This window comes from Ursus arctos, unplaced genomic scaffold (genome assembly GCF_023065955.2).
Source record: "Ursus arctos isolate Adak ecotype North America unplaced genomic scaffold, UrsArc2.0 scaffold_5, whole genome shotgun sequence".
Taxonomy (NCBI): domain Eukaryota; kingdom Metazoa; phylum Chordata; class Mammalia; order Carnivora; family Ursidae; genus Ursus; species Ursus arctos.
The window spans coordinates 26894765-27036766 of NW_026623067.1; the positions used below are offsets into that span (position 1 = coordinate 26894765).

A 142002-nucleotide genomic window follows, 5' to 3' on the forward strand; every position below is an offset into this window, starting at 1 on the left:
GGATGGAATAAGAGTCACCACCAAAAGGAACAACCCACTGAAGTTACAAAGGAAGATCTGAAGTCAGGGTGTAGTTAAATACTGTCAACTTTTTAATGAGGCATTTTAGAATGCTCACAACTGTCAAGTCCAAGAGATCCATTAATGTGAAACCCATAAATGGGTTCCTAAAGTAATTTGGAAGCAACAAAACAATTTTTCATGCGTTTAACACTCAGCAGTTTAAAAAGTGCTTTCCTATTCATTTTGACTGTTACCTGCCTGAGTTAGAGATGGCAGATAATATTATTCTCATCTTACAGATGGAATTAGGGAGACAGGAGGGAGCTACGTGACCTATCCAAGAGCACAGCTGCACAATTGGTGTTAGGGTAGTCTTAGATCGAAACCAAGATTTTTTTTTTTTTAATTGATTGATTGATGAGAGGGGGGAAAAAGCAGAGAGCACAAGCAGGGGGAGCGGCAGAGGGAGAGGGAGAAGCAGGCTCTGCGCTGGGCAGGAAGCCCGAGGTAGGGCTGGATTCCAAGACCCTTGGATCAGGACCTGAGCTGAGGGCAGACGCTTGACCAACTGAGCCGTCCAGGCGCCCCACAAATCCAGCCTTCGGATTTCAAATTCCTTATTTCCCACTATTACACACCGTTCACTTATTTATTTAATGTGCATTATTGAGCACAAACTGTTTCAGGTACTGTTTAAAGTGCGGCACAGTACGTTAAGAAGGTTGACCATCTTTGCCTTCGGTTTCTCAATTAAAAAGAAAAAAGAATGTACGTGTACTGTAGTTGGGGAAAAAGTAACAGTAGCTGCTACTCTTTTCCCACCCGCTTTTTTGTTTCTCTGGATGCAACTGCTGTTATCTGGAAATCTTGGTAAATATGCAAGTCCCCTGTCTGTAGCGTTTGCGAAGGGGGGTTCCTGCTTGCAGTTGGGGAGTGGACCAGACGACTTTGGCTGGCTCACCTCCGTTCTGTGGGCGGCCAGGATAAGTGAGTTACACCTGGGAACGAGAGTGCCGTTCTCGAGTGTCGGGTTGTGCAGAGGGAAGCATGACCGTGCTACTGGAAATGCTCCTGGAGGGGCCGGCGCCGAGTCCCGGGGCAGCAGCACCTCAGGTCAGAGGTACTCAGACGAGTTTAACCTGCGTTCCAGGGAGGGGCGGGGCGCAACGAGGCTCCCCGCGCGGGGCGGGGCCCGAGGCGGAGCTCCCAGCGGCCGGGGCGGGGCGGCGCGCGGTCTACGTGGCAGCCGCAGGGGCGTGTGCCTCCGGTGGCCATTTTGGAGGCGGGGACGCACGGGGAGCTCCTGCTGGCGTCTTCGTGGTCTTCTCGGAGCCGTAGTGTGAGCACCCCGAACTCCCTGTCTCGCACTTTCCTGCTGCCACGCAGACCCTCTCTCGGGCCCCCAGGTGAGTGTCAGCCTGGCAGCGACGCGGGTGCTGGCGGGCGGCGGGATGGGATGCGGGTGCCAACGGGCGCAGTCCTTGCCAGGTGGGCGGGCTAGCCGGCCGGCGCCGCTGGATGGTTGGGGTCAGGTCGGAGCCCCGCAGTCGTCGAGTCCCGAGCGCGGGCTGTGTGAGCGTGCAGGGTGCAGCCAGGGCACGGGAGCCCTCGGCCAGGCGAGCAGTCCCCGCCGTGCTTAGCACTGTGGGTGCGGGTCGTGGGTCTGGTTCCGGCCCTTTGCTCCTGGGCGCCGACCCGGGCTGGCGTCCCTGACCGTTTGGCTCCGCCTTCCAGCGCGCTGGCGGTCGGAGCGGGACGGGCGGCCCGCGCCCGCTGACCTTAGCCCAGCCCAGCCCGGCCTGGAGACGTGGCAGAGCCTGCGGGGAGGCCGCTGTCTCCAGGCACAGGAATTTGGCTGTTCCCGCCTTCTCCCCACTCCTGGGTCCACACACCGGGAACAGCAGTGGGAAGTAGCTTATTTTCCCTAGGTTCCCCCCAGCTTTTGCATTCTGCTCTTTGTTCGTTCCTGGGACCGGCTTCAGGCAAATTTGCAAGATAGCACCTATCCTAGATTGGCAAAATTTATATCCATTTCTGCTGTTCAAAATAGATATTTTTGCGTGACAACATGTACTTGCCTGCGAACGTGACATATTTTGGCATTCCAGTTTTTCTCCTTTATAGCCACTGTTTCATTTAGTTAACATTTATGGAAGTTTGTTTTGGGATCAGAACTGAGAGTCCAGAGACAAAACTCACATCCTGCTTTGGCGTTTGTTTATCTGTTGGAACATCAGTAATAATTGCTTTTAATGCTTTTACTTTGATCAGAGCTGCCTTATTCCATTTCTTTTATTGTACTCTTATAAGTAGCCATTCACTTTGTTCCAGAAAAACCATAATGGAAGCAAATTGGAAGAGGAGGGTAGGCCAGAGATGGAGGACTCAATTTCTCTAAGCCATTTTCATCACTTTCTTTAATGTTGATACATTAATAATACTTTTTATGCTGAGACATATGCACTAAAGCCTTTACCAACTCTTGACACTTCACTGTTAATCTCAATAGCTTTTCTTCAGTAAGAAGGCATACTTTTTATGCACACAAAATTTACCTGATAACGTCATTAAGCCATTTCTTAAGTGTGTCTTTTAAAGACTGAAAGAAATTGACCCTTTATTGCAGGTTATAAGTTGTTTTAATTGCACAGGCTATTTTGCCAACACATTAATTTTAGGGATCAGGATTATCTTTAAATGTGACTTCCATTGGCCAGTGTAAGGATTTGGTAGCATCTGTAAGGAGGGAAATAGGGAGATGAGAAGAGGTAGCTTTGGCAGGGAGTGGTGAAGTCCCTGAAAGGCCCTTTGTGTTCCAGGTTATCTTCCTTTGGTGTAGAGGTCCTGAGTGAAAAGCTGGTGCCTCCCTGATCCCAGGAGTCTCTACTTAAATGCTATAGATGTTTCCTCCACATTCACAACCAAACTCTTTGAAAGTGTTGTGTATTTCTACCTCACCTCCTCCTGTTCAGTCCAGTTGAAACTGGCTTCTAGCCTCACTCCATGGAAACAGCTCTGACTGTGTTGGTATCTTCAGCTTGGAAAATCCATTGCTTTTTTTCGGATATCACCCAGTTTTGGCATTTCTTCAGTACTCGATGCTTCTGCCCATTCGCACCTTGGAACTTCTTTGGCTTTTGGACACCACAGTCTCCTGGTTTTCCCCTTTTTGGTTATCTCACTTTTCTCTGCAAGCTCATCTTCTGCCAGGCAATTTTTCAAGGATGGGTCAGGTCATCTTTTCTTTTTCACTTGGTATTCTCTTCTTAGATAACCTTATCCCAGACGAGACTTTAGAGACTGTCGGTAAACTGAAGAAACTACACTTACTGCCAAACCGCAGACCACGTCAGTGTCTCTATTTGGGTGTTTCAAGGAGCTTAAACTCAGTATGTCCAATTTTAAACAGTGCATAATGCCCCTTCTCAAAAAAGAAGACATCAAACATCTTGACCTTTTCCTGTATTCCCTATCTTAGTGACTGCATAGCCATCTGTACACTTGTGCAAGTCATGCCCCATATCCAGTTTTTGAATCTACCCATTCCTCCTTATTTCCCCTGTCATCACACTAGTCTAGGCCAGAACTTCCCATTCTTGTCCTTATTGATTCATGGGGCCGGATAATTCTTTCGCGTGAGGGTTTTTCTGTGAGTTGTGCGATTTTTAGTGGTATGCCTACCCTTTACCTACTAGATACCAGTAGTCCCTCTAGTTCTGACAACCAAAAATGTCTCAGATGTTGCCCAATGACGCTTGGGAGGCAGGATCACTCTCCTCCCCTCCCTCCACTTAAGAGGTACTTGTCTTGGGTGTTATCAGTTCCTATATGACATACTTCTAATCTTCTTAATAGGCTCTCTGCATTTACTCTGACCGCCATTCCCAACCTGCATACTGTGGTCGAAGGAATGTTTTCAGAACACAAATAGGAATTGCCAAAAGCTAGAATTGGCCTAAATGTCCTTCAGCAGACCAATAGGTAAACTGTGGCACGCCAATAAAATGGAATACTGTTCAGCAGTTTAAAAAAAAAAAAAAAAACCCAACTAGTGATACATCCAACAACTTGCATAGGTCTCAGGAGCATTATATTGACTGAAAAAAAGCTTATCTCAAAATGTTATATGCTGTATGATTCTATTTCGGTAACATTCATTAAATGAGAAAATGATAGAGAGCAGTCTGTTGCCACAGCTTGTGGTTAGTGAGAAGCTGTGACAAAGGAGCACCATGAAGGAGTTTCTTTAGGGCGATGGGACGGTTCTGTGTCCTAATTGTGGTGGTATATGAGTCTTTGTGTATGATGAAACTTCATAGAACTACACACACACAGAGAAACATACATACATGTAAAAACAGGCGAAAATCCAGGTTAGTCACTAGTATTGCACCTGTGTTCATTTCCTTGGTGCGAGCACTGTTCTGCAGTTCGGTAAGATGCTGTTGGTGGGAGAAGCTGGGTGTAGGATACTCAAGAACTCTGGTCTATTTTTGCATCTTTTTATGAGTCTAAAATTTCTTCAAAAAAGTTAAAAGACAAATATGTCAACCCCAGCTTGAGTGCCTTTCTGTTCTTGAAAAACCCAACTCCTTGACGTTTATAAGGTTCAACGCGGTCTGGGTTCTTGCCTGTGTCTCCAGTCTTCATTCTTTTTTTCTGTTTCCTGCCACATGGGTGTTCTTGAACATGTCTTGTCCCCTCTACCTTACGGGGCTTCTATACTTAGCATATATTCACTTTTTCTGGAATCTGCCCTACTTCCTTCTTTTCCCTTGCCTCATTAAATTCTATACATCTTTCTGATGTCTGTTTATATGTGACTTCCTTTCCTCACTCAACTGAAAATCGTATTCCTCTCAAATAGGACCGTGTTCTTACCCTCAGAGCACATAATTAAGGCTATAGTTCACTGTAGTCCTGTACTGGACTGTAAGTATCCTGTTCGGTTTTGCTTACATTGTATGTCCAGAGGCACCAGTACAGTGCTTGGCAAGCAGTTGACTTTCATGAGTATTTGTTAAATGGCTGAACACATCAAAATCAAAAACAAGTTTTATTTAGGTTTTGATTTTATACTTGAGACAGGCTGGAAAATTTGTAATTTTTAATGAAGTTTTCCCATATTTTATAATCCATTTTTATCTTAGGACCCTGCTATCTAGTTACCATATAACTTTTTTGCTGAAGTTAACGTTTCTAAAACGTGAGACATGTTATCTAGCTATTACTAAGTATGATTTTAAATGTGAATAGAGACACTGAGAATTGAGCACATTTCGATTTTTTTTTTAAGTTAACAGAAATAGCCCATATGTAATGTTTTATGGGGAAAGAAGAAGTGTTAAAAAAATGCTTAAATAATATGTTTATTTCAAATACAATAGTAACTGGAATGTAGATAAAAGTCTAACATACATTCACATGGCAGAAAATTATATTAGTGATTTACTGTTTAAAATTTATGAATAATTAGTTAACATAGAATTATTTCCCAATTACAGAGTATGTGTATGAAAATGTTATGTGCATATTAAACATGTCACAGACTGTTTTCCTAGGAATTTTGAGATTTTATTTATTTACTCGACAGAGATAGAAACAGCCAGCGAGAGAGGGAACACAAGCAGGGGGAGTGGGAGAGGAAGAAGCAGGCTCCTAGCGGAGGAGCCTGATGTGGGGCTCAATCCCAGAACGCCGGGATCACGCCCTGAGCCAAAGGCAGACGCTTAACCGCTGTGCCACCCAGGCACCCCTTGACAGATCCTTTATCCAGAAATAAGTGGCATTATAAATCGTATAGACCTCTGTGTCCTGATGGTTCTTTTCTAAAATTATTCTTTAAAGATACACTTGATTACTGTGCAGTATATGTTACATTTGTCTATTTCTACAGTAAACCGTAACTGAAGAAAAATGATGGAAGAGAGCGGAATAGAGACCACCCCCCCGGGGACTCCTCCAGCGCACCCTGCAGGACTGGCCGCGGCTGCCGCGTCGTCCAGCCCACCGCCTTTAGGTACGTGGCGTTGACAGCATCTGGTGTGTCTGGAGGGTGGTAAAGACACGGTTAGCTTTTCTCAGAGTCAGTTAAAAGAAAAATACATAGATGAAAACGTCTCATCTTTCCCAGGATGAAGGGAAGTGACCTTTTTTGTTTAAGCCCAAAAGTATTTTTCCTTCGGGTAAACTTTTCTCTATATTCATACTGACTATAAATCATCTTCTTAGGACAAAAATACCCTAAAAAGCATCTGTTAGTTTTGTCTCATGTTCTGTGACTTTGTGATGATTAACCTTCTGACCAAAATTTTTGAGTCAGTGTGTAGGTTTTTATGCTGAAGGCAGCAGGGGTGAAAAATGGCTCTATTTTCTTGAAAAAATAGCAAAATGAATAAAAACACAAAGATCGTACGAACAGGACTGTAACTTGATTTTCCGTAGCTGCTCCTAATGAAGTCGGAAGTCATTTGCGCTTAGTCGTGTGTGTTGTATATTTTAAGTAACACATTAAAAAATAATTAGTGGGTGATAGTCTGTTAAATTTTTAAATTTTACAATAAAAAAGTAATGAGATACTTTAAAAACTAAGTGGAAAGCATTTCCAATTTTGTGGGTTTTTTTCCTCCCCATCTTGCAGCTGCAACGAGTTCTTTCTCTTCTCCCAGTGTGTCGTGCATACAGTCCTTGCCGCCACATGCATACTCCACCCCCCAGCCGTCTCTTCCTCCTGTGAGGCCATCCGCACCAGCACCCTTGCCCTTCGTGCCGCCTTCACCGGTCCCTTCTGTTCCGGCCCTTGCTACTTCTATCCCACCTCCTGTCTCCCCACCACCTGCTGCTGCCTTCAGTAATCCTCCTCTGTCCCACTTCCCGGCTCCGGCTCCGTCTTCTGCCCCAAGCACTCTTTTATCTGCACCCTCTTCGGGTCCTCCCACGTCGGGATTTTCCGTTGGGGCATCTTACGACATTACAAGGGGACATGCAGGAAGAGCCCCCCAGACACCCCTGATGCCATCATTCTCTGCACCTCCGGTACCAGGTAATTCTCTCTTACCGATAATTTGAAATAAATGGCTACAGCTAATGTTTAAACACATTTTTTTAAATAACTGCCTTATTGTAAATAATTTACATATCATACAATTCACCCCTTTAAAGTATACAATTCAGTAGTTGTCACAGTATTTACAGAGTTGTGCAGCCATCACTGTCATCAGATTTAGAACCTTTTAGTCACCCCCAAAAGAAGCCCTCTGCCTATTAGCAGTCACTCCCTACTTTCCCGTGATGGTCACAGCCCCGAACAACCATTCATCTGTTCCCTGTCTATGAATATACCTATTTTGGATCTTTCATATAAATGGAATCATACCATATATAGTCTTTTGTGACAAACTTCTTTCACTTAGTATATATTTTTTTGAAGATTTTATTTATTAGAGAGTACGAGCGAGCACACAAGTGTGGGGAGGGGCAGAAGGAGGAGAGGGAGAAGCAGGCTTCCCACTGAGCAGAGAGCCCAATGTGGGGCTCGATCCCAGGATCCTGGGATCATGACCTGAGCTGAAGGCAGACGCTTAACCAACTGAGCCACCCAGGCACCCCTCAGTATATTTTTAAGTTTATCCACGTTATAGCTTGTGTTCGTACTCTATTCTTTTTTATGGCTCAGTATTCCATAGTATGGATTTTCCTTCCACATTTTGTTTATTCATTTCATCCGTTGATGAACTTTTGTGTTGTTTCTACTTTTTGATATTACACATACTGCTTTTATGAACATTTGTGTACAGGTTTTTGTGAGGACATATTTTCATGTCTCTTAGGTATATAACTAAGCATGGAATTGTTCGCTTTCAAGAAACTGCTAGACTGTTCTCCAAAGCAGTTGCACCATTTCACTTTCTCATCAGTACTGTTTGAGTGTTTCCATATTTCTGCATTTTTTTTTTAACTTTTTTCTTTTTTCTGCATTACTTTTAACTATTGTCTTTGAATTCTGGAGTTTCCTATTTTCATGTTTTGACATTTATATTATCCACATAAAGCTGATGTTATTAGTAAATGATAAATTTTGTGTGTTGTAAAATGTAGTGTATGTAGTGTCAGATAAAATTCCAAATTCTTGTTGTAGTATTTTGTGTCCTTATAGAGAGACAAGAGGGTGAAATTTGAGGATTTTTTTTTTTTAAAGCTTTACTTAAAAGGTTTATCTGGACAAGAATGGTCCAGGGAGTAGTTTTGTTTTGCCAGGTAAAAATTTAAAACCAAATAAAAGCTCGTGTGCACCTTAAGTTTTTGGTAAAGAGCCATCTTTTTTTCTAAGTCGGTTATACTTACTTTTTTGGCTTCCCTGGAATGGTTGTTGGAAACCAGTATCAAAACTTCGACCTTGTCATTTTTTGCCTGTTATTTCTCATTTTAGAAGAAGAAGCAACTTTGTTCTGATTTTTATTTTCAAACTTGGCTTACCTACTTTTACAAATTTTTGCACAGTACAGGTATTATGTCTATGTCTTTGAATATGTGAATTTTCTTTTTTGAGTTAAAGTAGGTCATATGAAATAAGTACTAATTGTTACATGCTTTTATATGATGGGCTTAGGTGTTCACATTAATTATTTTTCTGCATTAAAGGGATTAGAATTATAGTTGCCCACATCCATGTGCTAAATAGGACCAACAGGTAGTACTTTTTGATATGTATTTTGTCCATTTTCAGGACACTTTGTTAAAAAACCTACAAAAAGGGCAAGAAATTTCTTCTTTAGAATTCTGTTTCATTTATATTTTATAAAGGTGTAGGTGATTCTTGGAGTGCGTAACTCAGTCTTGAAATGCCCAAGTATGTATTTACATAATTAAAGCTATTTTGAGCTACTCATCTCCTATAGTATATCTTGTTTTTATAGAAAATAGTTTATGAAATCAATTACCTATATTAGAATTTTGCCATTTCCTAGGTATTTTGCCGACTCCCATTACTCAGCAAGCCAGTTTGACATCTCTGGCCCAGGGCCCGGGAACCACATCAGCCATTACTTTCCCAGAGGAACAAGAAGATCCTCGAGTTGGTAGAGGTCAGGATGAAGCATCTGCTGGTGGACTCTGGGGTTTTATTAAGGTAAGAGGTATTTAGTTTACACGTTACACTGAACTTTTATTTATTTATTTTTTAAAGATTTTATTTATTTGATAGAGACAGCCAGCGAGAGAGGGAACACAAGCAGGGGGAGTGGGAGAGGAGGAAGCAGGCTCCTTGTGGAGGAGCCTGATGTGGGGCTCGATCCCGGAACGCTGGGATCACGCCCTGAGCCGAAGGCAGACGCCTAACGACTGTGCCACCCAGGCGCACCTACACTGAACTTTTTAATTTGGAAACTATTAGATTTTCGTTAGAAGGATTTTGAAAATACAGAATGGTATAAAGAAAAAATAAAAATTCTTTTTATTCTGATTACCAGTTTTCTATAGTTCTTCTCCGTCTTTTTTTATGTGCATATCTCTGTAGGTGTAATTTTTTTTTAAGTCAAAATGGGGTAGTAATATGTGGACATTATTTTGTATCTTTTGTTTGTCTTTAGCATATGTCAGGAACATCTTCCCAGTCGTAAATATTCTTCAGAAATTTCTTTTTCTTTCTTTCTTTTTTTTAAATAATGAATTATCCTAGTAGAATTTTTTTTCTTTATGGCTGCTTTTGCCCTCCATGCCGTGCGTTTATTTCCCATATTTTGCTAATGTACTTTCGCATTCTCTAACAGTAATTCTTACCAGTACAGCTAGGATGAGCACTCTTGTATACAGATCTTTATGTTCATCGGTTAATTCCCAATGAACGTCTGAGTGAACATTTAAAAATTATTGATAAAGACTCTCCAGGAGGGTTATACCAAGATAGACTCTCCAGCATTTTTCTCTTGCCAGCACTGATTATGAATTTGAAATAGAACGTTTTCTAATTTGATAGGCAAGAAACATAACCTAGTTTTAATTTGAATTTCTTGGTTACCAAATTTGAACATTTTTTCATGTGCTTTTTTTGTCATTTATATTTTTCTTTTGTGAAGTCTCTAGTCGTGTTCTTTGCCCATTTTTGAATTGGGATGATTTTCCTTTCTGAATGAAATTTTAAGAGCTCCTCATGTAGTAATATTTTATTACATGCTGTCACATTGCAGTTTTCTCTTTTATCATACATTTAAATTTTATTACCCTTTTTTGACGCAAAAGCTTCTAAATTTTCAGGAGTCTTTTTTTTTTCAGTCTTTTTTTCTTTTCATTTTTTTAGTTAAAAATGACCTTTTCCCAGCACAATATATGGTAAATGTTTTTCTGTGATTTCTTCTAATTCTTCTATGGTTTCAATTTTTTTATACCTACCAGTTTAGTGTTGCTGACATTTATTTTATTACACAGAGTATAAGTCAAACTTAATTTTCTTCCAACCACTTACTCGACTCTTCCAACACCATATCCCAGTGTTTTGATATGCCATCTTTATCTTCATTGCACAATTGTGTGGTAATGTCAGTTTCTGGACTCTGTGTTCTATTCTGCTGTCTGGCCTGTCCCTGCAATAGTACCTCACTATTTTAGTGACTGTTAATTCTCTTTATTATTGTACTAATACTTACTGAAAGTCTACTCTGTGCTTAGGTGGGGCTGGGGAGTATGCATTGATGAGTAAGAAAGGTCAGTTCCAAGTCTCTGCGTTCATAATGATATATCAGTGTTTGGTTTTATAAGTTTGCCAGTTTCTCTTTACCTCAGGATTTTTCTTTACTAGTCTTTTCTGTTTATTTCTCTTAATGAATTTTGGGAGGGTTTGGCTGCAATTTAATTATATATTAAATGTATTTTTCAATTGGTAGGTGGCTAATTTCCTACATTTGAGCTTTATGTTTCACAAAGATGGTATTTTTCTTTTTCTTTTTTTTTCTTTTTTAAGATTTATTTATTTATTTGACAGAGAGAGACAGCTAGTGAGAGAGGGAACACAAGCAGGGGGAGTGGGAGAGGAAGAAGCAGGCTCCTAGCGGAGGAGCCTGATGTGGGGCTCGATCCCATAACGCCGGGATCACGCCCTGAGCCGAAGGCAGACGCTTAACTGCTGTGCCACCCAGGCGCCCCAAAGATGGTATTTTTCTAAGCGTCCTTTTATTTTTTTTAATCCTTCTGTACTTTTTAAAGTTTTTCTTCGTACAGGCATTGTTCCTTCTTTTCCGTGTTAAGAGCATGTGTCAGTGTGTCCGTTAGCACTTGTACCAAGCTCTACTTTACATGTCTTGTAAATTGTTCTTCTAATATTCCGCATAAGATTGGTTGACAGTTTTAAGTATCAGTGTTATGGACTCAGCTTTTTTTCTGAATCATCTTAGTTCAGTGGTAGGTTGGAAGAGGTGGAATGGTGGCCTGTTAGCCAGATGCCATTTCAGGAGGCGCTGCTCCCCGGAAGGCTTTTTTACTGCTGGAGAAGTACGGCACAAGAAGGGAACACTCAGACCTGGTTCCTTCTGTTTAATAGGGTGGTTTTAAGGGGCTCCTGGGTGGCTCAGCTGTTAAGTGTCTGCCTTTGGCTCAGGTCATGGTCCCAGGGTCCTGGGATTGAGCCCCACATCGTGCTCCCCACTCAGCGGGAAGCCTGCTTCTCCTGCTCACACTCCCCTTGCTCGTGTTCCCTGTCTCGCTCTCTGTCAAACAAATAAAATCTTAAAAAAAAATAGCGTGGTTTTAAGAATTCAGAGGAGTAGATCTGGGTTAAAAGAGAATTTGGGAATGAACACAATAAACAGGAAGTAGGGAAAAAAAGAAACGTTAGTAGGAGACAGCAGAGTAATTTATATTAATAGGTAACTTTTGGGGAATAAGGATGAGAAATGTGAATATTTTTATTTTTTTTCTAGGGAACCAAGTATGAGTCTATGGAGACAACTAATTACTGTTTTTATTTGGGATCTTGATGGATAAGTTTTTCCTAGTCTTTTATATAAATAAGTAGATGTGAAATGAAATTAAAATATGCACACACAAAGAAATAAAATGCATATACATGTATGCACGTATAAAATGAATACATATGAATATACACACCCATACAATGAATACACAAACGTGTGTGTATACAGTATTCATACTTCCTAAGTCCGTGCTCCTCAGAGTGTGGTCTGCAGACTGCTACGGGTCTGTGAGAAGAGAGAAAGTGAGAATGAGCATTTTGAAAACTTAACAGCAATTTGTCTTTCTTACATTTTACCGAATAACAAGTCTGTGATGTATCAGAAACTTTAAAAGAGTTTTCTGTCACCATTAGGTGTTCTTTGCTTAGAATGGGCGTTTATGTGTTAATTTGTTTTGTGCAGGGTGTGGCCGGAAATCCTGTGGTGAAATCTGTGCTTGATAAAACAAAACATTCAGTAGAAAGCATGATTACAACGCTGGACCCTGGCATGGCTCCGTATATCAGTAAGTATTCAAGATAGAGCAGCGTCTGCCTGTGTTTCTAAATACGTGCCTTTGTCTCACTGTGATTCCGTAGTGTTGTAATCAGTGGAAATCCTCTTACGTTGTAAGTTGATTGTCTTAGTGTTAGTATTATTAATTTATCTTTTTCTTAGTCACAAATGAATTTTGAAAACACAGTGAACTTTGGGAGGAGTAAAACCAATATGCATTAGTATATTAATTAATATACTTAGTGTATTTCAATTTTAAATACAGTTAGTGTTGCTTTGTATGAATTTTACTTTATTCACTAAGGATATTTGAAGTGATGCTTTGTTTATATTTGATTTTGGTAATTGTCCAATTATCTGTCTTAATTAAATGTGATTATGCTTAACCCAGGAATAATATTTTTAGAGGAAGTTAATTCTGTTTATTAATAATATCTGACTAATAGGTTTGGTGGGAAAACTATTTTAACCACTTTGAGTCCTCCTTCCCAAGAACTCTCCAGAGAGATGACGTAGACATACATGCTGTCTGCGTGTAATTTTGAATGCACATGTCCAGTATGTGAAGAAACAGTTGCTTAGCAGCTTCAGTGAGCAATTATTAGTCATTCTGTTGAAGATCACGGCTTAGAAGCCGAAGCTGTGCACTAGGTACTAGAACAGAGATTTTCATTAGCGAGAAAAGTCAGTAGCTTTCACGAGTCTTGCTGCTGTTGGTAGTTCACAATGTAGTAAATGTCAGAGGGTAAGACCTTAGTAAGAAGTATCATTTCTGAAGTGCTTGCTCTGCGAGGCAGTGTTTAGGAACTCTGCAAGGGAACCCCTGGGTTCAGAGAGATGATTATCCTAGGTCACACAGCTTGGTAGAGCTAGATTGAACCCATGGTCAGTTTTTGGTTTTTTTTGTTTTTTTTTTTGTTTTTTTTTTTGTTTTTTTTTTGCACTTAGCCACTTTGCTTCCCTGAAACTAGAAAATGGATTTAAGTATTAAATCAGGTGAATTGTTCTTTGTGTTTGTAACTGCCAGAGGATTTAGAAATTGGACCCTACCTTAGATAAGGTTTCCTATATTCATAATAATTAAGTTTGACATAATTAATGCATCATATATATTCTTTCCTTCATAAGCTCATGTTTTGTTTTTTGTGTTTTTTTTTTTTTTTTAAGATTTTATTTGAGAGAGAGAGAGCACGAGAGGGGGGAGGGTCAGAGGGAGAAGCAGATTCCCCAATCAGTGGGGAGCCCGATGTGGGACTCGATCCTGGGACTCTGGGATCATGACCTGAGCTGGAGGCAAATGCTTAACCGACTGAGCCACCCAGGCACCCAGCGCAAGCTGTATTTTGAATGAGGGAAAGAAAGGAATTAGTGTTTTTGGAGTTCTTGCTATTTGAGCGTGTACTGTGTTAGACTGTGAAAGCAGTTATTTAATCCTTAGAACAAGCCCAGTGAGGTGGCAGATACTTTACTGTGAAGAAACAAGATCAGTGACTTCCCCAACTAACAAAGCTAATGACTTCAGGAGTCAAACCCAAGGCTTTTTCTCAGGCCAATAGTCTGCCTGACATCAAGAAAAAGGCAAAAGATGAAGGGTGTGGTTAGGGGGAAGATACAAAATGAAATGTGTATTAGCAAATGTCATAATATATAGTCTTAATTAGCTGTAAAAAGCAATAAAACTGATGTGAAAAAGTTGACACCTTATTGACAGGCAGTGAAAGCAGGACCATTCTGATGTAACAAAACTTGAGTTAAAACTTAAGGTATTTTTACAGAAGTATTCTAGAAATCACCAGAACAGTTTCAGATGTATCAAGAAAACACAAGAACTGTTAGAAATGGATTTTTAACACAGTTTAGCTTCCTGTGTTCTTAGAATTACTTTTCCCATCATCATTTAAGGTGGCATTGCTTTTTACAAAAAGGCTGAAAAAGCCTTTTGAGCTGAAGTTTAGTGGACCTCTACTCAGATAGGATCAAGAGACATGTCCCATATGGAGGAAAAAAATGAGTAGAAAGTATATTCTCTTTTTCTCCTATGGGACTCAATGCTTTAGGTTTTAGTAACTTATGAAATTCTAGTAAAGATGGGATCTCTAGATCATCCTATTAGGAAAAAAGATATATGAGAAAAAGCCCAAGTATCAGCTGTTCCATAACATATTTGGGAAAAGCATAGCATTGTTTCTGGGGGCAAAATGGTTTACTGTACAAACAGCTTTCTGGATAAATCTATTTTACTAGTGATAGCCCTTAACACTAAGTAGCAAAATATGCTGTGCTTAGAACTAGGTCTTTGAGCTCAGTATGTCAGAAAATGTTCGTTTAAGATTTAAAAAGAAAAAAATTAGATATATTTGATCAAATTACTCTGTCTAAATGGTATGTAGGTTTTAAAAATAATTGTAAAAACATTTTAAAATTTTTATTTCATTTCTTAGCCTTTTTAAATTTCAGGTTTTATCTATGTTGGTATTTCCATTTCCTTATGTGCTTGCGTATTAGGACAGTAATAGATGTATAATTAATAACTATCCCATTTGTGGCATCCGCTGGGTTTTTTTTCGTGTAATGATGAAGATGTATGACAAAAGAGGTGACTCTCCCATTTAAGCTATTTTCTAGATAAACACATTTCATGGCAGTTCTCGTTTAGTGCAGACTTCTTTATAAGTCTGGGAAATTAGTTATCATCAGTAACAGTCTTTATTTTCATTTTCTGTAGTGTATCCTAAATTGTAACTTGTATCTCACAAGCCACATAGTTCATTTCTCTGACTGCTCCATAGTTGCAGGCCTGGAAACTCCAGCATCCCCATGGTATAAGAAGTTTGTGTATAATAGAGGTGTGTCTTTATTAACCAAAAGCAGAAAAACCATTTTGATTTGCAGCCTTAAAATGCAGTGTTCTATCCAAAGTTTAAACTTACTAGAAAATGAAAGCTCATGAAATTAATAGAGTGGTATAATAGAAAATTAAACTTTTTTCATAGCTGTTAGAACATTATTTCCCAAACTGACATCTATGGAAAACTTCTTAGGAGTGGTTATTAAATGTTAACGTATTCAGATTAAGTATGGGAAAGTACTGGGTTAAACTCACGAATTTTAACTTTTGGTTTTCTCAGAATTTTGGTGTTAATGTTCATTGTGAATTTCCAAGAAGGAAATGTGTACAGCATCTCCCAAGCTTGTCTGACCACAAAATGCTGTTCTAAGGGGGAGTTACTAATATATTCTGGAGCAGTATTCCATAGGAAAAAAACTGTTGTGTTCTGTCCGGCAGATGGGATAGTTAGAACCATTAGAGGATATGCACTGTCTCCTGCCTGCAGATGAGACTCCCTCAGTTAATGCATTAAATGCTCATTTTTAAGTCAGGAAAAGTTGGTAGTTTGGGTCTAAGCATTTAGACTACAATGCTGTTAAATGAGGGGGGAAAACGTGTGTGTCGGATCGTGAAAAGAGGATTTTGGAGTGCGTAGGTTTGAGTCCCGACATCATGCTAAGTATAAGGAGCCGTGTCACCTTGGGCAAGGCCTTATCAGTCTTAGTTTCCTCAGCCTGTAAAAAAGTTCATCATCTGTATCTGGCAGTATTCTGTGAGGTTGGTAATAATTATGTAATAAAGTGTTAGCATATGGCATTGCTTGTGAGAATTTCATTATTTTAACTTGGAATTAAAATTTTCTTCTGATCTTCGTAGAATCTGGAGGTGAACTGGATATTGTAGTGACCTCGAATAAAGAAGTAAAAGTTGCTGCTGTCCGAGATGCCTTCCAGGAGGTCTTTGGCTTAGCTGTGGTCATAGGGGAAGCTGGCCAGTCCAATATTGCCCCACAGCCAGTGGGCTATGCGGCTGGATTGAAAGTGAGTAATGCAACACCTTTTTTCAGCATATAGAAACTGGCAGTTAATTTTTTCATAATTTGGATGATAATCTTTTGGTCTTTATGGAGCTGATGGGTTTGTACATTCTGAGGTAGTGATCATCTTGGTTTTTATTTCGACAACTGTCGTGATATGAAGGTACAGCGGAGTTTTAATTTAAAGAAACTCAGGGTCAGTTTTGATGCTTGGGGAGGGGAGGAAACCCATGCAGAGAACACAGAGAGAGTAGTTAGTCCTAAAGGAAATCTTAACCCAGTGCTAACGTGTAAGTCCTACTGAATTTAAACATTTTATACTGAAATTAGTATCACTTGAATTCTCTAAGCTTTTTATTACTATCACTATTAATAATACTTTACACTTACGTATTTCTTCGTGGTTTTGGGGACTCTAACATACTTGAAAGTTTCCAGAGTAGTAATGGGGTTCCAGTAGGCAGGTTCTAGATTGACCCTACAGGTCCCCCTTTTCCCTTGTGCTTGGACTCAGCATTCATCCAGAAAGCTTTCCCTTGCTTCCTTGCTTTGATTCTTCCCCTTCTTCATCCTTTTAATCCCCTTGCCTGGCACTTTCCAGGTGTGTATAATACCTGCGTATAACCACAGTTTGCCAGGGGCTCTTGTAGGAGAGGCCTGTTAAATCTTGTTACCAGTAATAATGTCAAAAGGAAGACACTGCCTTAGGTTTTCCCTAGTGAGAGAAGAGGATCTTGTGATCAAGTCTGTAGATAATAAACCCTCCGTCACAGGGACAGATGATGGGATAACTTATTTCATACAACCGCACACTGACACCACCACTTCAGAATTACTGTCTTGTCTTCTGCCCTGTGACTATTAAAACACTTGTCACACGTTTGTGTAAAACCAGTCCCATTCCCAGTGAACTAGATCTGGTCCCCTCAAGCCAGTGAGGGTTAAAGTTCCAAGAACCCTGTCCTCCCATACGTTTTTTTACCACCAGCATATAGACACTCAAGAACAAATGAACACTGAACAGGTCATCAGCATACAAATATTTCTCCCGCTTTAAAAAACAAATGAAAGAAATTTTTAACAGATTTTTTTTTTACCTCCTCTTCTCATCATCTACCACCTTAATTTTTTGCTGCTTTTTGCAGCAAAACTCCTCCAAACAATTGCCAGCATTTTCTAATTGTTCCTTCATATTCTCCTACAGCCGGCCTAGGCAGGCGCTCAGCCTGACTCCCCAGAGAATGCTGTGCACGTCAGCAGTGTCCCCATCTTGTTTTGCCTGTCACTGGCTTTTGAGACAGTTATTATTCTTGAGTATTTCTTTCACTTCTGGGGTCCATTTGTTTTTTCCCTGCGTTACTATTTGCTCACTCCCCTGTGCCTCCTTTGCTGGTTCCCCCTAATGATCTTGTCTTTATCTACATTCCCTCCCTCGTGAGCCCATAGTGTCTGCTGGCTTTAAATATCATCTCTGGGCTGACAGTTTCAAATTTCTATCACCAGCACAGGCCTCTCATGTAAACTAGATGATGTAAAAGTTGTCTTCTCAACTCCTTAACTTGAATGTCTCAAACTTAACTGTGTTTAGCATCCATCTGCTTTTCTTTCCTCCAAGCCTGCTCGTGTAGCCTTGTCCATGATGGCAGCCTATCCTTCCATTTTCTCAGGGGAGAAACCTTGGAGTCACTCTTGACTTCTCTCTTTACCCATGTCCAGTTCATCAAGAAATCTTGTTCGTCCTGAGTTTACAGTGTGTCCAGCATCTGACTGCTTCTCACATCTCCACCACCGCCACAGTGTCTTGATGGAATCTTGCCATTGCCTGCTACTAGGCCATCCAGTTTTAGGGTTATCTCATAGGGTAACCTTGTGGCCCTCTAGGTCATTCTGAACAGTCAAGTAATCCTTTCAAGTCATAGGTCAGAGCATGTCACTTGTGTTTCAGCATTTTATGTTTTACTCATTGTAAACCCTCGTTCCTTAAAGTGGCTTCCATGGCCCCACGCATCCTGGCTGACATGGAGTTTGTTTCCACTCTGGCTGCTTCTCCCACTGGTCTTCCCCTTGCTCACTCAAACGCTGGTCGCATTGGCTTCCTTCTAGCTCTTCATACGTGCCTGGCGTCTCTCTGAGGGCCTTTTCACTAGCTCTTTCTTCTCTCTGGGACATTCTTCTCTCAAATATGTACTTGGCTAAACCTTCTTTAAGTCTTCACTCCCGTCTTCCTTGCATGGCGAGGCCTGTCCTGACCACCTATTTAGTATTACATTCCACACAGCTATACCAGGATCACCCTCCTCTCCTCTGTTTTCTTTCCTACAGTACTCAGCACCTTCTCATACACTCTGTCATTTAGTTTAATATTAGTGTTTTATAATGTTTTCCCACAAGAATTAAGTTCCTCAAGAGCAGGAATTTTGGTTTGGTTCGCAGATGTGTGCACACTTAGATGTTCTTTAAAATGAATATCTAGCAGTTGTCTAAACCCTAAAAGTGCAAGGGTGTGTTTTTAAAATTAATCATTTATTTCCTCAAGTAAACAGTCTAATACAGAAAACATTTTCATTGTGGGATCTGCTTTCAATTTTGGTTTAACACCCTATCAGTTTCACAAGAAGAATAAAGATTTTTCACTTAATAGCACTCCAGCAGCCCACCCATTGCTATCCCGTGATCGAGCCTCCACAATCACACAGTGGTCTGCAGACTGGTCTAGAAGTACCTCTGTTGATATACAAGATTTTACAAGGTCTAAGGAGACCCAGGGAGTTTTAAGGAGCTCGGCTACTTCAGCTTCCAGATACACTCTTGCCTAAAAATTTCCTGCCTGAATACATACCTCTGATTAAGGCAACTTGTTCTCCTTTCCCATCTCCCCCTTAAGAAGCCCTATTCTCTCCCTTCGTGAAATGAGACATACCTCTTGCCCACTAAATAGTCACGTGATACGCTGCCTCCGAACATAAAATACTCCTGAGGGTCATCTGAACGGACAATTCAAAATACTGTTTTCAATGTTGAGAATACAAAGGACATGATGACTGGGCTAAAGCATTTTGCAGGTCATGTGGTTTCCAGTTGTTTGTTCCCATCAAAACCGAAGAGGGACCAGACAGAGCTCTCAGCTGATAGGTCATTAATTTTTGATGATCTCTTACTAGATTTATACCATTTAGATGTGACATTTGGAATATAACTCAGAATTTCATGGTTTTTAAAAACATGGGTCTTACATATTTTGTTACATTAAATATTATTACACAGAAGATACTTAAAATCATGAGATGCTGTTCTTGAAAGGCTGATGGAAATTTTTTTCTAAAAGAAAAACTTCCTCTTCTGTATAATAGTAATACTTCAGTTTATATTGTGGCATTGTTAGTGTTTGACAGATTAAGTTTTGCTGTTGGTTTTTGCCCTTCAAATTCAGACCTTCGGGTTTCTTTTCCATAATTTTTAATAAAAGCTTAAAGTCAAAATTCATTGAAACCGATACATGCATAGGAAAATCATTTATAAATTTACCAGCCGTTTATTTTTTTCAGAAGCAGTAGAGGGAGCTAATGAGAAGAAAAATAATGTAGAATGCTAGAATATTAAAATTGCAACCCAGATTTTTTACTCCCCATTGGATTTTATTTGAAGTGAATGGCTGTTTGAAGGAGAACTTAGATTTAAGGAAATCAGTCTGCCATCATTAACACTAGGAAGCTTCTGAAACTTGTGTGCCAGGCATTAATTTCATTGAAAAGCCAGTCATAGTTAGGGCCAGTATTTTATAACTTATATTCGCCAAAGATGTAGGTAATTATATGCAGTTAAGAAGCAGCATGGAATTTTACTTAAACCGAATTGCTTAGTATAAACTCTTAGAGTACAGGATAAGCTCTGGGAGCTTTTCTGTATCTTTCTTCTGTTCAAGATATTTATTTCGCTGTGGCCTCAAAACTAATTATTAATTCCTTACACTTCTGAAAATAAAGTTAAAATTTCATTCTCAAAACACTGGTAGGGGCTAATCTTAAAGTGTCTATATTTGTGATTCCAAAAGATGCCACACTTAATTAATTAACATAAGAGGAGAAGAGGCACATAATAACCCCCTCTTCATTTTCCTTATGAAATAGGAAGCCCTATGTTGTAGGATAGTAAAAAATGAACAGACTTCGTTTCCTGGAAGCATCAAATCTAGGAATATTTTGTTGTAGTGCTTAGCTGAGATATCATTTCAGATAGTTGGGGATGAATCTCTTAAATATCCCACTAATTCCCTAATAGTTTTTATTCAGTTAACATTTATTTAAACTTACTCATAATCAAAATTTAACCATAACTGATATCCTCTTGGGAGGAAAATGATGTAGGCAAATTTACATTATCCAGTATAGTTACGTTTTCTTTCAAATTCAACAGCTGCCTCCTCATTCACTCTTACTAGATTTATACCATTTAGATTGTTAACATGAGTGATAAAAATTTTCAAGAAGGCCTTTATTTCTTCCCTTCTTCATTTTTTCATGTAGTATTTTCTTACTGAATGTCTCTTGGGTTAGACAGTGTGCGTGGTACTAGAGAGATTAAGCAAAAATACAGTCAGTATTAGTATAGTTTAATTCATACCTTCTTTCATCCTTAATCTTTATAAGCTAGTGTCTTAAATTGGTTTACCCATTTTCATGCACTGGTCACCTCTTCTTTATTTCTGTTGTCTCCAAAATAAGTTCAGATGTCTCTAGAAGTGTCCTAGTTTTTGAAATTTTCATAAGAACTGACCACTTTTTCTCATTCACTACTTCTCTCTGCTGTCCATAGTAAAAGTAGGTTAATGTATTATCCGTGGTAGTTTTATTAAAAAACAGAATGCATTTTGTCTTGCTGTTTGAACACTGTCACTTCCCTTATGATCACTATTTACGAAGTGATTCAGATAAAGTAGGAAATAGCAACTTTACTAAAAACTTGTAGTTTGTCTACCATTACAGATGCACTGGTTTTGAGTTATATATACAGTATTTTCAGCCCCTCAGTTTTGTTGCATAAATGGTAATAATTGTCTTAAACAAGTTTTGGTGCAATATATACATTAGCAGTTAAAAATAAATCAGCTGTCATTTTGGTGCATATTGTAAGGCTATATTTAAAGGAAGTTAAGAAGCAAGAGAAATCATTCACTTTGATATGATTGCCTACCTAGATACCTCAAGAGAAAATGAAATAAAAACTACTAGGACTGAAAAAAAAATTTTATCAGTAAGATATCAACCAACATTAAGAAGTACATAGTTTCATTATATTAGTAATAACGAAGTAGAACATTAATATAAAAATAATCCATTTCATAGTAGCAACCCAAATAGCGTATGTGGGAATAGTTCGGAATGTGCTGTATAAACGGTTAATACTGAGGGGAACATGATTGGCCTTTTTAACTCTTTATACTTCTGTATTGTTTGAATATTTACAATGACTATCTAGTTTATTTGTGTGTAAATGTATTTGTGTATTACTTATATAACCATAACTTAGTATAGTTAATACTGAATAATTAGAAATGGTTTCTAACCTACACGGTTGTCATTCAGGGCGCCCAGGAACGGATAGACAGCTTGCGTCGAACTGGAGTGATCCATGAAAAACAGACTGCTGTGTCAGTAGAAAACTTCATTGCAGAATTGCTACCTGACAAGTAAGAAAGAGGCTTTTTTTTTTTTTTTTTAAACATCATTACAAATTGTTTTCTTGTAATGAGAACTCTCAGGATCTCTCTCCTAGCAATTTTCAGATCTACAGAACAGTATTATTAAGTGTGGTCACTGCGCTGTACATTTTATCCTCATGACTTACTTTGTAACTGGAAGTTTATATCTTTTAACAGCCCCCTTCACTCATTTTACTCACCCCCCGACCCCTGCCCTGCCACCAGTCTGTTCTTTGTATGTGTGAGTTCATTTTTTTTTATTCCATAAAAAGTAGGATCATATGGTATTTGTTTTCTCTGACTTGTTTCCCTTAATTTAATGCCCTGAAAGTCCATTCATGTTGCAGATGGCAAGATTTCCTTCTTTTCCATGGCTGGATAGTGTGTGTGTGTGTGTGTGTGTGTGTGTGTGTACACACACCACGTTTTGTTTATTCATTCTTCCATTGACAGACACTTAGGTTGCTTCCATGTCTTGGTTATTGTAAATAATGCTGCCGTGAATGTGGATTGGGGCGGGGGCATCTATCTCTTCAAGGTAGTGTTCTCATTTCCCTCAGATAAATACCCAGAAGTGGAATTGCTGGATCAGTATGGCTCATTTAATTTTTTGAGGAACCTCCATATTGCTTTCCATAGTGGCTGCACAAGTTTACATTCTCATCAAGGGTTCTCTTTTTCTCCGTATCTTTTCCAACACTTGTTTTTTTTGACTTTTTGGTAATAGCCATCCTAACACGTGTAAGGTGATGTCTCATTGTAGTTTTGCCGTCTCCCTGATGAAGAGTGATGTTGAGCATCTTTGCATGTACATGTTGGCCATCTGTACGTCAGAGCCTCTGTCCATTTTTTAATTGGATTGTTTTTTTGCTCTTGAGTTCTTTGTGTTTTTGATATATTTTAGATGTTAAACACCTTATGAGGAATGTGATTTGTGAATATTTTCTCCCCTTCAGTAGGTTGCCTTTTCATTTTGTTGATGGTTTCCTTTGCTGTGTAGAAACTTTTTAGTTTGATGGAGTCCTCCTTACTGATTTTTGCTTTTGTTGCCTTTGCTTTTGGTGTCACATCCAAAAAATTATGACCAAGACTGATAGCAAGCAGCTTACCCTTCTTGTTGTCTAGAAGTTTACTATTTTTTTTTTTTTTAAGATTTTATTTATTTATTTGACAGAGATAGAAACAGCCAGCGAGAGAGGGAACACAAGCAGGGGGAGTGGGAGAAGAAGAAGCAGGCTCATAGCGGAGGAGCCTGATGTGGGGCTCGATCCCACAACGCCGGGATCACGCCCTGAGCCGAAAGCAGACGCTTAACCGCTGTGCCACCCAGGCGCCCAGTTTACTGGTTTCTGATCTTGAGTTCAAGTCTTGAATCCATTTGAGTTAACTTTTTGTGTATGATGTAAGCAGTCTAGTTTCCCCAACACCATTTATTTTACAGACTGTCCTTTTCCCATTGTGTATTCTTGGCTCTTTTGTTGTAAATTAATTCACCATATATGTGTGGGTTTATTCCTTCGCTCTCTGTTCTGTTGGACTGATCTTTGTGTCTGTTGTTATGCCAATACCATACTATTTTGATGAGTATAGCTTTGTAATATAGTTTGAAATGAAAGAGTGTGATGCTACTTTCTTTCTTTTTTTTTAATGTTTTTTTACATTATGTTAGTCAACATACAGTACATCACTGGTTTCTGATGCAAAGTTCGATGATTCATCAGTTGCGTATAACACCCACTGCACCATGGAATACGTGCCCTCCTTACTACCCATCACCAGTTTATCCCATTCCCCCACCCCCCTCCCCTCTGAAGCCCTCAGTCTGTTTCCCAGAGTCCATAGTCTCTCATGCTTCATTCCCCCTTCTGATTACCCCCCCGTTTTTTTTTTAAGATTTTATTTATTTATTCGACAGAGATACAGACAGCCAGCGAGAGAGGGAACACAAGCAGGGGGAGTGGGAGAGGAAGAAGCAGGCTCATAGCAGAGGAGCCTGATGTGGGGCTCGATCCCACAACGCGGGGATCACGCCCTGAGCCAAAGGCAGACGCTTAACCGCTGTGCCACCCAGGCGCCCCCCCCTTCTTTATCCCTTTCTTCCCCTACCGATCTTCCTAGTTCTTATGTTCCATAGATGAGAGAAATCATATGATAATTCTTTCTCTGCTTGACTTTTTTCATTTAGCATTATCTCCTCCAGTGCCGTCCATGTTGCAGCAAATGTTGAGAATTCGTTCTGATAGCTGAGTAATATTCCATTGTATATATGGACCACAGCTTCTTAATCCAGTCATCTGTTGAAGGGCATCTCGGTTCCTTCCATGATTTAGCTATTGTGGACAATGCTGCTATGAACATTGGGGTGCGTATGGTCCTTCTCTTCACTACGTCTGTATCTTTGGGGTAAACACCCAGTAGTGCAATGGCTGGGTTATAGGGTAGCTCAATTTTTAACTTTTTAAGGGCCCTCCACACTGTTCCAGAGTGGCTGCACCAACCTGCATTCCCATCAACAATGTAGGAGGGATCCCCTTTCTCCACATCCTCTCCAGCATCCTGCCTTGTTGATTTTTGCCATTCTAACTGGCGTAAGGTGGTATCTTAGTGTGGTTTTGATTTGAATTTCCCTGATGGCTAATGATTTTGAACCTTTTTTCATGTGTCTGTTAGCCATTTGTATGTCTTCATTGGAAAAGTGTCTGTCCTCATTGGAAAAGTGTCTGTTCATATCTTCTGCCCATTTTTTGATTTGTTTGTTTCTTGCGTATTGAGTTTGAGAAGCTCTTTGTAGATCTTGGATACCAGTCTTTTATCTGTAGCATCATTTGCAAATATATTCTCCCATTCCGTGGGCTGCCTCTTAGTTTTTTTGATTGTTTCCTTGGCTGTGCAGAAGCTTTTAATTTTGATGAAGTCCCACATGTTCATTTTATCTTTTGTTTCTCTTGCCTTTGGAGATGTGTCATGAAAAAGGTTGCTTTGGCCGATGTCGTAGAGGTTGCTGCCTATGTTCTCCTCTAGGATTTTGATGGATTCCTGTCTCACATCGAGGTCTTTCATCCATTTGGAGTTTATTTTTGTGTATGGTGTGAGAGAGTGGTCAAGTTTCATTCTTTTGCATGTAGCTGTCCAATTTTCCCAGCACCATTTATTGAAGAGACTTTTTTCCACTGGATGTTTTTTCCTGCTTTGTCAAAGATGAGTTGCCCAGAGAGCCGAGGGTCCATTTCTGGGTTCTCTATTCTGTTCCATTGGTCTGTGTGTCTGTTTTTGTGCCAGTACCATGCTGTCTTTGTGATCACAGCTTTGTAGTACAGCTCGAAATCTGGCATTGTGATGCCCCCAGCTTTGTTTTTCCTTTTCAACAGTTCCTTGGCGATTCGGGGCCTTTTCCGGTACCACAAAAATTTAAGGACTATTTGTTCCAGTTCCTTGAAAAATGTCATTGGTATTTTGATCAGGATAACATTAAAAGTGTTGATTGCTCTGGGTAGCATGGACATTTTAACTATGTTAATTCTTCCGATCCATGAGCATGGAATATTTTTCCATCTTTTTATGTCTTCCTCAATGTCTTTCAAGAGTGATATATAGTTTCTAGAATATAGATCCTTTACGTATCTGGTTAAGTGAATTCCAAGGTACCGTATGGTTTTTGGTGCTATTGTAAATGGGGATGGATTCCCTAATTTCTCTTTCTTCAGTCTCATTATTCCTGTATAGAAATGCAACTGATTTCTGAGCATTGATTTTGTATCCTGCCACGTTACTGAATTGCTCTATAACTTCTAATAGTTTGGGAGTGGATTCTTTTGGGTTTTCCATATAGAGTATCATGTCATCTGCGAAGAGAGACAGTTTGACTTCTTCTTTGCCGATTTGCATACCTTTTATCCCTTTTTGTCATCTGATTGCTGTTGCAAGGACTTCTAGTACTATGTTGAATAGTAGTGGCGAGAGTGGGCATCCTTGTTGTGTTCCTCATCTTAAGGGAAAGGCTTTCAGCTTTTCCCCGTTGAGAATAATATTTGCTGTAGGCTTTTCATAGATGGCTTTTATGAGCTTGAGAAATGAACCCTCTATTCCTACACTCTGAAGGGTTTTAATCAGAAAAGGATGCTGTATTTTGTCAAATGCTTTTTCTGCATCTATTAGGAGAATCATATGATTTCTAAATTTTTGTTTCTGAATAAAATCTAAGACACTGATAGATTTGGGAATGTTATACCAGCCCTGCATCCCAGGGAAGAATCCCACTTGGTCATGATGGATAATCCTTTTAATGTACAGTTGGATTCTGTTTGCCAGGATCTTGTTGAGGATTTTGGCGTCCATATTCATCAGGGAAATCGGTCTGTAATTCTCCTTTTTGATGGGGTCTTTGCCTGGTTTGGGGATCAAGGTAATATTGGCCTCATAGAATGAGTTTGGTAGCTTTCCTTCTGTTTCTATTTTTTGAAATAGCTTTAGGAGAATAGGTATTATTTCTTCTTTGAATGTTTGGTAGAATTCCCCAGGAAAACCATCTGGGCCTGAAGTTTTATTTTTTGGAAGATTGTTTATCACTGACTCAATCTCTTCATAATTAATTGGCCTGTTTAAAAAATCAATTTCTTCCTGTTTCAGTCTTGGTAGTTTATAGGTTTCCAGGAAGGATTCCATCTCTTCCAGATTGCTTAATTTATTGGCATAAAGCTGTTGATAAAAGTTTCTAATAATCCTTCCAATTTCATTGTTGTTGGTTGTGACCTCTCCTTTTTCATTCATAATTTTATTAATTTGGGTCCTTTCTCTATTCTTTTGGATAAGTCTTGCCAGAGGTCTGTCAATGTTATTAATTCTCTCAAAGAACCAGCTTCTAGCTCTGTTGATCTGCTCTACTGTACTCCTGGTTTCTAATTCATTGATTTCTGCTCTAATCTTGGTCAACTGCTTCCTCGTGCGTGGATTAGGCCTGTCCCTCTGTTGCTGTTCCAGCTTCTTGAAGTGAGAATATAAAAACTGCATTTTAGAGTTTTCTATTCTTTTGAGTGAGGCTTGGATGGCTATGTATTTCCCCCTTAGGACTGCCTTTGCAGTGTCCCATAGGTTTTGGACCGTTGTGTTTTCATTCTCATTGGTCTCCATAAATTGCTTAAATTGATTTTTGATTTCCTGGTTTATCGAATCATTTCTGAGCAGGATGTTTCTTAGTCTCCAAGTGTTTGAGTTTCTTCCAAATTTTTCCTTGTGGTTGAGTTCCAATTTCAAAGCGTTGTGGTCTGAAAATATGCAGGGGATAATTTCAGTCTTTTGGTATCGGTTGAGACCTGTTTTGTGTCCCAGAACATGGTCTATTCTTGAGAATGTTCCATGGGCATTAGAATAGAATGAGTATTCTTTGGTTCTGGGGTGTAGTTCTGTATATCACTATGAGGTCCAACTCGTTGAGTATGGCATTCAAAGCCTTTGATTCTTTGCTTAGTTTTTGCCAGGGTGTTCTGTCTATTTCTGATAGTGGGGTGTTGAGGTCCCCTACTATTAATGTATTTTTATCTATATGTCTCTTTATTCTGGTTAAGAGTTGGCTTGTGTATCTTGCTGCTCCCCTGTTGGGGGCATAGATATTTATAATTGTCATATCCACTTGCTGGATACATCCTTAAGAATAATAGTCTTTAGTTTAAAATCCAATCTATCTGATATGAGAATTGCTACCCCAGTTTTCTTTTGAGGTCCATTTGCGTGAAAGATGGTACTCCATCCCTTTACTGTCAGTCTGAGTGTATCTTTGGGTTCAAAATGAGTCTCTTGTAGACAGCAAATGGATGGGTCATTTCTTTTTATCCAATCTGCAACCTGTGGCGTTTATGGGAGCATTCAAGCCATTTACATTGAGACTGATTATTGAGAGAGATGATTTTAATGATGCCATGTTGCCAGTAAAGTCTTTGTATCGGTTGTGACTTTCTGTTCTGTATCACTCTTAGGGCCTTTTTACCTTTATAGAACCCCCCTTAATATCTCCTGTAGGGCTGGTTTCGTGGTTACGAAATTGGTTAATGACTGGCGATTCTGGAAGGTCGTTATTTCTCCATCCATTCTGAATGACAGCCTTGCTGGATAAGGATCCTTGGCTGCATGTTTTTCTCTGAAAGAGTTTTAAAAATGCCCCCCCAACCCTCTTTCTCATTCCAGGTCTGTGTAGACAGGTCTGACGTAATTCTGATACCTTTGCCTTGGTACGTGAGAAATTTCTTTGCCCTGGCCGCTTTCAATACTGTATCCTTGCATCTAATATTTGCGAAATGCACTATGACGTGACGTGGCGTAGGTTTGTCGTGGTTGAGCTTGGGAGGGGTCCTCTCTGCCTCTTGGACACGAATGTTTGTTTCCCTCGCTAGATTAGGGACGTTTTCAGCTACAATTTGTTCAAATATCTCTTCTAGACCTCAGTTTTTCTCCACCTCCTCGGGGATGCCGATGATTCTGACATTGGATCATTTCATTGAGTCAGTAATCTCCCGTAACCTACATTCGTGGGCGTGGATTTTTTTAAGTCCCGCTTCTATTTTCGCTTTTTCTTCTACTAACCCATCCTCCTATTCGCCGATTTGTTCTTCTGCCTCATTGACCCTGGCCGTCAGAGCCTCTAGTTTTGACTGCATTTGGCTCACAGAATTTTTAATTTCTGCCAGATTCGCTCTCATTTCCGCCCTTAGAGATTCTATATTCCTATTAACATTTTCGTTAATACTTTTTTCAAGTCTACAGATCATCTTGACCATTGTTACTCTGAATTCCATTTCTGATAATTTGGTTACATCCATATCCATTAGTTCTGTGGCAGAGGCCACAGACTCGTCTTTTCTTTGCTGGAGGGGGGACTTCTCCTTCTCGTCATTCTGATGAGGAGAGGTTGCGGGGTTGTCCAGAGCCCAAATTATTGACCAGGACCCAGGCCGTGCGCCCTTCTTTTATAGGGATCTTAGGGATGTGGGCTTCTTGATTTTTCAGCCTGCCTTCTGTGTTCTGGGGGAGGGGCCTGCCGCGCCGATACTCAGGCAACCCCGTTTGGGTAGAGTCTCGGCGTCCCCTGCGAGGGAGGATGGGGATGGGCACTCTCTGAGCCGGTATTTCCAGGCTTTTGTTCTCTGGCGGCTTTCCCTGGCGGCCGGCTATGCCTCTTCTGAGAGTCAGAGCAGCAGCGGCCGAATTTCAGCCTCTGTCACAGAACAGAGGGATTGCGGCCCGTTCTCCACTGATGTTCTGGCCACTTTAACTCTGTTACTGTTGGTGCTGCTCAACCCTGCAGCGTCCCGGGATGTGCGCCCCACACCCGGCGTCCCTGCCCTCACTTCCAGGGCCGGCGTCTCTGTCCTTTGTGTTTCTAACGCCGCCAGCCGCCAGCCGCCCGGCGCGCGCTCCCGGATCTCCCGGTCTCAGTCTGCATCCAGTGAGCGCACCGGGATTCCGGGGTTCCGCGAGATGCCTGGTGGCGCGCGCACCCGGCTCACGGTCTCAGTCTGCTGTTTTGCGGGTGCCGTCCGCGAGCCCCGCCCGCTCCCCCGTGCAAGTGGCTACCGCTTCCCCGGTGCCCGAACGCGGCTCCCTCCCCCTTCTGTTTATCTTCCGATATCTGTGCACAGTTTCATGGCTCCCCGCCTCGTACCTCAATACTCAGCACTGGAGATGTTCATTTGTAGAGATCCAGATGCATCTTCCTGCGTCTCAGGCTGGTTCCGTGGTTGTTTAGGCTGGTCTGGTTCCTATCCAGCTCGACTCGGGGGACCGGCTAAAAAAAGGGGTCTCCTACTCCTCCGCCATCTTAACCCTCCCCTCTGCTTTCTTTCTCAAGATGGCTTTGGCTCTTCAGGGTCTTGTGGTTCTATACAAACTTCAGGGTGGTTCTGTTTCTGTGAAAAATGCCATTGGAATTTTGATAGAGATTGTATTGAATCTGTAGATTGCTTTATGAGTAGTGTGGAGATTTTTAACAATTTTAATTCCTGCAATCCCTGAGTCTGGAATATTTTTCCATATATTTGAGTTTTCAGTTTTTTTCATCAATGTCTTATAGTTTTCAGAGTAGAGATTTTTCACTTTCTTGGTGAAATCTGTTCCTGTTTTGTCCTTTTGGATGCAGTTGTCAGTGGTATTATTTCCTTAAGTTTCCTTTTTGATAGTTTATTAGTATATAGATATGCCACAGATTTTGGTGGATTTTTTCGTGCAACTTTACTGAATTCATTTATGAGTTCTAACAGGTTTTGTTTTTTGTTCTTTTTGTTTTGTTTTGTTTTTTTAGTCTTGAGTGTTTTTCTATATATAATATCATGTCATCTGAAAATAGTCACAGTTTTCCTTCTTCTTTTCCAATTTGGATGCCTTTTAAAAAGTTTGCTTTCCTGCCTAATTGCTCTGGTAAGGATTTTCAATACCATATTGAATAATGAAGTGGGAAGAGTGGGCATCCTTGTCTTGTTCCTAATCTTAGAGGAAACATTTTCAGCTTTTTCTTTTTGAGTGTGATACCAGCTATTGGCTTGTCATATGTGGTCTTTATTATTTTGAGTACATTCCTTCTAAACCTGTTTGGAGAGTTTTTATCATTAATAGTTGAATTTTATCACGTGCTTTTTCTGCATCTATTGAAATAGGATTTGTTGCCCTTGATTTGTTAATGTGTTTCTATCACATTGATCTGTGGATGTGGAACCATCTCTGTGTCTGTAGAATAAATCCTAAATCATGTGTATGATCCTTTTGATGTATTGTTGAATTTGGTTTAATATTTTGTTGAAAATTTTTACTTACATGTTTCTCATGGAAATCGGCCTTTCTCTTTTCTGTTGTGTCCTTGTCTCATTTTAATATCAGGGTAATGCTGGCCTTAAAAAATGAGTTTGGAAGTGTCCCTTACCTTTTATCGTTTTGGAAGACCTTGAGAAGGATTGGTAGTAATATTTTTTTAGATGTTTGGTAGAGCTCATCAGTGAGGGTATCTCTGGTCCTGACTTTTGTTTGTTGGGAGGTTTTTGATTACTAACTAGAATCTCCTTACTAGAAATCGATCGATTCAGATTTTCAGTTTCTTCATGATTCAGTCTTGGTAGGTTGTATGTTTCTAGAAATGTATCCCTGTATATCTTGGTTGTCTAGTTTGGTGGCATGTAATTATTTGGTAAGAGGCTTGTTTTGTTTGTCTTACGAGCAAAATACAATCGGTTCTGGGGGGCTGACTCTGAATACCTAGTAAAAAATGTATCCTATTTTATATTCTGGTCTGGCTGTATCATTTAACTAGCTGTATGATCTCCATAACTCAGCTCACGTTTCTACCTGGGTTTCTCCTTTTTAATTAGAAAATGGAGATAGTAATGCCTGCTTCGTAGGATTGTGTGAACACTCACTGAATGTAATAGCACTAAATTTAAGGATACAGTGCTGTATTGGCTTAGATGTAATTGATCACCAGTAACCAACATAGTCATTCACACAGTTATTCAGCGTAATGGAAGGTATGGACAACAGGGCCTGGTGGCAGTCACCAGGTCTGAGAGCTACTGAGCAATGATGCTTATCTATTTAGTTTGGAGAATATTCAAAGAACAGAATTCATTATGGTCTTTAAGGGCTTTGTACTTGAAATAGATGGCTTTTTTTATGGGAGAAATTATTTTTAACATGCTGAATTTATTTATACTGAAAGAGCTTCCCAACTGTTGAAATCGGTCTCTTTTGTAATCACATAGTGGTTTTGTTATGTTGTTTATTTAGTATTGAGTGGCATTGTGCCTGGTAATTTATGGCTATAGTGTATAAATAATGTTCTCCAACCTTGAGGTAATCCTGAGGTGGGAGAAAATATGTACACAGATGAACAATTTTAAGTGACTGTATGAAATAGTGTGTTATTTTTTGCTGATAGGAAATGTTACATACAATTCGAGGAGACATAACTGAGTGTAGAGGTAGTGTCAGATGAGATTCATGAGTGATTGGGACTTGGATGGGATTGTGAAGAGTAGGTAAAATTTGGCTAAGTGGAAAGAATAGGACATTCCTTTTTTTTTTTTTTTTTAAGATTTTATTTATTCGACAGAGATAGAGACAGCCAGCGAGAGAGGGAACACAAGCAGGGGGAGTGGGAGAGGAAGAAGCAGGCTCCTAGCAGAGAAGCCTGATGTGGGGCTCCATCCCGTAGCTCCAGGATCACGCCCTGAGCCGAAGGCAGACGCTTAACCGCTGTGCCACCCAGGCGCCCCAAGAATAGGACATTCTGAGCGGAGGAAAAGTTTGAAGATGATTGAGAGGATTCAGGGGTCAGTGGTTACATTAGCTTTGCTGATCATTTCAAGAAATGGTTTGGGGACAGATGTGTGAAGAGCTTTGAATGCTAGGGTGAAAAGGTTAAACTTTCTGTGTAAGCACCAAGGAGCCATCTAGTGATCATTATTTCATTTTTCCCTTCTCTTAACCTTTTACAGTTCATTTACTGGTTACCTTAGAAATTATAGTCTTTTTTTTAATAATAAAAATTGTGACTTGATAATACTGAGCCACTTTTAATACTTTACCCAACATCCCCTTCATCTTTTACTGTATTGTTGTTAGTTTTCTTAATTCTGCATACATTTTATACTCCTGAGATAGTAGTAGTGTTGTCCTTTGCTATCAGTATTCATTGATACTTATTCTCTCAATTCCTTCCTGTAGTTTTGTTTTCCTTTCTGGGATCATTTTTCTTCTGCCTCAAGGACTTCCTTTGGCACAACATAGTAATGGAGGACTCTGGCTACAAACTTTCTTACCTATTGTTTGGAAATTTTTGTTTGTTTGTTTTCAAAGATTTTGTTTATTTGAGAGAGAGAGAGAATGAGCAGTGGGGAGGGGGAAAGGGAGAAGCCGACTCCCCTCTGAACACAGAACCCGACAAAGGGCTCGATCCCAGGACCCCAGGATCATGACCCAAGCCGAAGGCAGGCACTTACCCAGGCGCCCCTGAAAATGCTTTTAATTCACATTTATTTACAAAGGCTGTTTTTGCTGGATGTGGAAGTTTAGATTGGCATTGATTGAAATAAACTTATGGTACAATGTTTTATTAGTTTCAGGTCTATAACATAGTAGTTAAACAATTCTGTACATTACAGAATGCTCACCACAATTATCTGTCACCCTACAAAATTATTGTAATGTTTGTGACTATGTTCTGTATGCTGTGTTTTCATCCCCATGACTTATAACTAGAAGTTTGTGCCTCTTAATCCCCTTGCCCTGTTTAGCCCATCCTCCCACACGCTTTTTTTCTGGCAACCACCAGTTCTGTTTGCGGGTGTTCGTGTGTTTGGTTTTTTAGATTCTACATGTCAGTGAAATTATATGATATTTGTCTTTCTGTGTCTGCCTTATTTCACTTAGCATAATACTCTAGGTCCATTCATGTTGTTCCAAGTGGCCAGATGTCATTCTTTATGACTGAGTAATATTCCTGTGTGTGTGTGTGTCACATCTTTATCCAAATTCATCTATCAGTGTACACTTGGGTTGCTTCCATATCTATTGTAAATAATGCTGCAGTGAACATAGGGATGCCTGTATCGTTCTGAATTAGTGTTTTCCTTTTCTTTGGGTAAATACCCAGTCGTGAAAATACTGGATAATAAGGTATTTCCATTTTTAGTCTTTTGAGGGATCTCCATACTGTTTTCCACAGTGGCTGTATCAGTTTACGTTCCCACCAGGAGTGCACAAGGGGCCCTTTTTCTCTGCATCCTTGCCAGCATTTCTTATTTAAAATTTTAGTCATTGTAACATTCTCACTGTGGTTTTGATTTGCATTTCCCTGATGATGAGTGATGTTGAACACCTTTTCAAGTGTCTGTTGGTCATCTGTATGTCTTTTTTGGAGAAATGTCTGCTCATGGCTTCTTTTTTTTTTTTTTTTTTTTTTTTAGATTTTACTTATTTGAGAGAGAGCACAGGTGGGGTGAAGGCAGAGGGAGAAGCAGACTCCCTGCTGAGCAAGGAGCCCAAGGTGGGACTCTGTCCCAGGACCCTGGGGTCATGATGGTAGGCAGATGCTTAACCGACTGAGCCGCCCAGGCGCCCTCTTCTGCCCATTTTTGATTGGATTGTTTTTGGTGTACAGTTGTTTGAGTTTTTTATAGGGATATCATTCACAAAGATATTAAGTAGGAGTCCCTTTTTTTGTTTTGGTGTGGAAAAGGTTTTTATTTTGGTGTAGTCCCAATAGTTTATTTTTGCTTTTGTTTTGCTTGTGTGAGGAGATACATTTAGAAAGAAAGTAAGGCTGATGTTTAAGAGATTGCTGTCTTTTGTTTTAGGAGTTGTATGGGTTCAGATCTTACAGTTAGGTCCATTTTGAGTTTGTGACTAGTGTTAGAACGTGGTGCAGTTTTCCCAGTACCATTTATTGAAAACTTTTTTCCCCATTTGTATATTCCTGCCAGTTTTGTACTAGATTGGCCGTGTAAGTGTCAGTTTATTTCTGGGTTCTCGGCACTGTTTTATGGATCCGTATGTATCAGTATCCTCATCTTTTGAGTACTATGGCTTGAAATCTTGCATTGTAATACCTTTAGGTTGGTTCTTCCTTTTCCAGATTGCTTTGGCTTTTCAAGGTCTTTGTGATTTTATACATTAAATTTTAGTATTATTTGCTCTAGTTCTGTGAAAAATATTACCAGTATTTTGATAGGGACGCATTGAATCTGTGGATTGTTTTGGGTAGTGTGAATATTTTAATGCTATTGACTTTACTAATCCATACGCATGGAATAGCTTTTCATTTGTGTCACCTTCAGGTTTTCTTCATTGTCTTACAGTTTTAAGAGTACAGGTCTTTCACCTTCTTTCGTAAATACATTCCTAGTTATTTTATTCATTTGATGCACTTGTAAATGGGATTGTTTTCTTAATTTGTCTTTCTGCTACTTCGTTATTAGTATACAGAAATATACCAGATTTCCATGTGTTGATTTTGTATCATGCAACTTCACTGAGTTTAAGTTTTTCTATACATAGTATCATATCCGCTTTCACTATTGGCAGTTTGGCTTCTTCCTTACCCAGTTTGGATGCCTTTTATTTATTGTCTCCTGTTTGATTTCTGTGGCCAGAACTTTCTGTGCTATGATGAATGAGTGGACATCTTTGTCTCCATCTTAGAGAAAAATCTTTGTTTTTCATCATTTTTATGTTACTTGTATGTTTGTCAGATATGGTCTTTATTATGTGGAGGTGTGTTCCCCATAAACCCACTTTGTTGGGAATTCTTATTATGAATGGATGTTGAATTTTATCACGTGCTCTTTCTGCATTTACTGAAATGATCGTATGGTTTTTATCCCTGGTTTTGTTAATGTGATGAATCACGTTGATTTGGAAATGTAGAATCATTCTTGCGTCCCTGGAATAATTTGCACTTGATTGTGATTATTTTAATGTATTGTTGAATTTGGTTTGCTAATGTTTTGAGGATTTTTGCATCTGTGTTCATCAGGGATATAACTTTTTGTAGTGTTTTTGTCTGATTTTGCTATCAGGGTAGTGCTGGCCTTGTGGAATAATTTGTAAGTTTTCCTTCCGTGTTTTTGAATAGTTTGAGAAAGATAAGTACTCAGAATTTTCTTGTGAAACTGCCTGGATTTTTGTTTGTTGGGGGCTTTTTGATTACTTTGTTTTGTTACTAGTAATTAGTCTGTTCACATTTTCTATTTCTTCCTGATTCAGTCTTGTATGCTTTTTGGAAGGTATAAATTTCTTCCAGGTTGTCTAGTTTGGTGGCATATTTGTCATAGTATTCATAAGTATCTCTTGAATTTTTGTCACATTGCTTCTCTTTCTTTTCTGATTTTGACCCTTGATTAGTCTGCCTAAAGGTTAATCGATTTTATTGTTTCAAAGAAGTAGCTCTTGATTCTTTTCCTTCCATGCTCTTTGAGCTTTGTTTGTTCTTTTCCTAGGTCCATTAGGTTGTACGGTTGAACTTTGTAGTTGAGGTAGGCCTTTAGAACTGCTTTTGCCGTGTCCCAGGATTTTTTGATTTCTCTCTTGACCCTTTGGCTTAGTAAGTAGCATATTGTTTGGCCTCCATGGTTGGTGTTTTTCCCAGTTTTTGTCTTCCTTGTAATTGATTTCCAGTTTGATAGCCTTATGGTAGGAAAAGGTGTTTGATAGGATTTTATTCTCTGGCATTTATTGAGACTTGTTTTTGGCCTAACATGATTTATCCTGGGAACATTCCATTTGCTATTGACAAGAGTGTTATCATCTTCAGTTGGTTTTGGAAGGAGTGTTGTATATAGATGTATTAAATCCATCTGGTTGAAAGCCACCGTTTCCTTACAGATTTTGTCTGGATGATCTATCCATTGATATAAGTGGGCGGCAAAGTCCCTTAATGTTACTGTTCTACCTTCACTTTCTGCCTTGAGATCTGCTAATATTTGTTTTACGTATTTAGATGTTCCGATATTGGGTACATAGATAATTGCCATTGTTCTCTCGTTGGATTGATCCCCTTATATAGTCTTTGTTTCAGTTTGGTCTGCTACATGTCCTGCTTCCATGTGCATGAAATCTCTTTTTCCATCCTTTCATTTAAAAGTCTCTGTGTCTGTAGGTATGTGGTGAGTGTCTTTTAGGCCGCATATAGATGGGTCTTGTTCTATCCAGTCATCCTGTGTCTTTTGATTGAGTGGAGTATTACATTTACATATGAAGTAATTATTGTTAGGTATGCACTTCACTACCATTTCATTGTTTTGCAGTTACCGTGAGATTCCTGTATAACATTGTAAATTATGCAGTCGATGATGTGTTAAGTTCAGTTACATTCCGAAAGCACTTTACTCATCCCTCTACCTTTTATGTATATGATGTCATATTTTACACCTTTTTATTTTGTCCGTCTCTTAGATATAATTTACTACTTTTGCCTTTTCGTGTTTACAATAGCTGTGTAAGTGATCTTCTTTCTTACCTGTGAAATGTTTCCCTTTTCTAGTTTTCACCTCTAGGCATGGCCTTTTCTTCTTAGAAAAGTCTTTTGAACATTTCTTAAAAGGGTGGTTGGTTTAATGGTGATGAGTTACTCACCTCTTCTTCAGTGGTGAATGTGACCTTACAGGTCGAGTCTTCCTGATTGTAGGTTTTTTCTCTACTTCGAATAGATCACGCCAGTCCCTTCTGTTCTGTAATCTGCTGGTAGCTTCATGGGGTTTCCGTTGTATTTAACTAGGTGCTTACCTCTTGATGTCTTTAAGAGTCTCTTTAATTTTTGATTTTATGTTTCTTGGTGTGAACCTCCTTGGGTTCAACTTATTTTGGGTTGTGATTCTTGGACCTGGATCTGTGTCCTTCCCCAGGTTAGGGAACTTTTCACCTCCTTTCTCTTTTCTGGGATCCCTATAATGGGAGTGTGTGTGTGTATATATATATAGAGAGAGATGGTACGGTTAATGTCCCAGAGACCGTTTAACATATTTTTTTTTCTTTTTGCTCTTCAGCTGGTTGCTTTAGACACCCGTTCTGCCGCATCCTCTATTTTGCTGCTGATTCCCTCTAGTGTATTTGTCATTTCACTTAATTGTGTTTAAGTCCTATTGGCTCTTTTTTATATTTTTGATATTTATGCACTCTTTATTCAGTGGACTGAATCTCTGTTTCAAGTAAGCATATTTCTTTCTCCTTATTTTGGCTTTGTGATTTAAGTTAAACACTTACCTCTCCCAGTCTTGGAAGGGTGGCCTTTTGTAGGGATGTTCCCTGTGCAGTTGGTGTGTGTTTGGGGCGTCCCGCTGGGGCCGCTTTGGCGGGATGGCTCGAGCTGGTGCGTGTGCACTGGGGGCACAGGGGTCACTGAGGCAGCCGGCCGGCTAGAATATCCCGACTCTGCTCCTGTCTGCGTTGTCCGGGTGGAAGGGGAACATAAATAATGGTGTTCCTGAGCACCTACCACCCCGGGGAACATTCTAACCGTTTCCCTACCCTTTGGGAGATGTCAGCGATGGGTTTCCTTCACTTCTAGTCTACCTGCTGAGTTCAGGCCGGGTGGCACTCAGGTCCCGCTGAAGGTCTTCACCTCACTCCGAAAGCTTCCCCATCCCCAGCGTTACTCCGTTTTGTCCTCCTGCCTTCTGCAGCTCTTTGCTGCCTTCAGAGGCAGGACTTGTTTACCTCCTCCAGCTTTTCGTTGGGAGCACTGGTCTGCCAGCAGCTGTCCCATTGTACCTAGATGGGGTATGGGGTATTTTTCCTACCAAATACCTTATAGCAAGTACGGTAGCATATTTTGAAGATTAGGGATAGTAGTAAACACAGTTGACTCTTGAAAAGCATGGATTTGAACTGCACAGATCCACTTGTGTAGATTTTTCTGGTACAGTACAGTACTGTAAGTGTATTTTTTCTTCCTGTGGTTTCTTACCTTTTCCCCCCGTTGTTCAGGGGTAAACTGTAGTAGTAGGAAATCCGGTGCTGGTTTCTAGTATGGATTAAAGAGGAGAGGATGGGAAGGTGCAGAGGAACAGAGAGGGAGGACATGGGAATGGAGAGCAAAGCCAGGATCCATCACTACTTGATGGTCCTGCTTTGGCTACTTCTGTCTGCTGTGGTCCTTAGGGAAATAAGTGCACAGAAGATCAAGTCGATAGCATGCTTATGACTGAGACTGATCAAGGGAGTCAGACAGCCAAAAGAAGAGATCCCAAATGTGTCTAGCCCTAACAAAGAATAGAGCTAGGACAGACCTGTCTTTGAGTCCTGCATCAGTCCATGCCACATGAGAAAAACTAACACGACGTGTACCTTACCTGACAAAAGCCTGTGTAAGCATGGACTGTCCTTATTCTGAGGTGAACCAGGCAAGTGGAAATATCTTGTGTTCTGTGTGTTAAAATGTCCTTTTTTTCTGAGAATTGGCTGGTGGTGGTAGATGATCTATCTTTTGTAAAACAGAGTGGCAGTTCGCACATTCTGTTTTGAGGTTTTTGCTGGTAAATGAAATCCAAGTATCTTGGAACCACAGTTCTTCTTAAGCCCTTTTTTAAAGTGGCAGCCCTATGGGATCGGTCAAGTCCATGTTGTTTCAGCAGCTGCCCGGCGAGGGGAAGGAAGGGACGGAGACAGAGCCTCAGTGACTGTCTATGAATGTGGGGTGGAGTGTCCCTGTGGAGTTGAAGGACAGGAGGAGAGCCCAGTGTTTCCACAGCCAGCAGCGCTAGGGAAGGAAACAGAAGAGGTTTTCATGGGCGTAACCGTGGTTGCAGGTGTAGCTCCTGAGTGGGATATATCCCTGCAGACTCGGTCGAGAGCACGATCGAATCTCAGATAACAAAGAGGACCTTAGAGTTCTTCTAACACGTATTCACCAGCATCACAGAAGGGACTTTTACCTTCAGTGTGTCTGCTTTTCAGGAAGTCCAGGCCTGATCGCTGAATCACCATGGTTGTTCTCTACTCTCTGCATTATACACACGTTACTGACTGATCAGTGTGCCAGATAAAATTCATATCCTTGTTTATTTGAAACCAACTTTTAGGGTATGAATACTACAGCCATTACCTGTTACCATTTTAATCCTCAGCAAACTGTTATATTTTACTTTGCTGTTTCTTTGAATATGTAGATAGAAGTTACCTAATTCATTTCGTATTTTGTCACATTTCATTAGATCTACATATTTTTAAAAATAGACTGAACTTTTTTTGCTCTATATATCCAAACTCACTCATGATTTCATGGCATCTGGTGGTTGCATAATTCTGGTTATCTAAAAGTTGGTGGTGTTACAGATGACTTAGGCAATTATAAAATGTATTTTTATAATTTGAGTAAATGGAAGAAAGTTTTGATTTCATGAACTGTTTTCAAAGACATTATCAAGAATAAGGACAAGATATGTTATTTCCTCTGAATGTGCTTATTTAATTTGCTCGTAACTTTGCAAGTGGGCTGTAGTAACCATAGAGATGGTAAAATAAAATTTCCTGTATTTTAGCAAGTGACATTTTGAAAAAGTTACTGGTGATAAAGTATTTGCATATTCAGATGAGTAACTATCTGTTGCTTTTTTGAATCCTTTTCCCTCCATCTCAGCGAGAAAAACTTTAAGTTTCACTTGTTTTTTCTTGTTTGTTGTCCTCCCTCTTGGAATTAAGCCAACTGGTAATTTTATATATACTTTTTATGATTAGAAAAAACATTTCCTTTTTGAACTCTGTTTTATCTGAATGATCCTGGTGGTTTCTTGGGGTGTCAGTGTTATTGGGCACGTAAGTAAGTAAGTCGTCCGCATCCGTTCTGTTGCAGGTGGTTTGACATCGGCTGTCTGATAGTGGAAGACCCCGTCCACGGCATTCACCTAGAGACGTTTACACAGGCCACACCAGTGCCTTTGGAATTCGTGCAACAGGTTCGTTCTCTCCTGTGTCGTTATTCTGCAGAGACACTTGAACTGCTGCTTTCAGAATACAAGTTTATGTGAGGCTACCTTCCTGAGTTCGCAGCTTCTTTCCTCTTGGCCTTTCGGTTTCCAATTTCTTTCACGTGAGTACTTTCCTCCGTTTCTTTTCCAGCTGTTTTTGAAAAGGTATACTACATGACAGGCTTCATCACTGTTTCCTCTCTTTATGATTATGTTCACTACTGTAAGAGCAGAAGAATGGTTTACCGGTTCTGCTGGTGGTAGGTTAGCCTTTCGTCATCTACCGTTTCGGTTCCCCTAGTACTTCCATCTCAAGTGGAAACCTGTTTGGAAACCTTCCATGAAAGGCACATGTCTTTAGGTTTGTTGAAAACGTACTTAGAAGAATGGAAGCATAATGTTTAATGATCAGTTCCTTACCTGTCATCCTTTCTTGAACAAAATAGAATGTAAATGTAGGTTTACGTGGCAGCCTTAGCACTCCCATCTAAAACGACATTTTGTTGCTGTTTTCCTGTCTTCCTGTCTCATCAAGTTTGTTCTTACGTACATTGTCAAATGTCATTTCAAAACTTTCTCTTAAAAGTTATTTGGGTCTTTAGGCGTTTGAGAAGCTGATAAAAGCTACTGGATTCTCTCCCAAGAAAATCCATGTATGTTCTCATGTATAAATTTGGCTTTTATGTTTATAGAATCCCTGAAAGCAACCGGTGGCTGTCTTAGGGCTTTACAGTTTCCGTGAGGAGGAAGAATTCATGCTCGGAATTTTTAAATTTTATCAAACCTTTTACTTAGTCTTTATAATTTCCTCTCAGAAGTTCAGAAAAATTGATAGATGGTAGCATTAAACTCATCCTAGTATGAAGGTGATTTTCTGTGAATACTGTTAAGAAATTAGATGAAGTGGCTGATTTTCTAGGAAAATAAAAATTGCCATAGTTGATTCAAGTATTAGGTTGAATGAACCAGACTTTTGGACTTCAGAGACAGCAAATATTGTCAGTTTCTTCCGTTCTGAAAATTTTGATGACGCTTGCTATTTTATGAGACTAACCAAACCACCCCCCCAAAAATTACAATATACTTCAGAGCCAAATGTCAAAATCATTGGTATAATTAATAGAATTTTGAATTGTATTACAAGAACATTACAAAGGGTTCTAGAACCAATTACAATATGGGGGGTTTGCCCCCCCACCCCATGCCACCAAGCAATTTTCCAACACTAGCTGGGTGTCGTGCATTTCAACTCAATTCTGACCCTGTATACCTACAGATAGCATCAGATCCTACAGATTTAAGATGGTCTCCCCCGCCACCCACTTCAGACAGACATCACTCAGACATCATTCACAAGTCCAGGTTGTGAGCTGTTCGGCTGTAAACCAGGATTCAGTTAATTTGCTGGAGCAGCTCATAGAACTCAAACAGGCTTACTCTCTGGATTATAGATAACTCGGGAACAACCAGTTGGAAGAGATGCATAGGGCAAGATAGGGGGACAGAGCTTCCATGCCTTCTGAACCCTTTGTCATTTGCAAGTCTGTGTTGTTCCTTAACTCAGAACCTCTCCCAACCCCACCCTTCAGGGGTTTTATAGAAGTTTGTTACTTACGTAGGCCTGACTGGATCAACCTCCAGACCCTCGGCCATGCTGGAAACCCCCCCCACCCCCCGGCCCCGAGTTGTTGGGGAGAGAGAGATGGCAAGTTCCAGCCCTCTAATCACGTGGTGCCCTTCCCTCGTACCCATCCCCATCCTTAGGGATGTCACCTCATTAACAAAAGACACCTTTATCCTTCTCACTGCTTAAAAAATTACAAGGTTAGAAGCACTGTGCCACAAACCAGGGTCCACGACCAAATATGTTATTCCTTATTATAAACCACAGCATTACACTCCACCTCTGGTCTTCAGACACAGATTCCTTCTAGCAAAATAAAAAGGCCCAAGGATAACTTGCACCTCAAGTCAGTAATTGCTGCCTACCCAGTCTGCCATCACACCCTGCCAGAATGTGTCCCAGGGAGAGGCCCCCCAGCTTTGCAGCCAGCCGCCTTTTCTGTTTTGTCAGGGCCCTAAAACGCTTCAGCCTTGCACCCAGGTGGAGTAACTGAGACTGTGTCATCTCTTAGCCTGAGCCTCTTTTGAGGTGTTAGTGTAACATTCAGTTTCCCTCATTATATAACCCATGATTCAATCCTTTACCCACAGCTACAGTTGATCCTTTGTGCCATTTGTACCCAAACTTCTCAACCTTTGGGAGGCACGTAACCATTAGCCTATGTTGGTGTGTGTGAGAGGAGGCACTTCTAGCCCAGCAAGTGCCTCCCCACTCGGTCCGCTTCCGTGCAGACAGGGCAGAAGGTGACAGACGCGCCGAACTACAGGCACAGCTCAGACGCCGCAGCTGTGGGGCCAGACCACGGACATACAGCGACTGTCACAGTAAAGTATGGCAAATGCGTTTTTCTGTTTCTCCGTGCATAGAAAAGTTAGGTTTACGCTACAGTCTGAAATGGCATATTTTTTTTTAAAAGTTCACATTTTAATTAAAAAATGTTCTTGCTAAAAATTCTACCACAGATCACTGTAATAAATAATGAAAAAGTCTGAAATACTCTGGATGTGACAAAAAGGGAACGAAGGCTGTTGGAAAGCTCTGTGGCAGCTCTGTGGCCATAAGTCTCCATAAAAGATGCAGTCTGTGCAAAGCACGCTCAAGCGAGGTGGGCCTGAAGGACGCGTGGCTGTAGTGAGCTGGCTGTGCCACAGGCCGTGGGGCTGCCTGCTCTGTTACCCCAGTTCCTGCCCCCCCGCCCAGCCCTTAGGAAGTAGAACATAAAAACAGACTTACCGTTTCATGCTTAGGAATCATCCCTGTTCCCACTTCTGTATTTGCAACACCAAATAGGGGGATGAACAGTGGAAGTGATCTGGGGAAGGAAAAAAGTCACTGGATCAGCCGCCACCTCCCTGTGCCAGAATTGCGCAGTCATTACCGTCACCCTTTGCCACCCCCCCGCCCCAGATCCACAGCAAAACAGAGGGATCTGCCGCACTGGCGACGACCAGGGTTTCAGTTGCCAGTTTGATTCTCTATCAATCAAAGCAGACATGAGCTGTCAGGCGTGGTCCTTGCTCTGAAGATTGGTGCGATATCTTCTACTCTGGTTCTTTTATCGTGGACCCAGGTGGCCACCTAAGGGATATCTGCTTGTCCCTTCCACTCACCTTCCAAACCTGGAAGGAAGTTCTGGTGGGACCGTGTCCTACTTCACTGTACCCCTCAAATTCTCAGAGTGATTTCCACAGGGCTGTGCCCTGTATGGCCATCATTCTAATACATCATGTTCCCATTATGCCTTCTTGGCTGACCATTTGGCCACTGCCTCGGAGTCGGTAAAAACTGAAACCTAGGGCATTTTTTCTGTCACTGCTGAGAAAATAGGTGCATTTCAGCACACAGAGCTGATTTGTTTTCCACCTTCTTCCGTCGGGGGGCGGGGGTGGCCTTTCAGATACACTGATGTCCACTCACCTTGGAACCGCCGTCCACAAACCAGGCAGCCAGCTCTGTGTGGTTCAGCTGAGAGTTGTTCACAGGGCACTGTCTGCACGGCCGTTGGTTCTCACAGCTTTTCTCATGGCCTCAAAGTGAGTCCTAGAGAAAAAGAGGTCCCTTGCTCATGACTGTCTCTCTAGGTAGGCATCATGACCCTGTATGTAAACCACTGCCGGAACCACTTACGGAACTTTCCTGGGCACTGCCATCCCTATTAGGGCGTTTCTCCAACACCATCCTAGACATTATGGGTGTTTCACATTTCGAAATCATTTTATGTCCTTCAGTGAAAGGGCTTGCTTTAATAATGTCTACTAGTAAGTGCCCCCCAAATGGAAATATTCTACTCCAAAGTCCCAGTAGAGGTCGCCGGACACACTCAGATTTTTGCCACGAGCCTCAGTCTATGCTCCACGGCGGGCTATGGCACAGAGAATTAGTCTTGGCTAGCATACCCGCTTCTTTTCCACACTGTGTGGGCCCAGTCTTCCTGGTTCTCAGATAGCTTGTCCAGTTAATCGTGAAGGGCATATTTTCACCCTTTCGATTTTACAGTACTGGTTTGGGGAAGCTTTCCCCAGTCAGACTGCAGCGTCCATCCCCAAAATACAGTCAGGTAAAAGAAGACCACTTCACACCTGGCCTGTTCACACCTAACAGTTTCCTTACAAATTTTACTGTAATTCCATCAACTTGTGTCCCTAACTATCAAGCTTCAAGGCCAGACTCAGCATTGACTTTGACTTTAACAACAGCCAGGTGTTGGACTCTGTTGCCTTTTTCTGCATTTCTTTATGTATTCAGTAAACCAGCTTTCCAGGAGACAGTCCATCTCCAGTTTCCCCTTTAGTGACGGTGCAGCCCAGATGCTGCTCCGATCCAGCAGTGACCACGTGGCCACCCAGCAACCGAAGGTTCCGCAGCCCTCCTCCTTCCCTCCCTGCTCTTCGTAAGCTACGCATTGCAACAAGCCAGGGCTGTTCTGCCAAATACCTCTTCTGACACCAACTATTGAGGTTTCAGACCCAGTTCTGTATGTGGGCGAGCTTTTTCCACCCCACCGAGGAATTTTAGGATACCAGCTGCTGTCAGACATTTCATTGCAATTCTGACTCCCTACCTGGAGATAGTGTCCAGTCCCAGAGAATCAGAACTTCGTCCTACAGAACTGCCCCCTGCCCCTTGCAGATGTCGGTGACAAGTCTCAGTGACAAACTGGTTCTACAGATTGGTTTGGACAGCCCCCTTCTCAGGAAGCCTCTCTGCTCACTAGGTTGCTTGTGTGTTATAAGAAGGTAGGACTCAGGAAGAGCCAGCTGGAGGAGAGGAGACGTCAAGATCCCGGGAGAGGGCGCAGAGTTGACATGTGCCCCCTCGCCCACCACCCGCCCTGTGTCTCCACATGTTCACCAGCCCAGAAGCTCTCCCAGCTCCATCATTTTGGGGTTTTTTTATGGATGCTTCATCGTATAGTTATGAGTGCTTCCATCATTGGCCATCGGTTATTTAGTCAACTTGCAGCTTCTCTCCCTGCCCTGGAGCTGGAAGGGAGTAGGAAGACCAGATAAAACTGACCTTTGAACAACACGGGTTTGAAGTGCACAGGTCCATTTATAAGCAGACTTTTTAAAGTACTTGGTAGTTCCTCTTTTTGATTTTCTTAACCTTTTTTCTGTAGCTTAGCTGACTTTAAGAATATGGTATATAATACATATACAGAGGGGGTGTTACTTGACTTACCAGTAAGGTGTCTGGTCAACAGTAGACTATTAGTAATTAAGTTCTGGGGGAGTCAGAAGTTATACTGTGAATTTTCAACTATACCAGGTGGTCACTCTCCCTAACCTCTACATTGTTCAAGGGTCAGGTGTGTGTATTTTTCATTGTAAATTACAGTATTATGAACAGAACAGCCTGGCCAAGATTGGTTTATCCCACAAACGGCCTGATGGTTCAAGCAATAGCTCATCAATTTACGCAGTTCAGACACAAATATATTAAAAGAGAAAGAAGGATTTCAACAGAGTTGAAATGTGTTTGCTAGAAATAACTACCATGCTGTTAACTGTTAGCTAATTAGAATATGTGTGCTGAAAAAATCACAAAAATCAGACCTACTGAGCAGACATTAGAACCTCAGACGCCTAATGAACTAGACAACGTATAGGTCAAGATGTCAGCACTTCAGGTGACGGGAAGGCTCCGAAGAGGACACGGAGGGACAGTGGAAAAGGACGGGAAGGCTTAGGGGTGGAGGTGCCGCTCTCAGCACTCCTCTTCCCCTTAACCTGAAGCAGCGTGGACTCGACTGGAACCTAAACTCTTGCACAGTGAGCGCTGTTAGGTGGCGTCCGTAGACTGAGAGGACATGTGAACCACAAAATGAGCTCACTGTGGACACTGAACAGAGGAGGTGTGTGTCGTAGTCCTGCCCCGTCAGAGCGCTGCCCGTGTAGCTCTGTTTCTTGGGGCTTGTCGTCCGTACTAAATGTCAGAGACAGACTTGGGGAGGTCACTGAGAGCTAGGGCCAGTCATTTTTTTCAATGCAATATAAATCACACGCAGTTTCCTTTTTCCCTAGGCTCAAAGCCTCACGCCCCAGGACTACAGTCTGAGGTGGTCAGGCCTTTTGGTGACGGTGGGTGAAGTCCTGGAAAAGAGCCTAGTGAACGTGACGCGGACTGACTGGCACCTGACGTTCACCGGCATGTCTCGCCGGCAGATGATCTACAGCGCGGCCAAAGCCGTGGCCGGCATGTACAAGCAGCGCCTGCCCCCGAGGACCGTGTGACGGACACTCACCCAGGGCACGGAGACCTCTTCGCTTGCAGCGTGGCGGCAGAGACTTTGTCCCGTCCCCAAGTGCGGAGCTCCAGTGGGTGCGGCGGTCTGGAGAGTCCGCCTGTAGGCTGCACTCGATCTTCCCTAGAAAGGCACGGTGTCATTCCAGTAGCTGAAAAACACCAGATCCTTGCTGTGATCGTGTCATTTCACGTACTGCAGTTCTCAGAAAATATATAAATATTTTTATAGGACAATTTGATATACTAAATTTGTAAGGTGCAAATTCGTGTGCTAGGACATTTAACTTAAGGATATGTACTTGATTATTTTGTTGTTTAAGAAGATGCAGCTCATAGAAGAACATGTTTATTTCCTGATTTCTCCCTTTCTTGTTAGTCTTTGATGCTTTCTGTGTGTGCAGGTGATCGCAGGTCTGACGCGGAGCTGTGTGCTCAACTGTTGACCCTCAGACCCCTCCTTGCAGGGAGATGGCGCGCGTTTCTATGCATACTTTTTACGTGGGCCAAAATAAGGGGGTTTCTCTTTGCTTTTTTTGATTATCATGTACATACACACCTCTACACATATAATCTAAAAAAAGAAGAAAAAAGGTTTTTTTCAAAATAAGTTTTGGCATTTCACAGATTTAGACTCAAACTTGCAGTAGTAGGTTTTATTTTCCATTGCTGCCTGACAACGAAGCGGCCCGTGATTTGAGTGTATTTTAAATCAGAAGCATTTGTTATTTTTATATACTATTCAATATTTCCAAGTAAACTCTGACAGTGGCCATTATTTCTGCTTCCACTCATATATTCTCAAGTGTCGTACAGAAATTTTTCAGAGGAATTACTTTATTTATGGGATTGTAGGTCTCTCTTAATTAAGGTTACTTAATATTTAGTTTGCCTTAAACATGCTTCTCTAACTTGGTGCCGTTCTGCCTTTACTCTTTATGGAAGTTTTCTGTGAAACTGTTTAATATTCGACCTGGTTTATCTAGTCCATCGTGTTTGTATTTAGTGAAAGCTTCTCCCACCCCACAACCCCAAATAATATATTTTAGCATTTTTGGATTTATATAAGTCAAAATTGAAACAGTTTGTCTTATACTTTGGACTCTACATATGCAAGTTCCTATAACTTTTTGAAGATAGTTTCTTACACAAATGTAATTTAATTTTTATTTACTCGTCTATACAGTTCTTCAGCTGTAAGTCAGCGCAATCTTACAAAGGGTGTCGAAGCTCTTATCCTGCGCCATCACTACAGATAACGTTTGCTCTGTATCACTTTGAGTACTTACTTGATTTTTGCTTTTTTACCTGAGGACAAGAAGCATCATTTACATGACTATATGTTCATTTCCAAGCACCGTATGATTACGTGGTGAAATTCAGACTTGTTCGTCATTAAATGTAGGGGGAGAAGAGACCTGTAACCAGTTGCTGTGGCATAATAGGGCTAGAATGCTTTTCTCCCCTCTTTCATTGCTATTTGTGCAACACTTTTCTATGTTTTCTTCATCTGATTAATAAAAAAGAGAAGCCTTTCTGTACCACTTGCTTTTATCATTTTTAAAAAGCTACACTTTTCTAACAGTATTTTATCACGGCATTGGCGTGGCAACAAATCACAATTAGGGATGAAGGATGCCTGTACTTGGAATATGCAGGTGCCGATCTGCCACTTCTCTCCCGTTAGAATTGTAGAGATCCTTAAAAAAAATGTCTGCTTTCAAACATGGACATGCCCTTGGAGGACCATTTTTCCACAGTCCTCAAAACTGTTCAGTAGTCTGTGGCTTCTATGAAACCAGGTCATTTTCCCGCCCCTGGTCATTTGCTGAACCTTCTGCTCTTTGGAACAGTGTGAGTGGGCGAGGAGGGTTAGGGAAGAGCACATGGAAAAGATAAACCCACAATCCGGTTTTGGCCTCTCATGCTTTTTTTGGCCCCCAGTTACCGTTGAAAGTCATCCAAGCATGACTGACTCCACACGCTCAGTTTTCCCCACCTCATGCTTATTTTTTCATCTTTAGATTTCTTTGTTGTATGAGGGGCAAGAAAAGTAACTCATTACCTTGTACGCGCCATGGCGGCTTGAGCCGGGCAGGCCTGTAGTGAGTGTTGGCATGAGATACGCGAGCCCTCGGTCCGAGGCCACATTTCCCCTCACCAGTCACCCAGCCACCCCTTCCTGCTCATTTCCTACGGACACTAGCATTTTTGAGGGAGAGTCAGACTGGGGGAGGGGGTGCTCTTTGCTTTTTTTTGTCCCTCAAGCTTCTCAGGAAAACCAGTCTCTAACACCACTGTTGGTGTGGTCGTGTCTGTGATACTTTGTTCTTCTGAAGTGCTCCAGGAATCACTTAGTGAGTTTTCTTGGCTTGTACACTTTTTTGTTGTAAGTAAGCAGTGTGAAAGACAACAGGAAAAATGCAGCAAGAGTAATGTAACATCAGCCTCAGGCGACAGAAGGAACTCCGAGGACTCCATCCAAGACCCTTGGCTAGCTACTAAGCCTGCACCAGGGCTGTGCCACCGTTGGAAAGCTTCAGGCAGTTCTAGTTTTCTCCTCCTTGACTCTTAATTACTTCCCCATTCTTTGTTCCTTTTTATCTTAAGGATTAATGAGGTGGAAGATCGAGATGACTGAATTTAAACCAAATGGTAGTATACTGGTAAGTTTAAGGAAAGTATGATAGCATGTATTCAAAAATTATGCAGATTAGTGATACACTCAGGGTCAACTTATTACTTTATGTTGAATTTACTTTGTTCCTTGACTACAAAAAATTCTCAACAGGTATTTGTGTTCTCTGAAGCCAAATTGATGGTATTTTGTGATCTAAAAGATGCTGGGTTATGCATAAATTATTAAGGAACTTGAATTTTTACTCCCAGAATATGATGTTCATTCTTAAGATACTATGCAGGATGATGTATTGGATAAAAACAGTTTTGTAAGTATGTAAATATGTCATAAATAAATAATACCTCAATTTATTTCCCAAAGTTGTAAAGTGATTTTTTAAAATGCTAAATCCTATTAATATTCTATTAGAAGTATATTCTATTACTTTAATTGTCTCAAAGGCTACTAGCTGCCAACAATTCTTACAGAATAGCTACTTAAAACACATCTTCCAAGTGCAATGGTAACAATTCAAATATACCAGAATCGCTAACTTCATGTTCGGAGAACTCAGAACACTTAGGGCAGAGGATACTGTGGAGATGGAACCGATGGGCAAGAAGTTACGGCCTGTGTGCCTGAGATGTTTTGACCGGGGAGTTTAATTTACCCTTAGCCTCCACAAGTATCTTCTTTAAAAAAAATAAAAGTGTGTTATTATATTTGCTATTCTGAGCCTATGATCTCAGGGCAGAGATTTTTGTTTTGATTTGGTGGGCAAGGGGGTACTTTACAAAAGACCATGAAATACTCATTTGGGTGTTTCGTTTGTTTGCCAAAGGAAAACAATATTGTTTTCAGTACAATAGAAAAACACCAATTCGGAACGCAGGAAAGGCCCTGTTAAATTTATACTTTTAGAATTAACTGGAGGAGGAAAAAAAAGTTCAGGCAAGAGAAACAGAATTAGCAAGACCAGTATCAAGATGTAAAAGTTTACACATAAAGGAAAATTTGAAATTATCCTTAACATGAATACATATTAAGAATTTAAAGCAGCAGGAAAGAGGAACTAACAAGTGATAAATGCATGTTGCCTGTTACATGCTGGAGTAGAAACTTCTTTTTATAGGTGCGGTAACTGCAACAATCAGCTACTCAGCATCATCCGAGCGAGTGAGTTAGAAAGGCCTGAAGTGGAGGCTGGCGCGTCCCAAACCATTCTCTTATGAAACACCCTACGTATGTGCTTCACGAACTTCGGGGTACCTAGCTTATCCTGTAAGTATTTTTTTAATTCAACTTAATTAGAACAATAGCTTGAGACTTTTCCCTGGTATACTTTCAGTTTTACAACATTAAGTTTAAGGAACAGTCTTTACTCCATATTTTTCATTTTAGGTTTAAGTGCTGCTTTGGGCTTTGCTGCTGGTATAAGAATGTATTTGTGGTCATTGAATATTCTGCTCCCAAATTTAAGAAACCAGAAACTAGGTTTACATTTGAATATCATTTTTAGGATCAGAGCCAGAAATGTTCTTATTGTCTAACTAGTCTTCAAGCAAGATACTGACCACATACCTTGTAAAATATATTTTAATATTTTGAGTCCTCCTGCTCCAGGGGCCACACTTCTGGGAACCACTGCTGTGATACCATTCCTGACTCATTCTTCGTGTCCTAAGATATCTTAGAGAGTGATGTCACCCAGATAGCAGCATAGGATGTTCCTGATTTCACTCCCTCACAACAAGAGCAACTAACAGCTCTTCATGGACAAGGTACCACTGAGAGAATCGCAGAACAAGGGGGTGAGGCTGAAGCAGCCCCGCACCTCAGAGACAAGACAGACATGAGAAGCGGAAGAGGCACAGCTACCCTCTTGCCCGTGTTGCCCCTCCCCAAGGCCGGCCCAGCACTGTGCTGAGAGATCCCCACCCCCCCGAGCCTCCGGTTCCTTACAGGGAAAAGAAATCCCAGTGCGGACATCCAGCTACCCCAGCATTATGGGTTACTTCTTGGGACCCCTCATTCTAGTCTCAATTCCCAGGAACTGTGGGCAGATGTGCAGGACTTGACCATCTTGGCCAACCGATTTCCTACCTGCAGCACCCAAGCCGTGGTCCCGATCAGCAGTTTGCTCATTGGCCAAACCAAGTGTGTGGCACAGTCTGACTGGGAAACTCAGCATGGTGCAGGTCTGCCCGATTTGGGTCTTCTAATCAGTAGCCTCCCCATCCCTGGATCCTGGCCTACCCCCACCCAGGCAGGGGAACTGAACCAGAGCCCAGCCCTCTGCTGAGCGTAACTCCTAGCCCCATCTGAACAGAAAGGCTGGGAGGAACCCCTGGAACCTTCATAGCCTCCAATGCTTGTGCGGAGAGTATGGCAGGCAGAGCCGATCATCCACAAAATTAAGCCAGTGCCAGGTGTAAGGGTTCCCTGTTTTACCCAGTCAGAGCAGCTAACTCATACCCTACTCACCATTAAGTAAAACTCCCAATACAACCAAACCAGAAAGCTGGAGTCAAACACCTGGAAAGCGATGTAGCCCATCAATTCATGAGCAGAACCTGGAAGGCAGAGCTGATAGTCTGCAGAGCAAGGCTGGTAACCCTGTTTGGCTAGGCAACTTGAGAAATGGTTGGGCTTGAGACAACACAGGGCTTTACCAGCCTTGGAGCTGGTTCTTCCAGTATGCCAGGAAAGGGAAACTAACTCACAGCCTCACTTATTGCTGAATAAAGCCTCAGCCTGCCTTCCCAGAGAAGTTAGCTAGAGCACATCGGAAGCTGGATAGCCCATCCAATAGCCCATGACTTTACCCATTTATAGAACAAAACCAGTGGCCTTGTTTGGCCAGGAAATTCAGTGTATACTGTTGCCTGATTCAGGTCCCCAATCAATGAGCCATGCATGTCCTGGGCCCCAGCCTGCTGTCCTGCCAGGGCATGGAAGCTATTCATAGTGTCACCAGCTGCTGAGTACGGTACCCAGTCCCAACTGCCTAGTATGCCTGACCAGAGAACCCAGGAAACTTGTGGAGCCCATCCTACAACTTCACTCGGGCAAGGAATCAAACCAGCAGTTTAATCCAACTATTCTCAGACAGCCACACCCCACCTCCCCGCCCCCCAGCCTCAGAGCTTGGGCAGGTGCCTCAACCCAAATTAGACCCTGAGAGCAAGCCCCACCACCCCAAGGATACTCCTAGCAGATATTTCCAGAAAGCCATATTGAGCTTACTGATGAAGAACTGTCTAGGCCTACACAAACCTGTGAAATATGGAAAAGGAACCACTTACTTGAATGTGCAAATACTAACATAAGGTATTCAGGATCATTAAAAATATGATAACAGGAAGCACCAAAGAAAACCTGAAGCTCCAATAACTGACTCTAAAGAAATCGAGATCAATTATCAGACAAAAATTCTGAATTATCCTTTTTTTTTTGCTCCCACTCTAGTTTTCCAGAATAATCCTTTTAAAAATGTTTAGTGAACTACAAGAACAAAGAAATTTGAAAAGTAATGCATGCACAAAATGAGAATTTCCACTAAGAAAGAGAGACCATCAACAACAACAAAAAACCAAATAGAATTCCTAGAGGTGAACAGCATAACAACTGAATTGAAGAATTCAAAAAAGAGCTTCAAAAGTAGATTTGACCATGCAGAAGAAATAGTCTATGATTGAAATAAAGAACATTTGAAATTCTACAGTCAGGAAAAAAAAAAAAAAGAATGTAAATGAATGAACAAAGCCTACTATTAATGAGACACAATCAAAAGAAATACTAGCCACCATCATGGGAATTCTAGAAGGAAAAGAGATTAAGTGACAAAGTATATTTAAATAAAAAAAAATGGCCTAAAACTTCCCAAAACCTGGGGAGAGAAAAAGAAATCCAGATACATAAGAGCCAAAGAACCCAAAGTAGTTTAGCCTGAATAGGGATGCACAGATATCTGTTATCGTTAAACTGTGAAAAGTCAGAGATAAATAATTTTGAAGCTAGCAAGAGAGAAGAGGAACGTTACTTGGAAGGGAACCCCCCAAAGACTATCCATTTCTCAACAGTAATGTTCCAGGCAGGTGACAATGGGATGATATATTTAAAATACTGGGAAAAAAACAAAAAACCTCAACCAAGGATTCTATACCCGGGAAAGCTTTTCTTCAAAAATAGAGGAGAGAGGAAGACTTTAATGAGTCAACAAAAGCTGAGGGAGTTCATCTACACCTGCCTTAAAAGAAATGCTAATGGGAGTTGAGTGGAAAGAGAACGAAGCCAATTAACATCATAAAAACATAAGAAGGTAGCATAAAATTCACTGGCACTAGTAAATATATAGTGAAAGATTCAGCAATATGGAATGTTGGTACATAATGCACATATACTTCTAGTTTAAAATTTTTAAAACATAGTAAAAATAACCATATCTGCACTATTCTGTTACTAGATACAAAAATATTTAAAAATATGCAAACTATAATGCGAATAACTTAAAATGGGGGTGAGCAAAGTATAAAGTTTAAGAATGCTATTTGAGTTAATTTTTAGTTTAAAATACAATTTTCAGATATTTTATGTAAGCTTCATGGTAACTTCAAAAGAAATACCTATAATAATTACAAAAAAACAATATTACAAACAGTTCAAAGCATACTGATACCAAAGACATTAAAACACAAGAGAGGATATGAAACAATGGGCAATGGACCTTCAAAGCACCCAGAAAATTGACAAAATGGCAATAAGTCCTTACCTATCAATAATTACTTTAAATGTAAATGGATTAAATTCTCTAAAACAAAGAATGTCTCTATGGGGAAAAAACAAGATCCAATGATACGTTGCCTACAAGTAAGAGACTCACTATAGCCTTAAAGAGACACAGACTTAGAATAAGGGGATGAGAAAAGGTATTTCCAACAAATGGTAAACAAAAACAAGAAAGCAGGGAAGCTCTACTTGTATCAGAGAAAATAGACTTTAAAGAAAGACTAACAATAAGAGACAAATGGCATTATATAATGATAAATGGATCAATCTACTGAGAAGATATAACAAATTTAAATATTTATGCATCCAATATCAGAACACCTAAATATACGAAGCAAAAACTAAAAGCTTAAAGAGAAATAAACTTATACAGTAATTGGGACTTTCATACCCAACTCTCAACACTGGATAGAGATCATCCACACAAAGAAGGAAAGAGCAGGAAGAGGAAATTAAAGGAGGAAGTAGAAACTATCTTGAGACAAATGAAAACGGAAACACAACATACAAAGGCTTATGGAATGCACCAAAAGCAGCTCTAAGAGGGAAGTTCATAGCACTAATGCCTACACTACGAAACAAAGATCTCAAACAATGTAACTTCTTTAGACATTCCATTTAGTAATTCTCTTTCATATGTGCCCACTTATGTAAAGCACAATCCAAGATAAGGAGTTAGGAGGATATAAAAGAAAACAGTATGGTAGAGAATATGAACAACACATTAGAGTTTTATAATTTTAGTTCTTTATATTCTTTCCTTGATGAGATACTGTTGTCATAACTCTTCTTAAATACTGTAGACATGGGCGCCTGGGTGGCTCAGTCCGTTAAGTGTCTGCCTTTGGCTCAGGTCATGATCCTGGGATCCCAGGATAGAGCCCTGTGTCAGGCTCCCTGCTCAGCAGGGAGTCTGCTTCTCCCTCTCCCTCTGCATTTCCCCCACTTGTGCTTGCTCTCTCTCGTGCTAATAAATAAATAAAATCTTAAAAAATTAATCAACTTGATGCACCACATTAACAAAGTGAAGGATAAAAATCTTAGGATCATCTCAATAAATGCAGAAAAATGATTTTAACAAAAGTTAACATCCATTTTTAATTACACTCTTAATATAGTGGGTAAGGAGGGAATGTACCCCAACATAGTGAAGGCCATGTGTGTTAAATCTATAGCTAACATCATCTCGATATAAAGCTGAAAACTTTCCCTTTAAGATTAGAAATAAGAATGCCCACTCTTGTCACTTTTATTCAATGTATTATTGAAAGTTCTAGCCACAGCAACTAGACAAGAAACAAGGGCATCCAAGTTGAAAAGGAAGAAGCAAAAACCAGCACCAGTTACAAATGACAGAATACTACATGTAGAAAACCCTAAAGCCACCATCCAAAAACTATTAGATAAATGAGTCCTGTAAAGTTTCAGGGTACAAAATTTAATACACAGAAATATGTTGCATTTCTATACACTTGAAGTACATGTGAACTATCAAAAAGAAATTAAGAAAACCATTCCACTTGCAATTTGATAAAACAAAACAAAACCCTAGGAATAAATTTAACCAGGAAGGTGAATGACCGGTACACATTGAAGAGAGAAACTGAAGAAGACACAGACACAAATGAAAGATCTGCCATACTCATGGAGTGCAAGAACACTGTTTAAACGTCCATATTACCCAAAACATATACAGATCAAATGCAATCCCTATCACAGTATCCATGGCAGGTTTTTTGTTTGTTTGTTTGGGGGTTTTTTGTTTCATTTTTTACAGAACCAGAACAAACTCCAAAATCTATAGAGAACCACAGAAGACTCCAAAGAGCCGAAGCTATCTTCAGAAAGAAAAAGTTGGAGGTATCATGTTCATGGATTTCAAACAATACTACAAAATTACAATAATCAAAACAGTACGCTAGTGGCATGGAAAGAGGCACACTGATTGATGGAACAGAATAGAGAAATAAACCTGCACTTATGTGGTCAATTAATCTACAGCGAGGAGGCTAAAATATACAATGGAGAAGAGACCATCTCATCAAAAACTGGTGCTAGGAAAATTGGACAGCTACACGCCAAGAATAAAAGTATACTACCTTCCTACACCATATGCAAAAATAAACTCAAAATGGATTAAGGGCTTAAATATATAAGAACTGAAACCGTAAAACCCATGTTCAGAAAAGAACACAGGCAGTAAGCTCTCTGACACTGATCTTAGCAAGATTGTTTTTGGACCTGTTTCCTTAGACAAGGACAGCAACAAATGGGACTGTGCAAAAATAAACAAATGGGACTACATCAAAATAGAAAGCTTTTGCACATCATGGGAAACCAACAAAACAAGAAGGTAACATACTGAATGGGAGAAGATAATCACAAATGATAAACGTGATAAGGAATTAACATCCGAATTGATAAAGAACTCCCACAACTCAGTATCAAAAAAAAATCCAATTTAAAAAATGGGCAGAGACCTAAATAGACATTTCTCCAAAAAGACATGCAGATGGCCAACAGGCACATGAAAAGATGCTCAACATCACTCGTCATCAGGGAAATGCAAATCAAAACCACAGTGAAGTATCACCTCACATCTGTCAGAATAGCTAGTATCAAAAAGACAAGAAATAACAAGTGTTGGTAAGGATGTGGGGTAAAGGGAACCATCATGCACTATTGGTAGGAATGTAAATTGGTACAGCCGCTAAGGAAAACATGGAGATTTTTTTAAAAAATTAAAAAGAGAAATACTAAACAGCCCATCAGTTCCACTTCTAGGTATTTACCTGAAGAAAATGAAAACACTCATTTAAAAAGACATATGCACCCCTATGTTCATCACAGCATTATTTACAAAAGCCAAGATATATAAGCAACCTAATGTCCACTGACACATGAATGAATAGAGAAGAGGTATGTATATATATACCCGCACATAAACACACACACACACACACACACACACACACACACACACACACACACCCAATGCAATATTACTCAGCCATAAAAAAGAATGTGATCTTGCCATTTGTAACAACATGGAAGGACACAGAGGATATTTTGCTAAGTTAAATCAGCCAGGCAGAGAAAAATAAACACTGCAGTAGTTCAGTTAGAATCGAAAAAACGAAACATAACAAAACACAAGGAGACTTATAGGTAGAGAAGACAAAGTGATGGGTGCCAGAGGGAAGGGGTGGGGGTATGAATGAAATAGGTGAACTGGATTAAGAGGAACCATCTTCCGGTTACAGACTTTTTAAAAATGGAGGTAAAAAATATAGTACAAAGAATATAATCCATAATATTGTAACAACTTCAAATGGTAAGAGATGGTAATTAGACTTACTGTGGTGACCATTTCATAATGTATAGAAGTACTGATTCATGGGGCGCCTGAGTGGCTCAGTCATTTAGGCATCTGACTTTGGCTCAGGTCATGATCTCTAGGTCCTGGGATCAAGCCCCATGTTGGGCTCCCCACTCAGCAGGCAGTCTGCTTGTCCCTCTCCCTCTGCCCCTCCCCCCACTCATACTCTCTGTTTCTCTCTCAGTTAAATAAAATCTTAAAAAAAATACTGAATCGCTGTTGTACACCTGAAATACAATATTGCATATCAATTATTTAATAAAAAAGATATCATTCATATATTTATGTACTTGCTTTTTCTGCAAAAACAGTTTCAGTTATGACAGCAATATTTATCTGAAAAAGGCAGCCTCTGACAGTAAACTATTAATTGGAGTAACCACAGCCTTGTTATGAGCTTATGGTGAAACAAACCTAGCAAGGTATTTTTAATATTCAAATAATGAACAGACTGGAGAGAGATGAAAAAAAAAACAAGTATGAAGAAATTCAAATATAAATAAAAGATACACATCAAAACAAAGCTCATGAAGCAAAAACATAAATATTAGAAAGATGGTTCAAAAATCAACTACTATCAGAGAACATTTTTATGAAAGCAATACAGAACCTAAGTGAACACATCTACCTTTAAGAAAACTCTCAACACTTGATCTATACGGATCCTCTACAGTGCTAAGTTAATTGCTATAAATATTGATTTTCCCAGATTTTTCAGGAAAAAACCTATAGGATTTGTGTACTTAACTACTGGGAAATATTTTTCTCCAATTGTACAAAGTTGAAAACACTTCTACAACCTTTAAAAAGCAAAGAAAATTAAGAATTTCTTCACTTAAATGTGAAAATAAGGTATCTGTTTATTTTGCCACATCCCGTGTTGGAATTTGTTGACCTATACATAGAGGAACGTAAAGAAATAACAAATGAACTGATGAATTATCACCATGTGGACGCACTCACATGACCCCTGCTATGATCACCAAATTAAAGCTGCCCCTCCCAGCACCCTGTAGGCCTCCTTGAAATCCCAGTCCTCTACCTCCTGCCCAGATGTAACCACTATCCTGCATTCTAATACCGCAGGGAGTTCTGCCTGTTGTTGGACTTCATATATATGCAATCGCACAATATGCATGCTTTTCTCACTTTTCTTCAACACTCTATTTGCATAAATCATTTGTGATGTGTATACAGAAGTATTTGTTCACCTGCCTTTCTGTATAGTGCTCTGTTGTCTGAATGAACCCAAATTTATTTGTCTTTTCTTCTGGACTGGACAGTTGGGCTATTGGTGTTTTAACTATAATGGATAATGCAGCTGTGGATGTCACGTACGGTTATTTTCATACACATACGTAGCAATGCTGTTGGAAATACACCTAAGCGTGGAGCCGCTGGGTCATAATGTATGCATAGGCTCAACTGTAGTAGGTATTGTCAAAATGTGTTCCCAGTGGTCATACACCCTCCCACCATTAGTACATGTTATTTCTGCTTCCCATGGTAAGTAATTCTGTATCCTTGCCAACACTTGATATAAGCCTTTAAAATATTTAATTTTATTGTGGTTTTAATTTACTTTTACTCTGACTTTAAACATAAATTTGAGGGCTGCCTGGCTGGCTCAGTCAATAGAGCATGTGACTCTTAACATCAGGGTCCTGAGTTCAAACCCCACATGGGGTGTGGAATCCACTTAAAATACATAAATAAAATTTTTTAAGAAAAAGAATTGGAGCAACTTTTCATGTATTTGCCATTTTCATATCTTTCTTTATGAAGTACTAAGTCTCCTATTTTCCCATTTCAAATGATTTTTAGAAATTATATACTTCAAGTAGTACATGTTACAGATATATCATACTTGTCTTTTCACACCCTCCATGGTATATTTCAATCAACAGAAGTTTAAACTGTAACAGAGAGATGGTTACTGCTCTCTTCCTTTATGGTTAGTGCCATTTGTGTCCCATTTACAAAAAAAAAAAAAAAAAAAAATCTTTACCCCAAGTTCTTGAAGACATTCTGTGTTGACTTTTAAATTTTTGTTGTTGTTTTTGCATTTGAGATTGACAAAACATATGGAATCATTTTATATGTGTGTAAATGGCATGACATAAAGGTTTCATGTTTCCTCTCCTCAAAATAGATAACCAGCTGTCCTGATACCATTTGTGGAAAAGACCATCCTTAAATTTATTGACCTAATGGTACTTTAACTGGTCAACATCCTTCTACCATGTATGCTTTTTTTTTTCCTTTTTAAAAGAGAAATTCTACATATTCTAAATCTCAGTATACATTATTGGTTTTGTTTATAAAATCAACATTCATTTATATTTACCTCTGAATTACCCATTTTATTGCTCTTTATTCTTTTCTGTATTTTTGAGCTTCCTTCAGGGATTATTTTTCTTTTTTACCCTGAAAAAATGCTCTCTACTGTCCTTTATTGTGGATCTTCTGGTGATAAACATTCCTATTCCTTGGTTTTTTTTTTTTTTTTTGAAAATTTATTTCATACTTAATTTTTGAAGAATGCTTTCCCTGGTTATAGAATTCCAGTTTCACATCTGTTTTTCTTTCAACACTTTTAGGATAACATGCCAACATCCTCTGGCTTCTATCATTTCTATTTTTTCTTTTCTTTTTTTAGAGAGAGCGAGCACACAATGTATGCACACTGGCCGGGGGAGGGACAAAGCAGGAGAATCCTTCCGCAGGCTCCACGCCCAGGGCAGAGCCTGTCACAAGGCTCGGTCTCACAAATCTGATATCATGACCTCAGCTGAAATCAAGAGTTGGACTGAGCCACCCAGGTGCCTATTATTTCTATTGATAGGCCAATTGTTGGTCTTATTGTTGCTTCTTTGAAGACAGGTCAGACACACTTTATCTCTAATCACTTTCAAGAATTTCTCTTTGCCTTTGGATTTCAGCAGCTGTACTATGATGTGCTTAGAATAGGTTGCTTCTAAATTCTGTAGGACCTCTATTCTTGGAGTATACACACTGGACATTTTCACTGGGTTCTGTGCTCTCTTCTCTATTCTGTCCTTTTTGCTTAATTTTTAGTCTGGTCATTTTCTTCCAGTTGACACTCAATTTTCTAATTCTCTCCTCACCTGTGCCTCCTCTGCTACTGAAATCGTCTACTGAGTTTTGGACATTTTCTTTTTCAGTTCTAGAATTTCCACATTAGTATTTTTATCATTTCCACTCTTCACTCAAATTCTCCATTTTTTCTTTTAGTTCCTACAAAATATTAATTTCTATTATTTTAAAGATCATATCTGGTAGCTTCATCTTCTGAATCTCCTGTGGGCTGGTTTCTATTGCCTAGTAGTCTATCAACTTAATGCAATCAGGCATTACAAAAATGTAATGAAAAAGGAAAACACAAGAAAAGACAGAGATTAAAAAAAAAAAAACGAACACAACTTAACTGAAGAAAATAATGGCTGAAAATTTCTCTAAACTGGAGAAGGCAACAGACCTTCAGACCCAAGAAGTCCAGAAAGTCCCAAATAAGATGAACCCAAAGAGACGCACAGCAAGACACACTGTAATTCAAGTATTAAAAGTTAAAGACAAGGAAATAATCTTAAAACCAGCAAGAGAAAAACAACTTGTTACATACATGGAATTCACAAAGACTATATGCACATTTTAAGCAGAATATTTGCAGGCTAGAAGGAAGTGGCATAATATATTCAAAAGTCTGAACTGAAAACAAAACAAAACAAAACAAAAACAGTTGACCAAAATATTCTACCTGGAAAAGTTGTCCTTCAGAATTTAAGGAGAGACAAAGAACTTTACAGACAAGCAAAAGCTTAAAAAGTTTATCACCACTAGACCAGACTTACAAGAAATGCTACAGGAATTTGTTTAAGCTGAAACAAAAGAATGCTAATTAGTAACAGGGAAACATATCATAAATTTTATTGGTAAAGCTAAATATTTATATTAAAATGTAAATAATCTAATGGTGTAAATGTTATGGGCTAATGACTTGTAAAACTAGTATAAGCTTAAAAGACAAATTTAGTAAAAATAACTAACTACACTAAGTTAATGGATACACAAGATAAAACAATGTAAACTGACATCAGAAACATAAAACATAGGGGCAGGGAAAGAATAAAAATGTAGAGCCTTAGAATGCATTCAAATTTAAGTTATTGTCATTTTAAAATAGACTGTTAAAATGTTGTTTTATAGAAGACTTATGGTTACCACAAAGCAAAAACCTTTATCAGAGTGGAAGAATTCAACTACTAAACTTAAAAATACACTACACGGTATCAACAGATTAGAAAATACAGACAGAACAGCAATCTGGAAGACAGGGTAATGAAAAGCAACCAGGCTGAAGAGCAAAAAGAAGAAAGAATAAATGAGAATACATTAAGGGAGTTCAGCATCAGCGTCAAGTGTACAATATTTGCACATAGCGATTCCACAAGGAGAAAAGAGAAAGGAAAGGGGGCAGAAAACTTATTTGAAGAATTAACAGCTGAAAACTTACCCAGTCTGGGTAAGGAAACAGACATACAGACATAGGAATCACAGAGAACCCCTAGCAAGATGAATACAAGGAGATACATAGACACATAATAACTAAGATGGCAAAATGTAACAACAGAGAATTTTAAAAGCAGCACGAGAAAAGAAGACAGTTACATATATACATACAAGAAACCCCATTAAGCTATAGCTGATTTGTCAGCGGAAACTCTGCAAGCCAGAAATGAATGGTGTGACATATTCCAAAGAAATGTAACATGAAACAACCTACAACCAAGGATACTCTACCTAGCAAGTTTATCATCCAGAATAGAAGGAGAGATAAATAATTTCCTTGATAAAGAAAAGGCAATAAAGGAGTTTATCAGCACTAAACCAGCCTTACCAAAAAAAAAAAAAAAAAAAAAAAAGGTTAAAGGGAATTCTTTCAAGGCAAAGACCATAACTAGAAGAAAATTAGAAAAGGAAAAAAAGTTTAATCAGTAAAAGCAAACATATTTCAAAATTAGTAGATTAATCACTTCTTAAACATAGTATGAAGGTTAAAACACAAAAGGAGTCAAATCGATTATATCTACAAAAATTAGTCAAGGGATACACAAAATAAAAAATATAAAATATGTTATATATGTAAAACTTGGAGAGTGAATAAAAATTTAGTGTTTTTAGAATTTGTTTGAACTTATGTGACCCTCATTATAGATTGTCATACACACGGATGTTATATATGAACCCAATATTAACCACAAATCAAAAACCTGTAATAGATACACATATACACACACAGACAGACAGACAGACAGACACACACACACACACACACACACACAATGGAGAAAGGAAGCAATGCCTAACACTAATGGAAGCCACCAAATCACAAGGGAAGAAAGCAAATGAAGAAAACAACTACAAAAACAACCAGAAAACAAGTAACAGAATGGCAGTAACTACAGATCACTGATTACTTTAAATGTAATGAACTAAATGATCCAATCAAAAGACAGAGTGACTGCATGGATAAAAAGGGCAAGACTCCTCCATATGCTGCCTACAAGAGACTCACTCCAGACCTAAGGACACATATAGACTACCAAAAAGGGAATGGAAAACATATACCATACAAATTTAAGTGGAAAAAAAAAAAGCTGGCGTAATACTGGTATCAGACAATAGACTTTAAAACAAAGACTACTGCAAGAGACATAGAAGGACACTACATAATGATAAAGGGATCAATCCAACCAGAGGATATAACAAGTGTAAATACCTATGCTTACACTTATATCAATGGATACATAATCCAGACAGAAAGTCAAGAAGGAAACAGTCGCTTTGAACAACACATTAGACCAGATGGACCTAACAGATAAATACAAAGCATTCCATCCCAAATCAGCAGAATACCCATTCTTTTGAAGTGCACATGGAACATTCTCTGGAAGAGATCACATGTTACTCCACAAAACAATTCTCAATAATTTAAGAAAACTGAAATCCTATCAATCATCTTTTCTGACCGAAATGATATGAAATTAGAAATCAATTACAAGAAAAAAATCTAAAGAAAACACAAACACGTGGAGACTAAACAACATGCTATTAAACAGTGAATGGGTTAACCAAGAAATCAAAGAGGAAGTCAAAAAATACATGCACATAAATTAACCTGGAAACACACATTCCAAAATCTCTGGGATGTGGCAAAATCAGTTCTAAGAGGCAAGTTTATAATGACATAGGCCTACCTGAAGAAACAAGGAAAATCTCAAATACACAACCTAACCTCACACCTAAAGGACATAAAGAAACATAAACAAAGCCCAAAGCTAGGAGAGGAAAGGAAATAAAGACAAGAGCAGAAATAAAACAGAAACAAAAACAAGACAAAGCAAAACAAATCAGTAAAAACAAGAGCTACTTCTTTGTAAAGATAATAAAATTGATGTTTTTAGTGAGACTCATCAAGAAAACTCAAAATCAGAGATGAAGAAATAACTGTTACCATAGACATAAAAAGAATTGTAAGAGATACTGTGAAAAATTTTATGCCAACTAGACACCTAGAAGAAATGAATGAACTCCTACAAATAGGTAATCTGCCAAAACTGAATCAAGAAGCAATAGAAAATTTTAAGACTGATTACTAGTAACGAAACTGAATCAGTCATCGATTTGCAATAAACAAAACTCTAGAGCCAGCTGACCTCACAGAGTCTACCAACACTTAAGGAAAACTTATTAACCATTCTCCTCAAACTATCCCCCAAAATAGGAAGGAAAGCTTCCCAATTCATTCTACGAGGCCAGCATTACCCCGATACCAAATACACATAAAGATGCTAAAACAACAACAACAAAACAAAAAAACTACAGGCCCGTATTGCATATGAGCACAGATGCAAAAATCCTCAATAAAATACTAACAAACCAAAATCAACAATATATTAAAATAATTACTCACCACAATCAAGTGGGATTTATTCCAGGCATTCAAGGGTGAGTCAATATCTACAAATCGAATCAATGTGATACATCACACATTAACAAGAAAAAGGATAAAAATGATCCTCTCAGATTATGCTAAGTGAAATAAGTCAAGCAGAGAAAGACAATTATCATATGGTTTCACTCATTTAAGAAACATAAGAAATAGGAAAATCGGTAGGAGAAGGAAGGGAAGAACGAAGGGGGGGTAATCAGAAGGGGGAATGAACCATGAGAGACTGTGGACTCTGGGAAACAAACTGAGGGCTTCAGAGGGGAGGGGGTGGGGGAATGGGATAGACCGGTGATGGGTAGTAAGGAGGACATGTATTGCATGGTGCACTGGGTGTTACACGCAACTAATGAATCATCGAACTTTACATCAGAAACCAGGGATGTACTGTATGATGACTAACATAACAAAATAAAAATTTAAAAAAGGGAAAGCAAAAACAAAGTGCTATGAAAAAATTCTGGCTAAAGAAAGCTGCAATAGAGTACTCTCTTCCTCCCTTTCCTATCTCATATCCCTTTACCCCTCTAAAGAACAGCTCTTGCTTCCTATATTATATATAGTTATATATACAATTAACATAGAGAAAGTACAGAGAGGAAAAAATTTTTTCCTATTAAGCCATTCAACAAACAAATTTAATATATTCAATATATACTTTTCCTTTCAGGATATTCTCAAATGTTCTTTGGTCTAGTTTATTTTAATGGTTTCCTTGAAATAATTAACAAATGCCACAAGACAATTCAGACTGCCAGAATCGTAAAGGTAAATAACTCCAGGAAAAAAGTTATTCAGGGGAAATAATGAGAAATTGCTCCTCCTACTGCTATGGCTATAGTCACATATAGTCGGAGGACATGCTGTATATAGCTAGATCTTCTATTTCAAGTACATAAGCAGCTTGGAGAGGTAATAAAATACAGACATCTTCATTAAAAAAAGAAATGACCCTCTCAATAGATGGGGAAAAAGCATTTGACAAAATAGGACATCCTTTCAAAATAAAAACATTCAACAAAGTGTGTTAAGAGGGAACATACCTCAACGTAATAGAGGCCATATATGACAAACCCTAGCTAACATCATACTTGATGGTGAAAAACAGACCTCTTCCCCCTAAAACCAAGAAAAAGACAAGGATGTCCACTCTCACCACTTTTATTCAACATAGTACTGGAAGTCCTAGCCACAACAATCAGACTAGGAAAAATAAATAAAAGGCATCCAAATTGTTAAGGAAGAAGTGAAACTGTCCCCGTTTGTGGATAACATAGTACTATACATAGAAAACCCCAAAAACCATACCAAACAAAACAAAACAACCATTATAATTGACAAATGAATTCAGTGAAGTTGCAGGATACCCAATACACAGAAATTTGTTGTGATTCTACACACTATAACGGACTAAGAGAAAAAGAATTTAAGAAAACAATTCCATTTACAACTGCATCAAATAAAATAAAATACCTAGGAATAAATTTAGCCAACGATGTAAAAGACCTATACTCTGAAAACTATAAAACACTGATGAAATTAAGGTGACACAAATAAATAGAAAGATATTCCATGCTCATGGACTGTAAAAGATACAAACTTCCTGTTTTAAAATAAGTCACAGATATAAAAATACTGCATAAGGAATATAGATAATACTGTAATAATGATGTATGGTGACAATGCTTATCGTGGTGAGCACTGAGTAATTTATAGAATTGTCAAATCAGTATGTTGTACACCTGAAACTAAAACATTACTGTATGTTAATTACCTTAAATAAAAAATCCCCAAAATCTATAGTAGATACACAACAGACAAACTGAAAGGAATCTAAGCACATCCTCTGGAAAATCATTAAATCAGAAAAGAAGAACAAGAAAAGAGTATAAGAACAAAGGTGTTATAAAACTGGCAGAAAATCATTAACAAAATGGCATTAAGTCCATAACTATCAATAATTACTTTAAAAGTTAATGGACTAGGAGAGAAAAGATGGCGGAGGAGTAGGGGTCCCCTTTTTCAGGCGGTCCCCCGAGTCGAGCTGGATAGGTACCAGACCAGCCTAAACATCCACGGAACCAGCCTGAAACGCAGGAAGATGCATCTGGATCTCTACAAATGAACATCTCCAGCACTGAGTATTGAGGTACCAAGAGGGGAGCCCTAAAACCGCGCACAGATATCAGAAGATAAACGGAAGGGGGAGGGAGCCGCGTTCGGGCGCCGGTAAGTGGTAGCCACCTGCACAGAGGAGCGGGCGGACTTGCAGACCGGCACCCACGAGAGAGCCGACTGAGACCGTGAGCCGGGGGAACTCTCACCACCAGACTGAGGGCCAGAGCTTCGGAGCGTGTGCTCGAACTAGACTGAAACAGGGAGCTCGGGAGCGCCTGCAGGAATGGGGGGGGGGGCGGCTGGCGGTGTTAGAAGCACAAAGGACAGAGACGAGCCAGCCCTGGAGGTGAGGGCTGGGAGAGCAGTTGTAGGGCACACAACCCGGGACGCTGCAGGGTTGAGCTGCACCAACAGTAACAGAGTTAAAGTGGCCAGAACATCAGTGGAGAACGGTCCACGATCCCTCTGTTCTGAGACAGAGGCTAGGATTCGGCCACTGCTGCTCTGACTCTCAGAAGAGGCAGAAAACCGCCAGGGAAAGCCGCCAGAGAACAAAAGCCTAGAAATACTGGCTCACATTGTGTCCATCCCCAACCCCCCTCGCAGGGGACAGGGAGACTCGACCCAAACAGGGTTGCCTGAGTATCAGCGCAGCAGGCCCCTCCCCCAGAAGGCAGGCTGAAAAATCAAGAAGCCCACATCCCTAAGGTCCCTATAAAACAAGTGCACACTGCCTGGGTCCTGGTCAATAATGTGGGCTCTGGGCAACCCCGCTACCTCTCCTCATCAGAATGAAGAGGAGGAGAAATCCCCCCCAACAAAGAAAAGACAATGAGTCTGTGGCCTCTGCCATGGAACTGATTGACATGGATATAACCAAACTGTCAGAAATGGAGTTCAGAGTAGCAATGGTCAAGATGATGTGTAGGCTTGAAAAAATATTAACGAAAATATTAGCGAGAATACAGAATCTCTAAGGGCGGAAATGAGAGCGAATCTGGCAGAAATTAAAAATGCTATGAATCAAATGCAGTCAAAACTAGATGCTCTGATGGCCAGGGTAAATGGGCAGAAGAACGAATTAGTGAACTGGAGGATAGGATGGTAGAAGAGAAAGTTAAAGCAGAAACTTGGCTCAAAAAAATCCAATCTCAAGAATGTAGATTACGGGAGATTACTGACTCAATGAAATGTTCCAATGTCAGAATCATTGGCATCCCCAAGGGGGTGGAGAAAGAGAGAGGTCTAGAAGAGATAGTTGAACAAATTGTAGCTGAGAACTTCCCTAATCTGGCAAAGGAAACAAGCATTCGTGTCCAAGAGGCAGAGAGGATCCCTCCCAAGGTTAATGACAATAGACCTACACCATGTCATGTCATAGTGCAATTCGCAAATATTAGATCCAAGGATACAGTATTGAAAGCGGCCAGGGGGAAGAAAATCCTTACGTACAGAGGGAAAAATATCAGAATTATGTCACACCTGCCTACAGAGACCCGGCAGGCCAGGAAGGTTTGGCAGGGTATTTTCAAAGCTCTATCTGAGAAGAACATGCAGCCAAGGATCCTTTATCCTGCAAGGCTGTCATTCAGAATTGATGGAGAGATAAGGACTTTCCAGGATCGGCAGAAACTGAAGGAATTCATGACAACCAAACCAGCCCTACATGAGATATTAAGGGGGGTTCTATAAAGGTAAAAAGTCCCCAAGAGTGATACAGAACAGAAATTTACAATCTATAGAAACAAACACTTCACAGGCAACATGACATCATTAAAATCATCTCTCTCAATAATCACTCTCAATGTGAATGGCCTAAATGCTCCCATGATACGACACAGGGTGGCAGATTGGATAAAAAGACATGACCCATCCATTTGCTGTCTACAAGAGACTCATCTTGAACCTAAAGTTACATCCAGACTGAAAGTGAAGGGATGCAAAACCATTTTTCATGCCAATGGACCTCAAAAGAAAGCTGGGGTAGCAATTCTCATATCAGACAGATTGGATTTTAAACTGAAGACTGTAGTTAAAGATACAGAAGGACACTATATTATTCTTAAAGGATGTATCCAACAAGTGGATATGACAATTATAAATATCTACCCCCCCAACAGGGGAGCAGCAAGATACACAAGCCAACTCTTAACCAGAATAAAGAGACATATAGATAACAATACGTTAATAGTAGGGGACTTCAACACTCCACTCTCAGCAATAGATCACTTAAGCAGAAAATCAATAAAGAAACAAGAGCTTGGAATGACATACTAGACCAGATGGACCTCATAGATATATACAGAACACTACACCCCAGAACAACAGAATACTCATTCTTTTCAAATGCACATGGAACTTTCTCCAGAATAGACCATATACTGGGTCACAAAACAAGTCTCAACCGATACCAAAAGACTGAAATTATCCCCTGCATATTCTCAGACCACACTGCTTTGAAACTGGAACTCAATCACAAGGAAAAATTTGGAAGAAACTCAAACACTTGGAAACTAAGAACCATCCTGCTGAAGAATGATTGGGTAAACCAGGAAATTAGAAATCAGATTAAACAATTTTTGGAGACCAATGAGAATGAAAACACATTGGTCCCAAACCTATGGGACACTGCAAAGGCAGTCCTAAGCGGAAAATACATAGTCATCCAAGCCTCACTCAAAAGAATAGAAAAATCTAAAATGCAATTTTTATATTCTCACCTCAAGAAGCTGGAGCTGGAACAGAAGAACAGGCCTAACCCATGCACAAAAAGGCAGTTGATCAAGATTAGAGCAGAGATCAATGAATCAGAAACCAGGAGCACAGTAGAGCAGATCAACAGAACTAGAAGCTGGTTCTTTGAAAGAATAAATAAGATCGATAAGCCACTGGCCAGACTTATTCAAAAGAATAGAGAAAGGACCCAAATTAATAAAATTATGAATGAAAGGGGAGAGATCATGACCAACACCAATGAAATAGGAAGGATCATTAGAAACTTTTATCAACAGCTTTATGCCAATAAATTAAACAACCTGGAAGAAATGGATGCCTTCCTGGAAACCTATAAACTACCAAGACTGAAACAGGAAGAAATTGATTATTTAAACAGACTGATTAATTATGAAGAGACTGAAGCAGTGATCAAAAACCTCCCCAAAAACAAGACCCCAAAAAGAGTCCAGGGCCTGAGGATCCCCCAAGGAATTCTACCAAACATTCAAAGAAGAAATAATACCTATTCTCCTGAATCTGTTTCAAAAAATAGAAGCAGAAGGAAGACTACCAAACTCATTCTATGAGGCCAATATTACCTTGATCCCCAAACCAGGCAAAGACCCCATCAAAAAGGAGAATAACAGGCCAATATCCCTGATAAATATGGACGCCAAAATTCTCAACAAGATCCTAGCTAATAGGATCCAACAGTACATTAAAAGGATTATCCATCAAGACCAAGTGGGACTCATCCCTGGGATGCAAGCGTGGTTCAACATTCGTAAATCGATCACTGTGATAGATTAGATCAACAAAAAAAGAGTCAAGAACCATATGATCCTCTCAATTGATGCAGAAAAAGCATTTGACAAAATACAGCATCCTTTCCTGATTAAAACCCTTCAGAGTGTAGGGATAGAAGATACATTACTCAATTTCATTAAAAACCATCTATGAAAAGCCTACAGAGAATATCATTCTCAATGGGGAAAAGCTGAAAGCCTTTCCCTTAAGATCAGGAACACAACAAAGATGCCCTCTCTTGCCATTATTATTCAACATAGTACTAGAAGTCCTTGCAACAGCAATCAGACAACAAAAAGGGATAAAAGGTATCCAAATCGGCAAAGAAGTCATCAAACTGTCTCTCTTCGCAGATGACATGATACTCTATACGGAAAACCCAAAAGACTCCATCCCCAAATTACTAGAACTTATAGAGCAATTCAGTAATGTGGCGTGATACAAAATCAATGCTCAGAAATCAGTTGCATTTCTATACACGAACAACGAGACTGAAGAAAGAGAAATTAGGGAATCCATTCCATTTACAATAGCACCAAAAATCATACGTTATCTTGGAATTAACCAGAGACGTAAAGGACCTATATTCTAGAAACTACAGATCACTCTTGAAAGACACTGAAGAAGACACAAAAAGATGGAAAAATATTCCATGCTCATGGATCGGAAGAATTAACATAGTTAAAATGTCTATGCTACCCAGAGCAATCTACACTTTCAATGCCATCCCAATCAAAATACCAATGACATTTTTCAAAGAGCTGGAACAAACAGCCCTTAAATTTGTGTGGAACCAGAAAAGGCCCCGAATCGCCAAGGAACTGTTGAAAAGGAAAAACAAAGCTGGGGGCATCACGTTGCCAGATTTCAAGCTATACTACAAAACTGTGATCATAAAGACAGCATGGTCCTGGCACAAAAACAGACACATAGACCAATGGAACAGAATAGAGAACCCAGAAATGGACCCTCGGCTCTTTGGGCAATTAAACTTTGACAAAGCAGGAAAAAACATCCAGTGGAAAAAAGACAGTCTCTTCAATAAACGGTGCTGGGAAAATTGGACAGCTATATGCAAAAGAATGAAACTTGACCACTCTCACACCATACACAAAAATAAACTCCAAATGGATGAAAGACCTCGATGTGAGACAGGAATCCATCAAAATCATAGAGAACATAGGCTGCAACCTCTTTGACATTGGCCACAGCAACTTTTTTCATGACACATCTCCAAAGGCAAGAGAAACAAAAGAAAAAATGAACTTGTGGGACTTCATCAAGATTAAAAGCTTCTGTACAGCCAAGGAAACAGTAAAAAAAAACCTAAGAGACAGCCCACAGAATGGGAGAAGATATTGGCAAATGACACTACAGGTAAAAGTTTAGTATCCAAGATCTACAAAGAACTTCTCAAACTCAATACACGGGAATCAAATAATCAAATCAAAAAATGGGCAGAAGATATGAACAGACACTTTTCCAATGAAGACATATGAATGGGTAACAGACACATGAAAAAATGTTCAAAATCATTAGCCATCAAGGAAATTCAAATCAAAACCACATTGAGATACCACCTTAGGCCAGTTAGAATGGCAAAAATAGACAAGGCAACAAACAACAATTGTTGGAGAGGATGTGGAGAAAGGGGATCCCTCTTACACTGCTGGTGGGAATGCAAGTTGGTACAGCCACTCTGGAAAACAGTATGGAGGTCCCTTAAAAAGTTAAAAATTGAGCTACCCTATGATCTAGCAATTGCACTACTGGGTATTTACCCCAAAGATACAGACGTAGTGAAGAGAAGGGCCATATGCACCCCAATGTTCATAGCAGCATTGTCCACAATAGCTAAATCGTGGAAGGAGCCGAGATGCCCTTCAACAGATGACTGGATTAAGAAGATGTGGTCCATATATACAATGGAATATTACTCAGCTATCAGAAAGAACGATTACCCAACATTTGCAGGAACATGGACAGGACTGGAGGAGATTATGCTAAGTGAAATAAGTCAAACACAGAAAGACAATTATATGGTTTCACTCATCTGTGGAACATAAGAAATAGGAAGATCGGTAGGAGAAGAAAGGGAAGAAGGAAGGGGGGTAAACAGAAGGGGGAATGAACCATGAGAGACTGTGGACTCTGGGAAACAAACTGAGAGCTTCAGAGGGGAGGAGGGTGGGGGATTGGTATAGGCTGATGATGGTTATTAAGGAGGGCACATATTGCATGGTGCACTGGGTGTTATACGCAAAGAATGAATCATGGAACATTACATCAAAAACTAAGGATATACTGTATGGTGACTAACATAACATAATAAAAAATTATTATTATAAAAAAATAAAAGTTAATGGACTAGGGGTGACTGGCTGGCTCAGGGTGGGGGGTGTTGTATTTTTGAGCCCCTTGGTGGGTATAGAAATTACTTAAAAATAAAAAGATATTTTAAGAAAAAAGTAGGGGCACTTGGGTGGCTTAGTTGGCTGAGTGTCTGATTCCACTCTGGTCATGAATGTCAGGGTCCTGGGATCAAGCTCTGTGTGGGGCTCCAGGTTCAGTGGAGAATTTGCTTCTCCCTCCCCTTCTCCCTCTACCCTCCCCTTTCTTGTGCTCTCTGTCTCTCTCTCTCAAATAAAAAATAAATGGTCTAACTTCTCCAATTAAAAGAGTTGCTGAATGAATTAAAAAAAAAAGGGACATAACTATATGGTACTCATAAGAGACTCTCTTCAGCTATAAGGACACACACAGACTGAAAGTGAACGGATAGAAAAAGACATTCTATGCCAATGGAAAGCAAAAAAAAAAAAAAAAAGCAGAGATAGCTATATTTCTATCAGGGAAAGACTTTAATACAAAGACTATATTACGAGACAAGGTCATTATACAGTGATAGAGTGATCAAATAAGAGGATTAAACACTTGTAAATATTTATGCACCCCAAATTAATTAGGAGTAATTAAACAGGCAAACATTAACAAGCCAAAAGGGACAAATAAATAGTAATAAACAGTAGGGAACTTCAATACTTTTCTCTCATCAATGGCAGATTATCCAGACTGAAAACCAATAAGGAGATACTGGATTTACATTAGGTGAGGTGAACTTAATAGGTATTCACAAACCATTCCAACTAAAAGCAGTAAAATACTCAAGTGCACATGAAATATTCTCCAGGATATATCATATATCAGGCAACAAAAAAGTCTTAATACATTTAAGGAGACTGAAGTCATAACAAGTAGCTTTTCTGATTGTAACAGTTTAGAACTTTTTAGAAGATTTATGTATTTACTTGAGAGAGAGAGAGAGAGCTTGCACACGCGTGGTGGGGAGGAGCAGAGGAAGGAGAGGGAGACTGTCCCACACAGACATTGCACTGAGTGCCGAATCCCATGCAGGGCTCAATCCCACGACCCTAAGATCACAACCTGAGCCAAAACTGAGTCTGATGCCCAACCGACTGGACCACCCTGGTGCCCCTGATTGTAACACTTTAAAACTTCAGATCAATTATAAGGTAACTTGATAATTCACAAATATGTGAAGATTAAACAACATGGAACTGCACACCCAATAGGTCAAAGAAGGAATAAAAAAAAAAGTAACTTGAGACAAATGAGAATACATACCAACATATCGAAACTCATGGGATGAAGCAAAAGCAGTTCTAGGAGGTAAGGTCATAACAACAATGCTTACATCAAAAACAAGAAAGCTCTCAAATAAAAAAGGAACTCTACTTTATGTCTCCATCAAACTGCAAAAAAAGAATGAAGAAGCCTGAAGTTAGTAGAAGCAAGGTTATAACAAGGACCAGAGTGGAAATTAATGAAATAAGGACAAAAAGACAATAGAGAAGATCAATGAAACTAAGAGCTGGTTTTTTGAAAAAGTTGACAATCTCTTATGTAGATTCATCAGAAAAAATAAAAGAGTCAAATAAAATCAGAAATGAAAGGTAAATACAAAGGATCATAAGACACCACTATGAACAACTGTATGACAATAAACTGAACAACATAGGAGAAACAGATTCTGAAAAACATGCAAGCTACTGAGAATGAATCAGGAATAGGAAATATGAGCAGAGTAAGGAGATTGAATCAGTGATCAGTAGTCTTCCAAGAACACAAAGGCCATCAGATGGCTTGACTGGTGAATTTCATCAAAGATTTAAGCAAAATTAACATTAATTCTTCTCAAAATCTTCCCAAAAATTGAAGAAGAGGGACTACTTCCAAACCCTTTCTATGACGCCAGCATTACCCTGATAATAAAACCAGACAAGAATACCACAAGAAAATAAAATTATAGGCCATATCCCTGATGAACATAGATGCAAAAATCTTCAACAAAATATAAGCATACTGGCATGCCTATCTGGCTCAGTTGGAATAGCATAAATTCTTGATCTCAGGGTCCTGAGTTTGAGCCCCAAGTGGGATGAAGAGATTACTAAGATACCACCTTACACCAGTTAGAATGGCAAAAATTGACAAGGCAAGAAACAACAATTGCTGGAGAGGATGTGGAGAAAGGGGATCCCTCCTACACTGTTGGTGGGAATGCAAGTTGGTACAGCCACTCTGGATAACAGTGTGGAGGTCCCTTAAAAAGTTAAAAATTGAGCTACCCTATGACCCAGCCATTGCACTACTGGGTATTTACCCCAAAGATACAGATGTAGTGAAGAGAAAGGCCATATGCACCCCAATGTTCATAGCAGCAATGTCCACAATAGCTAAATCGTGGAAGGAGCTGAGATGCCCTTCAACAGATGACTGGATTAAGAAGATGTGGTCCATATATACAATTGAATATTACTCAGCTATCAGAACGAGTTCTCAACATTTGCTACAACATGGACGGCACTGGAGGAGATAATGCTAAGTGAAATAAGTCAAGCAGAGAAAGACAACTATCATATGATTTCTCTCATCTATGGATATAAGAAGTAGGAAGATCCGTAGGGGAAGAAAGGGATAAAGAAAGGGGGGGTAATCAGAAAGGGGAATGAAGCATGAGAGACTATGGACTCTGAGAAACAAACTGAGGGCCTCAGAGGGGAGGGGGGTGGGGAACGGGATAGACTGGTGATGGGTAGTAAGGAGGGCACGTATTGCATGGTGCATTGGGTGTTATACACAACTAATGAATCATCGAACTTTACATCAGAAACCAGGGATGTACTGTATGGTGACTGACATAATACAATAAAAAAACATTTAAAAAAAGATTACTATAAAAAGTAAAAAAAAACTTTAAAAAAGACAGAGAGAGAGAGAATAGGGGTACCTGGGTGACTAAATCAGTTAAGTATCTGACTCTTGGTTTCAGCTCAGGTCATGATCTCAGTCAGGGTTGTATGATCGAGCCCTGCACTGGGTTCCACACTGGGCATGGAGGATTCTCTCTCCCCCTCCTTCTGTTCTTCCTCCCACTTCCCTCTCAAAATAAAAAAAAATTTAAAAATTTTAAAAAGAACAAAATACAAGCATACTGAATTTAACAGTACATTAAAAAGATCATACACCATGATCAAGTGGAATTTATTCCACAAACGCAAGGATAACACACCATTCACAAATGAATGTGATGTACCACATTAACAAAATGAAAGATAAAATTATATGATCAGCTTAACAGATGCAGAAAAAGAACGTGACAGAGTTCAATATACATGTATGATAAAAACACTCAACAAAGTGGGTACGGGGGAGTGTACCTCAACCTAATAAAGTCATTTATGACAGATTCACAGTTAGCATCATGTTAATGGTGAAAAGCTGACAGGTTTCCCTCTAAGAATAGGAAACTACAAGATACCCTCTCTTACCAATTTTATTCAAGATGGTATTAGAAGTCCTGGCCAGAGCAATTAGACAAGAAATAAACTGCATCCAAATTAAAGAGAAGGAATGAAAGCTGTCACTATTTGCAGATGACATGATATTCTATATAGAAAACCCTAAAGACTTTATCAAAATCTATTAGAACTGATTGACAAAATCAAAAAGTTGCAGGATTCAAAATCAAAATCTGTTGCGTCTCTATACGGTAAAATAAACTATCAGAAAGAGAAATTAAGAAATCAATCCCATTTATAACGGCATCAAAAAGAATGACATACGTTAGCAACAAATTTTACTAAGGGGTTCAAAGACTTGTACATGCAAAACTATAAGATATTGATATGGTAAATTAAAGAAAATACAAATTATAGAAAAATATTTCATGCTCATGGACTGAATAATCAATATTGTTAAGATACATAGTACCCAAAGCAAACTACAGACTAAATGCAATTCCTATCCAAATTGCAATAACATTCATAAAAGAGAATCCTAAAATTTTTTTAAAAGATTTTATTTATTTATTTGACAGAGAGAGACACAGCCAGGGAGAGAGGGAACACAAGCAGGGGGAGTGGGAGAGGAAGAAGCAGGCTCCCAGTGGAGGAGCCTGATGTGGGGCTCGATCCCAGGACTCTGGGATCACGCCCTGAGCCAAAGGCAGATGCTTAATGACTGAGCCACCCAGGCGCCCCAAGAGAATCCTAAAATTTTTATGGAACCACAAAAGACCCCGAACAGTCAAAACAATCTTGAGAAACAACATCAAAGCTGAAGGCATCATGTTTCCTGATTTCAAAATGTATTACAGATCTAGTAATCAAAAAACTATCACAAAGGCATAAAAAAACATGTAGGTCAATGTAATAGAATAGAAAGCCCAGAAACAAACTCACACATATATGATCAATTATTTTAGGATAAAGGAGGTAAGAATGTACACTGAAGAAATGATAGCTTCTTCAAAAAATGGTGTTGGGAAAACTGGACAGCCACATGGAAAAGAATAAAACTGAACCACTCTCTTATACCATACACAAAAAATTAACTCAAGATGAATTAAAGATTTCAAGACCTGAAATCATAAAATTCCTAAAAGAAAACTAAGTTGCTTAACTTCGGTCTTGTCAATTATTTTTTGGATTTGACACCAAAGGCAAGACAACAAAAGCAAAAATAAGCAAGTGAGACTTTATCAAACTAAAAAGCTTCTGCACAGCAAAGGAAACCATCAACAAAATGAAAAGGCAACGTAGAGCACGGGAGAAAAATATTTGCAAATTATTGATCTAAGAAGGGGTTAATATCCAAAATACATAAAGAATTCATACAGCTCAAGAGCAAAAGGACAAATAATCCCATTAAAATAGGCCAGAGGATCTAGATAGATATTTTCCCAAAGAACACACACAGATACTGAAAGGAGCACGAAAAGGTGTTCAACATTACGATCAGGAAGTGAATTAAAATCAAAATGATGTATCACTTCGTACCTGTTAGAATGGCTCCTATCCTATGAGAAACAAACTGAGGACTTCAGAGGGGAGGGGGGTGGGGGAATGGGATAGACCGGTGATGGGTAGTAAGGAGGGCACGTATTGCATGGTGCACTGGGTGTTATACGCAACTAATGAATCATCGAGCCTTACATCGGAAACCGGGGATGTACTGTATGGTGACTAACATAATATAATAAAAAATTATTAAAAAAAAAAAAAAAAGAATGGCTATCAAAAAGACAACAAAGAACGACCAAGACAGTAACACTGGACATTCCTTATTTCTCTCTCTCTCTCTCCCTCTCTCTCTCTCTCTCTCTCACACACACACACACACACACACACACGCAATTAGCAACTGTTTTTGGACAAGACGCCACCGAGAGAATGCTAAAACTTGAGGGTGAGAGTAAAGCACCCCTCTGCACTAAAGAAACCCAGAAAAATAGCATTAGCAGGGCAAGAGGAGAGGTTACAGGCTGACTGCACTGTCCCTCCCCTAGGCTGGCACAGGAACACAAGCCTTGAGGTCTTCCCTGAAGCTACAGTTCAACCAGGGGGCAACGAGAGCCCTATTTGGGCCTCCAGGCCCCCAGTGTTGTTTCTTGGGAGTCTCCACTCAAGTCTCACCCCATGGAGATTGCAGGAGTATCTACAGGGCTTCACCGCTGGAAATCTGATTGTGATGGAGAAGGAGCAGCTTACCATACTCAGATCTTGGTCAACGAATCCTACCTGCAGCACCCAAATAGTAGTCCCAACGAATAGTTTTGCTCATGAGCAGAACCAAGCCCATAGTACACCAAGACCAGGGAACTCTTTGGGGTGCAGGTCTGCCTATTTTGGATCCTCCTAAGAGGAATTTCCCAGGCCTCCATCCTGGTGTTCCTTTGTCCATGTAGGGGGCATAGTCATTGCCCCAGCCACTGATGAGTAAAGATCCCAGCCCCACCTGATCAGAAGCCTGATGGAACGACTGGAAAGTTATATAGTCCAGCAATATTTGAGCAGAGTCTGGCATCATAGCTGACAGTCTGCAGGACAAGCCAGTTGCCCTATTCAGCCAGAGAACTTGGGGCCTGGGTCAGCTACAGACAGTCAAGACCACAAAGAGCCTTTACCTGCCTTGGAGCTGGTTCTCCTACTGCACCTTGGTAGGAAAACTAATTCATATCCCTGCCATTGCTCAATATAGCTTTCAGGCCACCCTACCAGAAAACCTAACCAAAACACATGGGAGGCTACACAGTGCATCCAACAGCCCTGCTTACAGTGATACTTGAATATAGGGCATAGCCTGCGGCTTTCCCCATTTGCATATCAGAACTGTTGGTCCTGTCTGGCCAGGGACTTTAATGCACAGTCTTGCCTGCTTAGTAACAGCAAACAGTAAGCTGGGCAGGGCCTGGGTCGCATCCTGTTACCCCGCCAAAGCAGAGAAGCTAATTCATAACCCCATCTACTGCTTAATATACTACCCAGTCTGCTTGTCTGATAAGCTCCTCCTATAACCTCATGTAGTCAGTAGTCCTACCCAACTCCTTTCAGCCAGCAGCATGTCCTTTCCTCCTGACTTCAGAGCATCGGCAGCAACCTTGTTTAAAAATAGACCCTGAGAGCAAGCCCCGCCTGCTCAAAGCCACTAGCAGCAGACATGTCCAGACACCCAACCTGAGCTGATTGGTAAAAACATAGTCTCTGTCAAAGCCAACCTGTTAAGTCTAATAAAGGGGGCCACTTACTCAAATGTGCAGATACTAATGTAAAAAAATACAGAATCTTAAAAAAAATGTGGTAAACATGGTACCAGCGTAGGAATCTAATAAAGCTCCAAAAACTGACTCTAAAGAAATGGAGAACCACAAACTGTCCAACATAGAATTCTTAATAATTCTCTTAAAGTATTTTAGTGAACTATAAGAATACACAAAGAACACAACACAGAAATCCTAAAGCTGAAAAATACAATGACTGAACTGAAACATTCAAAAGAGAGCTTCAAAAACAGACTCAACCATTTAGTACAAACAATCAGTGACCCTGAAAACAAGAAATCTGGTATTATTCAGTCACTGGAATAAAAAAAAAAAAAGAGAGAAAAAGAAAATTAAAAAGGCTAAAGAAAACCTACAGGAATAATAGGACACCATCAAGAGAAACAATATTGTGATTATGTGAATTCCAGAAGGAAAAAAGAAAGAGAAAAGGACAGCAAGTATATATAAAGAGGTGCCTGAAAAATTGACAAGGCAAGAAACAACTGATGTTGGAGAGGATGTGGAGAAAGGGGAACCCTCTTACACTGCTGGTGGGAACGCAAGCTGGTACAGCCACTTCAGAAAACAGTGTGGAGGTTCCTCAAAAAGTTAAAAATAGAGCCACCCTATGACCCAGCAATTGCACTACTGGGTATTTACCCCAGACACACAGATGTAGTGAAAAGAAGGGCCATATGCACCCCAGTGTTCATAGCAGCATTGTCCACAATAGACAAACTGTAGAAGGAGATGAGATGACCTTCAACAGACGAATGGATAAAGAAGATGTGGTCCATATATACTCAGCCATCAGAAAAAACGATTACCCAACATTTGCATCAACATGGATGGAACTGGAGGAGATTATGCTAAGTGAAATAAGTCAAGCAGAGAAAGACAATTATTCTATGTTTTTACTTATATGTGGAACATAAGGAATAGCATGGGGGACATTAGGAGAAGGAAGGGAAAAATGAAGGGGGGGGATCAGAGGGGGAGATGAACCATGAGAGACTACGGACTCCGGGAAACAAACTGAGGGTTTCAGAGGGGAGGAGGTAGGGGATGGGCTAGGCCGGTGGTGGGTAATAAGGAGGGCACGTATTGCATGGAGCACTGGGTGTTACATGCAAACAAAGATTCAAGGAACAGTACATCAAAAACTAATGATGTACTGTATGGTGACTAACATAATAAAAAAATTTAAAAAATTGAAAAAAAAAATAAAGAGGTGCCTGGCTGGCATAGTTGGTAGAGCACACAACCCTTGACCTCAGGGTCATGAGTTTGAGCCCCATTTTTTTCCTAAAAAAAAAAAAAACTTTAAAGCATATTTATCATATGTTTCTCTCATCTATGGAACATAAAAACTAGGAAGATTGGTAGGAGAAGAAAGGGATAAAGAAAGGGGGGGTAATCAGAAGGGGGAATGAAGCATGAGAGACTATGGACTCTGAGAAACAAACTGAGGGCTTCAGAGGGGAGGGGGGTGGGGGAAGGGGATAGACTGGTGATGGGTAGTAAGGAGGGCACGTATTGCATGGTGCACTGGGTGTTATACGCAAGTAATGAATCATGGAACTTTACATCAAAAACCAGGGATGTACTGTATGGTGACTAACATAATAAAAAAATTATAATAAAAAATAAAAATAAAGCATATTTAAACAATAATGGCTGAAAACTTCCCAAAATGGAAGAGAAATGGACATTCAATCCATCAGGCCAAAGGACCCTAAAGAGATTGAACTGATTAGGGCCATACTAAGACACAATATAATTAAGTTGTTCGAAGACAAAGAAATAGTTTTGAAAGCATCAGGAGAAAAAAAGAGAAATGACTTACAAGGGTACTCCCGTAAGATTATTAGATTTCCAAGAGAAACACTTCAGACCAGGGGAGAATGTGATGATATATTCCAAATATTGAAACAGGAACCTGTCAAACAAGAAGTCTATACCTGGCAAAGCAGTCCTTCAGAACTGAAGGCGAGAAAGAGAGAAAGACTTCCCTGAACAGACACACGTTCGGGGAATTCATCACTACTAGACCCACCTTATAAGAAATGCTAAAGACAGTTCTTTAGTTAACATCATAAAACATAAGAAAATATTGAAAATCTTACTGGTAATGATAAATATATAGCCAAAGTTAGATTCTGGAATATGGTACTGATACTGCCTTATTCATTTAGAGCTCTAGGTTAGAAGTTAAAAATAAACATAGTAAAAACAAACCTAACTACAATCTGTTATTTTTTTTTTTAGAATTTTAAAAATTTATTTAAATTTAGTTAAACTCAGAAGATCCTGTGTATATAATAAGTGGAAATGAATGACAGAAGTGGTTTCACAAAATGAATGTTGAAGAATCATAATCGCACAAAAAATCAAAAGACACTATTTTATGACTCTATAGTCTTTGACCTCTAAGTTGGAATACAGACAGTTTGTGTGGTTTGGTTGGTTGTTTCAGAGAGGCAGAGAGAGAAGGAGAGAGAAACTTAAGCAGGTTCCACACTCAGCACAGAGCCCACTGTGGGGCTCAATCCCACAACCCTGAGATCATGACCTGAGCCAAAATCAAGAGTCGGACGCCTAGTGGACTGAGCCACCCAGGCACCCCTACAGTGTTAACCCTGTCGTTTTAACCATTTTACCTTGACCCATTGCTTGTATGGACTTCAAAGGTATTTTTACTTTTTTTAATGCAACTACAATCTGTTATTAACTGCACAATATAAAAATATGTAAACAGTAACATCAATAGTCTGAAATGTGAGGGAAAGGAGAAGTAAAAATATAAAATTTAGAAATGTTATTGAAGTTGGTGTCAGTTCAAAAACAGGATGTTATAGTTTTAAGGTATTTTATGTAAGCTTCATGATAAACACAAGGGAAAAACCTACAGTGATTACACAAAAAACATGATTGATACTAAAAGATATCAATGCACACACAAAAGGAGTAGGATACCAAAAATTAAAATGGGTCAGTTTCTGTAGTACGGTCATTATCACATTCACCTCACAAAACAATGAAAATGGATGTACAAAACTCCCAGAAAAGGAACAAAATGGCAATACTAAGTCCTTATATATTAATACTTGACCCCAAATAAATATATTAAATTCTCCAATCAAAGGACATCGATCACATGGCTGAATGGATAAAAAAACAAGGTCCGATAATATGCTACCTACAAGAGACTCGACACACAGGCTGCAAGTGAATGGATGAAAAAGATGCTTCAAGCACATGGAACCCTCCCCCCCTCAAAAAGCAGGTGCAGCCGTCCTTATAGGAGACAAAATGGACTTCGCATGTGGTAAAAGAGACATAGGAGAGCATTACTATATAATGATAAAAGGAGTTGAGCCACCAACATATATATACATACACACACACATATATATCACATATGTAACATATATAAAAAACCTCTTGTTATATTTACATATATATTTACATATTTATATCTCCAACATACGTGTGTGTGTATAAGTATTTTGTTATATAAGATATAACTAATGTAAATATTTATGCACCCAATGTAGGAGCATCTAAGTATATAAAGCAAAAACTAAGAACTAAAAGGAGAAATACATAGTAATAATAATTGGGGATTTTAATACTCCATTATCAATAATGGATACATCACCCAGACAGAGAATCAATAAGGAAACAGCGTATTTGAACAACACTATAGGCCAAATAGATCTAACAAACATAAGCAGAACATTTTCTCCAATAACAGAATACACATTCTTCATAGATTCCTATGGAACATTTTCTAAGATAGACCTATGTTAGGTCACAAAACAAGCCTCAGCAAATTCAAGAATGAACTCGTACCAAGTATCTTCTCTGACTACAACGGTATGAAACTAGAAGTCAGCAACAGGAGGAAAACTAATTTCTCCAGACAGACAGAAATGGAAACACAACATACCAAAGCTTGTGGAACGCAGCAAAAGCTGTTCTAAAAGGGAAGTTCATGCAATAAACGCCAACTTTCAGGAAAAAAAAGTCTAAAATAAATAACCAAACTCCATGTTCTGAGAACTAGAGAAAGAAGAACAGACGTAGCCCAGAGTTAGCAGAGGGAAGGAAATAATGATTAGAGAAGAAAAAACGAAGTAGAGAACAGGAAAATAATACAAAAGATCAACACAACTAAGAGGTGATTCTTTGGAAAGATAAACCAAACTGACAATCTTTAGCTAGACTAGCCCCAAAGAAAAAAGAGAAACCAAAGGGACACAATTATACATGAAAAAGGAGACATTACAACTGATACCATAGAAATAAAAAAGATCCTAAGAGGAATAAGTATATGCAACAAACAGCATAATCTATAGGAAAAGGTAAAATTCTTAGAAACATACAATCTACCAAAACTGCAACAGGATGAAATAGAAAATCTTAATGGACCAATTATTAGTAAAGAGATTGTACGAGTAATTGAAAAACCTTCCGGCAAAGTTAAGCCCAGGACCAGACAGCTTCACTGATGAATTTTACCAAACACTCAAAGAATCAATGCCTATCCTTCTCAAACTCTTCCAAAAAATCTCAGAGGAGGAAATCCATCCAAACTAATGTTATAAGGTCAGCATTACTTTGACACCAAAGCCAGATAAGGATATTACCAGAAAAAAAACAAACAAAAACCTAGAGACCAATATCCCTGAAGAATATAGATATAAAAATTCTCAATAAAATACTAGCAAACATAATTCAGAAGCACATTAAAAGGATCATTCACAACAATCAAATGGAATATATTCCTGGGACGCAAGGATGGTTCAACATATACAAATCAATTAATCTATGTAACACATTAATAGAATCCAAGATAAAAATCATATGATCATCTCAGTAGAAGCAGACAGAGCATCTGACAAAATTCATCATTCATTCAAGACACAAAGTCTTCACAAGTCAGGAACAGAAGCGATGTACCATAACATAATGCAGGCCGTATACAACAAGCCCACAGGTAATACCATATTCAATGCTAAAAGATGGTGAAAGCTTTTCTTCTAAGATCAGGAACAAGACAAGTGTGTCTCTTCACACTATTCCTGTTCAACACCGTACTGGAAGTCCTAGCCAGACCCATTAGGGGGAGAAAAAAAAAAAAAAAGAAAGTCTCAGAATTGGAAAAAAATAAAATTGTCTCTATGTGTAGACAGATCCTTTATACAAAGAAAATCCTAAAGATGCCAACAAAAAACTCTCAGATGTCATCAATGAATTCAGTTAAATTGCAAGATACAAAATTAACATACAGAACCCAGTAGCATTTCTATATACTAACAATAAATTATATGAAAAAGAAATAAAGAATATGATCCCATTTACAATAGCAACTGAAACAAAATACTTAGGAATAAATTTAACCAAGTAGGTGAAAAATCCTTTACGCTAAAAACTATAAGGCACTGACAAAAGAAATCAAAGACATAAATAAATGGAAAGGTGTCCCAGGTTCCTGGATTGGAAGAATACTGCAAAAATGTCTGTATTACTCAAAGCCACCCATAGATTCAATGAAGCCTCCGTCAAAATTCCAACGGCAACTCTAAGGAATCCTAACAATCCTAAAATTTATATGGAACCATAAAAGACCCCTAACAGCCAAAACAATCCTGACAAAGGAAATAAAGCAGGAGGCACCATACTTTTTTATTTAAGCTATACTACCAAGCTATACTCATCCAAACCGGATGGCATAAAAACACACATAAACCAGAGAAAGAGAGTCAACAGTCCAGAAATAACCCATGCATACACAATTAACTAATATTTGATAAGGGAGCCAAGAATACCCAAAGGAGAAAAGAAAGTCTGTCAGTAAATGGTGTGAGCAAACTGAAGAGTCACCTGTAAAAGAATGAAACTAGATCCCTATCTCACAGGACGCACAAAAACTAGACCCCTGTCTCTCTGACATGTATTAGAGACCTAAATATAAGACTGAAAATCATAAATCTCCTAGAACATAAGAGCATCTTGACACGAGTCTTGGCAATGAGATTTTTTTGGTTATTACCTCTAAAATGAAAGCAACCAAATGAAAAATATAAAAGTGGGTCGTTAAACTGGAAAGTTTGTACACAGCCAAAGAAATGATCAACAAAAGACAATGGGAAAATATTTGCAAACCATATAAATATGATAAGGAGTTAAAATCCAAAATCTATAAAGAACTCCTACAACTCAATAGCAAAAAACCCAAACAATCCAATGGAAAAATGGGCAAAGATCCCTAATATATTTTTCTAAGGAAGATACATGAATGGCCAGCAGGTACATGAAAAGATGCTCATCGCCGCTTACCATCAGGGAAATGCAAATCAAAATCGGAATGATGACTCACCTCACGCGTGTCAGAATGGCTAACATTAAACAGACCAGAGACAGCAAATGCTGGTTAGGATTTGGAGAGAAGATAGCCCTCATGCACTGTTGGTGGGATTGTAAATTGGTGCAACCACTCTTGAAAACAGCATGGAGCTTCCTCCAAATATTAAAAATAGAACTACTGTATAATCCAACAATTCCACTTTCGGAAATATATCTGAAGGAAAAAAACCACTGTGAGAAATAGGCACCTGTAGTCTCATATTCATAGCAGCATTATTTACAATAGCCAAGACCTGGAAACAACCTAAGTGTCATTTGGTGGAAGAATGGATAAAAAAAATTGGGGAGTGTGTATCTGTGCATTTGTGTGTGTGTACACACACACGATGGAATATAGTTCAGCCTTAAATAAGAGGAAAGCCTGCCATTTGTGATAACATAACTGGAACTTGAGGGCATTATGGTAATTGAAATAAGTCAGGCAGAGAAAGACAAATACTGTATGATCTCACTTATATATGGAATAAAAACAAACAAACCAACAAAAAACCCAACCAAACTCTTCATAGGAAAGGGGAGATCAGATCTGTGGTTACCAGGGGCAGGGAAAGTTGAATGAAGGACATCAAAAGGTACAAATTTCCAGTTGTAAGATAAATGGGTACCAGGGATATAACCCACAAAGTGATGGGGATAGTTAACATTGCTGTAGGTTATACATGGAAGTTGTTAAGAATAAATCCTAAAGTTTGCATCACAAGCAAGAAATAAATATTTTATCTGTATGAGATGATGGATGTTGATTTATAGTGATACTTATTTCATGATATATGCAGCTGAAATCATACTGTACCCCTTGAATTTATATAGTGCTATGTTTTAATTATATCCCAAAACAACTGGGGGCAGAAAAAGATATAAAAAGATATAACAAGTGTTGGTGAAGATATGCAGAAAAGGGAAAGCTTGTGCACTTTTGGTGAATATAAACTGGTGCAGCCATTATGGAAAACAGTATGGAGTTTTGACAAAAATAAAGAAATAAAAATAGAACTACCATATTATCTAGCAATTCTACTACTGGACATTTACCCAAAGGAAATGAAAAGACTACCTTAAAAAGGCATATACAGCTCATGTCCACTGCAGCAGTATCTACCATATCCAAGACAGAGAAGCAATCTAAACGTCCATTGATGGGTGAATAGGTAAGGAAGATGTGGAATGTATCCACAATGGAATATTATTCAGCTGTGAAAAAAGAAATCTTGCCATTTGCAACATGGGTGGACACTGAGGGCTGTATGCCAATTAAGTCAGACCTAGAAAGACAAATGCTATATGATATCATTTATGTGTGGAATCTAAAAACAGGAGTAAGACACCCCCCAAACCAAACTCAACAGACAAGATATTGGTGGTTGCCAGAGCTCAGGGGTTGGGGTTGGATGAAATGGGTGAAGGGGGTCTAAAGTTACAACTTCTAGTTATAAAACAAGTCGTGGGGATATGGTGTATAGCAGGATAACTATAGTTAGTAATACTGTATTGTACATGAGAAAGTTGCTAAGAGTAGATTTTTTAAAAAAGATTTTATATATTTATTTGACAGAGAGACAGAGAGAAGCACAAGCAAAGGGAACAGCAGGCAGAGGGGGAGGGAGAAGCAGACTCTCTGCTGAGCAGGGATATCGATGTGGGGCTCGACCCCAGGATCCTGGGACTATGACCTGAACCAAAGACAGATGCTTAAATGACTGAGCGACCCAGGAACCCTCAGAGTAGATCTTACAACATCTCATGGCAAGAAAAAGTTTTTTAACTATGTGTGGTGATGGATGTTAAGAAGACTACCATGATGATAATTTCACCTACTGTTGGCTTATACTGTACACCTGGAACTAACATAATGTATGAATTACATCTCAATTTAAAAAAATATCGAAGGCAGCTTCATGGAAAGGGAGGATAGAAGTAAAGGGTGGAGGATGCCGGATGCTGAGTTATGGAAAAAGGCCAAATTACAGAGTGATGGGGGAGAACTACGCGATGAACACTTCCAAGTTCGAGCAGGGCTCTCTCCAAGCCAACGAGAACAACATGGGATGAACCAGCGCAGTGTTCCGGAGCTTCCCGTCCTCACCCCTGCTTATGGTTTTGAATTTAGGTGTGCTACATGAACCAGCCAGGATTCCAGATTACACTATCTACCCGTTTGCGGATTTTGTCGTAACCAATTGCTACAGAAGTGTGGGTTGTGGCAGAATGAAAGGACTGTGATACTTGGCTTACCTGTGATCTTTAAGAAATTGTTACGGACTGAATTGTGCCACCCCCCCCCCCATTTTGATTGTTGAATTTCTAACCTCTGTACCTCAAAATCAGACTGTGTTTGGAAATAATGTCTTAAAAGAGGCAATTAAAGGGGCGCCTAGGTGGCTCCGTTGGTTAAGCATCTGCCTTTGGCTCAGGTCATGATTCCAAGGTCCTCGGATCAAGCCCTGCTTCAGGCTCTCCGCTCAGTGGGGAGTCTGCTTTTCCCTCTCACTCTGCCCCTCCTTCTCGCTCGTGCTCTCTCCCCCTGAAAATAAAGTCTTAAAAAAAAAAAAAAAAGCAATTAAAATGAGGCCACTGGGGCGAGTCCCAATCCAGTATGACTGGTACCCTTGTATAACAAGAAATTCAAATATATTTTTCAGTGAATGAAAGGGAAGAGTTGTTAGATATTAAACACAGATGTTCTATTTATGTTATTTTAAAGAATTTGAGTTATTTGAATTCTGTTCGATGGATATGAAGGAATCTGTCAAATGGAGAAAAAGGGATAGGTTTGTACTATTTACTACCTCCTACTCATGTGACCAAGTTTTCTTACTCATGATTTCTATCCAGACTCCGACAAGTTCCTCAATAAAGAAATCTTGATTCGGAAAAAAAAAAAAAAAAAGAAGAGATTAGGACGTGGAAACACAAAGGGAAGGCCACGTGAAGACAGAGGAAGACAGCCATCCGCAAGCCAAGCAGAGAGACCTCCGAGGAAACCAGTCCTGCCAACACCTTGACGTCAGCACTTCCAGCCTTCAGAACTTCTAGAGAATCAGGAGAAAACACATTGCTGTTGTGTAAGTCACCCGGTCTGGGGCACTTCGTCATGGGAGCCCCAGCTAATGAACACAGAAACTGTCACTGTATATAGAAAAAATAGCATGTGTAAACCATCATAGCAAAGCCAAGGGCCCGCGGGGGCAGGAAGGCAGCAGAGGTGAGAGGGGTGGAGGGGCTACCCTGCAGAAGCCATAACCCACCCCCGGGAGACGGTGCTCACAGCTTCAGCGGACCACTGTCATGTGGGATTGTAGTCCTTCGTGGGCCAGACCGTCCGATCTTGTCAAGAGAATCTGTATGTCTGGAGTGGTATTTACAACTGCCCAATGCCTAAAACCCTGACTAAAGAAAAGATGACAGAGGGTTGGGATGCAGCCTTTGGTCTGCCCGGGTATGACCTACCGGAATGTAACAGATTATACCAATCTACCTGTCATTTCCCCAGGAGCTTTAAAATGGGGAGTTGTAGGATGGTTAGTGCGGTGCGGCCCTAAGGGGTAGGGTTGTACCAACTCAACTCCAGATCTGGTCATTGCAGAAATTGCAAGCGATGCTAGGTAATGTGCAGATATTGAGATCAGTTCAATTGTCACTAAGATTACCTATTTTTTTTTTAATTTTCCTATTGTTGGGCTGTTTCACCCATGCTTTCCACCAAATAACATAAAGAGGAGTTTTCTTCTGCCTTTGCAGAGTTGGTATACCCAGGGTAGATTCCAACACTTTGCAGAACATGAGGACTTCGTGCAACAGACTCAAACCGCCCCTCCAGCTTTACTCCTTATCACTGCTTTCTTTAACATGAAAACGACAGATAGAAAAAATTCCTATGTTTCTAACCAACACAGCTAATGAGATTCTTAAGTCTCTTCTGTAATAAAAACTGAAATAGTTTTGAAGCTTAATCAACAGGGCTTGTCATGGAAAGAACACTTACGGAGCAAAACTTAATACCCCATTTTTAGATTTGCGTAATGGTTTGTTGGCAAGCTGGGTCTTTTTCCCCTGCCACGTTGCCTATGCTCAATGCTTTAAAAGGGTGTAGGCAAGTATTCTTGTCAGCGGGGGCTTGGCAACTCATGTCTCCATCCTGGACCCCCTGTGCCTTGGTTCAGCCTCCAGGCGGTGAGACAGTCAGCCACCCAGGCGACGTTTTACGAATCTGATGCTATGAAAAGGCAGGCAGTAAATTAGGGCGATGGAGTCTACGTGTCCCCTCTACAGCACTCCACTTTGGGTGTGTGACCTATATGTTGCCAGCAGGAGTTCCTGAGACAAGATGATGAAGTGGAGCTCTGTGTATAGGATTTTATTATTTTTTCAGCTGACTTCGCCCCAGCGGATATATAGAAGGTGAGAGGGAAAGAAAGTGATTCAAATACGTAGTAGTAAAAATATACTTTCCCCCCTGTTTCTTGGTATGAAACTAAGGAATGGTAGACAAACATTTCCATGAAGTAATAATTGCCTTTTGCTTAAGTGTTAATTACTTAAAAAAGGCAGTTTGTGCCAAATCCAAGTGCAAATGTGCATGGAATCATGGTGGAAAACAGATATTCAGCATGAGATCAGAGAGACAACCAGATTTTCCGAGTTTCCACTGCTGCTGCAGAAAGATCAAATCCAGTGAATTACAGACAGGTATACCGCATATGGGAGGGACAGATGAAACTCCACTCGGGAGTGCCTGGCTCTAGATAAGCCTGGGCACTTCACACGTATTAACTAATTTAGTCTTCACTTTCCATGGAAGGGACTTTCATCTCCATTCCGCATGTGAAAAACGGAGACTCAAATGGTTAATTACTTGCCTAAAGGCACACAGCTATTACGAAGTGGCAGAAAGATTCAAGCCCCATCCTTACAGGCGCTGAATTTCAAGCTCCTTCTATTTTGACTGCTGAGATATTGAAAAAATGAAGCTTATCTTCACAATTGTGTAATATTATATACATTTTGTGTGTGTGTATGTGTACACACTGCTACCTGCCAGGCAAATCAAGAAGCCTGATTATGCTGAGCAGAGTAAGTCAGAGACAAAAACGCTATAATCTCACACGTGTCATCTTAAAAAAAAAAAAAGCAAAAACAAGACACAAACTAGCTCGTACATACAAACAACACATTGGCGGTTCCCAGAGGCTGGAGGGGCTGGGTGTGTGGGTGGAATGCCCAAAGATGGTCAAAAGCTACAAACTTCCAGTTATAAAATAAATAAGTCACAGGGATGTAATATATAACATAGTAACCATAATCCTGTGTTGCAGCTTTCAAGGTTGCTAAGAATACATCTTACAAGTTTTCATAACTAGGAAAAAAAATTTTTTTTTAAAGATTTGAGAGAGTGAGCAAGCATGAGTGTGGGTGGGGGAGACGCAAAAAGGGGGGGGAGAGAGGGGGAGAGAGAGAGAGAGAATCTCCAAAAAGCTCCCCGCCGAGTGAGGACTCCGATGTGGGGCTCAATCTCAGGACGCTGAGATCAAGACCTGAGCCAACATGGAGATCCAGATGCTTAAATGACTGGTCAAGCCAGGAGCCCCAGGAGAAAAAAAAAAAGTTTAACTGTATGTGGGGGCAGATGTTATTAACACTTATTGTAGGGACCATTACACAATATACAAATCTTGAATCATTAGGTTGTACCCTGGAAACTAATATAATGTTATATGCCCTTGTATCTTAAAAAAAAAATAAAAAAGCATGTTCAGTTATATTGTTCTAATAGTTTTAGCAAATTTTTATCTACCGCTTTTTGTGCATATTTCATAATAATAGTCATTTTTAAATTAAAAAAAAAAAACTACGGTTGTGCTCTGGAGGAGGTCAAAGTAGAGATAAACGCATAAGCAAATGACAGTAAGACTCCTGTGAACAGCGCTGCTGTCCCAGCAGATGGTGTGGGATCATGGGCAGGAGCCATTATGATATTGGAGATGCTTCCTGGAGGAGAGGACATTCGCAGGACATGAAGTATGGCCAGCAGTCTGCCATGTCGTGCACAGAGGGCAAAGCATATGTGAGCACAGCAAGAGGAGCTGGGGAAAGGGGAGAAGCAGCTCAAGAAGTGACCCAGGGTCATTTCATTTTATTGTACTTTTCCCTAAGATCACCATATAATAAATTTTCTAAACCAACCAACCAACCAACCAACCAACCAACCAACTAGCTAGTAGCTGTGTAAAAGACGAATGAGCAGGGGAGAGGGCACCCAACTTGGAAGATATAAAAATGTCACAGTACGAAATGACCAAGGCCTGAACTGAAATGCATTGTCCAAGACAGATGAATGGGAGATGCTCTGTAATTTAGGTGATGGCGCCGGGTTGGAAGAAGGGTATGCTCTGCCCTGGGGACAGGTGGGTACCAGCAGTGAAGATGGTCCTCCAGGCCTAAGAGCCATTTTGATGGGGTGAAAGACTTTGGACAGTGGATGCCTATGTAGGAGTCCTACTTAAGTAGGTATTATCTCTGGTCTCCTGCTGGCTTGCAGGGATTTCAGCTAACAGGAGGTCCATGTTCCATTCTGGCTAGGGATTGTGCCCCTTATTCACCATTCTCAGAACCAGGAGGAACTGTGTGATTTTTGGAGGATAGCTGAATTATCTGAGATAACCTGGAACACCTGTTTCCAGCTAGGAAGTTTCTCAGAGATACCTGGCAGAACAGTGTCCTCATCTCTGGAAGAAATCTGAACCCTCCAAGACATTTAAGACCCTTATCTTGTAAACACAAGGACTCCTGCTGGGATTTACCTTCTGAATTACAAAGGCACTCCAAAGCACCTTCTTGCCCCTTCATTTTCTCTTCCCTCCCTGTACATCTGGGGTAGGATAAATTAGGAAGAGTGGATTGCTTGCAGCTTTACAATGAGAGGCTCCATGGCTGGAGATTACTTCCTGCCACTAGAGGGCACCAGTTGCATGTAGAATGTCTACGTATTAACGAGCCGGACATGCTTCAAATACAGCAAAAGTTCCCATGAAAAAGACTTGCAAGGCGGTTTCCCCACTACTCCATTCTTATTAGCTCCGTTTCTGCTACTGAGTTTATAGTGTTTTCAGATTCTTCTTTTAATTCGGAAATCCAGTAAGTTTGAGATAAGCAGAAGAGATGTTTTCCACAGACTCGCATGACTCCATGGTCTTTGCTACCACTTATCTGCCTCTTACGTGCTGGAGAATGTGTGAAACCTATTGACTTTGCATGTGGTTGTATCTCAGATTCTGCAACCAAATAGTCGGTGTGGGCAGAATGCCTCTCCTGGAGAGCAAAACTGCAAAATAAAATTCCCCACTCTACACCGTCGAGTACAGGTGTCTCTATGAAACCAAGGTACTAGGTTCTTCTACTGAAATTTAGCAAAGATGCTCCGACATTTTGGTGTAACCTTGTGAGGGACGGCACAGAAATACGGTGTCATAAAGAAGCTGCTGATGGTCCAGGCTCCTTCCCCTGGCTTTGCCTCCGGGGACTGACCCTTGTGCCAAGACCTGGCTTGAGTTTATCCAAGCAAAACTAGGCTCATCGTTTTACCTGTGACATTTTCCCGAACCCAGAACCTTGCGTTTTGGAGAAAACAGAGAGGAAGTAAGTATCATCACAAGCTATTTGCTTCTGTTGAGGGCCGACAGGTACTCTGTCCTGAATGGAAGTGCAGGGACCTGGCCTACCCAGGCACCCCCAGTGTCAGGTCAGCTGTAGGAGGCCCCTGGGATAGAAGATGACAACTTAAGCTGTGGGGGCTCGAGGGTTAGGGGTTTGTGAGTGCTGTCGGGTGGCATCTCCAATCACAGAGCACTTTGTGCGGTAAACTCTAAAAATGGAAATGAAACCACTGACCTCTCACTACACTGTGTGAGGCTTGATGGATGGGCTAAGGGAAACCAGGAGAAAGTAATTAGGCCAAATAGAAGGTCAAAGGGGATTCAGAAATCTGAGCTTTTCCTGCCCCTTGAATCCACACATCTCCAGGACCCAGGCAAACACGTTGGAGGGGCCTCTTGGTGTCGGGGCAGGGGTGGCAGGAGGACACGGTGACCTCACATACTGAGAAACCACGCATGGTCTGGCACTGGGCTAGGCTTTATATCCACTCAAAACTCTTAAAAAGATAAAGTATGATTCCTATTTTATAGAGAAACAAATGAGGCTACATGAATTTTCAAAACTTGTCCAAGGTCTTCCTGCTCATTAGAAAAGGTAAGAGGATAAGCACTTAACGGCCACCACGCGCATCCCCTGTACCGAGTACCGGGCTCCCCTCTGCAGTTCGCGACACCGCATGGGAGAGATGGTCGTACCCATTTTGCAGATAAGAAACCCGAGGCTGCCGGAGGTTAAATCACTTACCAAGTGCGTCACCACTTCCACCTCCTCCTGACTTTCTCCGCGCTCTTGCCACAGGCATGTTTCCAGCTTTGCTGGTTCTTCCTACAATTAAAACAAAACAAAATCCTGATAAACTAACTCAGACGCATACGCAGGAACAAACTGTTGAAGTCCGACCCCGTGACCGCATCTCCCAAGCGCCCCGCGCTTCTCTCCGCACAAAGGGCTCTGGGGCCAAACACACGCAGGAGATGCAACACGCTTTCCCCTCCCGGAGATTCCGAACCTTTCCACGTGAAGTCCTGGGGCACAGAAGAAACTCCCCCGAGGCAGGACAGCGCCTTCTACTTGCACGGCCGCCTCTGCCGCGGTTACGCGCCCGGCGTGCCGGCCTCCTCGGGGATGTCGTGCACGTAAAAGCCGTGCCCGCAGGTTCTCCGTGTGAGGCTGATTGCTACCATCGGCTCCACCTGTAAACGAGGCCTCCTGAGCACGCGGGCGGTGCACCGGGGGCTGCGTTCAAGGTTGTGGGCCCTCCTTCCAGAGCCCCTTCGGCCAAGCCAAAGTGTGGTTGGGGACAAAATACGGAGTTTCGGGCAGGTATGCGGGTCCTGTGCTGCTTAGCCTTTCTGTGCCTCAGTGTCGTCCTCATAAGACAAGGATACGAGAGTCCCTCCCTCTTATGCTTGTGAAGCTCCGGGAGGAAACAGCTCAACAGGTGTGAGTCATATTAGAACTAAAGACCAAGGGAGAGCACCTGCCCAACATGAGGGTCGGACGCCGCCAGGGAGAGAACTGACTTGCCTAAATGCATCTGAAGAGACATTTTGGTAAAGAGTTAAGAATTTCTTCACTCAAAACTTTATTTGGATGAAATCATATTCGAAGGTTAATCTCATTTCCTTTGTGGGATAAAATATGATGAAGCAGTAAAGGAAGAAATTGACTCTTATGAAGAATGAATGAAGTTTCTGGAAAAAATGCAGACAACTCCCCTTCCTTTGGAGTAGTGAGTCTGTGAAGCGACATCGGATCCTGTCTGTTGAAAGGCCACAGGCCGCCTGGGAAGGTGTGCAGGGGACACGGGCCAGATGAGGGCAGGGTGTCAAGGTCAAAATGCGTGAATATAAGCGACACTGTCTGTTAATTTATCAAGATTCCACATAATCCTTTAAATAAATTCAACCTGTTTCCATTCAAGTAACTGTCTTATTCCGTAAATGTTTAATCTGAAGGAATAATGGATATTTCTCTGGAAAAATACTGAGTAATTACACACCTCTTCCTCGCTTTCTCGGACCAGGTTCCCGTCCTCCACTCCTGCCCCTGAAGATGGAGCAGGAAGGTTTGCAGTTGTGAAGCCAGGGGAGCTGGGCTGGATGGAGTGTGAGGGCAAGGAGGTGGCAGAGAAAAATCAGACAGGGAAGGTCAGAGAAGGGCATTCAGAAGGGCAGAGAAGCTCCTTTTCTCAAGAAGCCTAAGCTACCCCTTATTCCCAGACACTAATCAAGTCCAGTAAGAGGAAAGAGAAAACAAGCCACCAACAAAACTAAGCATACGAATTACAGAATGAAAAGAAACAACATGTACGTGTGTGTGCGTGTGTACATTTTTGTATCAAAACCAGAAAATGAATACTCTGCAAATTACACAGGTAGGGCAGCTTTTTAGATACGGTCGGGCACATTAGTCATTCAGAGGATTCTGACATCTTAAAACACTGCACTTGATAAATTGCCTTTGTTACTTAAAAAACAAATTTCTTTTAAAAGTGAGTTCGCTGGAAGCATGACAGGATTTTTTTCAGATGGAGCCAAGGGAAGGAATCCTTATAGTCTTTGAATGGAAAACTCTCGTCTCAAAGCAGGTGCTCAATGAATGTTAGTATATTTCTGTTTCCCTTTCTTTCCTAAAAAAGGATTGGAAAAATAAAAATGGGGCGGGGGGGGCAGGTAGGTGGGAGAAGTAGAAGAAAGAATGAAGCAAGGAAGCTAAAGAAAGAAAGGAAGGTAATTTTCCTCCCAAAGGCTATGGAAGCTGAGACATGGAGGAACTTTGTGCATTTAAGCATCGAAACATTTCAGGGGGTTTTCTGGAATATGTCCTGGGAGTAAAATCCCATGCTGTCAGGAGACTTTTTTTTTTTTTTTTAATTAGACTTTACAACCAATTCACTATATAACACCAGCTGTCTATCCTAAAGAGATATGACCACAGATCAGATTAGATGTTTCTTCTTCAGCTTGTTTCTTTTCTCTGAGTATTTGTTTTAAAGGACAAAAGAATTTAGCATCAGTTGTAAACTGTACCTTTAAAAACTAACCTTTGCTATCAGGCTGCAATCATCTTGTTGACCTTTGTTGGACCATATGATTCTCTCAAAAGTCCAGAGGCGTTGAATAGATCTTTGTGTGCTCAGCCCTCACAAGCCAAGCCTGCATGGGTTCTGTTTTGGCATGCTCAAGAGAACACCATAGACAAGTGGGTTTTGATTTACAGATACACACAAGGAGATGTGATTTCCTTTCCAGGAAAAGGGCAGGATGGGCTAATGTGCTTTAATTTACACACAGGGGGCTCCTTGAGAAGCCTGTATTGTAGTTGGGGCTTGCTCAAAGTGGGTCCTTTGGCAGGAAGCATTACTCCCAAATGCTTACTGGTAGACAGGAAATCTGGAAAACTCTCAAGAAGGTGGGAGGGGAAGACATGGACACAAGAATTTTTGAGGCTGGGACATAAACATCTCACTGTAAAGAGTTCATAAATTTTACATGCCTCCAAATTTTATTTGGATCTGGTTTTCTTTGTTTTAGTGATTTCCTGTTTTTCAGGCGGGGGTGGTCCTTTTGCCTGGAAACACTGACTGCTATATTTTTCCTAACGTGGTTTTCTGAGGGATAAGATTCCTCTAAGAAATGAGGTAGATTTGCTCTGATCGGCTGGGTGTCAGTTTTCTGCTTGCGGACATGGCTCCTTTTCATCACCTAAGCAGAAGCCCTAACTTAACCAACCTCAGAGCTCAACAGCCTTGAACAACGACTTGTTGGTTCCGTAAACGCTCCCAAGTTTAGCAAAAAGATAAACGGGTAGTGCTTTCTGAAAGCCTCGGGATTCTCCTCACACGTTCCTGTGCACAGAGAAAAACTGTTGCCTTGGTTGCATGTTGAGCCCCAAAGCCCAGGGAAACGTCTGTGTTGCTCACAGGGGGCGTTAAGGAAAAGCATCCTTTGCAGCTTTTCCAGCCCTATTCTACACATCTGTCCTTTGTTCCCTGACAGACCAGAGAGACAAAGGACACCTCTATCCTTTGGTTGGCTTTTCCTTCGTGGAGTTTCCTGCTCGCAGTTTGGGTCCTCTACTCCATTAAGACTGTTCCTGTGACCGGAAGGTGATAAAAGAAACACATTCCAAATAGTAAAAACAAGTGTCCAGGAAGGATCTTGCCAGCAGGTTCAAACAATGAAAAAGCCAGGCCTCCAGTTTCTCTGTCTGGATCTGGAACAGCTGAGGGAGGAGTGTCAGCGAGGCTCTGAGCAGCTCTGTCAGGCACAGGGAGCCTGGCCGTGCCACTGTCCATGTCACAGGCTGGAGCCCCGGGGGAGGTGGGTAGGAAAGTCCAGGACAGCTGCTCCATCAGTGATTTGGGCAGCTCTTGCTTCCCTTTGTCCCGTGTCACATGTCCCCCCTCCTCCCTTTCTTACACTATTTCTCCCCCTCTTCCTTTTTTTGACTAGTCCTTTTTTTACTCTCTGCTCAAAACTCTGGACTCCTCTCACCTTCCATCCACCTAGCAAATACCCCCAAGTCCCAACTCTTCAGTGGGTCTCCTTCTGTATATCATGGCTAAGATAACAATGGCTCTCAGTTACAGAGGGCTGATCAAGTGCTTTCTACCTCCCTAAGGTGTCCAGCAAACTTTGAGCTGGAGTACTAATCTGGACAGGCTAACTTGCAATATGCCTTCCCAGAATGGCAGCCAGTGTTTCTCGCTCTTGTGCAGTGTGGAGCCCGTGCTCCTGGCTGTGTGTCTCTCCTGGATACTGTCCTTCAAGCAGTGAGCATACCGTTCCAATGTGCCTCAACCATCCCGAGGTCTTTTGCATAGAAGGAATGGGAGTATGTGGAAGATCACAGGGAGGTTTTACGGGCCAGGTCTGCCATCCCACCACTTTCCCCCCACTTTTTTTTTTTTTTTTTTTGGCTACAATCTGACATATGATCCCCCTCCAGCTGCAGGACAACCGGGAAATGCAGGATGAAGACAAAACTTCACTGTGGGTGATCTCTACAAGGAAATGATGTCATTTCCTCCAGGTATGGGAATTGAGGCTCAAAGATTCAGAGTCATCAGCGAATACAGCATAGAACCCAGATTCCAACCCTGTGAATACAACTCTAGAACTATCCTCTTAACCTTGGGTTCTGATTTCTTGGTCTTCCAATAAAAATTATTCTCTTTTTTACACCAACACTTGACCTTTTACAAATGTTTACCCCCCTCCCTACACTGTGCTGCACCTGTGAGTGTCCCAGGAAGAAGGAATGCTTTTCTTCCTGTCTGCATCATCAGCAGATAGCACGATGCCTGGGACACAGTGGGGGTCAACAAAAGTTTGATGAATAGAGAATAGCTACGGTTTGCATGGAGGTTCGCGGAAGGGAACCTGAGGCACTTCGTGGTGATCAGATTATTCACCACACAACTTCTCTAGATTATACTCAGGGAGTCTGAATTATTGCAACAATCACCCCCATGTAGCTATTTTCAACCCAGCCATAAGACTGATCATTTAAAAAACATAAGTCAGAGTGTATCTCTCTTCTGCCCAAATCTCTCCAATGATACACCTGTACCCAGATCATAGTTTCTTTCTTTCTTTTTTTTTTTTTTTAAAGATTATTTATTTGAGATAGAGGGAGAGAGAGAGCATGAGCAGCAGGGGGAAGGGCAGAAGGAGAGGGAGGAGAAGGAGACTCCCTGCTGAGCCTGACCCCAGGGCTCGATCCCAGAACCCTGAGATCATGACCTGAGCTGAAGGTAGATGCCTAACCAAATGAGCCACCCAGGCACCCCAGACCTTGGTTTCTTAATACCACGCTCCAATCGGAGGAACCAGTGTTGCTAAGAGCAATGGCTGGTTCTGGGGCTGGTACAGAGAAAATTTAAGATGAGCCTGGAGTACCAAGAAATCTTGTAGGACAAAGAAAATACTACTACAACTTGTAGTACCAAGACATATAAATATGCTAAAAGCAAAATAAGAAATGGGGGTTTGTCAAATGGACACAGGAACTAATCTGGAAGAGTTCCCGATGTCCAAAGCCAGACCAATTGGAGAAACCAAGAAATAATGATAGTATTGGATTATAATCCAAAGAACAAAACAATTACACATGAGCTTATCTTGATATAAATAAATGAATAAAAAGGGGAAAAGGGATAAAACTTCCTTACAGAAGAATTCCAAATATTAAACATAGCAGGAATGAAGGAAACAGAAAACGACCATTCAAACACTACTTGTTATGGTCAAGATCCACTGATAGATGCCAATATTAGTGGGCAAAACTTTAAGAAGCAGGGTATTTCCATAGCTTCGAAGTATCTGCAAAAGTGTGAAATACTCATTAATTACTGTGGCAGTTTTAACATAGGTTCTCAAAGTCTTTGATAACTCTTTAGTCTAGGAGGTGGGACTTAACACTCCACTCCAATGTGGACTGAACCTAGGATTCACTTTCATTGAATAGAGTATGGAAAGGGGAAAGAGTTACTTTACGGTGGAGAATCCTGGCAGACAGCACTTAAATCAAGGGATCAAATTTAACACTACCAGTAGTTAACCAGGGTAATGTCACGTGACCTAGGTATGTGAAAAGAAGGACACTCACCTCTGTGGAATCTTCCCCCAAACCCGTAACCCCAAGCCGTAATCATGAGAAAATGCCAGGCAAACCTAAATCAAGGGACATTTCTCAAGTACCTGACCGTATTTTCAAACACATAAAGGTCATGAAATGCAAGAGAAGGATGAGAAGCTGTCCTAGATCAGAGGAGGACATGACGAAGTCCAGCATGGGATCCTGAGTTGGATCCTGACAGGTAAAGAACATGAGTGCAAAAAACAGTGAAATATGAGTAAGGTAGGTAGTTTAGTTAATAGCTTTGTACCAACATTAATTACTTAGTTCGGGTAAATGTCACGGTTATGTAAGATGTTACTATGATGGGAAGCTGGGTGAAAAGTAGGTGGGGTCTTTCTGGATTATCACTGCAATTTTTCTAGAAATCCAAAATTATTTAAAAGTAGAATGTTTCTAAAAATACTGAAAACAAACAAACAAACCCATGTCTCCATTTTCCACTGAGTCAAGTGTGATGGGATGCTCCTGGTTCCCTCTCTGTCCATCTTCTCTCATTCCCTCCATGCCTCCTGCAGCTTTGGCTCTGCACGTGACCATCTGTCCCTCCAACACTCCTAGCACACTCTCACCTCAGGGACTTGACACTAATTATTCCCTTTGCAGGAAAGCTTTCCCCAAACACACCTTCGTGGTTAGTTCCCTTATCTTTCAGAGATTTTGACTCAGAGGTCCGCTCCTCAGGAGGCCCTCTCAGATCAAGCTGTATAAAAGAGCACACAGGTCCAGCATACCTGGTTCCCATTCCTGTGTTGCTTCTCTCCATTGTGCTTAACATCACCTGTCATTCAATATATTCTGTTTTTCCTTACCTGTCCCTCTCAGAATAATGGCCCCCAACAGTGTCCATGTTCTAACCCCTAAAACCTCTGAATGCATTAGGCTAACATGGCAAAGGGGAATTCAGACTGCAGACAGAATTAAGATTGCTAATCATCTGACCTTGAGATGGGGAGATTATCCTGGATTAGCTGGGTGGAAGAGGGAGGCAGCAAATAAGTTGGGAGTGATTCCATGTGGCTCCATCCCTGTTTGATGGTTTTGGAAACTAAAAAGAGCCATGTGCCAAGGACTGTGGGCAGCTTCCAGAAGCTGGAAAAGATGAGGAAACTCTTACCTGTGGCCTTCAGAAGCAATGCAGCCCTGCTGACATCTTGATTTTAGTCTAGTGACACCCACATCACACTTCTGCTTAGGGAACTGTAAGGCACGACATTTGTATTGTTTGAGGCTACTAAGTTTACGGTAATTTGTTACAGCAGCATAGACAACGGACTCAACACATGAACAAAATCAGTGACCCACCCCTAATGTCCAAATGGGATCTTGGGTCCATCGAGTGCTGTCATTCGGGCAATGTGGGAACTGATGGATAAGGCGAAGACGGTGTTTATCATCAATCCTCCAGAGATGGTCTGCAAGTCAGTGAGGCTTCATGAACACAGGGAATGTCTGAGCGTGTGTGCACATGCGGATGGGTGACGTCTGCTGTGGAGTTTCTGCCACACACACTCAGAGGCCTCACAGGCACGGTCCCCAGCTGTGGGGTAAATGCCATAAGTAAGTCCTGTACCATTTCTTGTGTTCAAGATTCAGAGTCTCCAGTGGATTTGGAAAACACTTCCAGACCCTCTGCCTGAGTGCCCTGACCACCCTGTCTGCTTTAGACAAGAGAGAAATGGCGGCCACAGCATCTTGGAGCTTTCCATTTAGGGCTGAGTCTGAGGCATTAAAGAAACCTGACAAGAAAAAGCTGATTTATGAAGGCATGGCAAGTGCCACTGCTGGTTTTATTCAGAGTTCTTCTCAACTAGAGTCAGACCTTTGAGGGGTTAGAGATTGATGGGTGAATTTGCTTGCTTTTCTCATGTAGAATAACAGAAGAGCCAGAAGCAATAAAACCAAAATACAAGAGAGCTTTATAAATAAACGAGAAATAATAGACACTTGAAAGATAATGTCCCCAAGCACTTTAGAAATGACGAAAGTGCTTAGATGTTTTTAGATGAATGACTCTGAATTCATTTCAGAATGGGATTTCGTCATTACATTTCTTTGCTGAGTCAGTCAGCGAGAAAGTTTTAACTACAGATAAAACACAAATCCAACACCCAGAGCATCCGCCATGAAGTGTTCATTGATGTACTTAATGTGGCCGTGAATCATGTCGTCTCAGTAGAAGATTTTGGTTTGCACATGACAAGAAAACCCGCCTCAATTCGGCTTAAACTGTAATGGGAATTTATGGGCTTATATAACCAAGAGTCCCGAGGTAGGGCAGGCTTTGGCAGACTTGCCCCAAATGTTTACAATGTCACCGGAGACCGTGCATTCGTTTCCTGCCCTTCTGTCCAAAATCTGTTGGCCTTTTTCTTGGACGGGCTTCTCTCATTTCTACTGGCTCCCAGAGGGGTCAGATTCCTTCCCGACATTTGGTGGACAGAGACACCCTGGCTGGGAGACTCAGGGTTGTTAATAACAGAGCAGACGTCACCAAACCAGGCCTGTGGGTGAAATCCAGCCAGCTATCTGATTTCGTAGATAAAATTCTACCGGAAGATCGCCATGCCCCCTCGGTTACGTATGGCTTACGGCTGCTTTCACGCTCTAACGGCAGAGTTGAGGTGTTGCCCCAGAGACCTAATGTCTTGCAAAGCCTAAAATATTTACTGTCTGGTCACTGACAGGAGCAGTTTGCTGACCCCCGAAGCAGAGTTATAGAAAATAACTCCTTGAGGTCACCCCCAGCCTAGAGCCTGTTGTCTTCTCTTCGATTTTTCTCTCGTTTTCCCACCAGAGAACAGAAGGGAACTTTTTCTCAGGCAAGAACAGCAAGTGATTTTCAAAAATCATGAGCTCGACTTCCTGACGGTTGAGGATTTCCATGGATCCTCCCCATTGCTAAGAGTCACAGCAAAGCTATGTTAGAGAAATGGCACTTGAGGATTAGCTCTAATTATCACCAATAGCATGCACTAGAGGCCAGATTCTGTGTAAGCCCGTCACCTGTGTTAACCTCCCACAAAATCTCCTGAAGCGTGTTCTGTAATTGTTCCCACATTACAGAGGAGGCGCCGAGTGCTGGAGAAATGTCCTCGGCTTACAGCGCTGGTGCAGGTATGAGTGGAAGCCGGGCCATGGGCCTCTAGAGCCCCCAGTGTTAGGGCTTAGGAAGGGAAGGTCTGAATCACATCAGTGTCAGACAGACTGAGTGCCTTGGAACACGCACCCCAGAAGTCACTCCATAGGAAAACGGGCCTGTGGTCCACTGCCTTGTAGAAATACCCACATGCACTACCTAACCCGCTCAGGGAGATTCCCAACGCCAGTGTTTCGAAACTTTAAGAAATGCTGCAGTAAGGAAACTTGTTTGTTGAACCCAGTATTTATTGAATTTATTTGACCACTGCCTGTTCTTCGTGGGCAGATATGATGTCTATAAATATCCCGAAGAACAAACTTTGGATCCATTTTGTTGTATAATTTAAATGCATCAGTTAAATGTTTAGTAATAGGATTCATTCCATAGCTCATCATGTGAAACTATTGCTTCTTAAGTTACCTTTGTTGGTTGCCTTTTATAATCTTAGTCAAAGAGCCCTTCCAAGGCAATTAAATAGGAATCTGAAGTAGGTGGATCTCTGGGGGCCAGAGAGAACGACCATGGAATGAGGTGCGCTTCCTTGCTAAAAGGTGCTGTGTAGAGCCCACTCGTGGGAGGCCTGCAACATCAGGTTCTCTCGCATTGCAACGGCGGCCTTGTAAGTTGGATTGTAATAATACGCTGTAATATATTACAGGGCTAAATAGTGCAGGACAGGGGCACCCGGGTGGCTCAGTCGTTAAGCGTCTGCCTTCGGCTCAGGGCGTGATCCCAGAGTCCTGGGATCGAGCCCCACATCAGGCTCCTCCCCGCTGGGAGCCTGCTTCTTCCTCTCCCACTCCCCCTGCTTGTGTTCCCTCTCTCTCTGGCTGTCTCTCTCTCTGTCAAATAAATAAATAAAATCTTTAAAAAAAATAAATAAATAGTGCAGGACAACTATGTAGGGAATTAGAGACAGAAAAAAACCTGCACATTGTACAAGTGATTAAAGTCAAAGGAATTTAAAAATGGAAGCTATCAGCACAGCATGGATTATAGCTGACAGGCGAGGGTGCATGGGAGGATGGGACGCCCGAGCTGGACCTTCAAGGGTCTAGTGGACGTGGGCAGGGCGGGGAAGGAGGAGCGGGGGTCTCACACCAGCAGGACAGAGCTAGCCTGGATGCACTTAGGGCTGGGGCAGCGATGTGTGGAGGGTGTCGGCTGTGGTTGGTGGGATCTGAGAGGTGAAGTGGCCGGTGTATGGAAGACCTCGAAAACCTGGCAGAACAGTGTGGCTTTAATTCCGCTGATAAGATTGTAGGTTTCTGAAGATGGCTAAAGTGTGTGTCATTTGACATAGATCTTCTGGGCTGCAGCATAAAAATGGATTGGCAGGAAGGAAGCTCAGAGAGGAAGCAGAATTCCTTATTACAGAGAAAGAAGGGATGGTTGAGGACTATTCGTTCTAGGTCCATGCGTCCAAGAGGGCTAACTTCCAAATCAACAAAGTCAAAGTCATTGATTTCATTCTTTGGAAGCGTCCATAGACATGGATTCTATAAGCAACTATAATTGACTGACCCGCTCTTGAATCACTATTACAATTAAGAAGATGATTTGCTTGCTTTCTTTTCTCTCTCTCTCTCTTTTAATTTATTTATGAGAGAAAGAGAGAGAGAGCACAAGTGGGGAGAGGGGCAAAGGGAGAGGGAGAAGCAGACTCCCTGCTGAGCAGACGCTGGGCTCGATCCCAGGACCCTGAGATCATGATCTGAGCCAAATCAGACACTTAACCGATTAAGCCACCCCAGTGTCCCTCAGCATTCTTACTTTTTAAATAGCCTTGTGAGTCTTGACTCATGCTGTTTCTTGAACCCTCCCTGCTCACCTTTTCTGGAATGATGCTTCATTAGTCTCATTATTCTTCTCTCTTGCTGATGTCTTCTTTTTTCCCCTCTCACTTAGCTTTTTTTCCTTTATCTTGCAGACCTTCACAAAGCCTCTTTACCCAACACCAACAAAAGGATTATCTTTTTACTTTCTCTTTCATGTATGTGTCCTTCTGTCTTTTTCTGTCCCTGACTCTGTTCACCTCACTCCTCCTTTAATCTGATCTGAAGGCAGATGCTTAACTAACTGAGCCATTCAGGTGTCCCTCCTTGCTTCCTGTTAAAATAATATGTGTGCATATTAAACGACTTTAACCATGTATATTATTTGTTTATCACAGCATATTTGGGAAATACAGAAAAATCCAGGGAAGAAAGTAAATCATCCACAGTGAGAAATGGTTGTATGTTTGGGGAACATTTCCTCCAGGAAACAACATGGTGGGGCCTGAATGAGGTGGTGGAAGAGCCAGCAGATGTGGTGGGGCTCAGCTGTCACTGCAGTGATGCCCGATGGCAGCCTGGGTCCAAACGAGGGGAGAAGAGCAGGACACTGGTCATATGGGTGCTCATCTGTCTTGCTCGTGAGCACATGTGAGTTAGGGTTAAACGCTCTTGCCAGGGTTAAACGCTCTTGACTTTTCATTCTCAAGGTAGGTCAACTATCAACATCTCATTAATGTGAACCTTTGTCATGGCACCTAAACCGTGTCCATCAACTCTTGCTCTAAGGGCTAGCCCAAGTCAATAGCGTGTATCAAAGAGACACTTCAGCTTTCCACAAGTCTTGAAATGCAATGTGAGTCTTTACTGAAGGTGTCTGGAGGGAGGTCACATCACGTAACACACAACTGAACTTCCTGGAAAACTCTTTACCTGGTCAGCTCCGTGAAGCTCCACCCGGCCCAGCAGTGGCCCCTCCAAAGCTCTCCCAGCAAATGGTCTCTACAAATCTGCAGGACTTGCTGGCTTTCTCTTCAGTGGTCTTGCTGCTTAGGCTTGCTTCCTCTTCTCCTTGTTGTTTCTGGAAGTTTTCCTTTTTGGAGAGCTCCAGTTTTTTCTTTCTTCCTTTCTTTGAATTCATGCAAATCAATGAAGTGTCCCTATTTACTTTGATTCTCTTTACCTACTACCGTCTCTAAGAGATGAAGGCTGGGAAGCAGAGCAGTTCAAAGAATCTTCCTTAGAAAGCTGAGGAGGGTAAAGTTAGGGAATAACTAGGTTTCCATAATCTTGTACCTGCTCCATCAACAGGTAGAGGGAATTCATTTTATTGCGAGGCCGGAACTCCTTACTTGGATTATCTACAGATTAACTCCAGGCAAAGATGATCTCTGGAAAGTAGAAAGCTGATTACTGCTAGTAAATAAGCCGACTCTAAACTCTGGGAGAAGCCTGAAGAAGACTCTGACTGCTGAGCAGCTGGCTCCTTTGCGACGTTTTCTGCCACTTAGAAGTACAGGTTTGGGCACAGTGATTTATGAGGTGGAAAGCTCACACCAGCTCTGGGGGCCCTGAATGGTGAGCAAGGCCGACTTGCTTCATATGGTTGTAGTTTCATGTAAAACTTTTCAAGAACTCCTGGGTGCTATTTGAGAGCTGAAATGATAACTTCTCAGCCCTATGTTCTCTCAGTGGCTATTCATCTCACACCCAAACTTTGACCATATCAGGTGCACGCTCCAGGTCCCTCTGTTGGTGTTATGACAGTTACAGATGGCTGGGTGTGGTCTCACTTTTGAAAATGTCTGTGAGTCTTAGTTTCCGGGTGTCGGTAGCGAATCTTTATCTCCTACCATTCCTTGGGTCTGTAGATCTGCTCATTTATGCCTCTCCTTGTCCCTCTGTCTGTCCTGCAGTTGTATATACACCTGGCTACATGCACTGGTGTCTTCTCTACTGTGGAGTTTGGCCCAGCCTTGTCTTTGTGGTTTCTTTGGGAATCTTTTGAGCACAGAATATAACCCTTCCCTTCTGCCATAAGAGAGGAACTGTAAGGCTGGCAATGGAATTCTAGGAAAAAAAAAAAAAGGCTTTCAGCAGCTTATGGTAAAGTATTTAAGGAACAAAAACCAACTGATGAGGGTGTGTATGCAGTCATGACATGTGAGAGAGAGAACAGGGTGTCTGTTGCTCAAGAACTTGACAATACAAGGAGTTCTGACTGACACAAAGCACAGGATCTCTCAGGTGTGAGGGGTGGAAGACAAGGGTAGGGATGTGAATGCGCGCCCCTTGCTGGAACGTAATTGGTCTTCACAATCTCCTGTGCTGTCTCAGTTGAGCCTCCAACCAGAGAATAAAAGAGGAGGTGCCAATTATGTTAGATCCCACTTGCCAAGGAAATGGCAGAAGCTCTGTGACACAGACCAAGAATTCAGACACTTTCTTCAGAGGCAGTTTGGAGTGTTGTCATATTTCCCTTCTCCCTCCCAAGTGTCGCTGTTGAAAAGGGAAGAGTTTTATTCCTTAAGACCAGTGAAAGGAGCTTCAAGGGCCCGCTCAGACAGTTAGACACACCCCATCCCCAGCTTGCATGTGAGGCTAGGTCAGCCCACATTTGGCAGAACAATGGGAGAGTGCACGTCCTTGAGAGTGAACAAGATGGCAGTGCAAAATGATGGTTTCCATGGATCAGATGTGGGCTTATAGGAGAAAGCCGGCCTGTCCACAAGGATAGTCCGGAGGAGTAAAAGGACCCCACAGAGGCATAGACTTCTGAACGAAAGAGGCATTGCTTGTTCAAGGGCACTGTGGCCAAAGGCTCCAGCTGGATTCTCCTAGAATCTGCTGACACACCCCGCTAGAATCAAGCCCACCTCAGACACGCCCCGTGCCTAAAGGGCATGGACATCAGTTTACATCTGTATCTTCTCTCTCTACCCCTACCCCTGGGCCTAGTCACAGAGCAATTAGGGCAGAAACTGTGGGCAGGAGAAGGGAGTACAGAGGGAGGAGGCCCAACATTTGCCCTCTCCCTCCTCATAGCAGAATTCCAGGGTAGAGCAGACCCGGATGCGGTGATAGGGAGAGGCTTTAACTCTGAACGAGTTTGGAGTTTTGTGACTCTCCTAGAACAGCCTGAACTCTCTAATTTTCCACCGGACCGGACTCAATAATGTTTGAAGGTAACCAGAGAACTTTTATTATCCAAGCATGATTGGAAATCAGAAAGAACCCGAAAATTTTATTTCAGGGTCAGGAGAGGGCAGGTGAGGGCGTTTAATCAGCAGCGAAAAATAAAATGAGAAATTGGTTTCTGGATCAATTAACAGGCTGGTTCCATGACCTGAACACATATTGAGATCGTGTGGCTTTTGGATTCCAAGGAAAAGGTCAAATGCCAACGGGCGGTGATGGTATTTGCTTAGGTTGCGTTCTCTCTGAGACAGTGTCTGTAAATTGCATAGCACCGTGTCCAGTACAGCACAACCCTTGATAAACAATAGTATTATTATGCTAGTTATCTTTAATTGTTATTCCAGGGCATGTGATGTAAGACAGATCACTAGACTCTCAACCAGCAGGTTAAGAAGCAGGGACAGTTCCAGGAGCCTGAAAAGGGAGCTGTGCTAAGTAAGAGGTGGTGGGGACTCTCCCAGCTGTGGCTTCCCCAGGAAAATGATTGAAGGGAGGGGTCAGAATCCAGGGAGGTAGCATGGCAGAAGGACTGGTCTGTCTGGATGTGGAATCTTAGCTGCCGAGTCAGTGGCGGCACAAATTATGAACCTCTCTGAAATTCAGTTTTCTCATGTTTAAAAATCCCCAAATAGTGTATACCTACTGGAGGGGGATTGATACCCACTTAACTGGGTTGTTGTGGTCTATAGCGGGCATTCCATTCACTTGCTTCCATCTCCCACTTCACCTAAGCTAGCCGTGTTTCTCTTTTAATTCTTGATACCAGGCATTCTTAAACTTTCCTGTTCTATGCTCTGTTTCCTGTACTTATTTGGGAAAGTAGTCTAATAAACTAATATCTAATGGTAGAAAGGGATGGTAATTGCTGAGACTGGAGAGTGCCTTTTAATAGGAATGTGGAAGATGAAAAGTAGAGAAGAAATCTCTGAGCCTAAGCTTTCCCACCTGTGTCAACCTGCTGGGACAGGGTTAGGGTTGGAAGGACCACACTAAGTACCCCCACAAAGGCCGGTGCTCCCCTAACGGCAAAACCAGCTTTTTTTTTTTTTTGCAATGTGGGAACACAACTCTTCTAGCCGTTGATGGTGACCTGCTCTGTGTCCACCCCTGTGCCTGGCACTGAACTCGGAGCTTTGCATGGGGATCACATCGCATCTCTGTAACATCCGAAAGGGGAGGTATCGTTAGCTGAGAGAGGTGCCTACTCAAAGCCCAAACCAGACAGACTTCAAAGTAGTGTTCATCCCAGACACACCCCCGAGAGAAGAAGGCACTGAAGCGGTTCAAGAAATACATGTGTGGGTGGGGAAAAAAGATGAAAGCTTTGCAAAGAGGAGCAGAAGAGGGGAAAAAAGATGAAAAGCCCTGAACTTGAAATGCTTGGGATTGTCCTTGAACTCTTTATCTCCCTTCCTTGTGAGCTAATACCCGGTTCTGTTAAATCAGCACACAATCTACTTTCTGCAAATCCGCCAGGTACTCGACTGCAGACAAGGGGTCAAAGCGGAAAGCGCGTGCATGTCCTTTCATCGGGAGATGGCATTTGGCGGTGTTTGAGGGGACTTAACTTTAATTAATTGACTCCTCAGGAAGAGAGCTGACAGTTTTCCCTTCAGGGATTTTAGAAAGTTGAATTTTTTTCCTCAAAGTACTTTACAGTGCTCTGAATCCCTGGGCCTGTGGAGGAGGCCATCATAAAAGAGACACCCTCATCTTATGGAGGGTCTCCCTCTTCACAGAGCACGCAGTGTTATTCATCCTGGCAGGAAAATGTAGGTCCTAAAGGATACTCATGAGGATATTCGGTGTTGAGATAAGGGGGACATACAAAAATTATAACTGAGGTGTGGTCCCTGAACATTCCTCCTCCTCCTCATCAGGAAACTTTCTGGTGGCTTCCCGTCTTATCCCGGTGAACTTCAGCACATGATGCAGTCCTGCTGAAGAAATCTCAGCCCCTCCTGATCCCAGCCTCTCTCCACAGGTTCTGAGCACACCCCTATTGGTCATCCCTAATCCGTGAAGCAAATGCGGCCTCGTGCTGGCAGTGGGGGTTGCCTCGGGAGGCTGAACTGTGTTTGCCCCAGGGTGCAGGCATGTGTGAACATGTCGGGAGGGTCTGTGGATGGGCCTGCTAGGCTCTGTTTCCCCGTCTGACCAGGGCATCCACTAGGCAAGAAGTTACCCTAAAGCAAAGTGAATTCTGGGGAAGCACGATTCGACATTACCTTGGGGGGTGCTGGCCTATGTCCAAGGGAGAAGGGCTAAAGTGAGATGGGACAAAAGGTAATGAGCTCTTGGGGATGAGGTGCCAGCAGCACAGACCTCCAGAGCTGGTGATGATAGAACATGGCTCCCTCAGGCGCATAGCACCTGCACTGATGTGACTTGGCTGGGGAGTACCAATGGCCTTGTCATAAGCTAGTGACCTGGCCAGGAAGGAGCCAGGGCAGCAGTCTGGTGTTGCGGTCATTGTCAATGGTGACTGACGTTGGGTTGCAGTTGGAAGTAATGCTTCGGATCAGCCATAAGGAGAGAATTCCACGGTGAGCAGCAGAGAATAGCTGTGACCGTTAAAAGAAGTGAAAACTGAATATGGAAAAGAAGGGCTTCACCGACCACGTGCAGGACCCCTCTGAGAATTCCCACAGGTATCACGCTACATTTTGAGGGGAGAGGTACAGGAGGTCCCATAGACCTAGTGGAGCTGAATCAGAGAACTGTGTAATGATATTATTTTAGGCCTCTTGCTACTCCTTATTGATGTGTTATGGGGAATCAAGTCTATGTGTGTTAGGACAGTCGGTCTATATTTTGATTGTTGATGGTGGGCTATGGGGATGAGACAGTCAGAATGCTGACTGGGAATCACAGTGGGTCAGGAAGTGGGAGGATGGAGCGAAGTAATGTGGTTGTTGACCTTGGCTTTGAGGAGGCTATGTCATCAGCACCACTGAGTCAGTGGATCCTGGCCTATCCCCACACCTGCAGTGAAGCAGCACTGGGGACTCATCTTCCAAGGACTGTGCCCCAAGTAAGCCATACTAGCAAGTGCCACCGGGTTGGGGATGCAATTCTGGGCAGAACATGTGTTGGATGATTGGGTACCTCTGACGCAGCTACTTTGCCATCATGAGTAACCTTGGGATGGTGACCAAGCTTGTGTGTAGGGTGAGGAGCTGGGTCTCTATAGAGCTATAGGTCTGAGAGCAATCTCAGTGAAATAAGACACCCATCCAGCTCTTCCCTGAATGGGGAGAAACTCCTATCAGGTCAGCACTGGCAGATGTACTGTGGTTTCTTCAGTAGGCAGGGATTGCATTGGCACAGTGACAATTAAACCACTATAGCTTAAGAGCATCAACTACTTGACTGACTGGCACAGATTGAATATTTGTATTCTCCCAAAATTCGTATCTTAAATACCTAACTGCCAATGTGATGATATTTGGATATGGGGGCCTTTGGGAGTGATTCATGCCCTTACAATAGAGACCCCTGAAAGCTCCATTGATACCTCCACTAGGTAAGGACACAGCAAGAAGACAACCTTCTATGAACCAGGAAGAGAACCCTCACCAGATACCACATCTACCAGGGCCTTGAGCATGGCAGTGCCAGCTTCCAGAACTGTGAGAAATAAGTGTTTGCTTGTAAGCCACACAGTCTACGGTATTTTCGTACAGCAGCCTGAACAGACTAAGACTCTGACCAAGGACAGTGTTCTAGTCTCTCTCCTGGAATAGCTGGTCATCAAAGCTGGCCCACTGAACCAAGCAAACACTTCTGAGTCTAGGGAGTTCTTTTGCAAAGAAAGACTCCAGGGATGGAAGAAATGCTTTTCCCCACAGGTGGATTGGGGGGAATTAAGGCAACTTAAATTGAACAGTAAAAAGAATGGTACCTTATTTTGCTTCCCAAGTTAGTAGTGTAGGACAGACAATTCCATATTACACCGTGAAGAGTATTGGGAAGCCAATAAATGCATGTTCCCATTCAACAGTCGGTTGTTTTTAGTGGTGATATAATGGCTCCAAGAAGACTTTGAAAGATTTAAGAAATCAGTAGCTCCTGCTGGGACCCATGCTCATGTGAAGGTATGGAAGAGCCTGCAAACACAAGATTGACAAGTGAGAAAACAAGCCTGAAGCTCATCTTCATGAATTTATTATAAATGCCTGAAGGGGAAGCTAGAACCTGGTTTGAAAAATAAGAAAGACCTGTGGTTTAAATCATTGAGCTGTTCCCCTACCATCAGACTCTAGCAATGACCCCTGAATTTGGTCTTTCTTTTCATAGTTCTTGGGAAATAACAAATCATTTCTGAAAGAAGACGCCTGGATAAAATAAGACAGGAAACAACAAATAAGAAGATGAAATCTTTTCTTCCAAGAAAAATAGAACTAGGCACCTTTGAATCTTGTAAGCTTTGCGGTACAAACTTTTCTCTCTTCACGATTTATAGCAGATATCTATTTAAGTTCTGCCGCGTGTCTAAGACCAAGATTTAGGAATGGCTGTGGTCTTGTTTCTAGTGTTTCATTACTAATACTGATCCCTAATACAATACCTTTATTTTTAACATACTCTCTTCAGACACATCATGTACTCAAAACTTCCCAAGCCAGAATCGGTTTTGGGCAGGTGAATTAGATCATGTCTAGCAAGTATCAGAATGAATAAAGGATGCCGTAAAGCCTGGCAGGGAAACCATTCCATCTACAGATCATAGTCAGTTGTTTAGAAACTTTGTTCATGTCATTAGCAGAATCAATGTATCTTTGATTATTATTGCTGTCTATTGGAAAAACCAGGGAATTACAGAATCTTAGAGCCTGACGTCAGCTTCTTTTCCAATGGTAATTAACTTGACTAAGTTCTGTCTTAGTTCAGGTTATCTGGAAACTGTCCTGGAAATGGAGATTGGTGTGCAGTAGTTTAATGAAGCAGACGCTGAGGAGTAACACCTATAAGATGGTGAGGGAAGCAGGACTGAGCCAAGGAAGAAGCTGAGTCCATACAGTTGCTACTAAAGTCTTAACCTATGTACAAAGGAGTTCTGGAACTGTGAACCACCCTTCCGTGTGGTCAGAAGGATTGCAAGGCACCAGATCTTAGTATCCTGCATCAACCAGTACTGTATGTGGGCTGTCCTTTGGGAGGAGCAAGGCAGCCCTCTTTGGCTGAGGGCAGTTCCTGGAAAGGGACACAGCTCTGAGCCCTCAGCAGATAATATTGCTCTCTCATGAGTTCCTCGGTTCTAAGTGGAATGAGAGAAATGGAGGGAGAATCTGATCATTACACTACAGACCTACGGCAAGGCCCCTTATCGAACAGGTGCCAAAAACAGTGGCTTAAACCAACAAAAAGAATTTGTTATTGCTCCTGGTTTCTATGTGTCAGGAATCCACGAATGATTTGGTGGGTGCAGTGGGGGGTAGGTTCTGCTTGTCTGAATAAGGTCAGATAGTGGCTGAAACAGCTGGGGGCTGGCCAGGCATCTCTCTCTCTCTTCGTGTGGTATTGGGGCCTCATCATGAGGTCTCTTTGCCTGGCTTAGTTTGGCCTTCCTCACAGCATGGCTGCCTGGAACTTCTTACTGACATTGAGGCTTGGGGCTCCAGGAGTGACTGACTCTTCCAAAAGAGACTAGAAGACGTTGCATGGTATTTTCTGACCTAGCCTCATATGTCATGTGACCTAGCATCTTCCACATTCTACTGGTTGGAGGCCCACCCAGCCTCAAGAGAAAGAGACATAGTTTCCACCTCTTGATGGGAAGCGGCAAGATCTGTATGATCAGGTAGTATGGGACATTTCTTTGGACAATACAAAAGCTATAAAGCTTATATTTTCTGATGGCAATAGATCCAATGCAGAAGAGTTTTAAAAGAATGGTATAACTCAAATCCTTTGGTTTTCTTTCCCGTTCAATGTACAAGTTCAGCCTAGAATATTCTGTATACGAGAGTATAGGAGACATTAGCTAAACCAGGTTGTTCCTGCATCACAAAAAGTGAATTCTACTTTTGTTTTTATCCATGACCAGCCTATATTTGTACATATCATTATGCACAAACTCCAAGTCAATTCCTTGGTTTTGCAGTGACGTTAGGAAATCATGAGATCAGGCCCCACGTTCTCGACACTCTCAACCTCTATTTAGACACAGAAATACAGTTGGCTCCCTTCGTCTCAGTTGGTTGAAGAAACATGGTCACCACCATGGGAACTTGGACTCATATTCCGTTTCCAAAGGGACGTAAACTTTGAAACCAGGCAAATTACGTTAGCTCTGACTAGGACAGAGTCTTGGATTCGTTCGATCGATGCTAATAGGTTTGTCCCTCTGAAATTTCTTTGATATTTCCCGGGAGGAACATAAAAATACCTCCGTGTGATGCAATGTGGGGAAACAAAAACCAGCCTTTGTGCCTCAGAGTGCTGCTCTTTGGGGATAGAATTCAGACACTTTCAACATCTCTGTCATTTCCTCTAATCTCTTTCACTGCTGTTCTGGGTGACCCGGATTATCAAACACTGCTGGGCAAAGCAATCGAGGCAGGCACACAATCAGCGTTTGTCTTGGGGGAACAAAAAGATTTGTTTTAGATTAGGAATCCACCAAATCAGGCTTTTGCAAAAACTTCTGAATCGTTTTATTATAATATCTATTGGTCTAGATAGGAAAGGCTTTTTAGCATACAATCTGTTGCCCTCAAGTGTACAATGTACAATTTAGATGATAATAAACAAGGCTCCAAATCCTTTTATGGTACAGAGCATTTTTTTTCTTTTCTTTTCTTTTCTTTTCTTTTCTTTTCTTTTCTTTTCTTTCCTTTTTTTTTTTTTTTTAGCAGCGTTTGGCAGTATAATCGATGTTGTTTTCGCAACTTAAAGCAAAAAGCATTTGCTGGAAAACCACTGTTGCAGAATGACATTGTATTCTAGCGCTTTCTCCAAAAATGAACATCGTTAAAAATAACTTTTGAAAGAAATGACTCAAACCCCAAAGATATAAACTTATCTCAAAGTAGTTAAATGATGGCTATCTGTACATTTTAAATCACATCCCAAATTTGGAGATGATATAATAAAAAGGCAAAGAATTTTCATGGTTGGACAAATATTACATCTTTTCTTCTCTGAAGAGAGGCTTTTTCAAGTCTTTATCTCTTTGAGGCTGGAGTGACTGGTTGGGAGATAGGCTTGCATATGTATGTGAAAACCTTCAGGACTGTTCTCAGTTCAGCTTGCATTTGGCCCCAGGTCAGGGGCTCTGGGACCTGAGTTGCCGCATTGTTTCTCAAAATGCTTAAACACGCAACAAAGGGTAAGGCTTTGAACCTTTTAAACTGCTGAATACTATCAGCAGCGCAAGTCAATGTTGTCCATGCTCCCCCAGTACCTAGACGAAGGGGGAGATGGAAAGAGACAACAGGATGGGAAAGAAAGAGGAGAGAATGTGTCCCCTGCTAGTGACAGGTCAAGGTGTCACCAACTGGGGAGTGGCTTAATAACTCTTTACTGTGAGTTTGTGTGTGCACTTGCGTGTGTGTGTGTGTGTGTGTGTGTGTGTGTGCACTGAGGGTGTAGATTTAAGCTTGGTCATCATTGCTCAGGAGATCACTATGAAACAGATTGGTATGAACCTTCTATGCATTTTTATCTTTTTATTTTTATTTTATTTATTTTATTTTATTTTTTATTTAAGTAGGCCCCATGCCCAGTGTGGAGCCCAACACAGGGCCTGAACTCACAACCCTGAGATCAAGACCTGAGCTGAGATCGAGAGTCAAATGCTTAACCGACTGAGCTACCCAGGGGCCCCTATTTCTAATAGTAAAGAAAAAAGTACTGAAGGAGCTTGGGTAATAAGGCTGGGGCCATGGATGTCAGCTCAGAGAGCCCAGATCTCTGCCTTCTTGCCTTCACCTCGGTCAGGAGGCACCTCTTCCCGATTAACAATGATCAGAGTAAGGGTCTCCCCTTCTCTTTCTTTAGGGGTGAACTCCTCAGGGATTCTGAGGAAATGACCTTGACTGGTCTCTCAGAGGAAGACGGCAGGTGGTTCTATTCTGTGTTTTTCAACTTCTGTCCTTTGCTCTCCTCAGACTCTCTGAAATTTGTCACTTTTGTCATTTTCATTTTCAGAAAGTGACAGTTCCCTGGAGATTTTTCACTCCACATCATCTCTTGACCTTTCTCTGAGAGGCTGTTTCTCATTTTGCTGCCAGCTTGCTGCATGGCCCTTTCTTACTTGCAAGTTTTTAGGGTGAATACTTTCTTGCATGAACTTTCTGTACCCCGGGCTGTATTTTACACGGGCACCAACTCGCCCCTGTAAAAAACAGTACAAAACCAAAACCAAAACAGAACAAAAAAGCAAAAACAAAACAAAACAAAACAGGATAAGATGACATGATGACCTAAGTTTTCCTGCAAGCTCTTGAATTCTACCATTTGGACTTTCATATTTCAAATCTTATGCAAATTTGACTTTTCAGGATTTCTCTTTATGTTTTGTAAGCACTTTCACTGAACCTGAAGAAACATCTGGTTCATTGAGATTATTGCAGAAATACCAAATTCCAGAGAATTTGACATTCCTCTTCTCCTTACTACTTTGTGTGTGTGTGTGTGATACGAAAGCCCAACATTAATAGATGATCAAAACCATGGGGCATTCGTATTTTCCCCGACCTAGTCTGAAGCATTGCTAACGTAAGGGGGTAAGACGCTAAGGGAGAGTCCTTCACTTAGTGGTGAATTCTAAACTAAGAAGGAAGAAAAAGAGTTTGGAGAATAAATGTCTCTGACAGCATGAAATTGCTCTTGAAATTTTAATGGTGGAGAAAATACTTAATAAGTTTTCATTTAAAATAGCCAAGTTACCTCATTTGTTGAGATGTGGTTGATTTACACTTCATTTGAATTACCTGATTCAGTCCAAAGTAAATAGCAAAATATATATTATATTATATAAATATATATTTATATTATATAAATATATATTATATTATATATATTAAATAAAATATATATTTTATTAATATATATTAATATATATTAAATAAATATATATATAAAATAAAATATATATTATATAAATATATATTTAAGGAGGAATCCTGAAAATTAAGATAACTTTCGTGGAAATCTTACTTACACATAAAACTTCAGTGTCCATATATTCCGGTAAGTATTGTTTCTATACCGATCCTGTTTGGTATGTGTGCTTACCTTTTTAAAATTGCACTTTGCCTGAGATGTTATGTCAGAATGTTTTTCCATCATGGAATTTTTCAGATTATTTGGGTGAGCGAGGACATTTTTCACCTTTCTTATTCTGCTGTTACATGGGTAGCAGCTGAAGGAAAGGCTCAGCTAAGGCCCGTTTGGGTTTCGGAAGGTGGGGTGGGGAGGGGGTCCCACAGCTGTCCTAAGAATCACATACACTCACCCAAAGTACAAGTGATACAAGGGGCTTCCCCTCTTTATTTTCCTTTATTTTTTTAGGAGTTTGGTAGATGTATTAGTTTCCCATTACTGCTGTAATAAATTAGCTTGAACCTACTCACTCAGACAACATACATGCTTCTCTACTCTTCAGGGGGTCAGAAGTCAGAAATCAGTGTCATTGGGCTCCACTCAAGGTTTTGGCCAGGCTGTTTCCTTCTGGAAGCTTGAAGGGGAGAATCCGTGCCCTTATTCTCCTTGATTTTTTCAGCTTTTTCCCAAACCTGCCCTGCATTCCTTGCTCGTGGTCCCTTCCTCCCTGCTTCAGAGCGAGAAGCATAACATCTTATTTCCTCTCTGACTCTTGCTTACTCCTTCTCTCTCTGACTTTGACTCCTCCTGTGCCTCTTTCATGAGGACCCTTGTGATTTCTGGGCACAAGCAGACAACAGGGATCATCTTTCCTTCTCAAGTTCCTTAACATAATCACGTCTGCAAAGTCCATTTTGCTATGCGAGGTTATGTATTCCCAGCTTCTGGAGATCAGACGGTGGACATCCTTGGGGGGCCATTATGTATCATATTCCATATACCATAGTAAACAAATGCTCTGTAGACCTCAAAACTTTTCTCACTAGGCCTTCTTTTGAACACCAGGGCACCCTAGAGTTAGCAGGCAGTATTCTCATAACTGAGGAGAAAACGTTTTAAGCTGCAACCACTGTTATAATTTTAATATTTATACCATCTTGTCTCACAGAGGGTCTCTCTGATGGTTTATTTATGGTGTTTGGGCTTAGGAACTTAGCTTTTAAACCTATACCACTGCTTGTAAGAGAGCATGAGGGCAGGAATATCTAGACGCTGTGAAATAAATTTTAGGAGTACTTTACTTTTTTGGACTCCTTCCCAGCCAAAACATTTTCCATTTCCCATTTATAGTCTGTGCCATTTTGAAAATGACTTGTCAAGACTCCTAGAGGCCGGTCAGTCAGTTTCAAATATTCTTACTGATGGACTAGATTAATTTTTATACCAAGATTTTTTCCCAAAAGCATTAAATCAAGATGCAGGTACTTCTTTCAACTGTTCAGTTTTTACTCAGGGACCACATTCTATGCTGATTTTCTATTCAAAAAAGGGGGAAGTATTCAATACAAGGGTTCCTTGAAGTGGGATAGGGACAGATGAGTTCCGAAGATGCTGGCAAACAGCAATTAATGTTAGGCTGGGCAAAGGAGGGCAAAATAGGATGAATGGTCACGTCAGAGCACTATAGCCCATACTGGTACCAGGGATGACCCCCAATACACGAGGTTGCTTCAGAAGTCTGGGGTCATCTCGGTGGGTCGCAGGAAACGCCTTCAGCCATCGTTGCCCTTCATTATCCCAAGAAAATCTATAGGTGCAACTTCCACATTTTCTTTCAGTCCCAGAGCAGCCCCCACGCTGGAATCTTATTTTGCTGATATGGACTGCCACAGGACATGAGAAGTACTCTCCTTCCCCAGCCTGATTCCCTGTGGGATCGTAACACAGGAAGCCATGGAAGGTTCCAGAACCAGGGTAAAGTCCAGGGCAGTATCCGTCAAGTACCCATCACTCATCAAATTGCCAAAGATGTCATGGTCACCACTGAGTGTTCATCAGCTTTTGTCATAATGAAATAAGCCCTGGAAAGGCCTCTTTTAAGATTTTTAACTCTCAATAAATCTGTCTGCATTTCCTTTTAATAAAAAATTTTCAAATTAGCCCTCAAAATGCCACCAGAGCCCAGTTATCATAAATCTTAAGTCTATTTAAGGTAAGTTTTCTTTTCTTTTTTTCTTTTTTTTTTTTTTATCCTTCAGGTTATAAACTGACTTAGGGCAGTGATTTTTTAACAAGTTAGCAATGTATTTTCCTTGTAGTAAAGTACCTATTTTTCCTGACAAAGATCCAATATTTTTGATTATCTTTCTATGAATTAGTTCACATAAATAGTAGTGTTTCTTTTTTAGCTAATCTAAGAATTAGATTTTACTTATTTACCATGGGTGTTTGGTAACTGCTTATGAAAGTGCAAATATTAAATCCATGGTTTTCTTAAGGGTTTCTTTTTTTATTTTGATTTTTACATGGTTTTTGTTTTGTTTTGTCTTGTTTTTGTTTAGAGAGAGAGAGAGAGATGCATGTGCACACTTGCCCGTGCTGGGGGGAGGGGCAGAGGGAGAGGGAGAGAGAATCTTAAGCAGGCTCCACGCTCAGCGCAGAGCTGGAGGTGGGGCTCAATCTCACCACTCACATCACGACCTGAGCCTAACTCAAGAGTCAGCTGCTTAACTGAATGAAGCACCCAGGTGCCCCAATCTATGGTTTTCATAAACGAAACAAAACACTTTTTTCTATGATCCACAGTACATTTTACAATGCAGCCAAACACATGGTATAGATATACATTTACATAGTTTTGCTTAATTTTAAGAAAAATAATTTCCCTTCTTCGCTATACTCAGACAATTCTATTTTATTCTATTTCTTTAAGAGACTACTTGTTATGACCCACTAAATCAATTTCATGACCAGCAGTATGAAAAACCCTATGTTATGAAATGATACAAAAATCCATTTTATTTTGAGTTAGAAGGGGAGAAAAAAACATGATTCTGGGTAATTCAAGTGAATTATCTGAACGTATTTTATTATAAAAAGATGGAAAGTTAAATCCTTGAATCATGAAGATTAGGGTTTAAATTTCTTTGTTAAACTTATTTTTGTTAGACTTATAATGACTGCTGGAACAATGACATTGAGTGACCCAGACTATCCACAAAAATTTTTAAAAAACCACATTTTTTAAAAGTTGTGGAGGTGGTTTAGCCCCACATTCCACTGGAATCTATGCTACTGCTTGTGAACACCTGTGGTTACGTTTTAGCACATAGAGAATTCCATCCAGGGTATCCACACAAGCTGAACGCGTGTATCTAAGGGAATCAAACGTTAGTATCTTTTTCTTTTGTGACCAGCATCCCATCCCTCCCAGCTCCCCCAAATCACCCCAAAAAAAGAAGTTACAAGGGCTGACTATTTTTATTCTGGAAAAATACCGAGATTGTCTGAGCTGCTGGAAGCTTTAAGACATTCTGAAAGTGCTCTCTGTTGGGTCAGAGAAGATATGACTGGGAAAGGTAAGTTTGGACTGATGAAGGATGGAGTTCAGATTTGCAGAAGAGCTGCCCGGGTGTCTAGAAAAGCCTGCAATGACCCGCCTTGAGAAATTAAAGCCCAGAAAAGATGAGGATGCTTCTCTACTCTAGAATTCCAATTGGAAACACGACTAAACTGTGAAATAAGCACAACAAATCCATTGAATTCTTATGTTTCCATTGGTTAGGGCTTTAATGCCATCAACATATGAAATTGTTTCAAGCTTTTCCTCAGACCTTTTGATGCCTCCCATGCGGAAGTGCCCCAGGCACGTCGTCATTATCCTGCCTGTTGCCTGCCCTAGCTGCTTCTGGAAAGAAGTGAGGTTGTAATTGTAGTTGGTGGTGGTGGCCCATGGGTATTTTGTAACCATGTATAAAGCATTCCTGCTGGAGAGACACATTTTTCTTACCTTACTCCTCCAGCACATTTTTCCTGAATACAAATAGCTTCAATTCATCTTCACTTTTATACTGCCTTCGTTGCTGCTTCTAAATGCATTTCACATCAACTGAAGAGTTTTCTAAGTGGGTGACCTTCACATCGTTGTGCAGGAGAAAATACAAAATGAGACCTGGGATTACCATTTTAAATGGAAGAGCTGTAGAGGGAGAAAAAGAGCTCCCCCAGGCCCTTGAAGCCGAGTTGATTGGTCAGAAAGAGCTAGAGGCAGAACACATCTCTTTCTGCTATATTTGCTGCATTTCTTGACTGGTTTTTAGGTTCTAGGCTTTAAAAAGAAAATCCCTAAAGCAAAGAAGGGCATATGAAGAATGGGAAATAACATTTGCTTGGCATCGGGGCTTCGCACCTGCGCTCATTTGTCTGGACCAACAATATGAGCCGTTCATTCGTCACATAGCCACTGAGCACCTCCCATGGACCAGGCTCTTACACACACACACACACACACACACACACACACACACACCCTATATTTTATATAGGTATGTATGTGTCTTCCAGTAAGTGCTAGAGAAAACAACAACACATCAAAGAGGAAAGGAGTGTGGTAGGCAGGCAAGATCTCTCAATTATGGTGACCTGTGACCAGAATCTGAAAGCAAGTGAGAAGAAAGAGCCCTGTAAACATGTGTAAACCCCGGATGTGGGAGCTGCTTGGCCTGTCTAAGGAACAACAGGAAGGTCTGCGTGTCTGGAGCTAAGTGAGTGGGTAGTACAAGATGACGCCATAGAGATAAAGCCTTATGGTCTTTCCCTCCCTCCCTCTCTCCTCCCGTCCCTCTCTCCCTTCCTCCCTCCCTTCCTTCTTTTCATCCTCCTTCCTTCTTTCCTTCCTTCCCTTCCTTGGTTCTTTCCCTTCCCTCCCTCCCTCCTTCCTTCCTTTCTACCCTTCTGTGTAGTTGTGGTATTCATTTGACCCACAGTTAGATTCATTTGTTTCAATTTGCTTTCCATGTCAATTTTGTTTATCTGTCCGTATTGATTTAATTTTATTTTCAGCTACGTAGGATATTAAGATGCTTTCAAAAACCAAAACCATACAAAATGATACACTCAGTGAAATGTCACACCCTCCTCTCTCCCCTCTACTACCCCTGCCTTATTGGCCACCAACTTCATTATTTTCTGGGTTTATTGTTCTTATGTGTTTTGTTTGTTTGAAATTTTTTTTTTTGTAATGATAAAAAAACACACCTATTTTCTTATTTTCTCTTCTTTATCATGAAACTGTTGGCATTCTAAATATGGTCTTTAGTACTTGGCTTCTTTCCACTTACTACTATCTCCTGGAAATCACAGCTATATAGTGTTCCGCTGGGCATAGTACAATAGTTTATCTGATTAATCTCCTCTACTTGAACATTTAGGAAGTTACCAACGTTTTACACTTATATGTGATGCTGCAGACGAATCGCTTGGTGCCTATGTATTTTTGTACAGATGAATGTGTACCTTCAGAATGAATTCCTAGAAGCGGGACTACTGGATCAACAGTAAATACATGTGTAATTTTGTTACTTCAGGCCAAATTGCCCTCCATTGCGGTGATACCCTTTTATATTCCAAACAGCCATATACGAGAGTGCCTATTTCCCCACAGCCTTACCAGGAGACTGTATTGTCAAACTCTTGCATTTTTGCCAGTTTGATGAGTGAGAAATAGTATCTCAGTGTAGTTTTAATTTGCACTTCTTGTGAAATGGAACATCTTTTCATATGTTTTAAACAGACATTTTTAGATCCCTTTTGTGAATCATCTGTTCATGTCTCTTGCCTAATTTTCTATAGAATATTTTCTCTCAATTAAAAAACGTATTATATATTGGGGATGACAGCCTTTTTTCCTGAGGTAGATGCTGCAAACATTATCTTGCGTTTTGTCACGGGTCATTTGATTTTGTTCGTAGTGTTTTTTGTTTTAAAGTAGATAAATTCCTGACTTTATGGTCAATCCCATGGATCTTTCTCTCAGTTCATGAACTTGAATATGTTTTGAAGGTAGAGATGACAGGGTTTGGTGATGAATTTCATGTGGGTCATCAGAAAAAGAAGAGTCAGGCATGACTCTACAGATTTTGACCTCAACAACCAGAATGTGAGAGTTTCCACTTCCTGCAGAGAATCCAGTTTTTGTGGAGAATACCAGTTCTGTTTCGGCGATATGAAATCTGAGATGCCTGTTAGACCCCCTGGTGGAGATGTGAGGGGGCAGATGGAGACGAGTATAGATTTAGGGAAAAGGTAAGAGACATGTAGCGTCAGCCATGTGAAGACAGAATTTAAAACCATAAAACCATTAGGAGGTTTTGATGAAAGCATTATGTCCATTTTGGGGATAGATGTCCTGGTATTTTGAGGGTTTAAGTCACTCATCCAAGTAAAGTGAAGATCTGGGCCCTGAATCGAGGTCTTATCCTCTGTATTTATGGGCTAGGGCTGCATAACAAAGTACCACAGACTGGCTGGCTTAACCCACAGAAATTTGTTTTCTTCTAATTCTAGAGGCTAGAAGTCTGAGATCAAGATGTCAGTGGTGTTGCTTTCTTCTGAAGCCTCTCTCCTTAGCTTGCAGACGGCTGTCTTCTCTTCCCTGTGTGTCCACAGGGGCTTTTCTCAGTAGCATGTCTGTGTCCTAATCTCTTCTTATAAGGAAGGGCACTGGTCATACCGGGTTAGGACCCACCCTGATGGTCGCAGCTTAACCTAATCACTTCTTTCAAGACCTTATTTCCAGATATAGCTGCACTCTGAGATACCAGGGGTTAGGCCTTCAACATATGAAACTTGAGGGTACACGATTCACCCCATAACACTCCTCTTTTCATCGTACCAACTTGTTATGCATTTGAGAGGAAATAGGGATTTAGAGTCTAAAAGACCTTATTGTGGGGCGCCTGGGTGGCACAGCGGTTAAGCGTCTGCCTTCGGCTCAGGGCGTGATCCCAGCGATCTGGGATCGAGCCCCACATCAGGCTCCTCTGCTATGAGCCTGCTTCTTCCTCTCCCACTCCCCCTGCTTGTGTTCCCTCTCTCGCTGGCTGTCTCTATCTCTGTCGAATAAATAAAAATAAAATCTTAAAAAAAAAAAATAAAAGACCTTATTGCTTCAGAGAAGACCTAAAACGATGATTACTTTGATGCTCAGGAATTAATATTTCTCCTTGATTTGGGGTATATTTAGATGGATGATATAAACATGAATGATATTTAATATGAGCCCATGGTCCTCAGATCTGGTCCCAGGGAAAAGGCCTTCTCCTCTCTGGGAAACACAGGATCTGGAAAAGCCCCTGACACCAAAGTGCCAGCAGTAAATTTGGGTTTTGTCTGAGCTGGAAGAAAGTAGGATGAATATATTTTAGAATTAGTGCTAATGTTGGTCTCAGAGAAGTCATTCTTTGACTACTAACAAATGCGGATTAATGTAAATCAGAAACATTTTTAGCTGAAAAACATATGCTAAACTCTATCCATGTACTTTCAGTTAGAAGTAACCCTAAGGAGGAGAGGAAAACAAGCCGTAAGAGACTCTTAAAGACAGAGAGCTGAGGGTTGATAGAGGGAGGTGGGTGAGGGATGGGCTAGATGGGTGACGTGCATCAAGGAGGGCACTTGTGTTGAGCACTGGGTGTTATATGTAAGTGATCAATCACTGAGTTCTACCCCAGAAACCAATTCGCGCTGTATGTTGACTACCTAAAATTTAAATTTAAAAAAAAAGAAAAAAGAGAAGTAACCCCAAGGAAACTTCGCCTTTTAGATATAGATATACATAGAAAGTGGGAGTCAAGACTTATAAATTTTTGCAATTAATTCGTTAATCATTTGTATGTTTGGAAATACATTAAAAAGAGAAGAATAAACCTTTCTGCGCTTCATGGAATGATTCTGTAAGTTCTGCAAGTCACCTTTACTTGTAAAGATTCTAAAAGTACTTTTTGGCACTATTTTGTCATCTGTTTTTCAATATTTTTGCTACTGGGTTATTATTCACTAGGACTACAATGTCCCGGTGCAGGAAAACATCTTCATAAATTACAAACCGAAACCCATCGAGATTCTATGGGAGACAAATTACTTTCAGTTTGCCTTTCCAAGAATTTATAGTTATTTCCTAGTAACTTTGTCAGTGACATCTGTGATAATGTTTCTGGAATTAGAATATGTTCTCTAACATTTTTACTTCTCAGAATAAATGATCTGAATGGAAGAAAATTTGCTTGAAGACATTAGGCTAGAACAGAGGTTGAAGCAACTTCGATTTTAGCTGATATCTGAGCAGAATTTTTTTAAATGGTATGTTTGGAGGGCTAGTAAGACAGAACATTCCAGTGGCCTTGGGCTGCTTAGGAAGGTGACACGGGGCTCTTTGGATGATGGCAGCCTACCAGCTGATATCCTGGGTGGGTAACGGATGGAAGAAAGCATAGACACGGTGGAAGAAAACGGACGCAAATCAGACCAAAACGTAAATATTAATCAGTTAATGAAGGTTAATGCCGCCTTAAAAATAAGAAAATACACCCTACTTAGAGCAAAATGTGAAAAAGAAATAACTGCTTGTCACATGTGCTGCCCCATCTTAATCGGACAGATCCTCATCTTAAGAACCTTTGGTTTGCCCCTCTGTGTGGCCCCCAGGCCTATTCACAAACATTATTCAGGTAGTCACAAAGGTACACAGTCAGGACTGACATGGAAAATGTGGACACAACACTGCATCCCCCTTTTGGCATTTCTTCTTTATTCAATAAACAGAAGCAGCCCAGGGCTGCTCGAAACTGTCAGGGTCCTAGCAGAAACCGATTATTTTTGTTGCCTCATTTTTAAAAAAGATTTTATTTATTTATTTGACAGACAGAGGGAGAGAGAGCGCACAAGCAGGGGCAGCAGCAGCAGGAGAGGGAGAAGCAGACTCCCTGCTCATCAGGGAACCCGATGCGGAGCTTGATCCCAGGACTCTGAGATCATGACCTCAGCAGCCGTGCAACTGACTGAGCCACCCAGGAGCCCTGGATTCTGGTTACTTTAAAATACTGTCAACAGACCATCAGCCTCGCTGGCTGGGGACTCATTGGACTCTGGATGTGCTATGTTCCTGAAACGGTTTCAGGAGCCGTGAGGCTTCCCCAGGCCTGAGTCCCTCTCCTCTGGTGGCCCCAACTCTGCTTCCTGTCCTTTGTCACTGTGTTTTTTGGGAAAGTCATCCAGGACTTTGGTGTCCAGATGTTTTTAGGTCCCTTATTTACGGCTGCTCTCTTTCTGGCACATTCTGCAAACATATCAAACTGAACCCAACCCAACCCACCGAAAACATCAAACAGGGTAAGCTCGGCTCTGCCTGGTTCTGCTGTGGTTAGCCCTTCCTCAGCTCCTTGTTTCTAAGACAGGCACTGACTAGCACAGCTCAGTACTTGCTTCGGAGAGTATAAAATGGCAAAAGAAGTGTGTGTGCTGAGCCCTTGAAATGCTGTCCTGTGGACGTGCTGTGCCACGGGGCCACAGAGACAGAGAAAGTCCAAGACCTTGCCGTGTGACCTAAACCATGGTTTTGGGTCAGATGCACGTTCATTCTGCTTCTGATGGAATCCACTGCAGGGACACTGGATCCATAGCATCGCTCTCACCAGCAAGCTCTGGATCTATGTTTCTGCTTTAATGACTCACAGTTTACTTTGAGGGCAAGAGCCTCTTCACTTCGGTTTTAATTTCTTTCTTTAACTCGAGTCATTGAAAAAAGTATTTTTTTTTAAATTGCAATTTTCATAGGCTTTGGTCCTTTCACTATTTTATGAAGTTACTGCTTCATAGCCCGAGAACGTGGTCTGTGTGATTTCTGCTTTTTGATTACTGAAGATTATTTCGGTCCAGCTATGTCAGTTCTTACTTCGCAGTTATTTTGAAAACAATGTATATTCTCTATTTCTTGGATTAAATGTAGATATGTATTCTTGTTATGATAAACCTCCAAACCTCTAAGACTTTACTGTCTTAAGCAGTTTCTAAGAAATGTATCTCCAATTCTCTCAGTATGATTTTGGATTTGCCAATTTCCCTCCTGAATATCTAACAGCCTTTGGCTGATATTAAAGCAATGCAGTTAGTTCTGTAAATGTCCATGACTATTATAATGTCTTGGTGGATGTCGGATCTAATATCTTGGATGCCTCTTTCCAAGTATTAGAAGGCAAATCCATAATTGGGAGGTAATTGGAAATCAAAGCAGAAAGTGACTAAATGTGAGTTATTTTTACCTGGACACAACTGGGGCTCATAGTCTCGTCAAAAGAAAACATTTCTGTGACCAAGTCCTTTTCCTGAGAAGCAGCCGACCTCCTCCTAGGACCGTACTGAATCAATATAGCTGCAAAGTGGCCGTGAGCCCTTCCTGCCCTAATGTTTCTGTTTCCACACAGTACATTGCCCATTTAATTACTTCGTTTTAGACATTTAAGAATATTAATTAGAAAACCTTTGAGTCTGCTGGGCTTTTTTGTCTTGGCAATGTTCCTTTCATGCTCTTACTATTAAGTATTGATTTTGTAGGTCAGGCTCTTCAGTCTCGAGCACCTTTTACGATGTGTTTGTTGTACTATCTTTAGATAAAAATGTTGGGATAGGAAAGAAGTGGCTGTTTAATGGCTATTAGATTGGTTTTTGAGTTGAGGTTGCAAGCATTCAGTGAAATGATGCCTGTTTTCCAGCAGCGCATAAGTCAATTTTGTAGTTCTCAAGTCTGAAAGTCCCCTCTTAATTCCAAAGAGCTGTGATTTCTAGGTAAAAGCAAGAGGTACAGAGTACCCAGAACTATACCAGAGACTGTGAGTGCCACGGCCACACACTATGATCTTAATGGATAGTTTAGTTCTCTGGATTTATTTTCAATAGGGAAAATTAAAAGTATAACTGATGCAATTAAATTTGTATAATGTTATTAGGGTTCATACGGAAACTAAAAAATTCTAAAAACCCATTTGTTTGTCGGTCCCTGTTTTTTATCAAAACATATGGTAGCAGGGCTCCTGGGTGGCTCAGTCAGTTAAGAGTTGGACTCTTGGCTTCCGCTCAGGTCATGATCTCAGGGCCATGAGATCCAGCCTAGCCTCAGGCTCCGTGCTCAGTGGGGACATTGCTTGAGATTCTCCCTCTCACACTCCCTCTGCCCCTTGCCCTCTTCTCTCTCTCTCTTTCTCTAAAATAAATAAATAAATCTTAAAAAAAAAGATATGGTAGCTATAAACTATTATAAACAGTAGAGAACACAAAAGAACCTGATAAATATTTCTTAAAGGATTAAGAGACATTTTAGGGAGGGGGCGCCTGGGTGGCTCAGTCAGTTAAGCATCTGCCTTTGGCTCAGGTCATGGTCCCAGGGTCCTGGGATCAAGCCCCACATTGGGCTCCCTGCTCAGTGGGGGGCCTGCTTCTCCTTCTCCTGCTCTCTCTCTGTCAAATAAATAAATAAAATCTTTTTTTAAAAAAAGAGAGAGACGTTTTAGGGAGAAAACACCCTCCCATAAAGACCATTAGAAAATAGTAGAATACAGTATAGAATCAATGGCTAATTTAAACAGCATTGTCTATAAACTTTCTGGAAATTCAGAGAAATTTTCTTTTTATATAGATACACCTTGATTACCAGACAAAGATTTTATAGATAAGATATCTCTTCCCATTCCTACCATTTAGAGCAGGCCAGGTAATTTAAAGAGTTCGGGAGCACGTAACCTTTATTCTCTGTCTTTGGGTCTTAACCTCTTCCAATTATGTGAAAGAAAAGGGCAAACCTATGTGTACTGAGTGCTGGCCATTTGCAGCATACTTTGACATGTTCTTTTTCTCTGTCTCTTCATCACAAACCTGCAGTGTAAGTACCCATTTTACAGATAAGACTGCAATTCAGATGAAGTCTCCTGTTTGAATTACTGAGCTTCAAAGCAGTGGGGCCAGGGTTTTATACTGAGTCAGAACTCCTGGTCACCGGGACCTCTGATTTGCAGCTGAGTCAGACAGAAGTTGAGTAACCTGGGGACACACAACTTGTGACTGGCATCTGAAGTCAGGGGGCAGTCCGGTGACCCTGGGGATGGCGCTAACTCTAGGCAGTTAGTGTCAGAATTGCTTGGTGTGCATAACCACATAGCTGGTGGCAGAAGTGTTTAGTAGGGTTGAATAAACCCAGGAATGTTTTTTCTATCTGGCAACAATATAAAACTAATACATTCTTAATAGAGGCAGTGATTCTAATGCTTACTCAGTTTTGACATATGAAGAATGCTTCAGGATTCATAGGATTGGACGACTTCCTTATTTATTAGCATCTATCATGTTTTCTTAATAAAACGATGTGGAGAAACACAGAAAACTATTACCCCCGAGTTTCTAATGGATTGTGTAAAGTATATTCTATCCAATACTGGAGACACTAAGGCATCGTGGTGAAGAGCATGGACGCTGAGCCATAAAAACTAGATTTTACATTTTTCTAGCTATGTGACCTTGGGCACATGATTCATCTGAGAGCCAGTTTTCCCACTTATAAAATATGCAGAGTAATCACAAGTACCTCACAGAGATTTGAAGGATGAAATATGATAATGTATGTTCTTTGTACACTCAATGGCTCGTACTGAATGCTCAATAAATGTCAGCTATTACCGAGCTGCTTTCAGTATTAAAAGTATGTTCTGATTACATTTAAAATGGAAATTTGGCAGATAAAGGACAGAAGCTCAAACCCAAATCTTGCCAGCATGTTATTTTTTGTTAATGATATTAACAGGATCAGAATGACTTTCTGTTCATCTAGACAAGCGCACAACCCCTGACACTGTGAACTTGGCTGTGGTGGAATGCTAATCATCCCTAACAATGTCAGTGTCAGGCAGAGCGCCAGCTGGAGGAAATTTAATCAGGGATCCATCTTTTTATGTTACATTTTATGTACATCTAACATAACTGGTGTGCACGGAAGCACCTTGCAACCATAGAATATTCATGAAGATGGCTTCTTATACCTCTCATGCTTTATTTCCTGGGTTTATACATTCTCCCATCACACACACACACACACACACACACACACACAATCTATTCAGACAATCATTTGTTGGTTGATTTATTGATAATTGTGGAGCTCCGTTGGCTAGAAGATGTCATTGATCATGAATTTATTCTGTAAACAGAGAAGAGAAACTGTTGCAGAAAAGGAGTTGGAGGAACAGAGGAAAGGGAAATGAAAAACACTAATAGAAAATGCCAAACAGAAGAGAAAAATTGTAATAAATAAAAATACAGAGACTAAGGGGAAGCCATAAGGAAAATGAGTATTTGTATGGTGTGAAAAATTAGTGCATAAATGACCGAAGGACAAGTACTACGGCAGAATTTCTTCTGACTGTCACCAGCACTTATATTTTGCATTGTTTCCCTTAGCTAGTTTCTTTAAGGAAAAGAAGGCTATTGGTTTGTTGTTGTTGTTGTTGTTGTTGTTGTTGTTGTTTTTAAAGATTTTATTTATTTATTTGACAGAGACAGCTAGTGAGAGAGGGAACACAAGCAGGGGGAGTGGGAGAGGAAGAAGCAGGCTCATAGGGGAAGAGCCTGATGTGGGGCTTGATCCCAGAACGCTGGGATCACGCCCTGAGCCGAAGGCAGACGCTTAACGCCTGCGCCACCCAGGCGCCCCAAGAAGGCCACTGTTAATCAACAGCACAAAGGAAGTGCAAGTTCAGCTTGTAGTTATGTTGAACATGTGCCATTAAACATTTGCACAAGCATTGGCTTAATTTCATTTTGCTGGCATTTGGAACTTGAAAGAGGGTTACATATTGAGAAATAAGATTATCAGGGTTTCCAGGTTAATAGGGAAGCTTCCTGGTTTGAAGATCCTGTGTCACCACTGAGACACAGTTTTCCCATCCGTATGTAGAAATCATTATGTGTTCTTCTGTCATACCTGAATAATAAATGAGTCAATGACTGGATGTGATCAATAAGATAAAAATATATTTCTCACAGTTAGTCCTTTAGGGCAGCAAATTTCAAACGGATTTCACAACAAAATGGGGAGGTCAGGGACAGGGGCAGTAATGAGAGTTTAGATCACCAGTCTCCAGATGAAGGGTACGCTGTCCACCCTGCAAGCAACAGGCTCAGGTGAATTCACGCATATTGGATGCTGAGTGCTTAGATGCCCCACTAGGCTTCCATCACTCAAATAGGACACAGAAAAATTCTCCTGTGGGGAGTCTGAGCAGCCTAAAAGACCTAAAGTGACTGACATCATAGTTTTCTGACAAACGGCCCACCCACATCACACGACAAGGAAGCTCAAAGTCCACAAGCCTCACATGTGTGTTCAGAGCTTCCAACCGGAGAAGACCTCCAAGGTGGAAGACAAAAACCAGAACAAACAGGGAATGAACAGCTCGGCCGAAAAAGAAACAGGTGAGGAAAAAGACATCTTCCAAAGCCTATTAATAACTATTTTAGAGAGTTAAGATAGTGCATCCATGAATTGAGAACAAGATGCTAGAAAGAAATCAGAAAACAAAAAAACATTTTTTGAGATTAAAATATAAAAAAGTGAAAAATGAAAATAAAGTTAGAGAATCAACAGGTGAGAGGACATACGAAATTTAGAACAGTCCAGCAAATCTGTAATAATAGAAATTTAAGTATACGATAAAAGAATTTTAAAAAGAACAAGAACAGAGAAAATGGAAGATAGGAAATCATTAAGAAAAGAACTGAGGGTACTTACCCAGGACTAAAGGTCATGAATGTTCAAATTAAAAGGGCTCCTAGAAGGCCCAAACAATGAATGACAGTGGGTCTACATAAGGCGCATAGGTGTGAAACTTCAGAATTGGGCACAGGGAAGATTCTCAAAGCATCCAGATGGAAAAACCAGTCATATACAAAGTGTGAAATATCATATCAACTCTGTAAGTTAGAAAACGGGAGCATTTCTTCAAAACTCAGAAAGAATATCATTTCCTGTGTAGAATTTAATACAGAGCCAAAATGTCAATCCAATGAGAGCAGAGAATACAGATACGATCAAACATGACAGACATCATTTTCCAGAAACTGATCCACCCAGACTGAGGGAGCAGGAGAAAAACATGGGATGCAGAAAACAGGAAATCCAACAGAGAAGAGAGGGAAAAGGAACCTCTGGGACAACAGCAAGGAGGGATTCCAAGAAGGCTGTTCTCTCCCCACCACGCAGGGTGAATGGGCCGCAGCTTCAGATGGGAAATTTGTAGCCAAGGACAGTGCAGCGTGCTTTTCTCTGTTGCCAGCCTTCCCCCCACCCAGAGGGAAGAGATAGGTATAGTGAAAGTCATTGAAACCACTGATGAGATCCACAGTGGTATACGACTGAGAACAAATGATGACATAATAAAATATTACGATGCACATGAAAGATCGGTGTCATTATTTTTTTTAAATTGAAATCTTGGTAAGAGCTTATGGTTCCCATAGACAAGAATGAAGAAGAAAACACAATTCTGCTTGAATAAGAATAAATCTCCTTCATAGCCAGTCATTCACTCTCTACTCTATTTTTCTATTAATGAGGGTTGGGTATCCTTCTGGGAATGTGTTGGTTTCCACTTTTATTTTAAGAGATCATAATAATTATGCCTCATGGAATCAAAGACTGATTCCTCATGGAATCAAAGTCACTCCTTGCATGAAACCTGGAAGTCTGGGAACCTCTCCCCCTGATGAAACAGTGGGCGAGAACAGGGCTCTTAGAACAAAGGACCAGGTCTGTAGTTTTGCTTTAAGGAATCCCCTGATCTTTAGAGGGAGAACTATGCAGAAGGACAGAATCTTTTTTACACTGGCAACTGCAGTGTTCCGTGTGAATCTGTGATTTTCACTTCAATTCTGAGAGAGGTCTGATTGCCATTCCTCACATGGGCCGCTCCAAAAGCATGTCCCTATAGTTATTAGTCTTAAGATCTAGAATCCTAGTGATTTTGTCAAAGAAATATGCAGTTATTAGATTGTTTTGCTTCCTTTTGTATAGATTAATGCTACTTCGTTTAAATACAGCCAGTTGTCCAGAATATGTAAGTAGTTAGGATGATACTATTATTAGGGAATGTCTTCGAGAATTTCATTGGTGACATAATGTTTTTTCTTCCTGCCTCAGCCCATCAGGAGGACGTGCCACAGCTCCACCAGCCACGATGACTCCCAGTGAGTAGAACATGCCTCCACACCCATGACGGTGGGTAGTCTCTCTTCCTAATTGACTGTGATCCATGATCTCCCTCACACAATTTGAACAGTGCTGTCAAAATTAAACTATGCTGTTTATTAAAGGTTTCTCTCCTTAATTTTTGTGTGGAGATTTGACAGATAAAATAATGATAACTAATGGGAATTATTGAAATGACAATGATTTTCTTTACTTTTGTTCATGAAACTTACTAATGAAGTTCTAAGACGACTTTTGTTTTGTTAAAGAAAAATAATCAATTTAAGCTAATTTTTACATGACTAGGAGAGATCAGAAATACTTCAGTTGCATTTTACCTGAATTAATCACTTATGTAAAGGACTTGCATTGTCCCTATGACAAAGTAGTTTCTACGTGTATGTTTTATGTCCGAAACCCTGACATCAGATTTAAAAAATATATTTCTTAGCTGATATCATCTGTGGTTTAGCCTCAAGAAAATAGTATTTGTCATGAGCGATTTTATAGAGTCTCTTTGGTCTATCTAGAAAACATATGCTCTACTCCTGTTATTCAGCTGAAAATCAACAATGAGGACAAGACCATTGTGATACTCTCAGACAGTAATTTTCACAAAGCATATGAATTAAAAGGTATGTCAAAATTTGCTTTTAAAGACTTAAGAGCTTTTAATGCAGTCTGCTTTGCATTCACCCAGCAACACTCCTATCTTATGTATAACTAACCCTTTCGAGTACCATGTGATATTCCCAAAGTTTCTGAATATCAGCTTTGAATCTCATAATGTGAATAAAGTGGAAAATCACACTGTTGGTTGTGTAACGTATAGTCATAAACTTCAGGGGTATAAAATAAATGCAACTTCATTTATTTTTTAATTCTGAACTTGGAATACAAGACTTCTGTTTTCTCATTCTGCCAAATAGCAGAATTTTTTTATCCAGTTACTTTTAGGCACTCTGTGTTACTTGTAGATTCGATCTCAGTCTCTTGGGTAAATAGTCAGAACTAAGGTTCCCACCTCCTCTTTATCCTCCCTCTCCCCCCAGGGATGAGCCATGCCTGGAGGTGGCATTGAGAGAGGGGCGGGTGTTTTTAGTCCCAATGTGCAAAGACATTTGAGCATGTGTCACTCAGTTGATGCATGTCTGTGTGTCTGTATGGCTGTGTGTATACACTCAGGGAGCAAAGTACCCTGCTTAATGTATGACTCTGTTACTTTGCACCACCACTTAGGATTGGATTGCAAAGGATGATGTGACGAAATGTTATATTTTGGAATACAAATTTGGAGTCTAAATTAAAGATCCCAGAGTATGTAAAGTGGTTAAGGAGATTTCAAGTTTCTGGTCATTGAGAATTTCTAGGTTCGTCATAGAAGGAAAAACACTGTCAGGGAGGCTGACTGGCCCATTAATGCTAAGATAAGATAAGTAGAATAATCAGACTATATATACATGTATATATGTATATATGAATATGAACCCACACATTAACAATGGGTATCTACCTATTAATATACACATGATGGATTTACATATTACATATGTATATGTGTAAATTATATGTATTCATATACACACTATATTTCTATTATTTGAACTTAAAGCATTTTTATTTTTATTTTTTACTTTTTATTTTTTGAACTTAACAGCATTTTCATTTGTAACTCTATATATGTTTGAAATTATGTAAGATTATATAGGTGTGTATGTATCATACACTCATGCAAAGCAATTATTTCTATCCGTTCCAACATTTCTCCCATTATTCAAGATACTTAGGTGAATGTGTTTTTAGAATACCATTAATCTAGAAGAAAACTTTGGTGAGACTCCTGTGAATAATCTTTTCACTTCCCCATTGCCGTGCTGTGAAATCCATAAATGAAGTGTTAGTGTATTCCCACTTCTCATTCACACTTGCACCACCGCCCCCACTCACCCCAGAAGTGTTCCTGATGGGAGCTGTGACTAACGTGCCGATGCCTCCCCGGCCCGTCCATTGTCCTTTCACACAGCCTCTCCTCAGGCCTTCAGGGTCCTCTGACGACCCACGCCTGGCTCAAACATGAGTGCATCTCATGCTTTTCTCTACTGTCTTGTGTGTGTGCCAGTGGACACAGAGATAAAACAGAATGAGAACCTGAATAACACAACCCCGTTGCAAGTGTATAGCCAACCGGCTGCTGTGGAAAATTCCCGGAGGAGCTGTAGCCTCATCTTCTAAGCGTGGAATGCCCACCGTCGAGAGGTGACACACTCTTATCCCCACACCCCAACACCTCAGGCTTTGAGGTTTCCTCACCTGATTTTACACACCCGAGGAGAAAGGGAACGATATCAAAACTGTCCTGCCTTAAAGGGACTTTTAAAGAGCAAAAACCTGGAGAGAGCTTGGGCTGCACGGCCTTGAGGTGACAGGGCATTTCCCTTTGCTGTTCTGTTGGAATCGAAACCCTTCAGAAATAACAATCTTTTCCAAGCTGTCCGTTTTGCCTTCTTGGCATGAAAATATAAATCATCAGTACTCTATGCAAAGGGACTTTTTTTTTTTTATAGCCTGACCATCAGAACTCTAAAGGTTTATTTGTTACTGCTGAAAAAGTGTGGATTTTAGAGTTTCACGGTGTAACGAATCACTCCCACCTCGTTAGTACATTTAGAGGGATCACGGAAATGAGCTGGCAGGGCTCTGGAAGAAATCGTTGATATAATATGTCTGAAGGAGGCTGGGTCCCTTAACTCCAGGGAAAAACGAGCTAAGTCTAGATAAAGCATGTCCCTATCCTGTTGTTACTCATGTCTTGAAGTCAGTGTTCATGTCTGGCTCCGTCACCAGGCCCACTGCTCCCCACAAGCCCGGAAGGGGTCTAGAAATGAATGTGGCCATGTTAAAGCTTGTGCACTTTTTTCTCTTAGATGTCCATGAGCCCTCCAACTAACAGTAACCAAGCCTGAATGGATACAAGTGTCTTGAGAATTAGACACAAAGTAGTGTTTCTGGGCAGATTGCAACATTGCATTGCCATGTAGAAGACTAAAGTTTCTTCTCTACTCCTCAAATCATTTTGCCTTCTTAACCGAAGAGAAAGAGAATGAGAGAGAGAGAGAGAGAGAGAGAGACTTATATTCCCTACCTTCAGCTATAATTACTAAAATAAATGACTTCTAAATGAGTCTGTGAGAATAAATGAGACATTTTAAGCAATAAATAGTGAATTCTGGCAGAAAGAGTTTCTCTCATCAGAAAAGTCAGTGAATATAATTAAAAATGTGAGGAGCCATCCCCTTTAAATATTTTGGAAATATATTTATGAAATGTATTGGTGGCAACAATGCCACTTTTTCTAAAGACATTTCTAAGTTCTTCCTGAAAGCTTGTCTAAATAAATATATATTTATGCATGGCACACATAAAAAAGGAAATGTTGTTACTACTTGCATCTAGGGAAAACCTAAACACATTCATGACTTAAGATCCATTTAAATATGTATTTTCATTGCCAATCATTTGTTTATTTAATGCAAAAATGTTCTGCCGTCATTAAAATTATGATTGCTTATAGGAATTTAATAGCAGTGACAAGTTCAATTAATAATCTCAAATATTTATACCTGTAATAAAGGCCAGTAGTTTTGCTTAACCTGAAAATTGTTTGCCTTTTAATCACAGGAGTATGTACTAAACACTAATTTATGAATTTTCTAACTACTTTTCCTTGATATGGTCATTGACTACTGTTTTGTCCTTGGCTGCAACACATATTTAAGAAACATTTGCTTATGCCTTTATTAGAGACCACAGGGGCAAACATTAACTAAGCCTGGTTGAAATATGAGCTACTTGAAAGGCAAATAAATGATTATTCCCCCCTTTCTCATTGCAACTAATGACCTACTTAAAATTGAGCCACTTATACAAGAAAATTTTTTAAAATTAAGTTTTGATATTAGAAGTGTAAGTGGGTTGAAATACATGAATTGACTAATTATGCTTGTAAGTCCATGCATAGCTGAAACGTACGGCCAACGTGATGAGGTTCAGATAATTACAGCATTATTTAAATAAGTTCAACTTAGAGGTTTTTCATTATGTATAATTATTGTGTTAAGAGGCCATTTACAATCATAACCTTAAAAATATTGCCATGTATACTATTTGCCATGAATATTTTTCACTTACAATCTGTGTGTATAGTCATTACTATCCAGATTGTGTGTTAATTGCTTCTCTGGGCTGGGCTATTTGGGCTAGCTTTGGTGAGGAGTGAGGTGCCTCTTTCTTTGTATGTGAGAACACTGAGAAGGCCCTCAGGTTGAAATATATCTCCCTCTTTGCCTACAGTTCCATCTCTGATACAGATTCATTCCTGCCATTCTGACTCTCTTCAATATAACCCTGACTAAAGTACAATATTCCAGAGAAATTAATATTCAGACATTAATATCCATTAACATCATTGTACTAATCACAACTCCCTTCTAAACGACAGCTAGTTTAGAACAGAGTGCTGATGAAGTTGTTAAGTTTTTTGATTTTTGATTTTTGATTTTTACTTATTTTTTTGAGAGAGAGAGAGCGTATGTGAGTGTGGGGGAGGGGGGAAGGGAGAGGGAGCAAAAGAATCTCAGGCAGACTCCATGCTGAGCGGGAGCCCCAAGCAGGGCTCCATCCCATGACTCTTAGATCATGACCCTAACCGAAATCAAGAGTCACTTAACTGACAGAGCCACCCAGGGTCTCCCAAAGTTGTTAAGTTTTGATGCAGGGAAATACAGAACGCTCTTTTATAAGTCAGCATGTGAGCTGACAATACAAAGGGTCAACCCTGAAGACAGTGTCTAGGGACAACTCTGGGAAACAAAGTAAGTTTAACTCAGTTCTTACGCTACCCTAAATTTCAATCTAAAATATATAATCTGTGCACAAATAGACATGTTAAGCATTCAACAGTTCCACTAAATAAATATTCACATTGTATCATTAAAAAGGTGATATAATCTATCTACTTTAGTAGATATTTACTTATTCTAGTAGGTAAACTAAGAATCATGAGAATACAAATTCAGACTAAGTAGATGTGGATGATACCCCCACATTTTTTCAGTGGTAGCTAGCAAGATTTTAGGGTATGTACGTTGTTGGAGGAGCTGTATATTTGAAGAGAGAAGATAGAAGTGCTTGGCCTAAGGACAATGAAAGAAGAGCTTGCATTATGAGAGGTAGAAAATGAGCTTATATCGTGCCAAAGAAAAAGCTGCAGGTTCAAAACTGGTTGCTCCTGAATGGCGTCAAACAAACTAAATTTATTTTTCCCTTCAATTTCTAGATGAGAGGAGTGTTCCAGGACCGTACTTTTTGATTGGATTTTTCTGAGTCATCTTCACACCTTGCTTTTCTTGTAGCAAAATTTCCCATACTTTTGTTAGTCCCCAGTGCAGAAGGAGAAAAAGACTCACCCAGTTTTTACAAACCCATCAAAACTTTCAAAGTTCTTTCCTCAGTTATCAGTATTGTGGGCTAGCATAATCTTCAGTGAGTTTCCAAAAAAATGGGTCTAACAGGTGAACTGCCTTCCAGTATGTGAATTAGGCACAAAAATCTACTGTGAGTGGACCATAAATACTGCGACAGGAGATCTAGTGTGTGTGGACGGTACTTGGGTTTTTCTTCCAACCGAAATGACCTAAGTATTGTTCCGACAAATGTTGAGGAATGCTACCTGATACCCAAAGTTTATTCTAACCTGGTAATTCTGAGATTTTTTTCTCCTGGAATGAAAATAGTCGAGAGTTTCTAAGTCTTTGGTGTTGCTAAGTTTTAGAGGCCCTGGGAGTCATAGATAGGTACTCATTTGTATGAATTTCTAGCTGAGGTAGTGTAATTTTTTAAAAAGTATGTAGATCTAAAAGTAAAAGATTTTGTCTTATGCCTTTACATTAGTTCTCCTAGGGATCCTGCTATGCATTCGGAAAGAATGTATCCATGGTGATCAGGATAGTAACAAGCAGGAAACTTTCTGAACTGGCACTGAGCCCATTTCTTCCCTGGGCACCAGATAAACTCACACCACAAGTTATCAGCAGAGTTCACTGCGGTTAAAGATACCCAGCTGAAACCCACAAGCACCACGAAACGCTGAAGAAATCTCTTCATCTCAAAGTTTTTCCTAGGTTCAGAGAGATGTAGTCTTATTTGAATTATTCTGAAAATGCTCTTCAACACTAAGGCTAGTCAAGACACATAAACAAGCTTGAGATTTCTTTCTTTCTATCTGGATTTGTTTTCTCTCTGTCTGTCATGCAGAATGATAAGGGGACGAAGCTGTTGCTTCCATTAACAATCATGGCTCGTATCCCATCTTTTCGGTTCTGATGCTAATCACGGCGAGGCTCCGGCAGCCTCTTGAAGCACTGCTGAGCAATCCATGTTCAACTGTGACCCGAATTCTAAAAGTAAAAAGCGAAGGTAATGTTTCCAAATAACTTATCAAGAAATGCTTTCACGGTAGTAAGGTCCAGTTCGAGCATCTCTTAAAGATGTGAGCTTTCAGTTACTTATATTCCTGTTCTTCCTTTCTTGTCTTGCTTTGCACATTCCTGTGACCCTTACCATTTATACTCATTGCTGATCTTAGAAACATCTGATTTTCATGTACTTTGTTGAGGAAAATATGGTTGCTGCCTTCAAAGCACTTACAGATGAATGAAAACAGTGGTAGAAGACCTATGACCTGGGAGTCAGATCTGGTCCACCTGTTTTTGTATGGCTGGTGAGCTACGGAGGGTTTCATGGTTTTAAATGATCGGGGGTGAAATCAAATGAAAAACAGTATTTTGTGACGCATGAAAAGTGATATGAAAGCCAAGTTTCAGTGTCCATAAATAGTGTGATTGGAACACAGATGCACTCATTTGCTTATGTGTCAGCTGTGGTTGCTCTCATGCTCTAACAGAGTTCCATAATAAATACCAAGATTGCCTGGCCCACAAAGCCGAAAATATGTCCTCTCTGGCCATTTATGAGAAATTTGCTGACCCCTGAATCATGATACAAAATAGGGAGTTCTAAAATGCAGATACGAAGAAACTGATGCCCTGAGGGGAAATGAGACAACTGCCTTTTGGAGGTTACATTTTCCATAATCAGTTATTAGTACTTAATATTTTGAAGACATCTCATATTCGTGGAGTTTTTTTTCCATCAATAGTATTTAACCGTCACAACCAAATGCAAGCTCAGGTGGCTCCGCACTTAGAGTGAGTCAGAAGGAAATGGCTTTTGCCACCGTGAATAAGAAAACTGAATCCATAGGAGAGGAAACATTTGCTTTAGATCCAAAAATGTGTGTTGTTAACAGAATTGGAGAAGAATTTTCCACTGACCCTAGTAGAGCCTTGGCAGTTCAGTGGCTGAAGAAGACTCTGGGCCTCGGTTTTTGCATCTGAAAGAATGATGGGCAGAGAGGCAATGCTTCCCGAAGATTCCCCCACATAGCTGACTTCTGAATCCCCAGACTCTTCCCCTCTACCCACTTAGCCATTTTGCATTCAACCGAGCCTCATCTTTGAGGTTGACAAACCCATTGCAGGTTGTTTTCGGTTGACAGGTCTTACCATTTAGCAGGGTACATGCTTTCAGACCGACATTTTCAATGCTTCACTCCTATGTGAAGTTTCTGAAAGGCCTGTTTACTGGCTACTGTTTCAAAAAAGGGAAGAAGTCAAGGAGAAAGGGAAGAAAGAACCAGCTTTCTAGAATGATGATCCTGATTCCTCATTATCGCCTTACACAGTATGCCTTTTAAAAGGCATACTCAGCTGTTGAAGTGTTCCCAGGAGTTAAATAAAGCACAAGAACACGCTCATGGAGAGCATACGAGGAGGGTTAGCACACCCATCCGCATTTCACATCTGAGAAAACTGAGGCTCGGAAGCATTAGTGAATTGCCCAAGTGTATAGAATTTGGGAACTGGCAGAATTGGAATTTGTGCTATTGAGTGGAAATTTTGGGCTTCTATATCACAGCTGCTTCACTGTTGTGGAATAGAATGAAAGCTACATGTCTAGATGTTAGCTGTCTCTGTTGGACAAAGTTTAAATCTATGAACTTAGCACACTCTATCCCTGCAGGGAAGTTGCCCTTCGATGCATGATCTGACCTGTGTTGTCCAACCCAGGGCTCCTGGGAAGATCTTGAAGCCTACGCCTGACAGCTTCAACTCGTAAGCTAATGTGGTCTGGAAAGCTCCAGATTTACATCAAGGGCTGAGAGATAACTTTGTTTTAAAAGCAAGAGAGAGGCAGATGGCTCTCAGAAGAATGAAGACAAAGCCTTGCCAGGTGGGGACCTCTAGGGAACACAGGACAGACTCACCAGATGTATGGTGCAGGGGAGAAGTACTGTCATGGGG

At 40.7% G+C, this 142002-nt stretch overlaps 1 protein-coding gene and 2 long non-coding RNA genes across 3 annotated transcripts; 1 reads left to right on the forward strand and 2 right to left on the reverse strand.

The window, feature by feature from the left end:
• Positions 1-1250: 1250 nt before the first annotated feature.
• PRRC1 (proline rich coiled-coil 1) lies at positions 1251-49826 on the forward strand. Its single transcript, XM_026507873.4, has 9 exons — positions 1251-1409; positions 5900-6022; positions 6644-7045; positions 8970-9130; positions 12369-12471; positions 16168-16331; positions 21910-22013; positions 40345-40447; positions 46607-49826. The coding sequence occupies exons 2-9, from the start codon at positions 5920-5922 to the stop codon at positions 46814-46816; spliced, it is 1350 nt and encodes a 449-aa protein (XP_026363658.1). The 5' UTR covers positions 1251-1409; positions 5900-5919; the 3' UTR covers positions 46817-49826.
• Positions 32072-44832, reverse strand: LOC130542802 (uncharacterized). The gene is made up of 2 exons (XR_008957641.1): positions 44001-44832; positions 32072-43395 (listed from the first exon to the last, which is right to left on the reverse strand). It is a non-coding gene; the product is annotated as an uncharacterized LOC130542802 (long non-coding RNA).
• On the reverse strand, positions 46890-121433 carry LOC130542803 (uncharacterized). Its single transcript, XR_008957642.1, has 4 exons — positions 121310-121433; positions 112154-112358; positions 94234-94314; positions 46890-46978 (listed from the first exon to the last, which is right to left on the reverse strand). It is a non-coding gene; the product is annotated as an uncharacterized LOC130542803 (long non-coding RNA).
• Between the last annotated feature and the right edge of the window lie 20569 nt (positions 121434-142002).

Coding starts and splice junctions, on each gene's coding strand:
- PRRC1 (XM_026507873.4), top strand. CDS start 5,920: ATGATGGAAGAGAGCGGAATAGAGACCACCCCCCCGGGGACTCCTCCA. Junction 22,014..40,344: donor GCAGAATTGCTACCTGACAA/GTAAGAAAGAGG, acceptor GTTCTGTTGCAG/GTGGTTTGACATCGGCTGTC. Junction 40,448..46,606: donor CTTTGGAATTCGTGCAACAG/GTTCGTTCTCTC, acceptor CTTTTTCCCTAG/GCTCAAAGCCTCACGCCCCA.